This window comes from Galleria mellonella, unplaced genomic scaffold, assembly GCF_026898425.1.
Source record: "Galleria mellonella isolate WM207_F2 unplaced genomic scaffold, CSIRO_AGI_GalMel_v1 utg28, whole genome shotgun sequence".
Lineage (NCBI taxonomy): Eukaryota > Metazoa > Arthropoda > Insecta > Lepidoptera > Pyralidae > Galleria > Galleria mellonella.
The window spans coordinates 1,788,684-1,932,862 of record NW_026442064.1 but is presented as its reverse complement, the minus strand read 5'-3'; the positions used below and the strand labels follow the sequence as shown (position 1 = coordinate 1,932,862).

The 144,179-nt window shown below is 34.9% G+C and overlaps 3 protein-coding genes across 4 annotated transcripts in view; 1 reads left to right on the top strand and 2 right to left on the bottom strand.

The window, feature by feature from the left end:
- LOC113511340 (probable cytochrome P450 303a1) overlaps positions 1-11,390 on the top strand; it is a 12,803-nt gene extending 1,413 nt beyond the window's left edge. The window contains exons 2-4 of the mRNA XM_052895452.1: positions 7,772-8,829; positions 10,001-10,118; positions 10,995-11,390. Coding sequence (XP_052751412.1) covers positions 7,772-8,829; positions 10,001-10,118; positions 10,995-11,315 — 1,497 coding nt within the window. The 3' untranslated portion in view covers positions 11,316-11,390. The remainder of the gene's footprint in view (positions 1-7,771; positions 8,830-10,000; positions 10,119-10,994) is intronic.
- Positions 11,391-41,972: 30,582 nt separating this feature from the next.
- LOC113521007 (alpha-1,3-mannosyl-glycoprotein 4-beta-N-acetylglucosaminyltransferase A-like) lies at positions 41,973-96,342 on the bottom strand. 2 transcript variants are annotated; one of them, XM_052895430.1, is made up of 13 exons: positions 78,062-78,074; positions 77,334-77,421; positions 75,876-76,015; positions 62,226-62,338; positions 59,491-59,596; positions 52,710-52,918; positions 50,016-50,128; positions 47,860-48,088; positions 46,425-46,637; positions 45,403-45,510; positions 44,996-45,192; positions 43,223-43,436; positions 41,973-42,558 (listed from the first exon to the last, which is right to left on the bottom strand). In XM_052895430.1, the coding sequence occupies exons 2-13, from the start codon at positions 77,366-77,368 to the stop codon at positions 42,523-42,525; spliced, it is 1,713 nt and encodes a 570-aa protein (XP_052751390.1). In that variant the 5' UTR covers positions 77,369-77,421; positions 78,062-78,074; the 3' UTR covers positions 41,973-42,522. The 2 variants fall into 2 exon arrangements, with proteins under 2 accessions (XP_052751390.1, XP_026762245.2); XM_026906444.3 differs by lacking the exons at positions 77,334-77,421; positions 78,062-78,074 and adding an exon at positions 96,195-96,342.
- A 24,410-nt stretch (positions 96,343-120,752) lies between these two features.
- LOC113521311 (uncharacterized) lies at positions 120,753-123,417 on the bottom strand. Its single transcript, XM_026906819.3, has 2 exons — positions 123,252-123,417; positions 120,753-122,659 (listed from the first exon to the last, which is right to left on the bottom strand). The coding sequence occupies exons 1-2, from the start codon at positions 123,270-123,272 to the stop codon at positions 121,778-121,780; spliced, it is 903 nt and encodes a 300-aa protein (XP_026762620.1). The 5' UTR covers positions 123,273-123,417; the 3' UTR covers positions 120,753-121,777.
- Between the last annotated feature and the right edge of the window lie 20,762 nt (positions 123,418-144,179).

The window sequence follows — 144,179 nt, the reverse complement described above, 5'->3', positions numbered from 1 at the left end:
GAATTACTGGCAATAATGAGAAAGAGCGCGTTTAGTTTTGGAATAAAAAAAATATGCAAGCAACCATACGTCAAATTATCTAAATTTTGACACGTTTTTCATGCTTGATGCTCCATCTATACAATCTAAGTCAATATCTATTTTCAATGTGATTCACATACTTCACGTATACTTCACATTATGTGAAGTATCTACAAAACAGACGCCATCTATACTAATTTTAAATGTGTACATTATTTGTTTGTTTGTAATGGATAAACTCGGAAACTACTCAACCGATTTTAAAAATTCTTTCACCCATAGAAACCTACATTATCAGCGGATAATCCAAGCTATATACAGTTTTCAAAAATTCTATCTACCCGTGCGAAGCCGGATCGGATCACTAGTTCATACAATGTACATGTGTGTTTGTGTATGTGTATACAATATATTCACGATAGATGTCGCTTTTTCAACCGATATCAAAAAGAAGGAAGTTTTTTATTTCAAAACACAGGGAGCAAACGAGCATGCGGCTCACTTGATGGTAAGTGACTACCTCCGCCCATGATCACCCACAACACTAAAGGCATTGCAGGTGTGCTGCCGGCCTTTTAAAAAGGAATATGCTCTTTTCTTGAAGGTTATGATGTCGTATCGGTTCGGAAATACTGCTGCTGGTAGTTAATTCCAAAGAGTGGTTGTGCGTGGAAGAAAGTGCCTTGAAAAATGCACGGTGGAGGACCGCCACTCGTCCAGATGGTTGGGATGAAATTTTAGTTTATGGCGGGTAGTAAGTTCACATTTCGTTTGTATTTTTTTCTGTATTTGTTACGTCATAACTCCGTTAGTTTTAAACTGATTAGGAATTTTTTGTTTTTAATTGAAAGTATATACTTATAGATTGGTTCATAGAAATTATATTAAAATCGATTCAATAATTTAGTTATGGAATCGTAATAACCGGCTTTTAAAGAATGAAAAAATGAAAAAAAAAATTCGTATCAAAATTGATACAAGATAGTTTTTGTGACCTTCTAGTAAGTGTCACCTGTATCAGAAGGTCACGCTCCTCCACAACCATGAAAATACAAATCATAGTGCCATAAAATTAAGACATAAACATAATCTAGTTTTAGTAATAAGTTTATCTAAATGCATGCATGCGTGTGTGTGCATGCATATGTGTGTGTGTGTGTGTGCGTGTGCGTGTGCGTGTGCGTGTGCGTGTGCGTGTGCGTGTGCGTGTGCGAGTGCGTGTGCGTGTACGTGTGCGTGTGCGTGTGCGTGTGCGAATGCGTGTGCGTGTGCGTGTGCGTGTGCGTGTGCGTGTGCGTGTGCGTGTGCGTGTGCGTGTGCGTGTGCGAGAGCGTGTGCGTGTGCGTGTGCGTGTGCGTGTGCGTGTGCGTGTGCGTGTGCGTGTGCGTGTGCGTGTGCGTGTGTGCGTGTGCGTCTGCGTGTGCGTGTGCGTGTGCGTGTGCGTGTGTGCGTGTGCGTGTGTGTGTGTGTGTGTGTGTATGCGTGCGTGTCAGTGTACGTGTGCATGCACGTACGCGAACATGTACCAATTGTGTAGTGTGTATGTATGTTGTATGAGTGTTTTGACAGAATTAAAGTCGGTTTTTGTTTTTGTGGAAAGCAATCTTAACGTTGTGGAGTAAGCATCACCTGTTTACATATAATGTCGTAATTGTGTTACCGTGCCTCGTTGACCTTCCCATGGTTGCGGGGCCAATCACCTCACATCTGAAATCTGTTTTTCTATTTTCCCAATTTAATAAACAACTAAGTTGGTATTTCATAACGAAGTATCGCTACGTTCCAATCATCTGTCAATTTCCAAAAATAAATATTTTTGATTGTTCTTTATTGAATTACGTAAATTTTGGAATTGGCGTGAATTTACTGGGTACAGAGGAATAACACCTGAGTCCTCAAGAATGGCAAGGCATGGGGGGTATCATGGGCGAAACAGTATACTCTGTTATGTCCATGGTACTGCTCATGTGTATAGGCGACGGTTACCACTTTCCATCAGGTGGGCCGTAAGCTTGTTTGCCATTCTAAGTTGTATAAAAAATATAGATTTCATAAGCAAAAAATCTAAAAATGAATTAAATCTCTTCAAAATGTTAATATAAAAGTTTAGCTAGATTTTAAGTTAATCCGTAACGCAAAACCGTATCCAATTTGGGACTGCAGTTTTAGTTTGATATCAGAACAAACATTTAGACAAATAGACAGACAAAACTTCTAATATAAAAATTTGTATTGGCATCCATAAGTCATATTCAGACTTCTCGTTGATTCGTTGGATTAGTTTTGATGATTGTTGATTGACTGACGAGAAAGCTGACCAAGGAGTGATGAGTATTTGGAAGCGGTCCATCGCTGCAGATAGAGAGGCTTAATATTAGCTTTTTTTTTTAATGGATAAAAATGGAATGACAGCATCGCCTACGCTATCGGTATACACTGGCGGGACACCAGTGAGAGATGATAGGTGAGAATGAAAAGGCAGGTCAGTTTTTTTTTTTTGATGGGTGAAAATGGTATGGTAACACCGCCTGCGCTAACGGGATACGCTGGCGGAGCACCAGTGAAGGGTGATAGATGAGAATGAAAACAGGCCAGTTAGCCCATCGTGATGAATTCATTAGGAATTAACCATGATAGTTTCCAGGGGGAACCGCGTGGAGGTCGACCCGGTTGGGTATATTGCTAGCAATAGGATTCTCAGACTCCATTACTAACAACCTTTCCCCCCAAGGCAGGTCAGTTAGCCCGTCGTGACAAATTCAACAAGAATTAACTACGATAATTTCCAGGGGGAACCGCGTGAAGGATAAAGTACATTGCTAGCAATGGGACTGTCAGACCCCATTACTGACAAGTTTCTTCTCTCCTGACTGTTATAGCTTGTTAGAGATGGTCACCAAAATAATTTAAGATGACCAAAATAATTTAAGATAGGTATTTCACAAAAAAAAAAAAAACTATTACAATTGCAGCAAAACCAGTTATTACGATTTCTAAACTTACCTGCTAAACATAAATTCAAAAAATTTTGATAAGACCAATCTGTTAGTATGTCCTTTCAAATAAAAAAAAAAATACCAAATAGATTTAAAACTGACGGAGTTATGAGGTTACAAACATAAAAAAAAAATATAACACAATCTCAATCTCAAATCTGGGCACCTAACCGGTTCTTTTCGCATAGCGCCGCGTTGTAAATAAAATGACATAATATATATGGCGTGTCATAAAGAGCTTTGAAAGTGAAAGTGGACGCCGTGGTCCAATGCTCGCAAAAACAAATCTCGCTTACAAATTGACCATGATTTGTATTAAAAACTGTTTCATATTGCAAAACTGCTTTGCTTGTGTTTTTATTTATATATATATATATATATATATATATATATATATATATATATATATATATGGGCGGGAGAGATTACCATTCATTTTCATCCATTAAAAAAACAAGATATAAATGCAAATGGGACAGAGGTACCAGAGTAGACGACTTTCATACAAACTCTTCCTCTCGTAGTCTCAATGTTTTTAAAACTATGCAAATATTGTTACAATAACAATAGAAACGTGTAACAATAGAAAGTTCCTATCAATATATTTTGTAAATATTAAACGAGCATCCATTTTACTTCACACCTGTTAAATACCAGGTAAACGTAAATACCTATTTAGTATATATTAATACTAGAAACATGCCGACATTTTGTTTTTTTTTACACAACTTAGAATGGCAAACAAGCTGACGGCTCACCTGATGGAAAGTGGTAACCGTCGCCTATAGACATGAGCAGTACCATGGACATAACAGAGTATACTGCTGCGCCCATGGTACCCCCCATGCGTTGCCATTCCCGAGGACTCAGGTGTTATACCTCTGTACCCTGTAAATTCACGCCATATCCCACCCTTCAAACCGAAACACAGTCATGCAAACACAGCTGCTTCAATAATTATAATATTTCTTATACGAATACTTATGTTAGTTTATTCTATTAATAGACAGTCGTATTTGTTCCCCTTTTTGTTTTACGAAAGCTTCTCCCTCTTCCAACTTTTTCTAGCTTCGGTTATACTTCACTAGGGTATAAATATCATATTCATAATTATATATGTCGTTAACTGTCCTCTGCTGGGAGGAAAGGGATTGTTAGTAATGGAGACTGAGAATCCCATTGATAGCAATATACCAAACCAGGTTGACCTCCTCGCGGTTCCCCCTGGAAACTATCATGTTTAATTCCTGATGAATTCATCATGATGGGCTAACTGGCCTGTTTTCATTCTCATCTATCACCCTTCACTGGTGCTCCGCCAGCGTATCCCGTTAGTGCAGGCGGGGTTACCATACCATTTTCACTCATCAAAAAAAAAAAAACCCATACGGATCTTTTGTGCTTCCCCCTGCCTTATACTATCATTTCATAGATCCTATGTGTTACCCTAACGATATCCCGCGGTTTAAGATATCTGTAGTCCCCTGGTTCTGGATAAGCCGTTCCCAGTAGACTCATACGCATGCTCGCTAACGAATCACAGTTGCACATCAAGTGTTCCATGGATTCCGATTTCTCCCCGCACAGTCTGCACAGTGTGTCCGAAGATAGACCCATCTTGTGTAGTATATGCCAATAAGGCATAAATAAGGCATGGGGGTACATATACTACACCTTTGGGGGTTTTACCAGTAGTTGCCACGATTGGCAAGCGGATAGGAAATCGCAGTCAGGCTTTGGTGATGTTTTAAGAGGGACGCTTCTGTCAAATACCTCGACCATAGATTCTGACAGACAAGACGAAATTTCTAAATATTATTATATTGTTTTATTTTATATTAATTTTTCTCAAATAACTCCCATGTATGGATATTGTCTAGTTAATTTCTTTTTAGATTTAATTAGTAAGGCACTGATTTACGCGGCCAAAGCCGAGGATTACAACTAGTATTGTGTAATGTGGGAAATAATTAAAAATTAAATTAATATGTAAATTACCTATGTAAAATAACCTATCTGTAGATTAATTCAGTTTTTTTTTATGGGTGAAAATGGTATGGTAACCCCGCCTGCGCTAACGGGATACGCTGGCGGAGCACCAGTGAAGGGTGATAGATGAGAATGAAAACAGGCCAGTTAGGCCATCATGACGAATTCATCAGGAATTAACCATGATAGTTTCCAGGGAGAACCGCGAGGAGGTCGATCTGGTTGGGTATATTGCTAGCAATGGGATTCTCAGTCTCCATTACTAACAATCCCTTTCCTCCCAGTTGTTAATATTTGCATGCCATTTGATGTGGCGAAACATAACGGACATCTTGTAAACTTGACAAATGCAACATCTTATCTACAATGTTTCTGGCAAATAAATTTAATTTCATTTGCTTCTACATCTACACTTATATTATAAAGATGAAAGATTTGTATTTTTGTGTGTATGTATGTTTGTAATGAATAAACTCAAAAACTACATTGCCGATTTCAAAAATTCTTTCACCATTAGAAAGCTACATTCACCCTGAGTAGCATAGGCATATATTTATTGCTAGAAAAGATTAGTGATCCTTACTAAAACTTTAGTAATGTAACTTGAGGTGTAAAAAATGCTATAAAATATCTTTCGTCGCGTGCGCTGCGGAAACTATTGGTGATAGAACAAAGTATGTTCTACAATATTGAAGAAAATATCGATAACTACAAAAAACTTCCCGGTACTATATGTCCAACTGTTATGGTTATGTCATGATAACCACTTTTTTTATGTTGTAAAAATGTCCACCCGTGCGAAGCCGGGACGGGCCGCTAGTATTACATATTAATGTGTCGATTCTCATTTAAGAACCAGTTACGTTGAACACTAGTAAATTTCTCGGCTACTGTACGTATCGGCATACATATATTAATCGTGTTTTTAAATATTTCGCGTGATCCACACGCGTCGCGTAACCAAACGTAATGTTGCGCGCCATTTACCAATCGGCCGCGTTACATCTATGCAATGTGTGTCTCGGACACTGCTTTATAGGAAAATTACTTTAAACTTCATTGATTTCATCTCGTTAAAAAATGTATATAGTGAACTTTTTTTTTATTTAATTTCAATTATACACACACATATATATATATATATATATATATATATATATATATATATATATATATATATATATATATATATATATATATATATATATATATATATATATATATATATAGTTTTACTAACTATAGATAAAACTGTTGTAATTTTTCTGTTATTTATTATTTTACCATTATATTTAGCCGACATAAAAAATGGATGAGTTTCTTAATTCGGAGGTGTCTTTTTATGTACCTCATAATTTCGTCATCGCTATAATTACGGTAAATCTTAAATTATATATTTTTTTGCAATTAAATTGTCACTAGAGCGAATGCCGAAATCTTGTACTACTAAAAAGCCGAGTATGTTTGTTTTGTTATACCTCTATTTAATTTACAAGTATGTACACAGTAGACATCCGCAATATCAGAAAAAAAATGCAAGTGTTCTCGGTTTTTAAGAAGGAATATGCTTTTTTCTTCTAAACGTTTCAACGTGTTCTGTTAGATTGTTTTTGTTTCGATATGATTTTTTTTCATTGATATTTTTATTTATAGCCTCCTTTATACACTCTTCCGTATTTTTCAGGCTGTTTCGCTGATTAATTTATGTTGTTTTAATAAATTCTGGGTTAAACTTTTATTAAGATTTCTGTTTCACTATTGGTTTTTACTATTATTGCCCTCTAGTGATACCTACCTCAACTAGCAAAGACGGAGTATAGCTTCACTCTCTCTAAAAGTTCAATAACTTATTCACAGATGGCGCTAATTAGACTCAGGTTTAAAAGTGTAAAGATTTATAGGTTTTATAATTTCTAGTTACATTTAGCAATTTCAAAGATAATGGTTTTTTTAATCGATTCTTGCACGTGCTATAAAACTAAAAGTAACCTTCTGATTGTCCTGTTATTCGGTTCTATGTAAATCAGTTTTTCTTATGTACTTACCCCGTTTTATACTGTTTTTCCAATTTTGCTGAAAATCCTGGCATTTAGGACTCAACAACAATTCTCTTGATGTTTTAAGTTTTCTTCACAATATTGTATAATTTTGAGTTAATAAAAATGTTATTTATATTTTTTATATAAATGACCCGGTGATCTTCGTATTAATTACAGCGCCATCTATTAAAAGAAATCCAAAGTAGATTTTTTTTTAATGGGTGATAATGGAATGGTAACCCCACCCGCGCTATCGGAATACACCGGCGGGGCATCAGTGAAGGATGATAGGTGAGGATGAAGCAGGTCAGTTAGCCCATCGTGACGAATTCAACACGAATTGTTCACGATGGTTTCCAGGGGGAACCACGTGGAGGTCTACCTATTAGGGCATATTCCTGGTAATGGGGCTGTCAAACTCCATTGCCAACAATCCCTTTTCCCCCAAATCCAAAGTAGTGCCCCATACAAAATATTCTGACTTTTTGCTTAAAATACCACTACATTATAGAATATGGGAGAAAATAGAAGTATGTAAATTGATTAAGCTCTTTTGAAGTATTAGCGAGACTAACGAACAGCAATTAAGTTGATGTTACCTATGGCACAGTAGCGCCCTCTCGCCCTGAACAAATTATAAAAACTATTATAATTCATTTCCTAAAATTAATAAATGCTTAAGAGTGAACAAATAATGATCCACGAATTTATTTCTTTTCATTTCAGATGTGGCTGGCACTGCTAGCCGTTGTGCTAGTAGTCTGCTTACTACTATATTTGAACACACTCAAACCCAGAAACTTTCCACCTGGACCTAAATGGCTACCAATTTTCGGCAGCGCCATAGAAGTCTCCAAGCTTCGAGAGAAAACCGGCTATCTATACAAAGCGGTGAAGGAGCTCTCTACTCTCTATTGTAAAGATAGTCCACTTATTGCTCTTAGAATCGGCAAAGACAGAATTGTCATGGTCAACAGTTTAGAAGCAAATAAAGAGATGCTTGCTAACGAAGACATTGACGGAAGACCCAAAGGAATCTTCTATCAGACCAGAACATGGGGGGAGAGACGTGGAGTTCTTTTAACTGATGGAGAGTTATGGAAGGAGCAGAGAAGGTTTCTGCTCAAACATTTAAAGGAGTTTGGTTTTGGAAAACGCGGCATGGGTGATATAGCTTGTGTTGAAGCTGGTCACATGATTAAAGATGTCCTGAATATTATAGGGAGTGAAAAAGGAGCAACAATTCAAATGCATAATTTCTTTAATACATACATTTTGAACACGCTGTGGACTATGATGGCCGGGATCCGATATAATCCAAATGAACCTGAGATGATAATACTGCAAGGGCTTCTGTTCGAATTATTTGCTGCTGTTGACATGGTAGGTGCTACTTTCAGTCACTTTCCGATTCTGAGTGTAATTGCCCCAACTATGTCTGGCTATAAAGATTTTATTAAAACCCACAAAAAGATTTGGGCGTTTTTAAGAGAAGAGATACAAAGACACAAAGAGAGGTTCAATCCAGACAAAGAGGACAAAGATTTTATGGACGTCTACATTAGGGTTTTGAGAGAAAATGGTGAGGTGAATACGTACTCCGAGGGTCAGTTGGTGGCGATGTGTATGGATATGTTCATGGCGGGAACAGAGACGACCAGTAAGAGTATGAGTTTCGGGTTTAGCTATTTGGTGAGGGAACAAGAAGTGCAGAGGAAAGCGCAAGAAGAAATCGACAGAGTAGTAGGGAGAGACAGGCCACCAAACCTCGATGACAGAGACAAGTAAGTTAATATTAATTTATTTCAAGTTTTACCTTTATCACCCATATCTATTGACTATTGAATATATACCATCCACAATGACTTCTACTATTAACAAACTCTTTTTTTCTACGTCCATCCGTTTCTATCTTTTTAATAACATTGTTCCGTCTAGAACAGGGTTTCTTAAACTTCTCACAGTCACGGACCAGTTTAACAATTTAAACAATTCCACTTCAAATTTAGGAAAAGAAAATTTAGTTATTATTTAGTCTTAAAATTTAGGAAAAGAAAATAAGTAATTTTAGATAGAAGAAAAAAAACTTTGGTAGTTTCATTATACTTGCTACTAATTTATAATGATAAATTTAAGTATGCTTTTGTTTGACGCTTGACATCGACGATGCGTCTCGTCGAGTTCACCACACAATTCCCTAATAAATATTTTATACAGTTAAATAACCTACTGCGGACTCCCAATAATATGCTACGGACCCCTAAGATCCCACTTTAAGAAACCCTGATCTAGAAGGAGGGCGCTTTACGACTTCAATTAATGCCAATTTTAAAACTTTACCTTCATTTTATATGATGCTTAGAATAACAAACTGTCTGTCTACCTGATGGTAAGTAGTAAGTCGCGTATAAACGTACTTTAGTAAGTACTTTACATTATTCACAATTTCGTGTATAATATAGTATATGTCATATTTGTAAGTATATTTGTTATTTATATATATTTATTCGTTTATATATGTAATTTTAGTATGTATGTATATCAATAATTAGTAGTACCGCATTCGAGTATTCTGACACTTGCCTATGGTTGACTGGGAGAGAATGCTTTCAGCGTTAAGTCCGTCATGTACACATTTATGTACTAATGAATAAATAAATAAAAAAATAAATAAACGTAAGCAGTAGGTACCATTGGCATCGCAAAATTGCACAGCACTATGATTGATTTCCAAGGTACCCCTTACGCATTGCTTTAGGGCTATGGTTTTATGCCTCCGTATCCTATATAACTGCCATACAAACTCTTCGAGATGAAACAGAGGCATGCAAGCAAGGTGGCGGGAAATAATTATTCTTTTTAATTTCGATTTTGGAAAAAAGTAGCCACTTTAGCCAAGATAACGTGGTATAAAGTATACAGATTTTGATAACGATTAATTTATTTTGCTTACAGCATGCCATACTGTACTGCCATCGTCCATGAGAGCGTCAGACACTTCATGGGGAGGACCTTTGGCGTGCCACATCGTGCGTTAAAGGATACTAAGCTTGCTGGATACGATATACCCGAAGTAAGTTATATTCTGCTCGAATTATTGATAGTCAACGCCTTACTGTCCGACTTGACCCACTGAAACTGCGCAGTGATGTTGCATCTCTGTGCATCTTCTACCGAATTTATCATGGGGAGTGCTCTGAGGAATTGTTCGGATTGATACCTGCTGCTGATTTTTACCACCGTACAACCCAACACATACTAAAGTTTCATCTGGACGAGTGGCGATCTTCCACCGTGCGTTTTTCAAGGCACTTTCTTCCACGCACAACCATTCTTTGGAATCAACTTCCAGCAGCAGTATTTCCGAACCGATACGACATCACAACCTTCAAGAAAAGAGTATATTCCTTTTTAAAAGGCCGGCAGCACACCTGCAATGCCGCTGGTGTTGTGGGTGATCATGGGCGGCGGTAGTCACTTACCATCAGGTGAGCCGCATGCTCGTTTGCCCCCTGTGACGTAAAAAAAAATTCATTTATATCTTATTAAGCTTATTCACTTATTTGCAAATAAAAAATGACAATATTTGTAACATAGAAATAGTATAAGGCATAGACGTTTTTTTTTATTTGTTTAAAATTCCACCGTTAGTGTATCTAATTACATTAAAATATCATATAAAATATATTCTTATCGTTTCGGATCCTGCCCCCTCCCTCACGTCCCAGTCTTGCCTGGGCCAGTCCAAAGTATTAGAACTCCCTACTAATAAGACCAATTTTTTTGGGAATTCCTTCTCATTTCGTGCTTCGAACTGTGGAACAGACTATCTGCTAACATTCAGAATAGTACATCATTATCCATCGTCCATCATTTCCTTCAAGAAAAGATTGAAATCTCACCTTTTAACTAATAATATATATAAAAAAAAAAAATCTATTCCTTCCAGGATACCATGGTCGTGAGCAATTTCACCAACATCCTACTTGACGAGGAGTTATATCCAGACCCTTACTCGTTCAGGCCAGAACGGTTCCTGGTGGACGGTGCTGTGAAGCTCCCCGACCACTACTTCCCATTCGGCATCTTCAAACACCGGTGTTTAGGCGACGTTTTAGCTAAATGCAACATCTTCGTGTTCACCACGACGATGCTGCAAAGATTCTCCTTTTTACCAGTTCCGGGGGAACCGTTGCCGTCTCTGAACCATGTAGATGGCGCCACACCATCGGCTGCGCCGTTCAAAGCTCTAGTTGTACCCAGGGCGTGATTTGTATATAACTTTTTGTAAATAAATATGTATATATATGCCTAAATATAGCTTTATCTAATAAATCTAATCCTATCTAAAAATCTTTTATTACATAAGTCATCGCTGTTTTTGGTGCCAGTTATGTGGTCCCGGCATAGAATAGACCATTCCTTCCTTCCCATGGGTATCGTAAAAGGCGACTAAGAGAGGGCGAGGGATGGGCAGCAGCGTCTCTCTTAAAACGTCTCTAAAACCTAACTGGGGTTGCCAATTCGCCTGCTAATCGTGACAACTGGTAATACCCCTAAGGGGGAGGACTTATGTTCAGCAGTGGACAGTTAAAGGCTGACATGATGATAATGATTTAAGTTACAAGTCCGACTCCATATGGAATACTCTTTCTTTTTCTCACTTTTAGACGAGCTCCTAGTCACCAGCTTAGGCCTCTTAATTTAATTCAGAGGCGTAATATGAGAATATTACAATATGACAATAATATGACAATCCTAAGTTAACGTTCACCATCAGACTGACCCTATGCTTGTTTACTTTTTTTTATACAACTTAGAATGGCAAACAAGCTGACGGCCCACCTGATGGAAAGTGGTAACCGTCGCCTATAGACATGAGCAGTACCATGGACATAACAGAGTGTACTGTTTCGCTCATGATACCCCCCATGCGTTGCCATACCTGAGGACTCAGGTGTTATTCCTCTGTACCCAGTAAATTCACGCCATATTCCACCATTCAAATCGAAACACAGTTATACAAATACAACTGCTTTAAAATTGAAACACGAATGGGACAGAGGTACCCAAGCAAACGACTAAGTTGTTTGCTACCATAGTAGTATAAAAAATCTAATACCTAACTTTTATGTAATATGAAATGGCAAATTAGCTACACACCTAATTGCAATCAATGAATATCATTAATATCCCATCAATAGTGTATAGACATGAATAAGGAATACACTGTAATGATTTGTTACCATACATGTGCTGCCATCTGTGTCGAAGGGTGATACAGCTCTGTACCCTGTAATTTCCCTGCCAAATAAAGCCTTACCATTTGAAGGGTGGGCCCTTCAAACCGAAATATAGAACTGTACGCACAGCTGCTCAGCGGTAAAACACTAGTGTTAAGTGTATGGTAACCCCGCCTGCGCTAACGGGATACGCTGGCGGAGCACCAGTGAAGGGTGATAGATGAGAATGAAAACAGGCCAGTTAGCCCATCATGATGAATTCATCAGGAATTAACCATGATAGTTGCCTGGGGGAACAGCAAGGAGGTCGACCTAGCTGGGTATATTGCTAGCAATGGGATTCTCAGTCTCCATTACTAACAATCCCTTTACCCTCGCGCAGATGGGGTTACCTACTATTCGGCTCTCATCCATTAATACCAATTAAATGAAATATCTTTTTTAATCACAGATAAACATTTTATTATCTATAATATTGTATACATTAGACATTCATTGACTGAAAAAAAAAACGACACTTTGCAATAAAAAAAAAATTTGAATCTCTCATACTAACACGGAGCTTTGACACAAAGTTAGTATAGGAGAACCAAAGCTAATTGTCGATTACCAAAAATATATAATATTTATAAAACACACTCTTGCCTAATTACGAAAAACAATACATATAAAAAAAATCGTAACTGGTCGCTGTCTGTACGTGGAAGATATATAAGGAAAACTATCATGGGGGGGGGGGGGGGGTTAAGAACGCAATAAAACTCAAAACAATGATTTTTAGAATTTTGACTCTGTCTGTACGTTTGTGCACGCTAATCTCGTAAACGGCTTAACCGTTTTGAATACGGTTTTCTCTAATGCGTTGCGGTTTACTCCACTTAACATTTATTGTTTGTTTCATTTCAATCGGTTCATAAATAAAAAAGTTATATCAATCTAAAGAGTCACATATAAAATGCTATAAAACAACCGATCAGTTGAATTGGCTGAAACTGTTTTCATTACATGTATTGATTTTCGAAAATTCCGTCCACTAGAGCGAAGCCAGGTCGGATCGCTAGTAAAAAATATAAATGCCCGTTTATTATATTTATATTATATAATAAATGCCTTAAATTTATACAAATTATTCCAACAGCAATAATAGTGAGGTACGTACACGTGAACACTTGGCAACGAACAATGAAATGACTTACTCTTAAAAATTACATCTAAATCACAAAAATATATTAACATTATTAAAAAAAAAAAAACATTAGTTAAGTATGAACTGAGCATATATTTGGTTACATTATCCAGTTCGAGTGCGGTCATACTCGTGAACGGATGACGCTTGCAACGACTAGTCTGTCCATTGCTATAGTTTTAATAATTTGTCATAATCAAATCGTAATATATTTCTTTTCGTACATTTTCGATGTACATTTTCGTGTCAAATACGTAATTATTACGAGATGCCCGATCAGAATTAGTTAATATATCTATATAATATAATATTTGGCATACGAGGTCTGTCCGGAAAGTTCGTATAAAAGTGTTCTGGAATGCGAGAAAGAGGAGTGGGGAGGCCAGGTAAGCGCAGGACCCCTTCCTTATGTCCCTAACAATGCTTCAGTTCTGGTCTGACCGCCGTGCGGTGCGAACTGGCTTGTCACGCCATCTGTGAAGTTACCTCTTAACGAAACCCCGTCGGCATGGAGCCCGCTTCCGTTGAAGAGCAGCGCGTCGTAATCAAGTTTCTCTCGAAACTCGGCAAGAATGGCCGTGAAATTTTTGCCGATCTCAGAACAGTTTATGGGGATGATGCTGTGAAGGAACCAATCGTCCACAAGTGGCTAAAAAGATTCAGAGAGGGCCGAGAAAGAGTTCGATGTTCGGGGGATTGTCCATCAAGAATTCGTCCCTCCAGGCCAGACAGTTGATGGAAAATTCTACGTCGATGTGCTCAGACGCCTCAAAGCTCGTGTGGTACGAGTTCGTCCAGAATTGGCGCGAGAGGGGCGTTGGATTCTTCACCACGACAATGCCCCTGCCCACACCTCTCTTGTTGTCCGTGAGTTTTTGAGTAAAAATTCCATTACGGTGACCGAACACCCCCCTATTCGCCGGATTTGGCCCCGTGTGACTTCTTCTTGTTCCCAAAAACCAAATTGGTACTTCGGGGGCGGCATTTGGGGGACATAAATGAGATAAAAAAAGCTACGACGGGGCAGCTGAGAAACCTACAACCAGAGGACTTTCAAGGAGCCTTCTCACAGTGGAAACGGCGTTGGCACAAGTGCATTATGTCACAGGGGGAGTACTTTGAAGGGGATAAAATTGATTTACCTGAATAATTGTAAAATAAAATTTTTAAAAAACTTTTATACGTACTTTCCGGACAAACCTCGTATTTTGTAAACAGTTTTAGTAAAAAAGAAGTTAAATTATTATTTATAATGTAAAAAAAAAATACTTAATATAAGAAATAAGAAATAGTCTAATATTATATTTCTCTCTGTCTTAATTTAATACTTTTGAAAAAGGCATACCGAGATGGATTAGCAAATAAAATGTCTTTTTCTCAAACACGCTTGGAAATGTGAGCATTTTTTTGACAATCTTCATCGAGATAAATCAAAATTGCCGTACTGGCCAGATACATGCGCGCAGCGGCCGGCAAAAGTTGTATGAAAATCCATATCTGTCGTGTTTTGCGGCCAGATAAATTACTATGTAAACTCATATCTGTCCTGTAATTTTAAAATGGAATGACCTTTTACTTCGAAACATGGCTACCAACCAAGGAGGTGACTAATAAAAGGTTTTATTTAAATTTCGAACTGGCTTGCAAACAGAAAGCTGTTTATTGAAAAAAAAAAAAAAACAAAGGAACATTATGGCGCGTGAAAAATTATAATTGTTCGTTATTCGTCATTCGAAGTCGAACTTAAAAAGTAAAATTGTGTATCTGATTTCCGCGCATTGTTTGAGAAAAGTACTATACAAGCCTTGCCACAACTAGGCATTGATGGACTTACGTATGTGTGCCTCGGCTACGCCACGGCCCAAATTTGCACGTTCGTCCATCAATGCCTCAGTTGCTGGCCGCTGCAGTAATGTACTATTTTTTTTATATATGAGCGCAAATAAAAAAAAAATGATATCATGATTAATTTTATATACCCATCTATAAGAACACATTGTATGTATTTCGTAGTGTATGACAATGGACTGTACAACCACATACTGTTGTTTTCCCGCATTTTTTGTAACGGTCGCCTGTTTCAAAAAGTCTATGGATTCATGTTTTTTTGCCATCGTCGCAAAACCGTAGTTATTTTCCAGTGCTCTATGGTTGGCGTATTATTATCACCTAGCGCGGCTTCGGGACAATACACAAAGTCATATAAGATAGGAAAGACGACTCATAAACATCCGCAAGCTAATAAAACACAAGAAATAGAAAAAAAAACAAACTAATTAAAAAAAAAAAAAACAGGATAAAGGACCACACAAGTAAACAAATAGAAAAAGGAAAGTATTTTTTTTATATGCAACTTAGAATGGCAAACAAGCTGACGGTCCACCTGATGGTAAGTGGTAACCGTCGCCTATAGACATGAGCAGTACCATGGACATAACAGAATATACTGTTTCGTCCATGATACCCTCCAATCCTTTGCTTTCCAAGGGAGACTTTGTACAAAAGTCGATTGTTTGGGTACCTATGTCCCATTCGTGTTTCAACCGTGAAGCAGTTGTGTTTGCATGGCTGTGTTTCGGTTTGAAGGGTGGTATATGGCGTGAATTTACAGGGTACAGAGGAATAACACCTGAGTCCACAGGGATGGCAAAGCATTGGCGAAACAGTATACTCTGTTATGTCCATAGTACTGCTCATGTATATAGGCGACGATTACCACTTTCCTTCAGGTGGGCTGTCAGCTTGTTTGCCATTCTAAGTTGTTAAAAAAAAAAAAACATACGAAATAGGCTGAAAAAACCGAAATCAAAGATTGCTAATATTAAAAACAGGGATAGTGTAAAATTATCTTTTAGTAAAGAAAAATAACCCGATGCTGTTACAACGATTTATTTAGAGTCAACCGATAATAATGTAGAATATCAGATACTACCGAGAATTGTCACCAGTAAATCCTTGGCTACGATTGTATAAAATATGGCCACGTTAGAAACTACACATACCACATAAATATGATCTCACTACTCAGCACTCATCACTGCCAATCAAAACTACCTTTATAACCCTTAATACAACCAAAATAATGCTACAAAACGTAGCTCAACATCCCAACATTATTAGTGTTTCATCAAACGTATATATAACTATTTTTCAACAACAACAATCCTACAATTACCACAAACAACAACACTCCTTCAACAACAATCCTACTCAATAACAACAATATAAAGATAATCCAATTCACTCTCGGCGGAGGATATAACGGACAATATTTTTTTATATATCAAAATAAAACTATTAAACGTAACTGTTTCCCTTGGACAACCCAGCAAGACCTGCATTTTAAAAGCCCATAATGAAGAAGAACAAATTTACATGTACAGAAATAACGAAACAATATATCTATAAAAACAAAAACTAAATAATTATATATATAAACCAGAAGTTAAATAATAATAATGATATAAATCTTGTAAAAATAACCATCTCTAATTGTAACATTAAATTGACAGAGGCTTCGATGGGTAGCATTATATCTAGGACGATACAAAAAAACAATAAAACAAGTAACGTAATAAACTATTTCATAATTTCAAACAATCTTCACATGACAATAATCAAATCACATAATATAAACAGCAAACATAAAGAAAATAATGATACAAAACGTAACGATTCCTCAACAACAACAATCCTACAATTAATATACACAACAGACAACAACACTCCTTCAACAACAATCCTATTAAACAATAGCTATATTAGTCTTATAAATATAAAATATAAAAAAATAACAAAGTATTCATTTAAAAGATGATAACCTAAAGATAAACTATACAAAATATTAATAATACAACAATATCTTAACATCAATTCCCCCATTACAATAAACGAATCGCATAATATAAACATCAAACAACCAAAATAATAATACAAAACGTAACGAACCCTCAACAACAACAATCCTGCAATTAACGTACACAACAGTCAACAACACTGTTTCAACAACAATCCTATTAAACAACAGCTAAATATAAAATAAAAATAATTAACAAAGTACAAAATTCCTTTTCTAAGATAATATAAAAAATCTAAATAAAATAAAACTAGAACAAATAATACATAATATAATAATTGCTATCCAAACAAACATGTAACAAAATCTTCAAACTAGCAAGAAACCATCAGATGCCTGGTGATCTAATAAATTGCTTGAAGATGTCTTGTTTAGAGGTAAAACACGTGTCGCAAAGCATGCTTGGACGGAATTGCAGTTGGAGATTGATGGCTAAAATATTGTAGGAATTTTAGTAGTAATGGTGGGAATTAAACAAAATAATTCCAATGAAATAACTAGTGATATGAATGGACGGCAAGATAACATTTGTAAAATATTTAAGACTTCGGTGATGTTTTAAGAGGGACGCTGATGCCCACCCCTTGCCCTCCCTTAGTCACCTCTTACGACACCCACGGGAAAGGAAGGGAGGTCTATTCTACGCCGGAATCACACGGTTTCACAATGAACACAAGAAAGACGTGTGGGACAGAGTTACCCCTGCAGACGACTTTTGTACAAATATTCCTTCTGTCAGAAGGTGCCTCTGACCACATATGGTCAATATACCTCAGGGTCAGAGCCCATACAGAAAACAAAGCAATGAAACTGCTTATACGGTAGCTACGGATAAGTAATTGTCATACTACGATCCATTGAAGTGACTCGAAGTAAGACCTAATCCAGGGCCATGCTGAGGTACCACTGGGCATAAAACATCGACAGGAGTCGACTTTCTGTCGATTCTATTGGCTAATTATCTTCAGCACTCGCCTCTGCACGTGTCTGGTAAAGCTGTAAATGTCATCAGAAGCTAAAACAATTATCTACTTATGTAGTAAGTTCAAAAAATTCAACGTCATTTCTGGAAATCAATATTAGCTTCAAGCTAATGCTCAATTATCCCGACTTCATTCTTATATGTTCCGTATGAATAACTCGCCAGGGCAAACCAGGAAGGCAGGCAGGGTTGCCAGTCCATCATCAACTATTGAAATAAATCGGTATTTACATTTACTGTACTACTATTTCTGTTTTTATATTAAGATATAAGTTACAATATCGTAGGAAACAACTGTTTATATTTAAGATAAATTAAACATAATACGACAATATATAATTCAAACCGAAATTTAAGTTTACCACTTAAAAATTACATAAAGATATTATATGAACATTTAAATTTACAAAAATACAAATCACCTATTACAAAATTACATTAATTTCTTTAATTGAAATCACATTTTAAAATTTGTTCTTAAATTAACCAATTGAATAATACGTGAAATTTATTTAAATATTATAATCAATATTTAATTAAATTTTACAACAAATTGTGTAACAATTATTATTATTTGAACAGTGGAATTACTCACCAATACAATAATCAATAATTGGATAATTAACAAATTTAATTTTTATTTGTAATCAAAGTACATAATTATTTTATTTGTATAAAAATAAATCTTACACTTAAGTAAACATGTTTTGACAAATAAATTTGTTCAGTACAAATTATTACGAACTATTAATTATTTAATTAATTAATTCCTATACATTAATCATTGTAAATGAACAAACAGAATACTAACTCGATAGACTACGACAATGTTATCAATACGAATGTAATTAATGGAAGGTTACTGACCCTGAGGAAGGTCTAGACTAATCTACAATGATTGAATATATAATGTGCTGATTGAGGAGTCAGTGACCTCCTTTCGACTTCTTCAGATAAGTTATATAAGTACATAAAGCGAAAGATATATGTAAAGATAGTGGCTCTTAGTTCTCGCTCTCGCTGCCTACACCGCAAGGGACTTGACGTAAATATAAAGATCGGACCCCGTTACTAAAATAGTACGTAACATTAATAACACACAGCGTAAGATTAAATATTTGCAAGCACTCCGCGGTAATTTCTTAATAATATAATTATATGAAGTAAGTACTTCGAAATAATCAGGTGACTCTTTATAATACTTAAATTTATTAGCATTAAGTCCTTCCACGTATCGGTTGGCAGAAGCGCCTTACATATACCAGCATGATCTCCTCTGCTATGCTTGGAATAAATATAGCATGCCTTACTTCGATAATTGTATCGTTTATACAATAAATGGCAAAAAGCCAGTCCAAATAATGTGTTCATTTTATCCACTATTATTTTGATAAAAAGACATGCCAAAATTTACAAATTTTGTTCAATATAGTAAAACAGCATATAATTAGTGGTTTACGAGCGACGAGTACCGATAAAAAGGTTAGATTAATTGAAACTAATAAAAATAAATTGTTATAAAATGTAAATATTTATAATTAATAATAAATTTTTATTTTATTTATAATTGGCAAATAAAAGATGTTATTATATTAATTCTAATTAAAAATTACCATCAATTTTATAAAATTTATTTCAATTCAGAAAATGGTTTAATAATGTTAAAATTTAATTTTATAATAATTTATTATCTAAAGGTCATACATATTTAATTATTGAATTATTAATATATTTATTACCAAAAATAAAGTATTTATTTGAGCTATAATGAGCATTTATTGGCTTCGAGAATTTTTTATGAGCGTTTATTAAAAGTATATTTTACAGATACAAAACGAGCAATTTTTTTAATTAAAATATCAAATATTTGCTTTTAAGTTTTCTAATATTTATTATTAATAAATCTGAATGTTGTTCGAATTTAATTTGAAATTAAACAGTAATTAAAAATGATCAAATTAAATAACTATTTAAGTAAATTAATATTAAAATTAAAATGTTCTTCTAAATTTAAAAATATATAAGTTTGTAAACATAACTGAATGTTGGTCATTCAATGATGTTTAAATGGCTGGACAGATTTTAATTAAATTTGGTACACTAATAGGTCATGTTCTATATTAATTAATTAACACAGGAATTTCTTTATCATGGATATTTATCATGGGTATAGGCACGAATAAAAATTGCATAGTTTTATTCTATTAATATATTTGAAAAAAAAAACACATTTATATAAATAAATATCAATTGTACAATGTACAGTTTGAATAATTCTATTTTTGTTGTGTTTCTTATTGACAGGACAAGATTTGTATGAAAAAAATTACTTGAAATATTGCACGGAAATGTGGAATTTGGAAGCCGGGGTGGGCAGATAATTTTCAATATCAATATAATGATAACTGGTGCCATATATATTTTATACTTTTTTTTTAATAAAAAAAGAGAGAAATGAATAAATATAAAATATACTTATATATTATTGTGTTATATTATTTATTCATACACAATAATGATCAGAACAGCGACTTTGACCTCTAGTTCTTTAAATGTCTATTTCTCCTTCCTAGGCAGCCAAGACAGAGGCAGCTTACAAATATTGCTTTCAATTTTAGCAGTAAGATTTGCCTAAGTGCGTAACTTTACAACAACATGGGCATCTCTTGCCCGCCGGATGATGTGTGGGCGGGCGAGGTAGGGGCCTCGGGGTATACCCCACTACCCCGGCTTCAACTCCGGAGGCGACGATCACCGGGTCGCTGGGTTCGTCAGCCGGCACACACTGATGGTCTGTGTATGCCGGCGTGGTGTCTTACGTAACTTTGAAAACAGCAAGATGCACATGAACAGCCATAGATGGCGCTGTACTGTCCCGATAGACTTCGTAAGTGTACGCGTAAAACAAGATGCCGGATATTGCCATCTCGTTCTATCTCGTGTATGCGTACGCGACAACGTGTTTGTCGATAGATTCGTTTGCCACTTGTATAGAGTGGGAAGGGGAGGGCTGGTGGGGTGTTTGACGTACGAAATTCGGCGGTGACAGCGGCGGCGGTAAAGATAGTGGACTCTAATACTTTATACTGTTTTTTTTTTAAATGAATCTTTTTTTATTTTTTTTTATGCGTACGCGCGTATGTACGCGTAAAAATGCGTATGACAGTAAGGATTTAGATGGGTATTTAATTTAAAATATCCACTTTATTTTATATTAAAAAATCAGCTGTTAATGAATCGACTGAAATAAAAATATTAATGACAAAGTTATTAGTACTTGTGTTTGATTTGTTTATATCGTATTGTGTTTGAAATACATATATAGTTATATTCATTTAATGAAATCTGCTAAATGTAATGTTTTAATTCTGCCAAATTTTTGATGACATACTTTTTTTAGTGCAAAATTTGTAACTCTTGGATGGAAACTAAAAAAATTTTGGGTTTGTCAACTTTATTTTTTTTTACATATATACACATAGAACAGACAAATACATATATGGATATATTTTATTTTTTTTACTTCTATTTAACATTCAATAGGCATTTGATAGCGCGACAATATTTTCTTACGATTAACACATATAAATATTTAATAAATCTTATTTTATATTAATATTAATATACTACCGTAGCTGACCCCGTGAATGTTGTTTTACCACTTATTGCGAAATTTAAAAATCGCAATTAAAATACATTGATCGTAAAAGCGTGAAAATTTGAAGCTGTATGTATTTTTAATGGTAAATCATAATAAAATACAAATGTAAAAATTTATCAAAAAAATAAAAAAAATATTTTTTGGGGAGGGTCACCCCTATCATTGAGGGGTATGAAAAATAGATGTTGGCCGATTCTCAGAGCTAACCAATATGCACACAAAATTTCATAAAAAACGGTTATGCCGTTTCGGAGGAGTTTGGTAACAAACACCGCGACACGAGAATTTTATATATTAGATTAATATAAGATAAGAATACTGTTATTAAAATTAATATTTAATATTTATTTATTAATATATTAATATTATTATATTATATTAATATAATATTTATTATTTATTTATTAATATATTAATATTATTATATTATATTAATATAATATTTATTATTTATTTATTAATATATTAATATTATTATTTTATGTTAATATTAATAAAAGATAAAAATGTTAATACGGTAATAAATAAACATTATTCAATATATTTCATAAACAGATGATTAGATTATATTTTTTTTTTATTTTAATAATATTTTTTAATTCTTACTTTTAATATGCTTAATTAGTTAACGTTTACCGTGTCTGTTAGACTTATATCTACGTTACTATCTAGTTTCACGTGATGTCTACAATTAAAAATCTACCCCATGGGGGGCCCTGACGCTGACTCATCCTGACTGGCTCCCGTCAGGAAAGTGTCACCGCCTGCAGTGAGATTAGAGGGCCTACCATGAAATATTTTCCGAAATTTCGGCCACGAATGTAACGGAAATTTGATATTAAAATTATATAATACATGCTGATTAAAATTATTAAAAATGTTAAAATATCATTCCTCTGGACTATTAGGATAGGATTTATGATGAACGAAATGTTCAGCTCCATTTACTGGGTCGATTTTGGTACGAACAAAAACACGAAATTGAGCCCGAAAACTTGGATTTTCGTTTCATAATTGTATATTGTTTTATAATTGTATATTATAGTGTTTCATAATGTAATTTTAACATCAAATTTCTGTTTCGTTTCGCTCTGAAATTTCGGAATATAGTATATATATATATATATATATATATATATATATATATATATATATATATAGTAATCTAATATTGAGTTAATTCGACATAAACATACAATAACATTATGCGAGATTATAATTTACGAAATATTTAAGAAATATATTTCATACTATATTATCTTTGTGCTGTTACCAGCGATGCAATACTAATTAGACATAAAATATTAAGAGTATATTAGTAACGTGGATATATGCTACGTAACGTGAATAGGTATTGGCAAATACTTCTCTCTGCTTACTCCATTGGGACCTGGCGTAAAGATATATTTCTATATATCAATAATCAGTATGTTTAACTAAATACGTCAATACGAATTGGTGGTTAATTTATTTTTCTTTTCAATTAAAAATTTTTGGTACTTATAAAGATTATAAATTGAGTATATATTCATTATTGCACTTGTAAATTATATTATTAATGCATTTATAAATATTGTGAGCAAAAGTGGATTTATCTCTGACAGAGATCTCTTCCAGTCAATCCAATGCAGTTGGAATGCATGTTGTTAGCGGGCAGCTGAAGTGCTACAACTATTAATATTTAGTGTATATATAAACAAATATACAGTTAAATAAAATATTAAAATATATAACATAAATACATATACTATAAATAAATATAATACCTACCTACTTGATGACGATTATCTAAATTATGGAACTAATTTATTTACTGACAAGATTCATTTTAGCTCCTCTTATGTTACAAAATAGACCTCCATGTGTTCAATAGCGGATAGTTCATGGTTGATATATTAGGAAATATTTTTTTTTTACTACGAAAGTGTAAACGGCCACTGTAGACTGAATAGGCCTTGTCATGTTTTGCAGGTGGGTTGGTAACAGCAGTTAGGCTTAAGGATCGTCCATTACTCCACGTCCTCGTGATGTTAACAATTTTTAAACACACTCCTACCTGGGTGGGGTTAAAAATTGGTGGTGGGGTTTCAGGGTGTTTTTTCCAAACACCATCTCCCCCTTTTCGAGTTTTACGTGATTGATGAACGACCCCTTTGAAGATGTTTAAGAGGGACGCTGCTACCCATCCCTCGTCTTCCCTTAGTCGGTTCTTACGACAACCACGGGAAAGGAAGGGGTGGCCTATTCTATGCCGGGGCCACTTAACGTAATATATCGAATGGATTGAATGAAATCATTTCGTGGAGGACGAAATCGCATAACCATTTTTTTTTAACTTTGAACAAGTAATATACTTTTAATTAAAAAAAAAAGGTTATACCTGTATTAAATAAATCGAGTCTTTCGCTGAGTCGAGTATTTTGCCTTTTTATGAATTTGAATTTTTTATCTATTTGTAATATTTTTTAATGAATGATAATGGAATGGTAACCCCGCCTGCGCTATCGGTATACGCTGGCGGGGCACCAGTGAGGGATGATAATTGAAGGGAACCACGACGGTTTCCAGAGGGAACCGCGTGAAGATCGACTTGACATGCTAATATGTTATGTATCCTACACTGATAGTAATGGGGCTATTAGTCCCCATTATTACACCGATTACAATACCTACTTACACCGGAATAAGCAAAAAAAATTCTAAATGGCAACTTTATTAAGTAAAAAATACAAAGTTAAAACGTTAAGCTAAAAGTAAAATAAAACATTATATAAGTATAAACAAAATTTACTTTATTAGAAATTAAGAGAAAAATATGTAAAATTTATGCATAATATAAAAAAAAAAATCATGTAAACTAACCATTAAGTAAATTAATTACAAAATATTAAATATAAAATAATTACATTAGAAATTAAAAAATATATAGTACTAAATATGGTTTGATATTATTTTACCATGAAGTCTATGACTAACAGACTTCCAAAATCTAGCACCAAGATCGTATATGGTCAAAATTAGTGGAATATATATGTATATATATTACATATGGTGTAGTATGAAGTACATAGGTATGAAAATCTCTAATATGTTCATCAAATTTTGATGCAAATTCTAGTTAAATCTATTTTGATTAAATGTACGTGTAAATAAACATTACGTTAAAAAAAAGTGATAATAATTAAAAATAATAAAATAAATGTTGTTAGAAATTGAGCAAGCCACCAACTAAATTAATAATTAAAATAATACATACAACACAAATAATTTAATTATAAATTAAATTAATTTAGGCAGGTAACACAATTGATAACACAAATATGGCATTATACGAATCAGAATATATTGTATCATTATAATATTACAAATATTATATACATATATATATATATATATATATATATATATATATATATATATATATATATATATATATATATATATTCTATACCTGTAGAGTTACGAATTATTTTTTTGTATAACCAATAAAAGAATTCTATTTCATTATATGTAACATATATATATTTAGTATATATCAGTATTTCAGCCATTATCCGTCCACTGGACATAGGCCTCCCCCATAAAGTATACGACACTAAAAATATTTCAGTAAAAGATTTAAGATTACTAAATGGAACACGAATCGATCTTGTTACTTAACAAACTTAAGGTTAACTTAAGGTCTATTAGACCTTAACGTAATACTTTTTTTACACACACGCATTAAAACGTAAACGTAAAAATTAATACCTAATATATTATATCTAATAACTAATATATACACACGCGCAAACACACACACACATACACTTACACACACACACACATACAATTACACACACACACACACACACACACACACATACACACACACACACACACACACACACACATACACACACACACACACATACACACACACACACACACACACACACACACAGAGAGAGAGAGAGAGAGAGAGAGAGAGAGAGAGAGAGAGAGAGAGAGAGAGAGAGAGAGAGAGAGAGAGAGAGAGAGAGATGCACCCATGCACATTTACAGCCTGTATATTGCTTGTATACAGTGGCTTTAAATATTACATTACTCACTCATGTAACTGGGTAGATTAAATTTAAAAACTAACTTTGCAGTAGTTATACTTTTTTAAAGTTTTTATAATATAAAATGGAAAACAAATTTTTACAATATATTTTGTTTTTACAATTTATTTGAAAAAAAAAAATAGAAAAGAATCATTAAGTCTAACGAATATATTTTATATACAAGAAATGACATACTTTTTAATTAAATTAAAAATAGATATGTCACGTCCTAAAAAGGGAAACGTAATAGTTTCCCCCATAAGCCTTCAATGGTGGGTTTGTCTTTTATATAATATATACTTATATAATACTATATTTTAATCTAAGTACATAATTATAGATATCAAATAATTACACAACTTCACAAAAAAATCTATTACTACAGAGCTCCCTTACGTTTATTTTGACATAAGAATAAGTTATGGGGTTTGAGATTTGTATGCAACTTAGAATGGCAAACAAGCTGCCGGCCCACCTGCCGAAATGTGGTCATTGGGTTTCCTATGGATTTTAAGTTTGATGAGCTTTTTTTAAACAGGGGGCAAACCAGTATGCGCCTCACCTGATGGTAAGTGACTACCGCCGCCCATGATCACCCACAACACTAACGGCATTGCAGGTGTGCTGTTGGCCTTTTAAAAAGGAATAAGCTCTTTTATTGAAGGTTACGATGTTATATCGTTTCGGAAATACTGCTGCTGGAGTTTTGATGTTTATGCGTTAATTTTGTTTCTTTTTTAAATAAAACCTCACGTATTGTAATTAATTGTAGGTCTGATTCAGTTACAACAGGGTCGATTATGTCTAGTAAGGCTCGGTTGTCTTTATGGGTAAAATGTCTGTTTTTTTGTGAAGTCGTGTCATTTTAAAATACCGTAAAAAAATTAATATAACAACATAATTTGATTACGTTGCATTTAATATATTTATTTTACACGATTGGTTGGAATCCTTACTACTAATATTATAAATGTGACAGGGAGTTTGTTTGATGTTTTATAACACCTTTACGGCTTAATCGATCATTATTAAATATTATATATGGAATAGAGGACATTTATATACTTATTGATTCATGCGGACGAAGCCAATGGATATAGCATGTATTTGTAAGTTTAAAACATTTATATCAATTGTACAGAAAAGTTTACAATTCATACCGCTACCAATGACAATGGCTAGTTCAACTCGTCCCTACCGACTTTACACCCTGGGGGGTAAGAGTGGCTTTTACCCACCTGCCCCTACCATTGTGGGATCAGTAGGGACGATTGGTAGCGGTTACGGTTTTAAGTATTTATTTTAAAAATACTAAAACCCTGAAGTAATATACTGTTACAAGAATTTTACTTTAAAAATGTAATATTAAAATTATTGTAAAATTTTTATATAGTAATCAAATTTACAATATATATTGTATTATCATTTTATATGAGGATGTCGTGGCCTCTTTGAGCGGTTTCCTCGGTGGCCTCTTTGAGCGGTTTCCTCTTTGCCCTCTAAAATATTCAACAAATAAAAACTAACTGCTTTTGATAAGACATATCAATACGACCAATATAGAGGACGAATATGTATACGATGTTTATAGGACATATAGGATAAACGACAAAATATTTTGAATCTACACTGAACGGTGAAAATGTTCAACTTGACAATATTTGCCCATCTTACAGTGTCTATTGAACTTTACGATTTAAGAAAAATACATATATGTATGTACAATATGGGTATTTTGAAATAAGAATTACGAGATTTATCGAGCACGAATGAATGGAGATGTCGGTAGGGACCACACTGGATGGACGTACTCGTATGTCGACCAAAAAGGCGATGTGCTGAAGAAGGATCAAATTCAAAGTACCTGTAACCGGTAGGCGTGTATAAAAAGATTGATAAATACGAAGGAAGTGAAAGAGGTTTGTTTGAATCGAAGCATTTGGCATTCCATTGTTTCTGCCTACCCCAATGGGAGACGGGCGTGACAGATATGTACGTATGTATAACAATTTTCAGTGGTAGATTTGATTCCAACCAATCCGACTAATGTTTACAGACTATATAAAAATTGTAAAATTAAATATATAATAATTAATCACATAAATATATATTTTATATGTACAAAAATGTATAAAGTATAAGTATATATCTTATCACCATAATAAATGCCGTAACGATGGATGGATAATCGGATGGATCGATATTTGTTACTCCTTTACCTAGTAACTACTGGACGGATTTGGATGAAATTTGGTATGCAACTTAGAATGGCAAACAAGCTGACGGCCCACACGATAGAAAGTGGTAACCGTCGCCTATAGACATGAGCAGTAGCGTGAACATAACAGAGTATACTGTATCGGCCATGATACCCCCCATGCGTTGCCATTCTTGAGGACTCAGTTGTTATTCCTCTGTACCCTGTAAATTCATTACCATATCCCACCCTTCAAACCGAAACACAGCCATGCAAACATGACTGTTTCCCGGTAGAAACACGAATGGGACAGAGGTGCCCAAGCAAACGACTTTTGTACAAAGTCTCCCTCTGGTACACGTGTAGGTTATATTCTAACTTAGCATATAGGATATTTTATGTACTTATTGATCGATGCGGGCGAAGCCGCTGGATATAGCTTGTATTTATATAAATTTATATACTATTTATAGTGTCTATAAGTTTAAAATATTTGTGTCAAATGTACAGAAAAGTCCGCAATTCATACCGCTACCAATAATTATGGCCAGTTCTATTCGTTCCTACCGACTTTACACCCTGGGGGGTAAGAGTGGCTTTTACCCACCTGCCCCTACCATTGTGGAACCAGTAGGGACGATTGGTAGCGGTGTGAATGTTAAAAGACTCAAAGTATTTATTTTAAAAATACTGAAACAATTTTTTTGTTTGTTGTTAGAAGAATTTTATTTTAAAAATGTAATGTAAATCTAAAATTTTTAATATAGTACTCAAATTTACAATATATATATTGTATTATTGTAAATTTGAAATTTACAATATATATATGGGGACGTCGTGGCCTCTTTGAGCGGGTTTCTTTCTGACCGCTAAGGGGTTTGACAAACAAAAACTGTCTTACGAGGTCTGTCCGGAAAGTTCGTATAAAAGTGTTCTGGAATGCGAGAAAGAGGAGTGGGGAGGCCAGGTAAGCGCAGGACCCCTTCCTTATGTCCCTAACAATGCTTCAGTTCTGGTCTGACCGCCGTGCGGTGCGAACTGGCTTGTCACGCCATCTGTGAAGTTACCTCTTAACGAAACCCCGTCGGCATGGAGCCCGCTTCCGTTGAAGAGCAGCGCGTCGTAATCAAGTTTCTCTCGAAACTCGGCAAGAATGGCCGTGAAATTTTTGCCGATCTCAGAACAGTTTATGGGGATGATGCTGTGAAGGAACCAACCGTCCACAAGTGGCTAAAAAGATTCAGAGAGGGCCGAGAAAGAGTTCGATGTTCGGGGGATTGTCCATCAAGAATTCGTCCCTCCAGGCCAGACAGTTGATGGAAAATTCTACGTCGATGTGCTCAGACGCCTCAAAGCTCGTGTGGCACGAGTTCGTCCAGAATTGGCGCGAGAGGGGCGTTGGATTCTTCACCACGACAATGCCCCTGCCCACACCTCTCTTGTTGTCCGTGAGTTTTTGAGTAAAAATTCCATTACGGTGACCGAACACCCCCCCTATTCGCCGGATTTGGCCCCGTGTGACTTCTTCTTGTTCCCAAAAACCAAATTGGTACTTCGGGGGCGGCATTTGGGGGACATAAATGAGATAAAAAAAGCTACGACGGGGCAGCTGAGAAACCTACAACCAGAGGACTTTCAAGGAGCCTTCTCACAGTGGAAACGGCGTTGGCACAAGTGCATTATGTCACAGGGGGAGTACTTTGAAGGGGATAAAATTGATTTACCTGAATAATTGTAAAATAAAATTTTTAAAAAACTTTTATACGTACTTTCCGGACAAACCTCGTATATAAGACAAATGAATACGACCAATATAGAGGACGAATACGTATACAACTTTATATAGGATATATAAATTAATAGTACACATATTGAAAATATAAATATGGGATGGAGAAGTATATAGGCTATTGTTTACACTGTTTAGCTAAGTATAGGATGTATTACTATTATATTGTAAAGTAAAAAAAAAAACATGAGCTATGCGTAAAAAAATTCAAAGAAAGAGAGGACATATTTATTTACAATTTGTAAATGACATTAGTATCTAAACTACTTTGGTGCAAAATGCCTTATATTTAGTTGAATAACAATGGCACAAATCAAGACCATACCATTTATTTGAATTACAATCAATGTATTTTGATCGTAATTAAAATAAATAGTACAAAAATAATTAAAAGAAAAGAGTTTAAGTAATTTTTGGTTTAAATTTATTATTAACTAGCGGCCCGTCCCGGCGTCGCACAAGTGGACATTTTAACATTTCAAAAAGTGGCCATTAACGCTGCACACGCGACGGAAGCTTAAAGATCGAGTAACTTCTCCCGTTTTCCCAATATTTCCCTTCATTTCTCTGCACCTATTGATCGTAGCGTGATGAAAAGTATACTATAACCTGCCCAGGAGTATGAAGAATAATTGTACCAAGTTTTGTTAAAATCCATCGAGTAGTTTTTGTTTCTATAACGAACATACAGAGTGACAGAAAAAAATTTTACTGATTGCATTTTTGGCATCAGTATCGATCACTAATCATCCCCTGATGGTTATTTTTGAAATATATTTCATGTACAGAATTGACCTCTCTACAGATTTATTATAAGTATAGATTAATACAAACGAGGAATGTCTCTGTCAACAAGGCATTATAATTATACTGTTTTTTAAATTAAACTACATAATTTTATGACGTTTATAATTTATAATACACAGTAAACGATTACTTGAAAGACAAAAAATGGTATCAGTTAGACCATGCACGAACATTTCAATGACCATGTCATTTTTGACATAGTACATTTAAATAAATACACAGAATGTTAACAGAGATTTAAAAGAGTTGTTGAGTTGTTGAGTTGCTGTTGAGTTTCTTTTGGGCTCTTCTCAGTAGAGTAACAACTGTCCCCTATAGTAGATTTATAAAAAAATACGATTTAAAAGATTGATTGGCAGAGAATGCTACTTGCATTTTGTACCATATTAAGTTACTTACATCAATATATAAATAAATAAAAGCACTAGTAAATAAGGTTTCTTGAAGATAAAGATTATTTAAATTTGAAATACGCGAACAGTTGCTGAAATGCTTATGAATTTGGGACAAAATGTACCCTTAACGCTTCGATCGCTGCGAATTCCCCAGACGGGTTCAGTGGGTCACTTCTGTAGTGCATCTGAACTCGAGTGGCGATATAGTTTCGCGAGTTTAAAAGAAACTGTTTCAATGCCTATGAGAAATATATAGCGGAAACATCCAGTTTTCTTAAACTGTAACTATTAAGAACTCAGGTGGTGTGTGTAGTACATCTCCAGGGGGGTTCCTCGACTCACTACCGTTTCACGAGTATGCGTAGATTGACTGCGAATGTAATATGAAAATGCTTACTATTGCGTCTATTGTAATTGGTGTTTTGATACACTGAATTAATTAGGGGCATTGCCCTCATAATACACAATAGGAAGGAATAAAAGAAGCGACCAGAGAGCCTATTATGAAACGTTTTTTCGAAATTTCGGAGCAGTACGAAACACAAATTTCATGTTAAAAATACATGATATATACCGTTTAAAAATATCAGAAATATAAAAATATTGTTCCTTTGGACTTATATTGTTTATTGTACAAAAAAGTAATAGCATCAGAAAAACAAACATAATAGTGCACAAGGGCGAGCTTATCTCTAAAAGAGACTTCTTCCAGCAAACCCAATATGAGAGAAACTGACAGTTTATTAGTAGTTAAACTAAACTAATATGTCTGAAAATTTGGAATTTCATTTCATGGTAGACCCCAAGGACAGTAGGTTACGCACGAAGGAGATGTTTTCGATGAAGATGCCTAATTTGAGAAAAAATTGTAAAGTTACTAAGTTTACTGTCTCGGTATTGTTACGTAGGTATTCTAATTAAATGGCGCTGGTTGTGAATAAATATTAAATTTTACACTCGTGTATTGCATCTATTTAGAAATGGTAGTGAAATGAGAACGCGCTGCGTATGAGTATGACTATTCCACTTATTGTTACCGTTGTTTTTGTTTTAAATATACATTTAAATCTAGTATGATACTTTTAGGATCACATTTTTTAAATGCACATTTATGCCTTAAAATTTAAATATCTAATAAGCCGCGATTGCTTTTTTACACGTGTGTATTTATTTACAAATGATAGTGAAATGAGACCGCGCTACATATGAATATGACTACAGTATTTTTTTTACTATATTTTTTTTAAATATACATTTATACTTAAAAATTTTAATTTTTAAATAAGCGGCGATTTATTTTTTACATATGTTTATTTACTAGTGATAGTAAAATGAGAACGAGCTACATGTATATGTATATATATATATATATATATATATATATATATATATATATATATAATCACGAAGGTGGCAAACTACTGTACTGTAGCTTCTGACGTGGGGAAACCTCAGCAGGGAGCTCATTCCATAGCCTGAGCGTTCACGGGAGAAACTTTCTTTTAAAGCGTCATATACGTAATTTAGGTTTTTGCGTCTGAGGATGAATTCCCTGTCGATGATGAGCGGTACGTTGTTAAGAAATGGCTGTGGGCATCATTTCAAACAATTACTCAGAACATTATTCGTTATACAAGCGGTAGAACACACAAAGGGAGGTAAATTCTCGCCTTAGACTTAAGGGTTCGATACCGCCTATGCGGTTGTGATCGTCGAATATTTTCACAGCTCATCTTTGAACAGAGTCAAGAGGACCAAGCTGTTATCCAGGAGTTCCAGACTACAGGTGAGTTTTTAAAAATCAGCTTTTGTTTCAATATATATTTACGTTTATAAATTTAAGCCTTTGAAATGTGGTGCTGGAGAAGGATGGAGAAAATTAGCTGGAGGGATCGGATTAGCAATGAGGAGGTCCTGCTTAGGGTTAAGGAAAAAAGACAAATTATTAGAACTATTGAGGACAGAAGGGGAAAAATGTTAGGACACTTGATACGACACGACGAACTTATGAACATTATAATAGAAGGTAAGATAGAAGGAAGAAGGGGGAGAGGGAGACCGAAACATAGTTACATCAGGCAGATCAAGGAAGGAGTTGGTGTCGTGTCGTTTCAAGAGGTGAAGAGACTCGCTGCAAATCGTAGTGAGTGGCAAGAGCTCCACCGACAAGAGCGCAGCTATTAAATGGATAGATAGATAGATAAATTTAAACCCCTTATTTATAAAACGTCAAACCTCTCATAAACCTATTTTAGCTATTGAACTGTTTTGTCTCTTTTTTTTTTGTGCTGAATTCACAATTTGAAAGAAAGTGACAATACAGTGTAATAGATAAAATAGATTTATAGATTTTAACTTTTATTAATAAGAAGGTAAATGTCTAATAAGCCGCGTTTGTTTTTTTACACACGTGTATTTATTTACAAATGATAATGAAATGAGATGCCTTACATATGAGTACGATTATTGCACGAATTTTTAGGATCACATTTTTTAAATGCACATTTATACTTTAAAATTTAAATATCTAATAAGCCTCAATTGTTATTTTACATATATATATTTATTTACAAATGATAGTGAAATGTGATGCCTTATATATGAGTACGATCATTGCACTTATTTTTAGCATTGATTTTGTTTTATATTTACATTTATACCTAAAAATTTAAATGTCTAATAAGCCGTGATTACTTTTTACACGTGTATATTTATTTACAAATGATAATGAAATGTGATGCCTTATATATGAGTACGATCATTGCACTTATTTTTAGCATTGATTTTGTTTTATATTTACATTTATACCTAAAAATTTAAATGTCTAATAAGCCGTGATTACTTTTTACACGTGTATATTTATTTACAAATGATAATGAAATGTGATGCCTTATATATGAGTACAATTATTGCACGAATTTTTAGGATCACATTTTTTTAAATGCACATTTATGCCTTAAAATTTAAATACCTAATAAGCTGTGATTCCTTTTTTTACACGCGTGTATTTATTTACAAATGATAGTGAAATGAGCCGCCTTACATATGAGTACGATTAGTGCACGAATTTTTAGGATAACATTTTTTAAATGCACATTTATACTTTAAAATTTAAATATCTAATAAGTCTCAATTGTTTTTTTACACATATGTATTTATTTACAGATGATAGTGTCTGTGGTGTTTGAGGTGACATTATTTACACACGAATATTTATTTAGAGACAATAGTGTAATGAAGGTGTGGTAAGGATGTTTTTTCCTTTAATATTTCTTTTATTATTATTTAATTATAGGAGAGGAGATTTAAAATTGATTAAGTAGTTTTTGAGTTTATTTATTATATCAACAAATATACAAAAGAAACTTAAATCGTTTCTTGTTATAATATTAGTTCACTAAAATACTACATTTGTGATAAATGACGGTGTACTGAGCACGCACTAGATTTAACTATTATAAATTATTTTATTTATTTATTTATTTTAATATAAACTAAACTAAACGCCATGGGTTCCATAGTGTACTTTATGTACATTGTACCGTTCATGGCTATAGGCGACGGTTATCACTTTCCATCCTCATAGTGGGCGTCCGACTTGTTTGCCATTTTGAATTACGATGATAAGAGTAAATTTTTTCAGAGCGGAAAAATTTTAACATAAGCTAGGGGCTCAGTTCCAGCTTACGTTACTAGTAGCATTTCTAAGTTACAAGACTAATCTAGTCATGAATTATGTATATAGGTATACAACTATTATATATATTCGCTAATACAATCTACATACAATATTTATATACTAAATACACTAACACAGCCCGAGAAGATTTCAAAATGTATATACAGATAAAAATATGCTAAAAAGTAATGAAACTACAAAAGTATAAAAGTACAATATATATATATATATATATATATATATATATATATATATATATATATATATATATATATATATATATATATATATATATATATATATATATATATATATATATATATATATATATATATATATATATATATATATATATATATATATATATATATATATATATATATAATAACATATTTTTCACATAAGAATGCGTAACTCGATGAGAGATGGCCAAGTAACACGTATGCTTAAAATTCTTCTTAGAAATCGTAAAAATATGATACCATATCAGAAGTTAATAATCCAATAGGTACTTACTATAGGCCTCATTTTATTGTTTTATCCAGTACTTGCCACGCTTGGCAAGCTTAGCAACTGCAGTTTTTTTTTTGATGGGTGAAAATAGTATGGTAACACCGTCTGCGCTAACGGGACACGCTGGCGGAGCACCAGTGAAGGGTGATAGATGAGAATGAAAACAGGCCAGTTAGCCTATCATGATGAATTCATCAGGAATTAACCATGATAGTTTACAGGGGGAACCGCGTGGAGGTTGACCTGATAGAGCATATTGCTAGCAATGGGGCTGTCAAATTCCATTATTAACAATCCCTTTCCCCCCTAGCAACTGCAGTTAGGTCTTTTAGATGTTTTAAGACGTTACTGCTCAGTCCTCGACCATTATGTTCTCTTAGTCATCTTTCACGAAACCCACGGGAAAGGGGGTGAACTATTTTATGTCGGCGATTTGTTTAACATATGTAACAATATATGTATATATTTAAATTATGGGTACCTTAACTGGACATATGCCAATAAGGCATATACTACACACAAGATGGGTCTATCTTCGGACACACTGTGCAGACTGTGCGGGGAGAAATCGGAGTCCATGGAACACTTGATGTGCAACTACGATTCGTTGGCAAGTATGCGTATGAGTACTGGGAACGGCTTATCCAGAACCAGGGACTACAGATATCTTAAACCGCGGGATATCGTTAAGGTAACACATAGGATCTATGAAATGATGGTATAAGGCAATTTCGTGTATAATATAGTATATGTCATATATGTATAATTATATTTGTTATTCATATATATTTATTCGTTTATATATATGTAATTTTAGTATGTATGTATATAAATAATTACTAGTACCGTATTCGAGTATTCTGACTCCTTCCTAGGGTTGACTGGGAGAGAATGCTTTTAGCATTAAGTCCGCCATGTACACATATATGTACTAATGAATTAATAAATAAATAATAGTGTAATTAAAATTTCATTAAAATTGTACCAAAAGATGAAGCATAACAAATATAGATATTAAAAAATCTGTTAAGACGTGGTACGAAACGACATGAAATATGTATTAGCTTTAAACAAACATTTAAAATAAAAAAAGGCCATGTGACAGAACTTTTTGGCATCTGTTTAACTGCCTACAAATTGTAGGCGTGGAAATTTAATTCTATAAGGATAATAATTAAATATGGATATAAGGCTAGTTGGTGATTTAAGATAAAAGAAAACAAATTTTTTTATGCAACTTAGAATGCAAACAAGCTGACGGCCCATCCGATGAAAAGTGGTAACCGTCGCCTATAGACATGAGCAGTACCATGAACATAACCGAGTATACTGTTTCGCCCATGATGTGCCATGCGTTGCCATTCCTGAGTACTCAGGTGTTATTCCTCTGTACCAAGCAATTTCACTGCCATATCCCACCCTTCAAACCGAAACACAGCCATGCAAACGCTACTGTTTCACGGTAGAAACACGAATGGGACAGAGGTGCCAAAGCAAACGACTTTTATCATCATTACATAGTATAAAACAAAGTCTATTCCCGTCTGTCCGCCCCTATATATGTTTAGATCTTTAAAACTACGCAATGGATTTTGATGCGATTTTTTTTAATAGATAGAATGATTCAAGAGGAAGGTTTATATGTATAATACATGCATAATATAGTAGAGGAACACTGATAAATTTAGAGGTTTCTAATGTGATGTAGTATGAGTCCGTGCGAAGCCGGGGCGGGTCGCTCACTACACTCACGGTCTCCCAAAACATGCACTAGAACTAGAGCTTCATTTTACAAAGTCAAAAATTACAAATAACATTTAGAAATTCTATCTTATTTATCATTAAAAATATCAATATCTGTCTGCTGTGCAATCAGAGAATTGAGCAAAGTACAGGTGCGAAACGGCGGTGCCGATAGTAATCGACGTGCACGCAATCCCATGCAGCATTGGGGTGCGTACAAAGAATAACGGTTGAGAGCCGCGGGATTGTCTATTCTGCCGTTGAACAACAGATCTTATATGCTATTATATCTTCAAGGGTAGAAGGCTATGTGCTTATTAAAGAATATATATAAACAAATTCAGCAGTTAATACTTTTAACACGAGTCCAATTGCGCTGCAGAAGTAACCTACCAAATTCAACGGGTGAGTTCTCAGCAGTTAGATCGTTTAGGGTCAACTTTGTCCCAGATTAAAAAGCATACCGTCTCGTAATTATAAACGTCATAAAATTAGTAAAGTAGTTTAGTTAGTAAAAAAAAAAAAAAGAAAAAAAAAATTGTTACGATTCATTACAATCAGCTACTTCAGTCTACTGATGGACAAAGGCCTCTACTAAGACACGCCACTGAGTACGATGTTCAGTTCTTTATTACCAGTTTCTTTATTACCGACAACTAAAAGGGATGAGTTTAGGGGATATAACATCCCCCTGTCTTACTCCTCATCGCAGATAAATATGATCAGTTTGCTGATTTTGTATTTTTTTTTTTTGTTGGATGAAAATGGATTGATAACCCCGCCTGCGCTAACGGGATACGCTGACGGAGCACCAATGAAGGGTGATCTATGAGAATGAAAACAGGCCAGTTAGCCTATCATGATGTACTCATCATGAAGAATTAATCATGACAGTTTCCAGGGGGAACCGCGTGGAGGTCGACCTGGTTAGGTATATTGTTAGCATTGGGATTTTTAGTCTCCATTACTAACAATCCCTTTCCCCCACTGATTTTGTATTTGGACATTTCAACACTTGGATATATCGTCAGTCAATTTTGGATCAATGCAGAAACTCCAAAACAGACCAGGTCTCGATAGAGTTAAAAGGCATTTTTATAATCAACAAAAACTAGACACAATGGCTGCCTATATTCTTCTGTGTTTTACATAATCTGCCGCACTGTGTAAATGTACCTATGGTGTCGTATCCACTTCCAAACCCGGCCTGTTCAGGGGTTTGAAATTCGTCCAGTCGTCGCGCAAGACGGTTGTTCTTGGTGACCGTTGAAACAACTTGAAGGCTCAGCAGCGAGATGGGTCGATAGTTTTTCGAAAGTATCTTATCTCTAAAAAGAAAACGACCATGCCTGCGGTATCTTCCCAGTGAAGAAGACTGAGTTGAAGAGTTCCTGAAGCTCTTTAGTATCAGAGTGCCTCCTGCCTTCAAAAGTTCAGATGTAATTCTATCTTTACCGGGGGTTTCCTTTTTTCTAGTTGTCGGAAAGGCATCACGATCTCGTCACGACTGATTTGTGGCAGTTCGTCCGTGTATGGCGTATCAAGGTAGCTCTGGTCGAAGGACTCCTCAACCTCCATGAGAAGCTTCGCCATAGAAGTTGTAATAGTACTTGTGGAAGTAATTAACTTCGTCAAGTGACTTCCCCCCAGCTGTGGGACGAACACTTTGGTTCCCAGACTCTGATCTATTTTTTTTTAATATAAAATTTAATTATAATACTTAAGTGTAATTATTTAAAATCTTATGACGTCTCCATACTGCCGTAAGAGATGGTAATTTTTTTTTTTAATATGTGTCAGATTAGAATTATTAGAATTATTGAGGACAGAAGGGGAAAAATGTTAGGACACTTGATACGACACGACGAACTTATGAACATTATAATAGAAGGTAAGATAGAAGGAAGAAGGGGGAGAAGGAGACCGAGACATAGTTACATCAGGCAGATCAAGGAAGGAGTTGGTGTCGTGTCGTATCAAGAGGTGAAGAGACTCGCTGAAAATCGTAGTGAGTGGCAAGAACTCCACCGATAAGAACGCAGCTCTTAAATGGTTAGATAGAGATAGATGTGTCAGATTGTTTTTTTTTTCCAGTTCGTAAAGTATTTATTTTAATTAGTATTTAGTATTACTATTTTTTACCTTGAAACCTCACATCAAATGGGAACGTTGATTTTTGCTATTCTAATTTTAAAAAATCAATCAATCCAACTAAATAAAAAAAAAAAATGTAAAATATAAAAATAAAAAAGGTACATGTCGGCGCTCATAAAACACTTAAACCTCTAATATATTGAACAAAATGTAATATTTTATATTGTAACAATATATAACAAGATATTTTTCAAATAAAAACATTTTTTTTTGGTCATTCCATTGCTGCGTTCATAACGACCCGCGACTTACGTTTTTTTTTTTGGTTTGTTTTTTATTTATTTATTTATTTAATATAACACTTTTAAAATACTTAAACGGTAATGTCAAATGTAACAGCTTTGGAAGCATTATATTAACTATTATTAAACAATTAACTCTACAATTAGTCTTATATAGAAAGAGTCCGATCGTATTTTCTTTTTTATTTCTTTATGTCAATAAAAATATAAAGGAGAATTGTGTACCAAGTCCGTGAGTTAATTTAAAATACAAATCCGAAGCCTGTTTAGAAGCGTCAAGTAAGCCGTAGATCGTAGATAGCTTAAACTTTTAATTAACTATAATCATAAACAAAGTATTTATGAATGTAGAAGGATTGGATGTCATAGAATCATTTAGTATATTCTCTATTAAAAAATATGCTAAGATTAGAGTTGCTAAATTATATCAATCCATGCTTTAAGATATATAGATACTTTGATGGACTATTTAAAATCGTTATCTGTAATGACAGATAATACATGGGTTGAGGGGGTGGGGGGGGATGATGCTAGTGAGGTGCTATAGGATTATAAAAGTGTCGCATCAAATTACATTTTGAAGTGAACAGTATGAATAACTGACGGTCATTTCTTTTTTCATCGACAGGGGGCGCTGTGACAGTAACTGCCTCGGGGGCGCCAGGTAGGCTAAAACCCCATCTTTCAATAAACAGGCTTTCAAAAAATTATACGCAGTAAATTATCAGGAATTCGGAAAAATCGATCATAATATCTGATATGTAATAAAATAATGTATAAAAAAGTAAAAAAAAAAAATTAAGCCGTAGATATCATTTCAAGTCCCTTAAAAATATGAAAAAAAAATGTATTAGGTATTGATACTGGTATAAAATTAAGTATAGGTACATCGGACATTCGGGTAAACTCAATGTATATATATATATATATATATATATATATATATATATATATATATATATATATATATAATTTTTCTTTACAATAATCAGTATTATGGTTAATCACATCGAATAATGTAAACGTAGTGACATATTGACGCAATGATCATACGCCGCTCATAAGAATGGAAGATCAGAATGTTAAACTTGTTACCATATTCTAGTTTACTTAATTAGTGTCAGCAAATCTCTATAGTGCAGTCATTCTTATCAATAATATCATTAAAATTTAATATTTACCCACTTATCAATATTGGTAAATACGAACACACATACGCACACACATATATATACATATATATGTTTGTATATACATATATATGTGTATAAATCAGTGTTCATTCCCGTCATATCCTAACCACAGTCAAGCTCCGAGTCAGGCCCCGTTTACACAGTGACAATTGGATGCAATAATTGTGCGTCGTGAATAAATTAGTGAAAACTATTGTTACCCCTTAAACACTATTGTATTATGTAGAATTTATATATATTTTTTTTTGGTGTTTTATTACACAACGTTTTATTATTTTGTAACTTCTTAATTGAAGTTATGAAGTAATAAAACAATATTAATTGTTACATTAGTAATGAATTATTTTATATTTTATTAATTGAATATCAAAGTGTAATTGTAAAATATAAATGCGCACACGCACGCTCTGTCCTATGTTACGTACAAAAAAGTGTACTTAAATGAAAAATTAAAATATAATGAGTGGGCATTAACAGATATGATTACGAAACAGCCTCTTAGAGACTGATGTGGTTATAAAAAAAGAAAACTGTAAATAATGCTACAGTTTTAAAATAAACTATTCTTTTTTTTTTTTTTAGTTAAGTCTTTTTAAATTTTGACGTAGAAGAACTATCACTGTGTAAACACGCCATTAAAATGGCGTTCCCAGTGAAACTGGTAACGTCTGCATTACGTGTCGAAATTCAAAGGAAATAAAACAAATCCATTGTATTCCCGCGTGATGAGTTTAGAAGTACGTTTATAGAACTAAAGTAGCACTGACGTTTAGTTAAAAAATTGTAAGTGAGGAAAATATCTATTGCTTAATAATTTTTACTTCAGTATGGATTCTTTATTTAATAATATTTCTACATAAATTAAATTAAATTGCTAACTAATTTAGAATGGCAAACAAGCTGACGGCCCACCTGATGGAAAGTAGCAACCGTCGCCTACAAACATGAGCAGTACCATGGACATAATAGAGTATACTGTTTCGCCCATGATACCCCTCTTGCGTTGCTATTCCTGAGGACTCAGGTGTTATTTCTCTGTACCGTGTAATTTCACTGCCATATCCGACCGTTCAGACTGGAACACAGCCGTGCTATCACGACTGCTTCACGGCAGAAAAGCGAATGGGACAGAGGTACGCAGGCGACTTTTGTCTTTGTACAAGAGTCGACTGCTCCCTCCTTCCTCTTCCACACCTCCCCCCCTAAATCGCTCCCACCCTTTCCCCGCCTCCCTCCGATAAGTTACACTACTTTTAAACCATCATTTGGAACCGTGAATCAGTTGTGTTTGCATGGCTGTGTTTCGGTTTGAAGTGTGGGATATGGCGTGAATTTACTGGGTACAGAGTAATAACACCTGAGTCCTCAGGAATGGCAACGCATGAGGGGTATCATGGGCGAAACAATATACTCTGTTATGTCCATGGTACTGCTCATGTCTATTGGCAACGGTTACCACTTTCCATCAGGTGGGCCGTCAGCTTGTTTGCCATTCTAAATCGTATAAAAAAAAACTGTACAAAGAACTATCATAAACTTCCGCTTTGACAAGCAATGCAAACGTTATGGGCCCATCAGTCCCCACTATATGTATACTTGAACAACAATATTTACATCTAGTCAAATCTCACTATATAGTCTTATACTACATATACGTTACTCAACATGAATTTGACAATTGCCAGCCGGGGAGTCCATTTTTCACTTCACCAGTCGCTCTATGGTGTTGTCCCATTGTGTTTTAAAATTCAGTCATCTAGAATCAATCGGTTGCGATCTGAGATCGATCTGAAAATGGACGGAACCCTTGTACATATTTACAGACTGGCGATCCGACCCGGCTTCGCACGAGTGGACGGAATTTTCGAAAATCAATACATATATAGTGAACGCTCTATATAAGCAACATTCTTTATATTTTATTTATTCTACTCAGCTTAGTTAGTAAAAAAAAAAAATAGGTAAAAATATTTTCCAGACGGTAAGTATTTTTATACTCCTTTTTTCCCCTATAAGCAACTTTTCCCTATAAGATATATTTTTATACATATTGGTCCAGATGAGTTGCTTATATAGAGCGTTCACTGTAGCATAATAAAAAAAAAAAACTAACAGCCAACTGATTGGTTATTTTATAGAATTTTATATGTAATTCTTTAGATTGATATAACTTTTTTGTTTATGAAAATTTTTTCACCTACTTTAAACCCCTATTACTTCAAGATCAACAAATCACCCCCCAAGTCTCTACACAACGCCCCCATTTTTTTCTGGGTCTCTTATCGCTTCCCTTTAGGCCTGCAGCGCCCACAGGGGGGCGTTATCGCCTACTTTGGGGAAGGCTGATGTAGAGGAACCGAAGGTCTTTGATTCGGAACACCCATTGTCTCTGCCTACCCCAATGAGAGACACGCGTGAAGAATATATATGTATGCAGTATAGTTATGATTACCTCGCTCAGAATGACCCAGTAGTTGCAGTCTCTGGTGATCTTGAGCCTGATGGCTGTAATGGGGCCGATATCCTTCTTCAGTTCTCCGTCAGCGAGACCGAACTCGTCGAATACACCCACTTGGGTGAAATTACTATAAACGGGCAACACCTCCACTGCACAGTCGTACAACTTGTCAGAGACATGTTCTACGTTACCACTGCGGAATGTGTACCTGAAATTAAGGATAATATATAGGACAATATCTATAAATTGCAGTTGCTATATCTATATATTGCTGTTGCTATATCTATATATGGCAGTTAGTCTATATATATTTCAGATACTATATATTCATATAGCAGTTACAATATCTATAAATTGCAGTTGCTATATCTATATATCAGAGTTGCTATATTCATATATCGCAGTTGCTCTATCTATATACTGCATTGCATTTGGTATATCTATAAATCGCAGTTGCTATATTCATACATTGCAGTTGCTATATCTATACATTGCGTTTGCTATATCTATATATCGCAGTTGCTATATACATACATTGCAGTTGCTATATCTATACATTGCGTTTGCTATATCTATATATCGTAGTTGCTATATACATACATTGCAGTTGCTATATTCATACATTGCAGTTGCTATATTCATACATTGCAGTTGCTATATCTATATATTGCGTTTTCTATATCTATCTATCGTAGTTGCTATATTCATACATTGCAGTTGCTATATCTATACATTGCGTTTGCTATATCTATATATCGTAGTTGCTATATACATACATTGCAGTTGCTATATTCATACATTGCAGTTGCTATATCTATATATTGCGTTTTCTATATCTATCTATCGTAGTTGCTATATTCATACATTGCAGTTGCTATATCTATATATTGCGTTTGCTATATCTATATATCGTAGTTGCTGTATTCATATATTGCGGTGGCTACTTCTATATATCGCAGTTGCTATAACTATATAGTGCAGTTACTGTATCTATATATTGAGCAATAACGGATATATTAAATAATGGATATCTAATACCGAAATACAGAACTTTATCGAAATGTACACAGATATCTGACAAGATTACAAACAAACAGTCAATTTTTTACTCTTCATAATTGTAGTATAGATTCCTCTGGTAAAAATTTTTAGTATAAAATCATTATCATTATCATCATCAGCCTTTAACTGTTCACTGCTGAATATAAGCCTCCCCCTTGGGGGGTTTCGCCAATAGTTGGCACGCTTGGCAGAGGAATTAGCAACCACAGTTAGGCTTTGGAGATGTTTTTAGAGGGACGCTGCTGTTCATCCCTCGTTCTCCCTTAGTCGCTTCTTACGACACTCACGAGAAAAGAGGAGTGGCCTATACTATGCCGGGACCACATGGCCATATAGTATAAAATGGTTATAATTAAATAAATTGACATTACCAGAGATTGAAAATCACCAGAGAGAGACTTTGTACAAAAGTTGATTGCTTAGGTACCTCTGTCGCATTCGTGTTTCTACCGTGAAGTTGTGTTTGCACGGCTGTGTTTCGGTTTGAAGGGCGGGATATGGTGTGAATTTACTGGGTACAGAGGACTAACACTTGAGTCCTCAGGAATGGCAACGCATGGGGGGTATCATGGGCGAAACAGTATACTCTATTATGTCCATGGTACTGCTCATGTCTATAGGCGGCGGTTACCACTTTCCATCAGGTGGGCCGTCAGCTTGTTTGCCATCCTAAGTTGTATAAAAAAAATTGTTAAAAAAACAAACCTCTCGAGAATGATGGGTTTGTTGAACCAAAACTCTATTAAATCTCCCTTCTTCGGCTTCACTCCCCAGAAGTAGGTTTGACCGTCGTAGGCCCTCCTCAGCGTGTGATCGGTATGTTCCTCGATAGTGGTTCGAACATTTGCAATGGGCAGGTTGCTGTGGGGGTAGAAGGTTGGTACTGCGCCATATTGGGCATCCTGTGAATGATCATTGATGAAGTATCATTTAATGCTACTATTTATCATGTAAAATTGTATGAAAAATTTGATCCATTTTTTTTCGAAGCATTTGTATGGAGACACTCTATTTATACAATCTAAGGGTGAAATATATATGTATGATGTTGCTATACTTGGCCTATTTTCTTTTTCAGTTATATTCTGTGTGTAAAATCTCCTTCACCTTACCTTAATCTTCTGGATCTTGCCTTTGAGAGAGGAATACAGCCCAATGTGTTGGAATAGAGATGTTTTAAATTTTGGTCTAATTTGCAGTTTGCTTTGGCCACATGCTTTCTGAAAATTATATTTGAAATGTATATATTATATTATTTAATTATACATATAGCTATATTCTTATATAGACGTCATGTAGTTCCGGCATAGAATGGGCCACCCCTTCCTTTTCCTTGGGTGTCATAAGAGGCGATTAAGGAATAATACCAAATATTGGGGGGGGGGGGGAGGGGAAGAGGGATTGTTAGCAATGAAGTTTGACAGCCCCATTGCTAGCAATATGCCTTATTAGGTCAACCTCCACGTGGTTCCCCCTGGAAACCATCGTGAACAATTCTTGTTGAATTCGTCACGATAGGCTAACTGACCTGCTTCATCCTCACCTATCATTCTTCACTGGTGCCCCACCTGTATATACCGATAGCGCAGTGGGGTTACCATTCCATTATCATCCATTAATACCAAATATTAGATTAAGATATAGTATACTTATTATTAGAAGGGCCAAATTAAAAGTACTCGTAACCGGCGAGCGTGTATGAAAGGATTGATAAATGTGGAAGAAGCGAAAGAGGTTTGTTTGAATCGAAGCATTTGGCGTTCCATTGTTTCTGCCTACCCTAATGAGAGACAGGCGTGACAGATATGTATGCATGTATGTATACTTATTACCTTAATCCATGTGGATAAAGTACCATAATAAAGTTGTAATTATCCACTTAGTAATAAATCGTAAAGTAATTGTCCACTGCTCAACATAGGCCTTCCCCATGTTTTGCCAGTAGTTGCCACACTTGTGAGGCAACAGGTTGGCAAGTACAGTTAGACTTTAGTGATGTTTTAAAAGGGACGCTGATGTCCAGCTCTTGACCACTGAACACCATTAGTCGCCTCTTACGATACTCACAGGAAAGATATGGCCCATTCCATGGCAAGACTTCAAGGCACAAAAATGAAAGACAATAGTTGCATACCGAAGTTTTGTCGATGGTGCATACACGGTCTGCTAGGTAGCTTTCTAGAAGCCAGTCGATTGGCATATTGTTGTAAAACAATTGCACGTATACGATGAACTTGGCCAGATCCGTCGACCTGAACAGCTTCCCGATACCACCGACGTGGCAGTATTCTATGAAGAACCAATCGGGTGTCCTGATTGTCGTATCCGCTGTGAACTGCTTGATATCCTAAAGACCGACAATTTATTCCGGTGATGTGAGAAATCCATTGTTTTAGTAAGTACCAGAGGGAGACTTTGTACAGAAGTCGTTTGCTTGGCCACCTCTATGCCATTTGTGTGTCTACTGTGTCGCAGTTGTTTGCATGGCTGTGTTTAGGTTTGAAGGGTGGGACATGGCAGTGAATTTATAGGGTACAGAGGAATAGCACCTGAGTCCTCAGGAATGGCAACGCATGGGGGTATCATGGGTGAAACAGTATACTCTGTTATGTCCATGGTACTGCTCATGTCTATAGGCGACGGTTACCACTTTCCATCAGGTGGGCCGTCAGCTTGTTCACCATTGTAAGTTGCATAAACAAAAAAAGTATTATAATAACATTAAGAAACTGTTTTAATTATTTTCCTGAATTAGGTGTCATTTTACTGAAGTCGGTATCATTTGTTAGTCGAATAGAATTATTTAATTTAATTCCGCTACCATTAGTGTGTGTGACTGCCAACACTCAAAGATTGATTACGTATGTATATCAATAATTACTAGTACCGCATTCGAGTATTCTGACACTTCCCTATGGTTGACTGAGAGAGGATGCTTTTAGCATTTTTTTTTTGATGAGTGAAAATGATATGGTAACCCCGCCTGCGCTAACGGGATACGCTGGCGGAGCACCAGTGAAGGGTGATAGATGAGAATGAAAACAGGCCAGTTAGCCCATCATGATGAATTCATCAGGAATTAACCATGATAGTTTCCAGGGGGAACTATGAGGAGGTCGACCTGGTTGGGTATATTGCTAGCAATGGGATTCTCAGTCTCCATTACTAACAATCCTTCCCCCCCCCCCCCCGTTTTATGCATTAAGTCCGCCAATTACGCATATATGTACTAATAAATAAATAATTCTTTTTTTAAATAAAACAGAGGGCAAACGAGCAGGCAGCTCACCTGATGGTAAGTGACTACCGCCGCCCATGATCACCCACAACACCAGCGGCATTGCAAGTGTGCTGCCGCCCTTTTAAAAAGGAATATGCTCTTTTCTCGAAGGTTACGATGTCAAATCGGTTCGGAAATACTGCTGCTGGAAGTTGATTCCAAAGCGTGGTTGTGCGTGGAAGAAAGTGCCTTGAAAAACGCACGGTGGAGGACCGCCACTCATCCAGATAATTGGGACAGAACTTTAATTGAAATTTACTCGAATAATTCTAATCTGAAATATATATACCTGCATATAAGACTTCTTCGCAATGACGTCATCTTCTAGCATTAAATAGAAGGTGCCTTTGCTCTGTGCGTACGCCATTAAGTAGATGGTATCGAGGTTCTGTTTCGTTCGCCATCTCACTCTTTTGGCCGAGTCCCCGAGGGTGTTGGGCAGGGACTCGAAGTCGGGGTAGTAAGAGGCTGCAGGTGCTATGACTTCTATTAAACCGCTGTCCACTTGTTTTGAAAACCTGAAAAATAATAACAGGCTGACCTGTACTCGTTTCTACATCCTTATAAATATTATAAATGTGAATGTGATTTTATTTGTTCGTTTGTTAGCTTATACCACCTAATTAATGAAATATATTATTTATGCATCATTTATATAAGTATGTATCTATATAATACAATTTTATCTTTGGCTGTTAAATTGGTTACACTCTGTGTTTGTTGCACACGTCCGTGTAGCCTAACTTCAGGCTGCAGCTGAAAATCAGTGCTTTGCTCTTAAGCAATACCATCACTGAGCTGTAGCCTATTTGACTCACTGCGACACACATGGCGAAACCATATTTTATCTTTTGTTGTACATTTTGAAAAGTGTAAATAATTTGATTGTATAAACTCATTTGTAAATTTACGTGTGTCATAAATGGCTGAAATAAAAAGTTTATCTATCTATCTATCTACCACCTTAACGAGGGGGGGGGATTACAAGTAATGCGGACTACAAGTCTCATTGCTAGCAATATACCCTGCCAGATTAACTTCCACTTTCCATTATCATCCATTAAAGAAACACCTCAACGGCTTAATCACACTATGAAAATTGGTATTCATGTACTATATGGAATGAAGAAGTTTATATGCTATATTATAGTTTATTGCCAGCAATATGCCCTATCAGGTTGTCTACCACGTGGTTCCCCCTGTAAACCATCGTGGACAATTCTTGTTGAATTCGTCACGATGGGCTAACTGACCTGCTACATCCTCACCTATCATTCTTCATTGGTGCCCCGCCGGTGTATACCGATAGCGAGGGTGGGGTTACCATACCATTATCATCCATTAAAAAAAATGTAGTTAGGCTTTGGAGATGTTTTTAGAGGGACGCTGCTGTCCAATCCTCGCCATTCCTTAGTCGCCTCTTACGACACCCAAGGCAAAGGAAGGGGTAGTCCGTTCTATACAAGGATCACACTATACTATGATATTACCATAAAATTACTATGTTGCTATATCGTTGTTGTGCAGCGAAAATTCATCAACTACAAAAAACAGATTCTGAGCTGCTAAATGCTATCAAAAACATTTGTAGAAAGAAAGCATAGCTTACACTATGCTTATCGCTGGCAGTGAGGATGAATATGATAGCACGCAGGTTTGCGCGGTGCTCTAGACAAGTTAAAACTACGCTATTTAGATCACATTGCACATCTTTCTATGCATGCAACCTGCGGGCTGTATATACTCAAAAATCCTACAGCGACCTCCGTATCCAATATAATAACGCGTTCAGGGTGTTGATGGGGCTGCCACGATTCTGTAGCGCGTCAGGGATGTTCGCCGAGCATTGTGTAGATTGTTTTTATGCCACGATGCGAAAAAGGTGTGCATCCCTGGTGCGCAGAGTACGTGCCAGCGCCAACAGCATCCTGAGTACGATGGCGAGCAGGCTGCACTGTGTGTACGTTAATCACTGCTGCGCAATTTCCAATGGAATTGTGCAGCGGTGATTATCTGTATATTATTAATTATATATTGTATGTGTGTGTATGTGTATTGTGTATGTAAATTTACTAACATTAGTTTTTAAGAATATTGTTACTAATAAATATTTAATGGACCAAAAAGTCCGAAATAAAAATTATTATTATTATTATAGCTTACAATTTCATAAAACTATGTGTAATGAATGAAATTTGAATATTTATTTTTTTACACTAAAATAAAAAAAAAATCAATTTAATTTGTTTTCGCGGAGTAAGGTCCGGTAGAATTGGTACTTAGGTACCTATTGACATTCTGTAATTTCAAAAAATATGAAAAATATAATGCTTATATTGTTTAAAATAGGGTAGATTATTATATTTCAAACCAAATGTGGCAAAAAAATAGGTTTTGCCAAAAATTTTAGTGATTTTTCGCTGCACAACGACGATATATACTTACATAGATTCAATTTGCCTGGCCGTGTTGAGGATATACTCCATGTCCGTCTCGCCTACCATCACAACGATCAGGGTCGAGTTCATATAATCATCAGTCAATCCGTCCACCAAATGCTGTAATAAAATATAATTATATTATTTATTAATTTTATTTTATACTTTATTGTACACACTCATAATATATAAAGGAATATGAGAGAGGTAAGCATATGTACAAAGACGAACTTAAAAGAGATCTCATCCAGCAAATCCAAAGTGGAAAGGAGCATCAATGTTAGCGAGTAGAGTTGTACCATATATATATATATAGTAATTCAAATGTAGGTATGTAACTATGTAATAACATTATAAAATATGTTTTTTATATATTTATTGTATATTGATTTATACATACATAAATACATAGGCAAAAACAGTGGAACGCCAAATGCTTCGATTCAAACAAACCTCTTTTGCTTCTTACACATTCATCAATCTTTTCATACACGCTCGCCGGTTACGGCCGTTATTAATTTATGTATAATTATTAAAAATAATATGAGCATTTATTATTCAGACTACAATATATATATATATATATATATATATATATATATATATATATATATATATATATATATATATATATATATATATATATGACATCAGGGAAGTGGCAGGAGTAACATAGGACAGAATGGCTCAAGAAAAGCGAGAATGGAAACAATTGGAGGAGGAATAAACGAGGAGCAATTACTAAAATAAATTCATATGTTTCATTAAGTCTTTTCATAGCATAATGTTTGTTTTACAGCAGTGTTATTTGGTTAATTTGATCTGAATAAAGGCTACATTTTTTTATTTATTGTTATTTTTATACCTATGGAATGGTAAACAAGTTAACGGCTGTTTTATCTGTACTAATCTTCTATTCTAATAATTAAAGATTAAAAAAAAACCGGTTTCAATTGTAATAATATCAATTCCTTTGATTTAAAATCTAATCTATAGAATGTTCAAGGGTAAAAACGATACAGTTAAATATTAACTCAATAATACCTAGTTAAAATGTGTGTGACATATCTAAATGTTTTTATTTTTAAATATATTTACATTATTACATGTATCTCATGTCTATATTTTAGAAATAATAGAATTTCAACGTGCCTCCGATCAAACTGTTTATAATTACTCCTCTCTATTCAAAGGTTGCCTGGAAGAGATCGCTTTTAGCGATAAGCTCGCCCATTGTTTTCCCATTGTGATTATTTCTTGTAATTGTTTATATTTATAATAAGTTTACTATTGTGTTACAGTAGATACCTATCAAGTATTACGACACACCCTCAACGACGATCGGACCACCTAGCATGAAGCAAGAAGGTGCGCTACCGAGTGAGACACCTGTGTCCAGTCAGCATTTCAATTCTTACAGCAAAAATACCCATTTCCTTTATGTTTGATTTTATATAACTTCACTTACGGATCACACATCGATCTGAACACACTTATTATTGTAATAATTAATTTTAGAATAAAATTTAGTTATATTTATAAAATCACAACGGAATCAATTCCGTTACAAAATCTATTATATGACGGAAATATGGCAGACTTTCATGTACCTTTTTATTTTTCTCAAAAAAAAAAATATGAAGATAAAGAATAAAATGTAATTTTACAGGAGGCTACACTTTGTTTTTCTGAAATTGACCTCCTTTCAAAGGATGCTATCGATTCCACCGTGTATACAAGTAAATATTGTGTACCCCAACATCACACTGCAACCAAATACAACACTTATTTCCGTTTTGAAGTGCAGAGTCCAATATAAAGCGAGGTTGTTTGTATTGACATAAATTCGTAACTTGGAAAATATATTTGTCAATAGCAATATGCGAGTTTCATTTTCGTCCAATGAATGGGTTTATTCCGAATTGGGTGGTAACAAGTAGATTTTGTGAAAAAAATCAATACTGACTTTAAACGTGGTGAAATAAGTTGTTTTTTGTGTGAAATAAGTTGTTTTGATTGACAAATCAAATTATTGAACTGAATTGTGTTTACATTTCTATGGAGTCAATCTGAATGTATATCCTTTTAGAGAATATATATATATATATATATATATATATATATATATATATATATATATATATATATATATATATAGAATCTATATATATTTTTATATACAGATTCTAAACATATATTATTTATGTATAGGTTAAGAATCTCCTAGTTTTTTGAAAGTCGGTTGATGAATTAAAATTATGTGTCTATGTATATATATATATAACGTTTTCGACAATTGTTTCGACTTATCTGCAAGTCTTCATCAGGAGGCGTACAGTGCTTGTCAAAATACCAAACATAGCGAGTTAATAAAATATATATATAATCTCAGCCATTATTCGTCCATAGCTAGACATAGGCCTTCCCCATAGTTAGCAGGTTTTGCCAGTAGTTGCCACGTTTGGCAAGCATGTTGGCATCCGCAGTTGGGCCTTTGGTAATGTTTTAAGAGGGACACTGCTGTCCATCCCTTCACCCTTAGCTCCCTTAATCACCTTTAACCACACCCACGGGAAAGAAAGTGGTGGTCCATTCTATGCTGGGACCACACGAATAAATTAAATATCGTTAAGTATGCACATGTTTTAAAGATAATTAAAATTCTATTTCGTAAGAATGTGTGATCAGTGAATCAACTTACACTAAGCGTGACTAGAAGGTAGCTCTCTTTGTCCCTCTTCACTGTTGGTATCCCCAAAACGATATCAGCAAACGTGTTCCCGGCTTTCATGTGGTACGCTGGCCGCAAACTTAATGGATCGTTCATTAGGTGCGGCAGCAGTTGGTACACGAACGGGACCCGCAGTGGCTGGAGATTCTTCGGCGAAACACCGGCGGCCGCGCGTGATCCTGAAACCGTATTTTTCCTTTACTTTATGGACAGATGGAAGTTTTAAATTCAATATTGGCAAACGACCAGAGGTAGACTTTGTACAAAAGTCGATTGCTTAGATACCTCTGTCCCATTCGTATTTCTACCGTGAAGCAGTTGTTATTTTTTATTTTATTTTTTTTATACAACTTAGAATGGCTGTCAGCTGACAACAAGCTGACGGCCCATCTGATGGAAAGTGGTAACCGTCGCCTATAGACATGAGCAGTACCATGGACATAACTGAGTATACTGTTTCGCCCATGATACCCCCCTTGCGTTGCCATTCCTGAGGACTCAGGTATTATTTCTCTGTACTCAGTAAATTCACGCCATATCCCACCCTTCAAATCGAAACACAGCCATGCAAACATGCGATTTTTCCATTTATGTTTACTTAAACAATGAATTGAAACAATGAATTGAAGAAATTTCAATAAGGAAAATGGCGACGGTTACCACTTTCCATCAGGTGGGCCGTCAGCTTGTTTGCCATTCTAAGTTGTATAAAAAAAAACTTAATAAAATAAAATTAAAAATTAATAATATTAAATACAAATAAATTACATATATATAATAAAAGGAAGTCTAGTAAAAAGAAAAGAAAAAAAAATACGAATAATATTAAAAAATAACAGATGTTCAACGCAGGCTCAATAAAGTTGAAACGAAAGAAAAAAAAAATTAAAAAGAATAATAAAAGAAAAACAAGTACGGAGAAAACTGTGCGGTGGCAAAGGGAATGGGCATGCAACTTACGTTTAAATAGGAGTACACTGAAGTTGGTTTCGATTAAAAGAACAAAGTATTACAAAGTTTAAAATCCGTAAGATAACGGTCAATGAGTCAGAGATGAAACCAGATCGATGAGAGAAACTAGAACTTGTTAGTTTACGAAGGCAGCACTCTCATTGTCGTCTCCGTAAAAGTGATTTTTCTACGTACATACTCAGAAGAACTCGAGTTGTGGATAATTGAAAAAAGCGTTAACAAAATACGCAGCTGTCTTCGTTGCCGTATACGAGTAGGAAACTATTTCAGTTGAGATCGGAATTTGGAAATATGATCAAATTTACGGACACTGTTATTTTATTTATTTATTCAGAGGGAGACTTTGTACAAAAGTCGATTGCTTGTGTACCTCTGTCCCATTCGTGTTTCAACCGTGAAGCAGTTGTGTTTGCATGGCTGTGTTTCGGTTGAAGGGTGAGATATGGTGTGAATTTACAGGGTCCAGAGGAATAACAGTTGAATCCTCAAGAATGGCAACGCATGGGGGGTATCATGGGCGAAACAGAATACTCTGTTATGACCATGGTATTGGTCATGCCTATAGGCGACGGTTACCACTTTCCATTAGGTGGGTCGTCAGCTTGTTTGCCATTCTAAGTTGCACAAAAAAATCAAATCTTTACTCTTTATAATACTAGTATAGATGTACAGACATAATCAAGTTATAATTCAATTATATTAGTAAAATATATATAATAAATACTACTTGCAAAAACAAGGACAATTCTCAGCTTATTTTAAAATATTATATTGCATTCGAACAAAATCGAAGCAAAATCGAACAGCATAATTCCGGGGACAAAAGTCCCTCTCAATCATAAGTCAATGTAAGCAATAACAACAATGCCACTTGCACAAGGGACGACACGTACGACACACGTCAGAGATATTATTGTACAGCAGCGTTTCTCAAACTGGGAATTAGAATCCCATTGAGTTCCTGTTCAATATTACATGAGGGTCTTAATATGATGGGAGTAACTAATATATAACAATATTTATATATTGTAGTTACTACATCATTAATCTTTCAACTGTGTCATGCAAAATGGTGGAAAATCCACATCTGTGGCGTCCCGTGAGCGGACTTTACACAGACTAGGTATTGTTAGCGTATAGGTTTAAAAAACCTGATTTTTCCGAAATCTAATTGGAATTATACAAAATTCAGATTAGATTTGTATTCCAACTAGATACCTTATGTAATTTCTTACACTACACTCGACTTGAATTGCAATGCAACTGTTCTATGAGAAATAACATGGGGTCACCTATAAATTACCTTTTATTTTTCAATTATTAAAAAACTAAGAGACATTGCTGGATGTACAATTATATATTTTTTGTACAATATTATATACTTGATAAAATAAAAATAAAATGGCTTATGTTCCAATATTTTTTTTTTATACAGCACTTGTTTATAAACATGGACCAAAGAAGTCCCTCTTCAATTGACACTTAAGTGGGTCTCATATTTCATTAGTATTACGTACATTCTTGGCGTCAGGGACATGAGATGGTTTGTTTTCAATAATTTAAGCTTATCGCCAAGCTAGTTTTGACAAAACAGTATATATGACATTATTATCTATATGTCCGTTAAGCGGACGCGACACAGATGCACATTTTTTGACGCGACGCAGTTGAGAGGATATATTGTCCCAATCCCCTATATAATCATCGGTTATACAAAATTTAATATTTATTCTTTATATTGCAGTTTTAAATTACATTATTAATGCATTTATAAATGTTGTGAGCAAGGGTGGACTTATCTCTGACAGAGATCTCTTCCAGTCAACCCGATACAGTTGGAAAGCATGCAGTTAACGGGCAGCTAAAGTACAAGTATGTATTGGTTATACATAAACAAATATAAAGATAAACAGTTAAATGAAATATTAAAATATATAATAGAATATTACACAAATACTTATAATATAAATAATATTTAATAATATTTTTAATTTGTTGTCAAAGATTTCTTTTTTATATAATTTTTCTTTAATATACAGTCAGAAGTATAATTTTTCCTATTTTTTTGTATTCTAAATTATAATAAATTTTTTTTAATGGTTATGGTTATACATGGTTTATACATACATGGTTATATATGGTTATACAGGTATTATTTTCATAATTATATGAAACTAATACCTGTGTAAGAAAGTAGTAAGAAAACATTAGTGTTTTTCTGAAAAAAATCTTTTATTAACGTCTGAGCATTATTATTGACAATGTTGGTGTAGTTTTCAATAGTATTTGTTTGTTTAATTTTGTTTATATTTGTTTAATTTTATTTAATTTAGTATTGTCTAATTTTGTGTTTCGTTTACTTGTATTTTATTTTGTGCAAATTCTAGTGGCTACCATATTACTATTTAAGTATATAATTATGTATTATTTTAGCTGTTTTTTTTGCCATAAATAAATATAATATTCAAATGAAGAACTTGATCGAAAATAACTATATCTATAGTTACGTCATTTACTGTCAATTGTTTTACTTGTTTAGAAAAACTTACAGAAAACCTAATTGCTTCTCATGAACAAAAAAGTATTAATTACTTTGGTGCTTGTCTCTTTAAAGATGACATTTTTTTTAAAAATGACTCTTTAAAATCACCTCAGAACTGTAGTCAAGGCCTACAATCTTGATATCTTGCCTATTCAAGCTACCCACTCCTTTCACAACTGCTTTCCTTCTTTACTCGATCTTATCTTAGTTGTTTCTCCTCTTCTTGTCGTAAAGCATGGACAAAGTTCTGCTGATGCATTTTCTTGTAACGGTCTCATTTTATTCTCTTACCAAACCCGTTCCCCAAAATATAAACACAAAATCCTTATGCAGCGTAACTTTGGAGCTATAGATACTGATCACTTGCAGAAGGGCTTAATAGATCTGGACTGGACATCAGTACATAATGCTTCTGTTGATGGCCTAATTGCATTATTTAAAAGTCTCATCACTGTCTATGATCATCATGCATACATCTATCTAGTGCGTGATAGACACCTATCTACACCTTAGTTGACACAAGAGATTAAAACTATTCAGGCTCAAAAGATCATGGCCAAAACTAACATTTTTCAAAATTTATGGTGAAGAATTGACTAAAAGACGATAATTTTAAGATTATTTCTACGCTTTTTAAAGTACGAGTGAAACATCTTCGAATGAATTTTCTCCAGTAAATGTTATTTTAACACTTTTAACTTTGTTATTTATTAACCATCATCTTCTACCCTTATCCCAATCATTTGGGGTCGGGCGTAATATGATTTTATCCATGTTACAAAAAGATTTGGTTTTTAGTTTTACAACCGGCCGGATTGGTTTTTAGTTTTGTTATTTATTGACCAATTAAAAAAAAAATCAAACACTACTGTAGAGGGAAAGCTTTAAATTTTGTAGTGATGTTATTAGAAAATACTATAATAGACGCTGTATTTTAAAAAAAGTATACATTTTTTTTTGTTTTTCTCATATTTTATTATATATATATTTTTTAATAATAATTTAAAAAAGAAATTTACATATTTCAAAATTTAATTTATGCTTTTATTCTTTTGTTGGCCGCATAAATTAAAATCATACTAATTTTGTCCAAAATATAAAATGTCTGTGTGTATATAAATTTGTCTTTTATAAATTTATTCCAAATTATAGTTTACAGAAGTAGATTTATTATTTTGTTTAGAAATATAGGAAATATCTTTTTATAACATATCCAAATACGCTAATATAAAGCCAATTGTAAAATAATAATTATTTATTGAATTCCTCATTATTTGTCCGCCATTTTGAATAATAAGCGTAATTATGTATTCTAAATTCAAAAAATGTCTATTAAGCGCGTTGCCTCTAATGAATATGGTGTTGGTGAAATCCTTCCACTATTTCGATTTTTTTTAATACCACAAAGATTGTAAACAAGCGTATACACATCTTGTTTTCAAAATTTGCATTTATTTAAGCTTATAATTTTTTTCAATTAAATTTTTGTCTTTTAATGAGTCGGCACACAGAAACTTTGAGAAACAATGCAATAGTACAAAAAAATCCGTTTAGAGTACCCGGAGGACTGCGCCGTGAGAACTGACCCTGTTTGTGCAGGCTTTTATGCAATTTACAACGGTTTATTATTATGCAAACATATGGGTTTGTTCCCAACATACTGCATTTTATACATTAATACCTTTATTTGTTGTTTGCACATTACTGCAGCGGCCAGCAACTGAGGCATTGATAGACGATACGTGAGTCCATCAATGCCTAGTTGTGGCCAAGGCTTGTATAGTACTTTGCTCAAACAATGCGCGGAAATCAAAAACACAATTTTACTTTTTAAGTTCAATGACGAATAACGAACAATAATATTTTTCTCGTGCCATAATGTTCCTTTGTTTTTTTCAATAAACAGCTTTCTATTTGCAAGCCAGTTCGAAATTTAAATAAAACCTTTTATTAGTTACCTACTTGGTAGCCATGTTTCGAAGTCAAAGATCATTCCATTTTTAAATTACAGGACAGATATGAGTTTACATAGTAATTTATCTGGCCACAAAACACGACAGATATGGATTTTCATACAACTTTTGCCGGCCGCTGCCCGCACGTATCTGGCCAGTACGGCAATTTTGATTTATCTCGAAGAAGATTGTCAGAATAATGCTCACATTTCCAAGCGTGTTTGAGAAAAATATAATTGTGAGTAGATGATGTCTGTAGGAGACCATAATCATCATCAGCGTATCAGCCTTTAACTGCCCACCGCTGAACATAAGCCTCCCCCTTAAGGGGTTTTGTTAGTAGTGGCCACGCTTGGCAGTTGGATTAGCAACCAGCCTAACTAGCTTTGGAGATGTTTTGGACGCTGCTGCCCATCCCTCGCTCTCCCTTACTCGCCTCTTACGACACCCACGTGAAAGAAAGGCGTGGCTTATTCTATACCGGGACCAAGCATGTTTGAGAAAAATATCATACGACTCATAATCTAAATATATAAATTTATTTTAGCTATTGAAGTGTTTTATCTCTTTTCCGCTGAATTCCCAAAGAAGCAACACACTCCATTAGTTAAAATAGGTTTATAGGTGGTTTCATGTTTTATTCCCATACCTGTAACAAAAGGTTTTGTACTCACGTCGCCTGCATGGGTACCTCAGTCCCACTCGCGTGTTTGCCGTGAAACAACTGCGCTAGCACAACAGAATCCGAAATAAGGATATCCGCAGACGAACCAAGGTCATTAACACAGCCCAAAGGATAAGCAAGCTGAAGTGGCAATGGGCGGGTCACATAGCTCGATGGGGAAGAAAGGTTTTTGAGTGGCAACTCCTTACAGGCAAATTTAGTGTAGTACGATCCCCCACTAAATGGAGTGACGACGAAATGCATTGCAGGGAGTCAGTGGATGCAGGTGGCGTAGGACCGTTCCTTATGGCAGTATATGGGAGAGAGGGAGACTTTGTACAAAAGTCGATTCCTTGAGTACCTCTGTCACATTCGTGTTTCTACCGTGAAGCAGTTGTGTTAATAATACCTGAGTCCTCAGGAATGGCAACGCATGGAAAGCATAGGTAGTCGTACAAACGAGAACCCGGGATCCAACATAAGCGCCTCGAGGTACGCCGTGTGGTTTTTAGTGGGTACGAATCCCACACACCCCAGCTGCCCGCCCTCCGGCAGATGGGACGGTCTTGCTGAAGATTTTCCACACGAAATAAAAAAGGTAAGAGATAGATCACTCACCAGTCATATTCTTCAAAAGCGCCACTACTTCTGGTGACATTGTAGACGTGGAAACATCGTCCGCTGATGTTATGCCCCGGACATCTTCCCGACCTAGTAATTTCGCCTGAAATAAACGAACCACGATTACAATACAATCAACATCATCATCATTATCATCATATCAGCCTTTAACTGTCCACTGTACATAAGCTTCCCCTTTAGGGGAGTTGCCACACTTGGTAGGTGGATTAGCAACCGCAGTTAAGTGTTGGAGACGTTTTAAGTGGGACGTTGCTGTCCATCCGTCGTCCTTCTTTAGTTGCCTCTTACGACACCCATGGAAAAGGTAGGGGTGACCTATTCTATCCCGGGACCACATGGCTACACTTATAATTTTAGAAAAAAAAACCTAAATTAATGCCATAATTACACAATCGCCATAGGGTAGTAACCTTCTCCTTGGGGTAGTTTCCACTACCCCAATGAGAAGGTTTATGTTCAGCTGTGGACAGTTAAAAGCTTATAAGATGGTGAATTATATTAAGAGTAAAAATGACTTTGCTTGTTACCACTTGTTTTTTATGGGTGAAAATGGAATGGTAACCCCGCCTGCGCTAACGGGATACGCTGGCGGAGCACCAGTGAAGGGTGATAGATGAGAACAAAAACAGGCCAGTTAGCCCATCATGATGAATTCATCAGGAATTAACCATGATAGTTTCCAGGAGGAACCATGACCTGGTTAGGTATATTGCTAGCAATGGGATTTTTAGTCTCCATTACTAACAACCTCTTTTCCCCCCGCTTGTTACCACTTAGCACCTCAACGGTTAAACCAATCACTATAAAATTCGGAATGCATGTACTATATGGGCTGGGAAAAAGACGGGCTTACCACTGTTAGTAAACATATCCTATATTCGAGGTGTTTATAAAATTGTCCTTGTGTTGACCACGTGATAGCTATTTAGCACCTGCTGTGGAAAAATGTATTGTCACGCCACTACGCTAGATACAAAATCAAGCACCTTGGTTATTAGAAATATTTTGTTTAATTACCGTGATTGGTAAATAAACCTAATCAAATAACGAATGATATGGACTTCCCCAAGATAACACTAACTTCAATAGAATACTTATGTTATCGTAAACCATGGAAAACATTTTATTTCGTATTTAACATTAAACCTACCGACATTTCATAATACCTAATCCTACCATGAGCGTCAAATGACCGCTTTAAAATAATGTATGTATATTAATATAGGAAGAGATTTTAGCCAATTGGATAGTAAACAAGTAAATTATAGTTAGTTGTAAATATTGAAAAATGGCTTGTATGTATATTACAGGACAAGTCAATGAGTTACATGGTGATACAGCAACGTTATACATAAAAAATGGTCAATTGACCGCGCTTGGTAGGTTTAGTGTTAAGAGCTGTGCTCTTGCCGGTTGGGCTCTTAAAACTTATTACGATTTTCAGCGAGTCTCTTCACCTCTTTATATGACACGATACCTATTTTTTCCCTGATATACCTGATGTAATTATGCCTTGGTCTCCTTCTTACTATATATATATATATATATATATATATATAGCCTACTTTGCAGTTTTTATACGTGAAAAACATTTTTGCAATCGCTTGAGTAGTGTTTGAGTTTATTTTTTTTATTTTATCTTTATTTGGTCTCCTAGCAATTGTTACACTGATAAGATTTAATATTAAAATTACTGTCTATTTATACTTAGTGTACAATCATTTTAAAGGAAACACAGCATGCTAATTAACAAATAAACTATAATATGGCATAACAAACTCTTGAAGTATTTGACATTGGTATTGTTTTTTAGATTCAGTAGATGATTGCTTCACATAAGTTTTTTAGCTATTTAAATTAACTGCAATGCTTTCCTATAGAAATCCCCTTCTGTATCGAAGTGAATATCCAAGTGTTGCTTGCAATCATTCAACAGCTTGCAAAGACGTGGTACAGTTTACCCATTATTATAGCGTTTTCTCCACTTCAGTTGTCCCTAAGGGTAAAAGGGGGAGGCCCCCATCTTTTTCCACTTCTCCTTATCTGTAGCAATATTTGTCCAATTTTTTCCTACTGTCTTTATGTCATCAGCCCATCTCTTTTTTTGCCTTCCAACACTTCTTTTTCCTGCTGGACCTCGCCATTTTGTTGTTTGGAGAGTCCACCTTTTCTCTTTGTACCTCACTATATGACTAGATAAATATATATACATATGGTATAAGTGCATAGAATTATCATGTACAATTGATTAAAAGATGTGATTTCAGTCTTCTCTCGAAGGAAGTAATGGAAGGACTATCCCGTATGTCAGCAGGTAGCCTGTTCCACAGTTGCGCAGCGCGAAATGTAAAAGAGTTTCACATTTCGTGCTGCGCAACATTCGTGGACACTCATTATTATACATGGTTTCTTTCATACATGTGCTTATATTACTTGCATACACCCACTCTAACTTGTCTGCCTCGCTTTGGAATCATAATTTATGTTTGTATAAATAAAATCCGTTATTGGCTGTATTCATAAGACACTTAGCATGAAAGGTATTTTTTAAGAGCTTTGGATTTTTGTATAAAATAAAAAAAAAAAACCTCCTAAGGGAGAGGTTTATGTTCAGCAGTGGACAGTTAAAGGCTGATGATGATCACTAAATAACAAATCGAAACTCAATCAATCAATTAAACAATTTTGTATTTTTACTACATATTACTTACCTGTAAGGTAATGACGTCCTCCTGCCGCGTCCGGTACTGCGACTCCAGAAAGTCAAGGTTTGCTCGGATCTCGGTAAGCTGCTGCTCCATTTTGTTCTCGCAAGGAAGCTGGACTGGAAACAAGGAGAAACAAATTTCAATAACAATACATTTCTTACAATACTTAGAATGGTAAACAAGCTGACGGACCAGCTGATGGAAAGTGGTAACCGTCGCCTATAGACATGAACAATACCATGGACATAACTAGGTATACTGTAATGGCCACGAAACTGTTTATACTATAGTATTGTGGCATGTGGTCCCGGTATAGATTGAGATAGTGGTCCGGGCCACGTCTTTTCTTCCCGTGGGTGTCGTAAGAGGCGATTAAGGGAACCTAATGGTCGAATAATAGACAGCAGCGTCAGCGTAAAGTTGCATAAAAAATTTACTATATCCCTATACTGTTAGAAAATAGCAGATAGACAAATAGGTATGTCTTACTTATCTCAGGTTTAATTTAAACACGCCAGGTACATACATTTTTTGCATATTCATGAATTTCCAATACGTAGACATGGCCCTTCATAACTTATCAACGTCAAAGTGAAATAACTGGCGAGATGTATTATATTTAGATAAGTAAATATACAACAATAAAATAGCATTATTTGAACATAATTACCGATAACGTAAGAGTAAAGCTAGACTGCCTCCCTTTATGTGGTTTTTTCTTTAATGGATAATACCTGGCTGGCGGGGTACCAGTGAGGGATGATAGATGAGAAAGAAAAGGCAGGTCAGTTAGCCTATCACGATGAACACACTTGGAACTTAGAACGATGGTGCTACGACGACGGTGTCGGAAGGTAGAAATGTTTTAAAAACATAACTAGATTTCAATTAAGAGGTGTCTTTTTACGGCGCATGGAAAGTGGTATGGCCAATATATCGATTTACATACATACAAAAAACATACAACCGTTTTTATTACAAACTACTTAAAAATACGCACTAGCTGTATAGGAAAAGGAACAAAAAATTACCTGTTCAACATTGTAATTTAATCGATCAATTTACGATTTCGAATCGATTAATTATATAATTATGATAATGATTGATTTAGGATGCGTATGGTCTTGACCAACAAACACCATTTAGGGAACACGATGACTACGTATAATGTATACATACATACATACATATCTGTCACGCCCGTGTCCCATTAGGGTAGGCAGAAACAGTGGAACGCCAAATGCTTCGATTCAATCAAACCTCTTTCGCTTCTTCCACATTCATCAATCCTTTACGTATAAGGTATATAAGCATGTCTCATTGTATCTCACTGTGATGAATTGTGAAGAGGAAATAAATCTATTTATTTATTTATTATTTTATTATATATATATATATATATATATATATATATATATATATATATATTTACAAGTATCACATCTCCATATTTAGAAATAATAGAGTTTTCAACGTACCTCTGATCGAGATCGATGAGAGATCGCTCTTAGCGATAAGGTCGCCCATTGTTTTCTCATTGTGATTATTTCTTGTAATTGTTTATATTTATAATAAGTTTACTATTGTAATCTTTTGGAGGAAACAATAAAGAGTATCTATCTATCTATCTTGATACTATTTACCTATAAATCCCGATTGTGTATTTAAAATATATGTAAACAACGCGAAAGTTTAAAATTAACTGATTTACCTGCTACATAAACGAGAAAGGTAAACCAGTCTATGTCCACTCTCACTGTCAATGTATGTTAAAAATACAATTTCCCATTACCAAATCAGCATGGTGTACGTTACCTGTCACTGCCATGAGAGTCTGTTTTATTTGAGAACTGTCATTTCCATGACAGTATGTCGTATACACGTTGGACTGTAATCTGGTCTTTACAAATGTATTATGTAGTAAGCTAAGATTCTGAAATTTTTGGTTGTAACTGTACCAAAAATAAAAAAAATCACTCGTCATTTGCACAAGTATAATAAATCTGTAGAGAGGTCAATTCTGTACATGAAATATATTTCCAATACAACTATCAGCGGGAGATTAGTGATCGATACTGATGCCAAAAATGCAATCAGTAAAATTTTTGTCTGTCTGTCTGTATGTTCGATATAGAAACAAAAACTACTCTACTCGACGGATTTTAACAAAACTTGATACAATTATTCTTCATACTTCTAGGCAGGTTATAGTATACTTTTCATCACGCTACGATCAATAGGAGTAGAACAGTGAAGGGAAATGTGTCTGTTACATCAAAACCACTGAACCGCGAGGAGGGACATAGGTTACTTATTTTACGAAAAACGACGTAAACGCGGACGAAGTCGCCGGGAACAGCTAGTCTTGCTAATATATAATGAAATTGTCACTGTCACAGACGATGACTGTATGATATATATATATATATATATATATATATATATATATATATATATATATATATATATATATATATATATATATATATATATATATATATATATATATGTTTTGTAAACAGTAAAACAGTACTTTTTTGCAATTTGTTTTTAATTTTGTTTAACTGTCCATTTGTACGTTTCCTATATTCACAATTGTCTTCTTGGAGGTCTCATTTAAAATCTAATATATGTTTTATTTTGATACGCCATTTGGCCTATTTTTATAGTTTTCTATTTATGTAATCCACGTGTACAAAGCAGTGAGTAAAAACCTAGTTCATTAACTAGTTTTATACAAGTTAAAACAATAATATTGATAGCAATACAAAACAAAACTTTGTACAAAAGTCGATTGCTTGGGCACCTCTGTCCCATTCGTGTTTCAACCGTGAAGCAGTTGTGTTTGCATGACTGTGTTTCGGTTTGAAGGGTGGGATATAGCGTGAATTTACTGGGTACAGAGGAATAACACCTGAGTCCTCAGGAATGACAACGCATGGGGGGTATCATGGGCGAAACAGTATACTCTGATATGTACATGGTACTGCTCGTGTCTATAGGCGACGGTTACCATTTTCCATCAGGTGGGCCGTCAGCTTGTTTGCCATTCTAAGTTATATATATATATATATATATATATATATATATATATATATATTGCCATATAGTTATTAGCAATTGTTATTATACAGTTGCATTTGTTTTAAACAATAACACAATGTCCCAGGTGGAATAGTTCTGAACGAGGTAAACAGATCTTTGCAAATAATAACATTATCTTAAACTTGATTATTATGGAAGTACCAAACTATGTAAAACTATACAAGTATATAAGTAATCTATTAAATATTGTTTGAGGGCAAGTTCAAGTTCTGGAGAAGACTGACACATCGCCTGTACGTGACGGTTCTTTTTTATACAACTTAGAATGGCAAACAAGCTGACGGCCCACCTGATGGAAAGTGGTAACCGTCGCCTATAGACATGAGCGGTACCATGGACATAACAGAGTATACTGTTTCGCCCATGATACTCCCCATGCGTTGCCATTCCTGGGGACTCAGGTGTTATTCCTCTGTACCCAGTAAATTCACGCCATATCCCACCCTTCAAACCGAAACACAGCCATGTAAACACAACTGCTTCACGGTTGAAACACGAATGGGACAGAGGTACCCATGCAATCGACTTTTGTACAAAGTCTCCCTCTGGTGAAACAGTAATGTGTCATTGGCAAAAAGATGAGAATGTGACAATAACATTACGTAGGCAAAATACCCTAATATCGGGGTGAATGGCACTAAATAAGAAAACTGGCCAATAGGCCATTTTAGTATAATCTTTTTTGTTTTTTTTTTTTTATTTAGTTTAGTACTAATAGACTTTTGATTAGATTTTTTTTTTATTTTTATTTGCGACTATGTTAATTTTTATATGTACCAATGTATTGATTGTTACATTTTTTTTTCGAATACATTTATTCAAAATATTCTTTGTTACATAAGTTTCAGAGACGTTTCCTCCCACGAACACTCAGGTTGTGGAATGAGCTCCCTGCCGAGGTTTTCCCAAGAGACTACAGCATGGGATTCTTCAAAAGGGGGGTAAAGAGGTTTCTTCAGGGTTGGCAACGCACGCGTAATACCTCTAGTATTGCAGGTGTTCATAGGCACTGGTAACCGCTTACCATCAGGTGGGCCGTATGCTTGTTTGCCACCTCAGTGGTATAAAAAAAAGTTGATAATTATTGTTTCTTTTTTATTTATTTAGCATTAGTACTTATAGACTTTTGATTAGTTCTTTTTTTTTAATAAATTTATTTTTATTTGTGACTGTTCATTTTTATAACAATATATTGATTTTTACATTTTTACCCCAATATAGTTGTTAAAAATGAAACTTTTTAGATAAGTTGATAAATAGTATTATTTTTTTAAAAAGAAAATTAAAGGCAAACAAATAATAACAAAATATATACACACAAATATATCACGTCAATAGACGGAATTATTATTGAAATTAATATATATATATATATATATATATATATATATATATATATATATATATATATATATATATATATATATATATATTAATTAAAATCAGCACATATATAAACAACAGTTTACGTGTATATATAATAACTTCACGACGAGTTAAATAAATAGGTTGGACGACTTAAAAAAAAATATTTGTTGTTAAGCCAAATCTACTTGTACATATGTATTATGTGTCTAAACTTTTTGGGTGGAAATGGAGTTCCTATAAATTTCCTTTATTTTCTACTTTATGGGGACAAAACCAGTTATTCAAAAGCGATATTCATAAAAATTCAATGGAAGTCTATGAGACCTGTATATATATCCTTTTAGATAAAAAAGAATTTCCAAATCGGTTTAGAACAGACGGAGTTATGAGGTAACAAACATAAAAAATATATATTCGAATCGACAACCTGCTTCACGCGCATATTAATATAAATATAAGCTATTGTTAATAAAAATATAACTTAATTTGGAATAAGTAAAAATAAAATTAAATTAAGAAGGTATCATAATAAAAAAAGAAAATAAAAAAATAAAGAATCGACTGTTAGGCGGAACGAAGTTCGCCGGGTCAACTAGTTAGTATAATATAACCTTGTTGCGCATGCATACTACGTTCATACCAATAGTTGCGACAGTGGCACGCTTCTATCTACGCACATCGGGTCACTGACCGATTTAACGAAAGATATACGAAAAAAAAAATACTTTATACGGAATAACATTCAGTACTGGGGGGAAAGGGATTGTTAGCAATGGAGTTCGACATTGCTAGCAATATGCCCTATCAAGTCGACCTCCACGTGGTTCCCCCTGGAAACCATCGTGAACAATTCTTGTTGAATTCGTCACGATGGGCTAACTGACCTGCTTCATCCTCACCTATCATCCCTCACTGGTGCCCCGCCGATGTACACCAATAGTGCGGGTGGGGTCACCATTCCATTATCACCCATTAAAAGAAACATCCAGTACTGAACTTAGGGGCCTTTTTCAATGGATGATAATGGAATTGTAACCCCTGCGCTATCGGTATACACCGGCGGGGCACCAGTGAGGAATGATAAGTGAAAACGAAAGACAGGGCCTCTAGACAAGTGGCAAGCGAATTCGTCGATGGAATCGACATCGCCAGCGAGTCCGTGAGATAGAATGAGATAGCAACGCCAGGTGACTCATTCCAACGACGATGAATTCGCTTGCCACTTGTCTGGAGGCCCAGGTCAGTTAGCCCATCGTGATAAATACACCTGGAATTCAGCACCACGATTTCCAAGGGGAAGTACATGGAGGTCGACCTGTCAGGGTATATTGCTAGCGATGAGACTGGTAGTTCGCATTACTAACAATCCCTTCCCCCCTGAACTCAGGGGCCGTGTGGTCCCGGCATAGAATAGCCCTCTCCTTTCCAGTGGGTGTCGTGAGAGATGACTAATGGAACTTAAAGGTTGGGAGGTGGGCAACAGTGACCCTTTTAATGATCTTATTTGCATGTATTTTTTTTATTAGTAAAATAAATCAAGGTGATATAATTCATGTTCAAAATTAAAGGAAAAAATAGTTAAAACAATAAATTTGACAGCTATGTTTTTTTTTCTGCAATGGACATTAAAAAGGTATCCAGACACGATCAACTTAAAGTAAACTTGTTTCTTTAAATATTTTTGGGCATTCAATGTTATGATGGAAATTTCCACCATTATGCAAAGAAGGGTTAAAACATTTCCAAAACCTAACTGTAGTTGGCGACCCGCTTGCCAAAATTAGCAACTACTAGAAAAATGATCAACATCAGTTTAGAAGTTTAATTGTCAAATTAAAATAACTGGTTTTGGCACAATTGAAACCGGTTTATTATTTGTAGAACAAAATCTTTAATTATTGTCGTGAATTTTAAAATGCTTTTGTAGTTTTAGTAATATACTATTTTGCTAGGATTTTTTTTTTTGTTTGAAACTATGTTAATAAATACTAATACTAGTTTTATGAAATAGATATCATTTAATAACATACAATTCACTTGAATTTTCAATGCGAAATTGTGTTTATTATGGATCCAAATACAATTTACTACGCAATAAGTAGTACATATCTTATTCACAATGTTTCTGGTATATAAATTTCATTTCATTTTACCATGTTCCTTAACGCTCTCTCCGAAACTGCTATATAAAATTTTGAATATAATAACTCTGTTATTCTATATATATATATATATATATATATATATATATATATATATATATATATATATATATATATATATATATATATATATATATATATATATATATACTAATAATTAATATTTACCTAAACAAAGTATATAATGGACATATTTAATCTTTCTTAACTGACCTTAAATAAGAGTTTTTTTTTAACATCTCTATAAATTATTGATACCCATTAATTTCTCTCTTTTTCTGATTAGGGAAAGAAGATAAAACTTTATATGAGAATTCAGTTCAGGGTACGATACCTAAAGAAGATAAAAGACTTCTAAAAATTAAAAAAAAAAACAATAAAAAAATCCATTATACTAATTAATTCTGCTTGGCGCTTGCTCAAGAGTCAAGAACCTACATACGTATTTAGTCAATGAGGACAAACATATTCTAACGGACAGTGTGTTACTAGTAGGGTGCGCACGCGCACCTATCTCGTTTTGGACTCTGTAAAAGTAGTATACAATCAAATATGTCTTAACACATATCTTATTCACAATGTTTCTGGTAAATAAATTTCATTTCATTTTACCATGTTCCTTAACGCTCTCTCCGAAACTGCTATATAAAATTTTGAATACAATAACTCTGTTATTATATATATATATACAAACAATTACAAGAAATAATCATAATGAGAAAACAATGGGCAACCTTAACGCTAAAAGCGATTTCTTCCAGGCAACCTTTGGATGGAGAGGAGTAATTACAAATAGTTTGATCGGAGGCACGATGAAAATTCCGTCATTTTTAAATATGGAGAAGTAATACATGTAATATAAATATACATCCCTATCTCATATATATATATATATATATATATATATATATATATATATATATATATATATATATATATATATATATATATATATATAGTTACGTGCATATAAACACCTACACAAATACATGAAAACATATAAAAACTGCTTACATGTACACATAAAATAAAATGTTATAAAATTTTTAGATATTTGAAGAAATAAAGTAAAATAAATAAATTAATTTAATAAATATTTTACATAATCCTTTACGATACAAATTGTCTGCTTCTAAACGATGTCTGATAGAAAATGCTACTCGTATGTTTTTTGAACTATAAACTCTGTCTTTTGAACCGTGCACTACGACTCATCAATATTAATTTAGCCAAAACCATGTCCCATTGATGTACAAATTGATTAAAACTTACACTAACATTCTCTTCTCTCTCTCTTTTCATTTAAGAGTATCCTCTTGTCGGTGCAACCAATTCATGCATCTTCCTCCAGCCAGCTCTATCCCAGGCCATATCCTTGACCTCCCTATACGACGTGACACCTAGTGTTTCCTTTGTCTGTTCCATGTAGTTAATCCTCGGTCTACCTCTTCCTTTTTTGCCCTCTGTTTTTCCTTCTACTATGCTCTTAAAAATCGTCATGTCGTAGAAAAATTCTATTTTTATTGAACATATTCGAAAAATATATAAAACGCTTTTTAATAATTCCTTTGTCTATAAAAAGCTATTTTATCAGCGAGTAAAATGGTCTTTATTTTGTTTAAACAAACCAGGACGAATCCGGGGCGGGTTGCTAGTAAATAAATATTTCAAGACGAGCCCGTGCCGTTTAAATTGTATACCGATGGTTTATTTGTAAAAACAAATCTCCAGACCCTTGACAGTGGGACGATCACGTTTGCAAATAAATCAAGAAGTCATTGGACACAATTTGTTTTACTTTGTCAAGTGACTGTTTAACAGTTTTCATTAATTAGGTAAACAAAATACATTGATTATTAAAATTTCGTGTTTCTACCGTGAAGCAGTTGTGTTTGCATGGCTCTATTTCGGTTTGAAGGGTGGGATATGGCAGTGAATTTACAGGGTACAAAGGAATAACATCTGAGCCTGAACAAAGCCTGAGCAAAGGACGCTTCCTTTTTAAATATGCCTGTAATTTAAATTTTACACTGTATTCCCAACACGTTAAAGTTTATATTAAAAACCATAACTGTCAACTAACGTCAAATGCTAATCAAATGCCCGTTAAATATGTATCGTAGGGCGCATTGCATATCCTCAGAATAAAATTTGAAAAACAATAGACTCACTTTCCTGAGAACTACACTTTAGAAAAACAACTTACAATAACACTAGCGACCCGTCCCGGCTTCGCACGGGTGGAAATTTTAACAACATTTTAAAAAGTGATTATTGTGACATAACAATAATAGTTGAACATATAGTATCGCAAAGTTTTTTGTAGTTATTGATATTTTCTTCAATATTGTAGAACATACTTTTGTTCTATCACCAATAGTTTCCGCATCGCACGCGACGAAAGATATTTTATAGCGTTTTGTTTTACACTTTGAGTTACGTTACTAAAGTTTTAGTAAGGATCACTAATCTTTTCTAGCAATAAATATAGCCTGTGTTACTCAGGGTCAATGTAGCTTTCTAATGGTGAAAGAATTTTTTAAATCGGCAAAGTAGTTTTTGAGTTTTTTCATTATAAATATACATACATTAGTGTAGATGTAGATTAAGCTGACGTGTATCCGTTGTTGTTTAACAAATAATCCAATATTCTCGACGAGATCGTGTGGTTTATAAATAGTTAATCGTTAACATATTTATAAAAAAGGGGGGGGGGAAGGGATTGTTAGTAATGGAGACTAAGAATCCCATTGCTAGCAATATACCCAACCAGGTCGACGTCCTCGCGGTTTCCCCTGGAAACTATCATGATTAATTCCAGACGAATTCATCATGATGGGCTAACTGGCCTGTTTTCATCTATCACCCTTCACTGGTGCCCCGCCAGCGTATCCCGTTAGCGCAGGCGGGGTTACTATTCCATTTTCATCCAATAAAAAAAAATTATAAAGGGCGTTTATCTAAAATGTATTATTGTAAAATGTAATGCACGTTTACATATACGTTTACATTATGTTTACACAATTCAAATTTGACACTGTTTAAATTTAATTTGAATTGTATATGTATATATAAAAGTAACAGACCTACAAACAACATACATATGTTAGGCAGATCTATTTTGTTGTTTTTAAAAAACAATTTAAGATTGTTGTGTATAGACCTACATAGAAATAGATGTAATATATTTATATTATATTCACAACTCGTTTCTTTTTTAATAAAACAGCCCATGTTACTGTCGTATAATGCAACTGTTTATAGGTGAAAACATTTTTTTTTATACAACCTAGAATGGCAAACAAGCTGACAGCCCACCTGATGGAAAGTGGTAACCGTCACCTATAGACATAAGCAGTACCATGGACATAATAGAGTATACTGTTTCGCCCATGATACCCCCTATGCAATGTATTCCTGAGGACTCAGGTGTTATTCCTCTGTACCCTGTAAATTCACGCCATATCCCACCCTTCAAACCGAAATACAGGGGGGAAAGGGATTGTTAGTAATGGAGACTAAAAATCCCATTGCTAGCAATATACCCAACAAGGTCGACCTCCTCGCGGTTCCCCCTGGAAACCATCATGGTTAATTCCTGATGAATTCATCATGATGGGCTAACTGGCCTGTTTTCATTCTCATCGATCACCCTTCACTGGTGCTCCGTCAGCGTATCCCGTTAGCGCAGGCGGGGTTACCATTCCATCTTCATCCAATAAAAAAAAACGAAACACAGCCATGCAAACACAACTGCTTCACGGTAGAAACACGAATGTGACAGAGGTACCTAAGCAATCGACTTTTGTACAAAGTCTCCCTCTGGTAAAATTCTTAACAACAGTTTAGTTATTTTTTTTATATTCTATGGTTTCGGAGATTAGTGTGTACGAATGTTGTGACATGGAATTTATATATAAGATTTCGTGATTTTCAACTATAAAGTAGTAAGTAGTTCAAATAATCCGCAAATGATTTTTTTAAGTAACTTAACATAGCAAAGAAGTTATCGATTTGATAAAAAGTGACAATCCTCGCATATATAGGAAGACATGAATTAGATACTGTTGTAAATAGCAGGATGCAGTAATAAAACATATATGTATTTGTGATACAAAATAAAAAGTGTAGTAAAAAAAAATACGAGACATGTCTTATAAAAATCTGACTTAGAACAAACTTAAAAATAATACATTGTTCTAAAAAAACCTCAGTGTCAACAGCCAGTATTAAAACTTCAACGGATACACTATACATACATAGACACTATATGTATATATATATATATATATATATTAATATATATATTTTAAAAATTATATATATATATATATATATATATATATATATATATTAGCTACCAACTAAAATAGATTGACAGTTTCCCAATACGCTCCCTTTATTTAACTATGTTAAATATATTTATTTATTTTTATTTATTTATTTAACACTTTATTGCACCAACATAACATGATTTGTTAAACAATTTTCAATACGTATAGTGTAGTACAAATGCGCGGTCTTATTGCTAAGCAATCTCTTCCAAACAACCTTTGGGTAGAAGGAATTAAAGCATAAATAGGTAGGTGGCGCGTTAAAAGAAATAGATTTGTAAAAAATAATATCTGTGACAGCATAGTCATATACACATACATAAATAAACACATACATCCAAACATATACATATATATACATACACATATAAATATATATGTATACATATACATATATACGCATAAATACATACAAATATACCATACTAATACACATATATAATAACACACATAAAACTGGAAATACGTAGGACTAAGTGATTATAAGGATAGGTAGTGGGATTTAACTAAGTTTTTAAAAATGGGCAACGATTGAGCGCACCGTAATTAATTAAAAATATTATAAAATATAATTAATTAATCAATTTCAAAATATAATTTATTGCGATTTATTGCGGTGTTCGATAAATTTCCCAGTCAATATGTCCAAGTTCGGATACTAGTTTATAATACCGTTAAGCAGAGTTAATGCCAGTAGAAGAGGGGAGTGCATCTTCCCCATGGGACATGGGAAAAACCCCTTCGACGTGCCCGAGCATAATTAGTGGGCGCTCAAATGGATATAGATACCAGGATGCCCCCTTTACATTTACACGCTTTTAAAACTCAATTAAAGCCATCTTTCGTTTTACTTTAGTGAGAAAATAATCCGAAAATAATATATTATTTTTCAATTTTAATTGAATTTACAGGGTGCAGAGGAATAACACCTGAGTCCTCAGGAATGGCAACGCATGGGTGGTATCATGGGCGAAACAGTATAATCTGTTATGTCTATGGTACTGCTCATGTCTATAGGCGACGGTTACCACTTTCCATCAGGTGGGCCGTCAGCTTGTTTGCCATTCTAAGTTGTATATAAAAAAAACCGACTCAAAATGGACTCATTTCGGTTGTATTTTACGGAAGACTTGTATTCTTGTGTGTATCTTGTATTCTTCTGTCATGTATGTAATGAATAAACTCAAAAACTACCGATTTCAAAAATTCTTTCACCATTAGAAAGCTACATTCACCCTGAATAACATAGGCTATATTTATTGCTAGAAAAGATTAGGGATCCTTACTAAAACTTTAGTAACGTAACTCAAGGTGTAAGAAAAATGCTATTAAATATCATTCGTCGCGTGCGCTGCGGAAACTGTTGGTGATAGAACAAAGGTATGTTCTACAATATTGCAGCGTCTCTTTTAAAACATCTCTAGAGCCTGACTACGGTTGCCAACCCGGCTACCAAGAGTGGCAGCTACTGGCAAAACACCCCTGGGAGTTTATGGGAAGGCTTATGTTCAGCAGTGGACAGTTAAAGGCTGAAATAGTTATATATATATATATATATACACAGTGACGCAGTTACCTTCACGTATTACTATTTGCGAAGGGCCATTCTAGATCATACAATGTGTGCAGTACATTGTACTAACATGTTTATTATGAATTATGTAAACGCAATTAGACAGCTCCAATGTAGTGTGATTTTATGGTTATATTTACTTGTATATTACTTACTAGCTAACCCGACAGATGTCGCTCTGTAAAAACACATGTTTGACGTCAAGCATTTGATTGAAATGATCGAACCGGCAACCGTATAAACAGTTTCTATGGGAAATAGAGATGTTTTAGTTTTCTTTTTTATATCATTTTTGCGTGCAATTTTTCCTCGGAATGTAATGGATTTTAAAAAAAGAAAATTTACCGACTTGCTCTAGACATTTTCGAGATGTGCGCTTAATTTTCTGTTTTTTAAATTCTAAAACTCTGGATAAGGAAACGGAATTCTCGCATGTCTGTCTGTCTGTCCGTCTGGCCAATTTGTTCTGAAAACTACTAGATCAATTGAGTTAAAATTTTGTATATCGATGATCCAACCAAAGACCAGTGTAAATAATTAACGTAACGTAACGGTGAAAGACGTAAATAAATGAATATCAAATATGGCGACCACTATTGTGGGGTAAATGTTTAAAATAAAAATATAGTGTAATATATCAAATGCAAAGGCTTACAAGAATCTAATATATATATATATATATATATATATATATATATATATCATCTCTGCTCTCATCCTCATCCATCCAACATTAACAATTTAAACAACAACACAAAATAGGAAAACTAGTTTACATGACAGAAAAACCTATAAATCTGTGACATTCAAAGTTACATTTTTTTTATGGGTGAAAATGGTATGGTAACCCCGCCTGCGCTAACGGGATACGCTGGCGGATGATCGATGAGAATGAAAACAGGCCAGTTAGTCCATCATGATGAATTCATCAGGAATTAACCATAATAGTTTCCAGGGAGAACCCGAGGAGGAGGAGAGGTATAATGATAAAGGACGTGACCCAACAGTATGCCTTCAACGCTTCATTCACTGGAGTGTCACTTCCACCAAGATATTCATCCTTATATCCTTGTAATTGTAATATTAAATTTAATAAAACAATAATACTTACCGTTCGATAAACTGAAGACAAACAGGGAGAGTACTAGAAGAGACAAGAACACCAGGCAAATGGTGAACCGCTTACGGGGGCCGCATGCGCAGTTGCCCATCGCGCGGGACACACACCCGGTGGCGTGACTCATTGTGCGTCTGTTAACAGAGAAAAATTATCATCAAAAACTGCCCAGCCGTGAACACTGCGCGAACTACAATATGGAAAAGCAAGAGGTACTTTAATCAATGAATCAATGGAATTGAACATAAATTTAACGTATTTACAAAACAAAAACTATTAACAGATATTCTGTTTCAATGAAACTTAATTAAAAATACCGACAAAAAATCAACAGTTTATATTACAAATAGAAAATCGATTAGTCGATTAGATTAATCGATTAAACGATTCGATTTGTTACTAATATCGATTAGAGAGTACTTTTGTGTTATAGAAATATACTTAAACTTTAATGCACAGTAAAATTCTATTGTATGTACATTTGGCTAACTCTACCAGTCAACCATTGGGCAAACCTAGAAATACATAGGCGGTGCATTTTTGAATAGAGGAAAGGAAAGCAATCCTTGATAAATTCATAAATAAATAAATAAAATATTAAATAATAAAATATAAAACAACTGTAATAGAAGAGCCAATAGGTAGTAATCTATAACTCAAACAGAGTAACCAGTATAGTAATAGTGTTTTGTTCAAGCTCACTCTCCAAAAATATGCGTACACAATACATAACATTTCATTTTCATTTAAGAGTTTCCTCTTGTCGGTGCAACCAATTCGTGCCATATCCTTTATCTCCCTATACGACGTGACGCCTAGTGTTTCCTTTATCTGTCCCATGTAGTTAATCCTCGGTCGGACAATATATAACACTTTCTGTTAAATGAAGAATTTACGTCAAAAACAAAATGACCAAACATTTATAATTATTGTCTATAATTACTCCTCTCCATCCAAAGGTTGCCTGGAAGAGATCGCTCTTAGCGATAAGCTCGCCCATTGTTCTCTCATTGTGATTATTTCTTGTAATTGTTTATATTTATAATAAGTTTACTATTGTAATCTTTTGGACGAAACAATAAAGAGTATCTATCTATCTATCCATAAGTTACTATATTTTAGACGTTTGACGTTATTATAAATCATCATATTAATAAAAAAGTAAATATAACCACGACTAATCCTTTAAGAGATAGACAGAGGCAACTGCCGCTTGTTGACAATCGTAAGAAGCTATAACAAAATGGCTACCTTTCATTGAGCATGTTTGATGGCCAACAAAATATTACGTTGGCACAATATAAATGTCTATATAACATAAATAATACAATTGAAAATATTAACTATATATAAATTATATATATAAGTGGCAATATAAGAAGCTATTTCATTTTAAATTTAAAATATTTAACGTCAATCGTTTAATAATAAATATGTATTTAAATCTCTTACCTAATCCAAACTCCGCAGATAACTTCAATGTACATTATGACTAATTATTACCTAACACTATACTATATATATTTAAACACAAACACACCTACATTTCAAATTAGGAATCAAACTTTAATTAGTGGAAAAAAAAATATATAAAATAAAACATATAAAAATCATAAATAAATAAATAAAACCAAAATAACAAAACTGAAATCTAGTTTTAATATTCTCGTTTGAATATAAGGAGAACTGATTTGTTACAAGCGATTTACAAAAACTTGCATAGGTTACCGAATTTGATGATTCTTTTTGCATTAGTTCTTTTAATCGGACGCTTAGTGAACTGGGAGTGCGTGGGAAGCGTTTTTTTTACGCAGTCGTATGCAAATTCTGTCTGGAAATAGGAACCTCTTGTATTTACCCAGATGTTGATCGAGATAAAGAGGACGCCTTTGCCCAGCATTGGGACACAAAGAAAACAGGCTACAAAAAGACGACAATTATTGCGATAAAAAAACAGATTTTATTTCGTAATAATCACTTTAAAAGTGATGACACAGTCTTACCACATTGGAAATAATGGCGATGATGAAATTATAGATCTTGCATAGTTCAAATTACTGGAGGAGATATTGCGTACCAAACGTACATAAAAAAATGGGTCGTTTAAAACAAGTGTTTGGAAGTCGCATGTAAATAAAATATATAGAATATTTAATAAAAGCTAAATACTTAATACAAACCGCGAAACACAATTATGCACTTAAAGAAACACTAAATAAAGAAACGTTCACACTAAAAGGGAAAAATCGGCGACGGCGGACCACGCTCTATTTGGAAAATACCGAATTAAAATAAAAATAATAATAAAAAAAATTGAATAAAAATATATACATACTGATAAATTATTCTTCATCAGTGAGATGATCATATTTATTTTTAAACTGATCATTACAAACTACGACAATTACAATTATTAACAGAAGAAGCATGATGACGAGAAAAATTATACACGCCCTTTCACTAGTGTTATATCTGTGAAATAGGAATCATTTTTCGTAAAAAAAATGCACAAGTAGATAAACGACAAAATCTTCGTATCTCGCACACTAACTTGACAGCTGAACGCGCCGTGTCAGTATCGGAGAAAAAAATAAGTTTGTTTGTTTTAAAAAAAAAAAAATTCACTAGTAAAACACTGGATCAAAGGATGTCTATGATTTAAATTTCACTACAAATATAATATATATATATTTTTAATTTAAAAAATATTTCCGGTCCAGATCCAACTTGGTCGTAGCCCGCCGTCGCCGATTCTACGGGATCCGCTCAAATTGCCCGATATTTAAACGCTGATTTCCCGCCCCTTGGAGATGTCATGCGCGACTCTATTAGGGCAAGGTGACACCCTACTTCTGATAGTGTTATGGCGAGTGCATCCAAAGTACATGCAAGCTCCTCCTATGGGTGTGTCAAAAGGAAAGAGACGGAAGTTTTGTTTATGCGCATAAAATTTTGGAATAGTGCTCCTTATACATGTAATAAATATAATAAAAAAAAAAAATTCTAAAATAGTTTTCTTTTTCAAGATTAAAGGTAAAATATTCTTTGTATTTTATTAAATAGTACGTCCTTATATAAAAATTAGATAGTATACAATTATTTTTTATTGTATACTATTCTAAATTAATATTTAGTTCTATTTAATTTAAATGTAATTTTTTATTTATTAACAAGTATTCATAATAAATAATTAACAGTAAACAAATACTATATATTGGAATAATAAAAATAACTAAAAAAATCTTACGTAAATTATATTTTTAATGAAAAAAATACACGTAAGGCATTCGTTTTTTTACAATTATAGTATATACAATGAAAATATGTGTTCCACGAAAAAAAAACATCTTTAGTTGTGTTTTACTACAGTTCTTTTGATTTTTAAAAAATAATTACTGTATCGATTTTGATGATTTTTTCTCGAACTAATCTGTAAATATATCCATTGAGATGAAAAAAATAGTTTTCCAAATCGCTTTTTAATTAACGGAGTTATGAGGCAGCAGACATAAAAAAATACCACGTGATTGAACCCCCTCTTTTTTTCTTTGAAGTCAGTTAAAAATATAAAATATTATAATTAGTTCTTTACCACACTTTTAGATAATAAAATAAAATATGTACGGAATAGTAATGTCATAGGCTTTTGTCGATAATTGCCGTCGCTGTGAACATATCACCCAACACGATGATATTACGTGTTAATCGAGAAAATTATTATTAAATAAAACAAATAAATATCTTTACGACCTTAATATGCAATCGTTATTTTTAAGATGATTAAAGATTGTGTCCCACAAAAAAAAACCGACTTTAATTGTGACAAAACCAGTTTTTTATTTTAATTTTTATACTAAACTACTGAACTTTTCGAGATAAAATTTTTACGGGACTCATCTGTAAGTACCTATATTTTATCATATTAAAAAAAAAGATTTACAACTGACAAAGTCAAAACAAAAATATTAAAAAAAAAAAAAAAACTATAACCGAGTTGAGAAACTCCTTCTCTTTGAAGTCGGTTGAAAAATTGAAAAAACTATACCCGTCACAATATTAATAATATAAAAATGTAAAATAAAAAGAAAAAAATAAACAATCCTATAAATTGATTAACATAAAACCTAAAACTATATTTTGTGGAAATTGTCTATTTTAGGATAATTCCATATTTAAACATTAAATAAAGACAATTAAATGAATCATATTATTCATAAAAAAAATCCCTAATACCAAATAAATTCTTGTTAATATTATAAAAAAAAGTTAGTTTGTTTACTTGTTTGTTGTTACCTCGTGGCGTTTTAATAACCGCCAATCGTTGCAAAAGACTTACCGACGTTTAACTGCCAATAACGCCTAATATGAACAAAATTTTTTACAAAAGTCACAGATAACATCCTAATTATTAATTTAATTCATTTAATGCGTTCTGTAATAGTAATAAAACATTTTGTCACATTTTACATCCCGTCGGACATAACAATTAGAAGCGACAACGGCGACACCTTTAGAATTTTCATAAAATTATATTTATAAAATCGTCTGGTAAAACATTTATTGTGCATATTTACTCTATATAATTGCATGTAATTGTCGGTTTAATTCAATTTAATACGATAAACAACAATTTAATGCAATTAAAATAAATTTTTAATTCAACTACTTTAACTTATTCTTAATTTAATTTGTTTTATTTTAATTAAATATAATTTAAAGTCAATTTAATTTAGGTGATTTCCTTACATCTTATTTATTTATTACTTACTTACAATTGTAATATTATTAACTTTATATAATATCTTACATGTTCATGCATGTTTTATTTAAAACATTTCTCAATTAAGTATTCATATATATTAATTACAGTAACATTTTAACTAATAATATAACCAATAACTATTTAATTGTGACTAGCGATAGATAGATTTTTCGAAAATATTATATAACCTATGTTACTGTTACCCTTCCCCCCCCCCCCCCCACCTTCTTTAAGCTAAATTAATATCATAAAGAGGAAATATTAGATTTTTTCTTTGCAATGGATAAAACAAAAAAAAAAAATACTTAACCGATTTCATCATAGGTCATATTTTATAAAAAAAAAAGCCATGAAAAATCAATCAAAAATATATAGGTGAAGACTAATAGCTATATAATAAAAATATATTTATTTATTCTATTTATTTATTATTCACTGATTAAAAAACATTATCGCTACTAAAGACGGACTTATTGCTATACATCAATATCTACCAGTCAACATTTGGAAAAAAACAGCATTTCTATTTTTTTCCAAATGTTGACTTGGAGAGAATGCAGTGAAATAATATTGGAAATTGTTATGTATCTAGATTGGCTCACAAATTATTACATTGCCCATATCTTAGCCAACCTATTACCAACAATATTTGGTAATAGCTGATCACATATACATATAAAAAACCGGAAAGCGGATACGCAGACACTACTTTCCATAATATGTCCCAACAGTATTTACATAAAACATTGTATTATTCTAATTATAATTCCACTAAACTTGTAAATGGACTAAGATTTTGTTAAAAAAAGTTGACTTCAATCTTAATGTATTTATAATATTTTTTTTTTATAACTTAATTTTTTTTCCACTGATTTCAAGAAAAAAGGAAGTTCTCAGTACTGTTATTTTTTTTTTATTTAGATTATTTTATTCTTCATAAGAGAAACAGAAGCCAAAACAAAACACATTCCCAAAGGGAGATTTTGTACAAAAGTCGTTTGCTTGGGTACCTCTGTCCCATTCGTGTTTCAACCGTAAAGCAGTTGTTTGCATGGCTGTGTTTCGGTTTGAAGGGTGGGATATGGCAGTGAATTTACAGGGTACAGAGGAATAACACCTGAGTCCTCAGGAATGGCAACGCATGGGGGGTATCATGGGCGAAACAGTATACTCAGTTATGTCCATGGTACTGCTTATGTCTATAGGCGACGGTTACTACTTCCCATCAGGTGAGCCATCAGTTTGTTTGCCATTCTAAGTTGTATAAAAAAAATATTTATCTACCTGTCTTATGTATGTTAGTTACGGTATTACACAAAAACTACTGCTGCAAATTGGATGCTGACCTAAAAATCTTGATGGGCCATTTAAAAATTGTTCTGTTTAACTGATTTTCCTATTTCAGAACCCCATGCGTACGAAGTAAGTAAACAGCTAGTGTTTCCCGCAATACGATATGTTCGATTTATATTAAAATTTTGCTCTTTTATTTATTTCACAGAGAACCGAATAAAAGTGAAAGGATAAGGGCTTACTGGATTCCGTCTACTGCCTTTTCTTTAGTCCCAGGACTAGTTTTCAGCCTTTCGGAAATTTCCACACATCATGAGTTCCTTTTTTCAACTATCATAAACTAACAATCGCATTTTTTTTATACAACTTAGAATGGCAAACAAGCTGACGGCCCACCTGATGGAAAGTGGTAACCGTCGCCTACAGACATGAGCAGTACCATGGACATAACAGAGTATACTGTTTCGCCCATGATACCCCCCATGCGTTGCCATTCCTGAGGACTCAGATGTTATTTCTCTGTACCCTGTCAATTCGTGCAACAGAGGGCGCTTGTAGTTATACAGCATGAATAGGGAGGGAGTTTTAGAAGGAATCATCGGTTCTCTAACACAATATAACAATGACCTATTGATTTTATAACTTCTTGCTTGTGTACGAACACCTAAATACAATCAAAGAAAAGTAGATAATGGAGTCGGTACTAAAACAAGCATCTTTATTATTAAAATTTAAAATTTATTACAATTAGCCTTTGCTCGTGACTTTGTTCTTTAAGTTTTCAAAAATTCTTTATTAAAGAATTTTTAAAAATTTAAATAATGAATGACACAATAATACAGAAAATATGTGCCCTATCGTGACACAATTTCAATGATTGGATAATATTGTAACAGACTCATTAACTATTTCTTATATAAAAGAAAAAGGTTATCCTCTTCTCTCCTACTTGCTGTGCCCAAAAGGGTCCATAATTTAAGCTGTTTTGATATCTACCAACCATATTATGGAATGTAATAAGAAATAAATGGGGGGAAAGGGATTGTTAGTAATGGAGACTGAGAATCCCATTGCTAGCAATATACCCAACCAGGTCGACCTAATAGCGTTTCCTCCTGAAAACTATCATGGTTAATTCCTGATGAATTCATCATGATGGGCTAACTGGCTTGTTTTCATTCTCACCTATCACCCTTCACTGGTGCTCCGCCAGCGTATCCCGTTAGCGCAGGCGGGGTCGCCATACCATTTTCACCCATCAAAAAAAAAGTTTTGTCGTTACAAACATACAAATGTTCAAAATTCCAGATGTATACATCACGAGCGGCTAACTGACTTGCTCTTTCATTCTCAGTTATCATTCCTCACTGGTGCTCCGCCAGCGTATACCAATAGCGCAGGCGGAGTTACCATTACATTATTATCTATTAAAAAAATTACTAGATAGACCTGTATTTATACATTCATTATTAATTCATTGAACACAAAGACAACTATATAAGTTGACAAAACATCGAAGTTGGACAAAACATCGAAGCACAAAAACGGGTCAACTTTTGTCAGCTAATTGTCAAATTAGCTGACTCGTTTTTATATCAGTGTTCTACATACTTACGCATAAAATGTATTTCGAAGTGTTAATTAATAAATGAGTATTTATGCATTAAAAAGATGTAATAATTATAAAATAAAATAAATATAGAGGTTACAATGAGAACACTCATGACTATTTATCACGCAAAATTCTAACGAAAAAGTCGACTCGGTTTTCTCGAAGCATTTCTCTGGAGACATTCTATCTATATAATATAAGGTTAGAATATAACCTATCAGAGTACACAATTTCATAGAAATCCGTTGAGCCGTTTGAGGGTATTTTTTTTTATTGGATGAAAATGGAATGGTAACCCCGCCTGCGCTAATGGGATACGCTGGCGGGGCACCAGTGAAGGGTGATCGGTGAGAATGAAAACAGGCCAGTTAGCCCATTGTGATGAATTCATCAGGAATTAACCATGATAGTTTCCAGGGGGAACCGCGAGGAGGTCGACCTGGTTGGGTATATTGCTAGCAATGGGAGTCTTAGTCTCCATTACTATCAATTTCCTCCCGATAGTGCGGGTAGAGTTACCATCCCATTATCACCCATTAAAAAAAAACATGGAATGGTAACCCCGCCTGCGCTACCGGTATACGCTGGCGGGGCACCAGTGAGGGATGATAGGTGAATAATGAAAAAGCAGGTCAGTTTCCCCCTAGCATTCCATTACCAACCATTAAAAAAACATATATAGTTACTTATATATACACTATATTTGTGCTGAATCGCTTACTTGAATCCGTCGCCCGTTCCCGTTATAATTTCTGTGAAGCCCTCTATGGCCTTAACCTACATTCTATAAGAAATACTCCTGTACAAATATTTAATGTTTGCTAAAGACCAACACTGCGCCCCGACTTATTTAAATGATAGATAGACAGATAGATAGATACTCTTTATTGATTCCTCCAAAAGATTACAATAGTAAACTTATTATAAATATAAACAATTACAAGAAAGAATCACAATGAGAAAACAATGGGTGAGCTTATCGCTAAGAGCGATCTCTTCCAGGCAACCTTTGGATGGAGACGAGTAATTATAAACAATTTGGTGGGAGGCACGATGAAAAATAATAATCATAATGAAATTGTAACCCTGGCTGCCCTATTGGTTTATGCTAGTAGGACACCAATGAGAGATTATAGTTGAAGATCTGAAAATATATAGATAAAGCATTGAGAGACAAAACGGATCAAAATTTACACACGCACACGCACACTCACACACACACATTGACACATTTTGTTTCTAAATTTAAACACAGAGTTTTTTTAGTGTTACAAGTAATGAAATAAAAAAAATTCCAGATTAGTGGGGTGAATCTCTACCAGAGGAAGTCTTTTGTACAAAAACTCGTTTGCTTGGGCATCTCTATCCTATTCGTGTTTACCGTAAAGCAGTTGTGTTTGCATGACTGTGTTTCGGTTTGAAGGGTGGGATATGGCGTGAATTTACTGGGTACGAAGGAATAACACCTGAGTCCTCTGGAATGGCAACGCATGGGGTGTATCATGGGCGAAACAGTATACTCTGTTATGTCCATGGCATTGCTCTTGTTTATAGGCGACGGTATCACTTCCTATCAGGTGGGTCCTCAGTTTGTTTGCTATTCTAATCGATCGATATTGAAATTGAGACGTTTCGCACTCTCAAATATCAATACTAGCGAATAATGATTCCATATTGTTCTAATAGATGCATATTAGTGTAAACTGCCGATGCAAACCGATTCCAATTCTCACCAAATCCCTAATTGCTGTTTCACGAGCGCAATATGGAGTCGTCACTGGCAATAGATTGGAATGATACTAATATTGGATTGATGAGTAGAACTGAAGGTCGATTATTAAAAAAAAAATCTAATTAAATATTTTAATAATAATAAAAATTCTATTGTCGCCGATCCTTACCTTCGTGTATTATTTAGTAATACTAGCTAACCCCGTAAACGTTGTTTTACCACTTATTGCGAAATATAAAAATCACAATTAAAATACATGGGTTGATCGTAAAACGATGAAAATTTTAAGTTGTATGTATTATTCAATGTTAAATCATAATAAAATAAAAATGGAAAAATTTGTCAAAAAAGTAAAAAAAAAAAATATTTTGGGGAGGGTCACCCTTATCATTGACGGGTATGAAAAAGAGATGTTGGCCGATTCTCAGACCTACCCGATATGCACACAAAATTTCATAAAAATCGGTTAAGACATTTCGGAGGAGTTTGGTAACAAACACCGCGACACAAGAATTTTATATATTAGATAGTATAATAATATAATAGCTCCATTGCTAGCAATATACCTTATCAGGTCGACCTTCACGCGATTCCCACTGGAATCTATCACGGTTAATTCTTGTGGAATTCGTTACGATGGGTTAACTGACCTACGCTTATCCTCATTTATCACCTTTCACTGGTGCCCCGCCAGCGTATACCGATAGCGCAGGCGGGGTTATCGTTCCCTTATCATTCACTAAGAATTATTTATTCCTGTCAATGTACACGGTCATGCGGAAAAAGTTGCGGATTAAAACTTTTTTTTATACAACAGAATGGCAAACAAGCTGACGGCCCACCTGATGGAAAGTGGTAACCGTCGCCTATAGACATGTGCAGTACCATGGACATAACAGAGTATACTGTTTCGCCCATGATACCCCCCATGCGTTGCCATTCCTGAGGACTCAAGTGTTATTACTCTGTACCCTGTAAATTCACTGCCATATCCCTCAAACCGAAACACAAGCATGCAAACACAACTGCTTCACAGTAGAAACACAAATGGAACAGGGGTGCCCAAGCAAACGAATTTTGTACAAAGTTGGTAAATACTATGGTATGCCATTCCTGAGGAGTCAGGTGTTATTCTTCAGTACCCTGTAAATTTACAAATTAAACTATTGAATTTAAAAAAAAAAAAAGACACGAAACCTACAATTAGAGCTAATTACAACGAAACTAAGTTGATCATTGTACAAACGCGTCACGTGAAACAACTGTAAAAGCAATTCATTGCCAAGGCTGGTTTCATTTGGACACGTTATATAACAGTGGGCACATTGTATTACGTTACTGTAAATAAGCGACCACTAAATAATCCCATATGAGTTGCTATATATTATTGTACAGTCGATAATGATGATTTTAAACATCGTAGGCAATATAGGGCAAAAGGGCAGAGGGCAAACAGTAGGGCAAAAGAGGAAGAGGAAGACCGAGGAATAACTACATGGGACAGATAAAGGAAACACTAGGTGTCACGTCGTATAGGGAGATAAAGGATATGGCCTGGGATAGAGCTGGCTGGAGGAAGATGCATGAATTATTTGCACCGACAAGAGGAAACTTTTAAATGATAAAAAAAAGGCCATATAGCTGATCATTTTACACACGACTGTTAAAAAAAGGTGTGCTGTATTTTTTTTATACCACCGAGGTGGCAAACAAGCATACGGTCCACCAGATGGTAAGCGGTTACCGTAGCCTATGAACGCCTGCAATACCAGAGGTATTACACACGCGTTGCCGACCCTGAAGAACCCCCTTAACCCCCCTTTTGAAAAAGGCCATGCTTTGTTTCGGTTTGAAGGATGGGATGTGGAAGTGAATTTTTAGGTTGCAGAGGAATAACACCTGAGTTTTTAGGAATGGCAACGTGTGGGGGATACCTTAGGCGATATATCTGTCACGCCTGTCTCCCATTAAGGTAGATAGAAACAATGGAACGCCAAATGCTTCGATTCGAACAAACCTCTTTGGCTCCTTCCACATTCATCAATCTTTTCACACCCGCTCGCCGGTTACGGGTACTTTTAATTTGGCCCTTCTTCAGCACGTCGCCTATTTGTATGAAGACACTCTATATAATCGTAAGTGTTGCGTATTTTTAGTTTATGAAAAAAAATATATAAAAAAAATACATCTCAACTTTATCTCCGAAGTCTGTGAAGCGACAGATCTGAAATACTGACATTTTGTAAAGGTGTACATGATTATTACATGAAAAATAATACAATTAGTTTATGTAAACTAATACCTTTTTTGGGAAATTACCTAAATAAATGCTAGCTTTTTAGATTCCAGTATTACATTTCTAGCTGACCAATACGACATACGTTCAAAAGCTCCACTTAATTTGAATAATTTACGTTATAATTTAAATTATAAACTCAGAAAACAAGTGGCAATGTTTCGTCCACAGCAATAGCCCCAATATGTAGGATTATCATCCTTACTAATAATAATATGAAAGTGGGTTTGTTTGTTAGATCATTCAGTGGACTAACTTCGGTAATACTCGTCCGTATTACGTATCCACCGTTGAACATAAGCCTTCCCCATAAGGGGAGCTTTGCCAGAAGTCACGCTTGGGAAGCGGGTTAGCAACCGCAGTTAGGCTTTTAGAGATGTTTAAAAGGGACGATGCTGCCCATTCCTTGCCCTCCCTTAATCACCTCTTACGACAGCTACGGGAAAGGAAAGGATGGCCTATTCTATGCCGGGACCACACGGCGATTTACATACTATTATATTTTATTTTATTATATACTAGTTTATTACTGTACTATATTATACTGTACTGTAAATTCCTCCCCTCCATCCAAAGGTTGCCTGGAAGAGATCGCTTTTAGCGATAAGGTCACCCATTCTTATCTCATTGTGTTTATTTCTTGTAATTGTTTGCATCTATAATAAGTTTACTATTGTAATATTTAGGAGGAAACAAGAAAGAGAATCTATCTATAGTACTACGTAATATTAGAAGATTATTTTTTATAAATTTTACATTTACACTCGTCTTTCACAACTTGTAAAGTTCAATGTTACAAAACGTGTAACGCCAATGTGTCTCGCCCATTGTTCTCGGACGAATTTGCATTACGGAGTTCTGAAGTAGAAAAAAAAGCATAAAAAAAATACAACCGAATCGAGAAGCTTCCGATTTATTTGAAGTTTGTTTGAGAGTGCTCAATTTTAAATTATCGTGAATATTTCTTTTCGATTTTCATTTCTACGTGTTTATAGATGGTTTAAGTAGATGGATACTGTAATGTAATAAATAACATTGGGGTAAACATCTACGAGAAAAAAAAACTATAGGATATATACGTAATATCCTGTTACAGCAAAATCTATTATGTAAACACTCAAGTGCAACATGGCCATGTGACCCCGGGATAGAAGGTAGCAGCGTCTCTTTTGAAGCATCATTCAAGCCTAACTGCGGTAGCCGACCAAGCGAAACGTGGTAACTACTCGCAAACAGCCAAATAGGGGGAGGGAGGGATTATTAGTAATGTGGACTCCCAGTCCCATTGCTAGCAATACACCCTATCAGGTCGACCTCCACGCGGTTCCCTCTGGAAACTATCGTGATTAATTTATCGTTGAATTCGTTACAATGAGCCAAATCAATAAGACCTACTTTTTCATCGTCACCTATCATCCCTCACAAGTGCCCCGTCAGCGCATATCAGCGTGGGTGGGGTTACCATTCCGTTATTATTCATTAAAAAAAATAGGTGAAGGCCATGTCCAGCAATGGACAATTAACGACCGACACGAAACTCCCAAACATTACGTGTTTACCCATTCTGTTCGAATCCCAACGGACCGAGTGACCGGTATGAAAATATTTCAAGTTATTATCAATGGCAAACAAGCTGACAGAGGTACCCAAGCATGTATGATGTAAGAAAACACTCAATATTTGTACATGTGTGTGTATGTGAGTGTGCGTATAAACTTCTGATAGTCCTTCCGTAGTGAAAGATGTGGGTTCGAATCCCAACGGATCTAGATGCCGGAAGATATATTTTTGCAAGCTATTACTAATATGTAATTGCTTGGCCGCGTGTCCATGATCAAATGCGCATGTGATGTAGGGCGTGTAATCCTTGCAAGTTGTAATTACATACACAGTATAAATATCATAGTGTTAAATAACATGACCGATCCCCAGTGTCCTAACAACAACTTAACCTAAAATTTTGTGACGTCATCCACGTAAATGTTAATTACTTGCACGTGTAGGGTTGTCACTTTATTCAAAATTAAGGATATAAGTAAATTAAAGTTGACTGAGAGGGAATGCTATAAAGCATTAAAATAAGCATTTTGTACCAATTATTTTTTGTAATGTGGTCAATTTTTTTTTATGTAACTTAGAATGGCAAACAAGCTGTCCTTCAAACCGAAACACAGCCATGCAAACACAACTGCTTTACGGTTGAAACACGAATGGGACAGAGGTACCTAAGCAAACAACTTTTGTACAAAGTCTCCCTCTGGTAAATATATATAGAATATATAAATACATAAGTTCAAAGGGAAATTGCTAGCAACAATTTAAGGGAGCGTTCTACCAATTTATCTAAATATTTTCACCAAAGAACTTTAATTTGATGATAGAAAAAAATCTATTAAACGGCGCGTCCAGATGTTAAGTTAGTGTGGGTGAAGCTCATAACATTTTGTGCCCACAGGAAATGAAGGGGTGATCTATTCTATACCGGGATTACACGGCCATCAACTTGAACCAAAAAATCAACTTAATGTATACTAATTATTAATAATATTTGTTTGTTTGTACGCGCTAGTCTTTGGAACTACTAGTTGGTTTTGCAAAATTCTTTTTGCATTTGATAGTTCATTTCTTGTTAAAGGTCTCAAGCTAATCAACGTCACAATACAACCACGGATGAAGCCGCGGAATACAGCTAGTTTTATTAATAATGGATATAGAACCAAACCAAACACGACAAAAAACCTTTTCAATTGAAAATAAAATCTTCTTAAACCAACTTTTAATTGGCGAATCGTATCAATTTGATAAAAAAAAATCTAAATAATGTTCTCATTTTAATTTTTTTAAAATACATGTGGCAACCCTAGCAAGCGATGTATCTATATTCGGATATACCTACACATCTCAAGCAATCGATTCACGTGTTAACGAGGCTCCCTAGCGATGTTGGACGCATTCAGGCGGAATATTTATAAACAGGGCCGCCCGTCCGCCCGTCCACGTATAAATGTTAGAACACAATAGCCCAAGATTTATCAACAAGCACTCATTAACATTATGTACCTACGTAAGATAATGTTTTATGTATGTATTAGCGTAATGTTTTATGTCTACACTTCTACGATGACGCTGGAATGCAAAATGTGTTAAGTTCCATTTTGAGCGATATAAAATTATAGATATTATATCAATGTGAATAAATTCTGTTTTTCCTTGCAACTTAAAAAAGGGGGTTTTCGATTCGACAATTTTTTATGTTTTTTAACTCCGACGGTTGTAAACCTATTTTTGTTTTTTTTTTTTTGTCAATCTGACAGAGTTCAGCTTCGGTTTGGTTCCAGAGACTTTTTTTTTCTTAAATTGTCTGAGCACTTTAGTTTTAAAACAAATTAACTGGATTTATCCCGACTAAAGTCGAGTTAATTTTTTTATTTCTTAAAAATCATAAGGTAGACTTTTTACAAAAGTCGATTGCTTGAGCACCTCTGTCCCATTCGTGTTTCAATCATGAAGCCGTTGTTTGCATGGCTGTGTTTCGGTTTGAAGAGTGGGATATGGCAGTGAACTTATAGGGTACAGAGGAATAACACTTGAGTCCTCAGAAATTGCAACGCATGTGATGTATCATGGGCGAAACAGTATACTCTGTTATGTCCATGGTACTGCTCATGTCTATAGGCGACGGTTACCACTTTCCATCAGGTGGGCCGTCAGCTTGTTTGCCATTCTAAGTTGTATAAAAAAAAGTGACAGTTCAGTCGGTAACATTTGACTGTGGTTCGAACGTCTGAATTTTCGAATTCGTACTTGGAGCATTTAGAAAAAATTCTATCACTCGCTCTGTGCTTCGGGCATAGATTTTTATTTAATGGATGATAATGAAATGGTAGCCCCGCCTGCGCTGTCGGTATACACTAGTGAGGCAGCAGTGAGGGATGATAGGTGAAAATGAAAAGGTAGGTCTGTTAGCCCATCGTGATGAATTCAACGATTAAATTACTCACAATGGTTTCCAGAAGGAACCGCGTGGAGGTCGATCTGATAAAGTATATTGATAGGAATGGGGACTAACCTCCCCATTACTAACAATCCCTTCTCCCTCGGGCATAGAATTGGCCTCTCATTCCTTCCCCGTAGGTGTTGGAAAGCGACTGAGGGAGAGCGAATAGGCAGCAGCGATTCTTAAAACATCTTCAAAGTCTAACTGCGGTTTCCAATCCTTCTGCCAAGCGTGGCAACTACTAGCACCCCCCAAGGGGGAGGCTTACGTTCAGCAGTGGACAGTTAAAGGCCGATATGGTAATGATGGTGATAATTCTAAAAGAACTCTAGTAATGAACTGAAATTTTAAATCATGCAAGAAGATACCTACAAAGATAAAATTAAAAATTATGAATTTGACGGCAGAAAGTATTCCAAAAAAAATATTCAAAGAAAAATATAAAGAGGCAAAATTTTTTATTACGAGTGTACGAGTAATTGATACCAAATTCGACTTAAACAAAAAAAAATAAAAGAAATAAAGAAATAACAAAAATTCCAGTAAAGTTCAAGTAAAAGTAAGAAATAAAATAAAAAAAAAAATAACAAAAATTCGAGTGAAGTTTTTAATTCCAAACATTTTTAATACTCACCTTTTATTATTCTACGGCATTTTTTTTTTATCATTCGCTATGCAAATTTATTTAAAGGGAACAAAAAAGACATTTCGCTGTTATTTTTTTTTTAAATTCTTTTTATAAATTTGTTCGAATATAACCTACCAACCAGTCTCTTTTTTCATTTAAGAGTTTCCTCTTGTCGGTGCAACTAATTCATGCATCTTCTTCCAGCCAGTACCGGGTCATAAATATTAAGGTATTCATTATCATCGTCATATCAGCTTTTAACTGTCCACTGCTGAATATAAACCTCCCCTTAGGGGTTCTGCCAGTAGTTGCCACGCTTGGCAAGCGGATTGGCAACCGCAGTCAGGCTTAAGAGATGTTTAAGAGGGACGCTGCTGCCCATCCCTCGCCGTCCCTTAGTCAATTCTTACGACACCTATGGGAAAGGAAGGGGTGGCTACCCCTTCGTTCCATACCGAGACCACACGGTCAATTAAGATTTTTTTTAATGGGTGAAAATGGCATGACAACCCCGCCTGCGCCATCGGTATACACTGGCGGGGCACCAGTGAGAGGTGATAGGTGAGGATGAAAAAGCAAGTCAGCTAGTCTATCATGACGAATTCAACGATAAATTAGCCACGATAGTTTCCAGGAGGAACCGCGTGGAGGTCGATCTGATAGGGTACATTGATGGGAACGGGGACTAACCTCCCCACTTATAATTTACTTAAACAGAGCAGTATAAAGAACTCTAGATTAGAACTCAGATTATATAGAACATACAGTGTCACCATACAAATGCATCGTGAAAACTGGGTCAACTTTTTCATACAATTTTGCGTGATAAATAGTTATGAGTGATTCCTTTATAACTTCTATATTTATTTTGTCTTAAAAATTTTTGCACATTTTTAATGCGCGAAAGCTCTTTATTTATTAAATAATTAAATATAGATACGTTAAGATACATTAAGTAAGGTGCGTAAGTATATAGAACGCTAATTAAAAAAAAACGAGTCAGCTAATTTGACAATTAGCTGACAAAATGTTGACCCATTTTTGAAGCACGATGCTTTATGTTATATAGATTCTGTATTAGATAGATTTAAGCATTGGAGCAAATTTGTAAAAATAAATCAATTGCAGTTCATAGAGTTAAACTCCATGGGTCCCGAAAGACATGATATTCGTCGTCAATCAAGGGTGACCGTCATCCGTCAACCAAGAGTTTTTTTTTTGATACAACTTAGAATGGCAAACAAGCTGACGGCCCACCTGATGGAAAGTGGTAACCGTCGCCTATAGACATGAGCAGTACCATGGACATAACAGAGTACACTGTTTCGCCCATGATACCTCCCATGCGTTGCCATTCCTGAGGACTCAGGTGTTATTCCTCTGTACTCTATAAATTCACGCCATATCCCACCCTTCAAACCGAAACACAGCCATGCAAACACAATTGCTTCACGGTAGAAACACGAATACCCAAGCAATTGACTTTTGTACAAAGTCTCCCTCTGGTAAGTTAGAGTTAGAGAGTTACTCCGATAGAGTTACCGTTATCCTTTCATTTCGGCCAAAAAATTTGCTCAGAGGCGTCAGGCTAATCAGTATTCTTAGAGATCAACGACAAAGGTATCTCTACAAATCAATACGACGATATTACATCGAGGTTACGCCCTAATTTCTACAGTCCTTTTTTTTACTTTTAAGTAGCTTTTAAAAGAAATATTCACAATTCCTAAGATTTTTTTTAAATAACATTATCAATGCGGAGTCGAATGTTACAATATTTCTTGCAATCAATACAGTTTGCTCTCGTGTTAACAATGTCGTGTTAATTTTGTGACGACTGTATATCGTCATAGTCGTAGAATACCGACGGATCTATATATGTAACATTTGTCAGATCCGTCAGTATTCTACGACTATGACGATATGTCGTTTGTCTTATTACAGAGTAAAAAACAAAATGCTCGTCGCGATGTCAACATGTAAATACCTATACGATTCCCCACGTTCTAAATTCAAATATTTCGAATATAAATTTAATATTTTTTTTAGTATATGTTTTACGGCGATGGATACAAGTTTTTTTTTAAACTAAAATTTAAATATACGTTCACAATGTTGCATGTATGAATTATTCAGATTTTATACGTATTTATTGCTCAAACGAAAAAAATTTTTAATATCAACAGTTATATAGTATTATTTGTTGAATAATGACTATCGTGAGTCATACCGTATTGCAGAGATTTTTTTTTTTGATGGGTATAAATGGTATGGTAACCCCGCCTGCGCTAACAGGATACGCTGGCGGAGCACCAGTGAAGGGTGATAGATGAGAATGAAAACAGGCCAGTTAGCGCATCATGATGAATTCATCAGGAATTAACCATGATAGTTTTCAGGGGGAACCACGAGGAGGTCGACCTGGTTGGGTATATTGCTAGCAATGGGATTCTCAGTCTCCATTACTAACAATCCCTTTCTCCCCATTATTGTAGAGATTTACTGGGTTTCATTGACGTTCCTCACGTAAAATTATTTGTTAATTCTTTGGAAAACATATAGCCTGAACTATCAACATAGCCAAGTCACAATCAGGTTGATCGATAGCCTAAATTTAGACGTCTTTATCATCATCACCTCAGCCATTATCCGTCCACTGCTGAACATAGGCCTCTCCCATAGAGTCCCATAATGAACGGTCCTGAGTCCCCTGAAACGTCTTGATACTTAAAAGTAGGCATTCTAATGGGCAGTCCAGTAAAACAGTTACCTATTCCTGATTCATTTTACGGCAACTTATAATGCAACTTAGAATGGCAAACAAGCTGACGGCCCACCTGATGGAAAGTGGTAACCGTCGCCTATAGACATGAGCAGTACCATGGACATAACAGAGTATACTGTTTCGCCCATGATACCCCCCATGCATTGCCATTCCTGAGGACACAGGTGTTATTCCTCTGTACCCAGTAAATTCACGCTATATCCCACCCTTCAAACCGAAACACAGCCATGCAAACACAACTGCTTCACGGTTGAAACACGAATGGGACAGAGGTACCCAAGCAATCGACTTTTGTACAAAGTCTCCCTCTGGTAAATCAATATGTGTACCTATTTAGTTACGAAAAAAAATTCTATGATTTTAATAGTTCTTTACGAAATATTGTTAATTACTAAGTTCTATAGGTAGGTACCAATTACGATAATCTTTAATCTAAAATAAATCTTTAAACCCATTTCTTAATTTACCAAAGGAATGTTAATGGGTTGATAAATTACTTTGAACTTCAAAAAAAATATAATAAAACTAGGTAAATATATTAAATAAAAAAAAAAAAAAACATATAATTAATTCGTATACGTAATGTACGCGTAGGTAAGCACCTAGCTTAATTTATGAATTTACCTATCTATGTGCAGGTTAACTGCGGGCAAATAAAAAAAAATAATGTCTATTTACAGTTTACTTTTTTTTTAACTACACATTTAAAAAAAAATTCAGATTTCAATATGCCGATCTACGTTTTTCCCTATATACACAATTTACCAGTAATAAATTTTTTTTTTTTTTAAATTAGTACTTCCCTGTCTACTTATATACATAATATTAAATTATTAGGTACCATTTCAAAATTAGGTAATTTTTATTTATATTTTTATATTAACGTAGCATTTGCGTCAATAAATTTAACTAATGCAAATCAGTTTATTAATAAAATAACAACCAATAAATACATATTTAACTACGTAAACACAGTGTTATTTATATTTAAAATTTTAATATATCACAAATTTTTGTTTAATAAATCCATTCTCACATATCTTTGTAGTTACATATTGTTGTTGATCGTTTAAAAACATTATTTCCTCATTAATATGAGTACTAAACAGTTTATTTAAAAATACTTTATATTTTTAGCATTAAAAAAAATAAATATAAAACATATATCGCCCTATATTCTTTTAAATAAACAAAAAAATTACACTTACCTTGTAAATCCGAAAAGAAACATTAAGATCACATAGCTATTGGCACATCGATAGAAAGTCACATACGTACAATTTGTAAATAAAATTCTTTATTCAAATGTAATTCAAAACATTATAAACTTGTAATAATGAATTACTATAGGTTATTTTTTTTGACACTTAGGTTGAAATGACGCAAGAGCGAGACAGAATCCCCTCCTACTAAGCATGCTGTAACGCTGCTTTACCGATATAACGTAAGTGACATTTGTCTCAATGTTGCCAGGACATGTCTGACTTGTGCTAAAAATCGGCAGTATTATTATTTGTAGTTATTATTAAAATTCTAAATAAATATAAATATATACTACAAGGAATACAGGTAAAAATAAAATATTTAATAGAAAAAGATAAGTATGTACAAAGAACGCTGATAAAACTATTAGTAATTGTCATGAATAAAAAAAAAATGTTTCACATTATTATGTTGTTACAAAAATAATCTCATGGCTCTTCTTATCGAGAAAATGAACAAAAATACTCAAAACTATAATTATTTAAACTCTTGTCGTTTATAAAGCTTTGACATTCACAAAAGAGGTGTATAGAATATTATTTCAGTTTCCTGTGGAAAGATACATTTGTTGATACATTTTATTTTTACTTCGTTTTCTGTTTATGTCTAAACAAAAGAAAGTCTATAATGTTACATATAAAATGTGTTAAATGTATAAAATTTTATTATAATTATTTACAAATTTAATCACACAAAATTACAAATATGAATTATTAGACTGGCTACTATCACTTCACACAAAGATTCATTAAATACTGTTTAGATAAATAGTGTTTTAAATATGATTTATTCCATACAATATTTAGTTATATAAATACTAATATTGCCCGCAATTCAACAGTCCGTGTGACTGGGATATATTCACTAACCGGGATAAAAAGTAGCCTATATCCTAGTCCATCGCATATAATACGTATACTAACTTTCATAGTGATTAGTTAAGTCGTCGAGGCACTAAACGATAACAAACTCACGTTCCCATTTCTAATATTACTAAAGAACTTCAATATAAGTATGTAACTCTGAAAATGAATTTGCCATAGTATTCTAAATACATCACTAATTGTACAAATATTTGTTTATATATTAATTACAGTTATTGTTTAATTAATATTAATCCTGGTGCTACATATCTGTAATCTATGGTAAATATGAGTTTGTTATAGTATTTTAAAAACATCATTAATTATATAAATATTTGTTATTATATTAATTGTAGTAGTTGCTATTTAGTTAATATAAAGTCCTGGGTATATGGGAGTTTGATTTATCATAGTGGATTACCTCATATTGAATGCGACAACCCACAGCGAAAAGTCAAATGCATTTTTGTTGCCGTTTTTGTTTTATTAGAATCTAATTAAAATTCTAATACTACCTAGTATCTATCTATCTAAACTATCTAAAGGTAAAATTTTGTATAGATTTGACATCTCATTCTAGTGCTTGATTACCTATTTTTGAAAGTAAACAATAAAGGTTTTATTTCAGATTAATTGATGGATACAGAGTAGTTTATTTACATACTGGGGCTGATTCTGAAGTACCATTTTTCTAAACCTGTCTTTTTATGTAATATTTCAATATGGTAATATTGGAAAATTTCTATTTTATAAAATAATATTATTGACTTAAATCTATTAGAAAATTAGTTTAATTTCTTTTTTATTCACGTCAAATTGAATTTTTGATTTTAGAAAAAAGGTTTATAGAAACGGCGCCTCTGAATCGACCCACTGTTTATTTATAAATAAAGATGAAACTCAAACAAACAATCTCCAATGTTATTGGCTAGAATGCAATCTGGCATTTACTTGTTTATGCGTGTTATTCTAGTGCATGAGGCACTCCATGTTTGTATTGCCATCTAGTGAGTAAAAAACTAAACAGTAATTTTTTTTGCTAATCGTAGCAATTACTTTTTAACTAAGTACTTGCATATAATGATAGAGGGCGTTAGTATTTATTGTTACAATAATCTAATATTAAAACTGATGCTGATGATGAATTAGAGATTTCAAGTAAGTAATTATATAGTATTTAGATTCGATAATCTATTATATGTACTCGTATTCTAAATACTTGTATTCAAGGGTTTATGTGATAAAAGTTTGTATGAAAGTTTTATTGTATTTAAAGCTAGAAGAATAAAATTTCTGTTCGTAAATTAATAAAATACTTTTTAACTGGAAACTTTAAACTTGAAACTGGAAACTTTATTTCGAAAGAGAGATAAAAATTCGTTTTGGATTTCTATTATTTTCAAAGTTAGAAGTTATTAATTTTTTTTAAAAATTATTATTAGAAACGTCAGCAGTGTTTGGAAATTCTACCCTTATGAGAGGTTGTAATGTGGTAAAAAAATATTGTAGAATGGTTTTTTCTATAACCATACTGACTTTTGCAAAAAACTGTGTATTATTCTAGAAACGTACACGTTCACTGTTATTATTATAATTTTTTCAAAAATTTTATAAGATGATTGGTATAATTTTTTTTTTTAATGGGTGAAAATAGTATGGTTACCCCGCCTGCGCTAACGGGATACGCTGGCGGAGCACCAGTGGAGGGTGATAGATGAGAATGAAAACAGGCCAGTTAGCCCATCGTGATGAATTCATCAGGACTTAACCATGATGGTTTCCAGGGGGAACCACGAGGAGGTCGACCTGGTTGGGTATATTGCTAGCAATAGGATTCTCAGTCTCCATTACTAACAATCTCTTTCCCTCCGATCGGTAACATTGCTGTATGGTGGTAACTGGAAACATAAAAATTTATTCCGCTTTTTGAAAACTATTTTTCAAAGCTAACTTTGAACGTTTAGGAAATAAACTCACTGTTCTATTATTATCCGATGACGTAAGAGTCGACCTTAAAACTTTGATGGCGCCCTCTAGTGATTAAAAGGGGTACTGATCCTCCTTTACACCTCGACACCATCTTTGGGCCTCGACACTTCCCTTGGATTTTACGTCAATACCCAATGGGGGTGTCAAGGTCGCTCCTCTAATTCCGCCCCCTTTCCTAAACACATCACACACACAGCTACAGATCATAGTTTCCTTTAGCATTCACACAGAGGAATTAAACAACAATTTACAACATACAAAATGTATACTCGCACGATCATCCAAATTCATCTGTTACCATAGACAACGGTAATCAAAAGATCTGATTGCCAAAAAGTGGGCCCCATCCATCAACGAAAACAAAATATTGCGCAACGGTTACGCAAGGGTCGTGGGTTCGCAGCCCGGCCGAGACAATGATGATATGACGGTCGTGTAATGATAGAGACGGTGCCACATTTAGTTTTGTGACCGCTCTCTAGGAAATTGCCTACTGGCTATGAATTTAACACGGTATTATTCTAAAGAGCTATATTATGTATGTACTTATGGCGACTTACATTAGTTACGCGTTATATGGCTTAAACTTCTACCGGCGGCCTTTTTACGGAACTAATTCATTTTCAAAATTCACCATATAATTGTAATGTATGATATTATGAATATTTTATTGAATTATGCGGTATTATGTGTAAGTCCATATTACTGGTTGTTTAGATAGATAGATAGATAGATAGATAGATACTCTTTATTGTTTCCTTCAAAAGATTACAATAGTAAACTTATTATAAATATAAATAATTACAAGAAATAATCACAATGAGAAAACAATAGGCGGCCCTATCGCTTATAGCGATCTCTTCCAGGCAACCTTTGGATGGAGAGGAGTAATTATAAACAATTCGATGGGAGGCACGATGAAAAATTTTGTTAGTTCTAAATATGGGAGATGTGATACATGTAATAATGTAAATATTATCCCTGCTCATTATTAAATTTAATTAAATAAAATAATTCTAATTAAATAATCAAAAATATTATAAAATATTCATTGTGTGATCCCAGGATAGGAAAGGCCACCTTTTCATTTCCCATGTCGTAGGAGTCAACTAAGGGAACTCAATGGTCGAGAGTTGGGCGGTAGCGTTCCTCTTAAAACATCACCAAAGCCTAACAGTGGTCGCTGACCCGTCTGCCAAGCGTGGCAACTATTTTTTTTATACAACTTAGAATGACAAATAAGCTGACGGCCCACCTGATGGAAAGTGGTAACAGTCGCCTATAGGCATGAGCAGTACCATGGACATAACAGAGTATACTGTTTCGCCCATAATACCCCCCCAGGCGTTGCCATACCTGAGGACTCAGATGTTATTCCTCTGTACCCAGTAAATTCACGCCATATCCCACCCTTCAAACTGAAACACAGCTGGTGTAGAAACACGAATGGGACAGAGATACCTAAGCAATCGACTTTTGTATAAAGCCTAACAGTGGTCGCTGACCCGCCTGCCAAGCGTGGCAAGTACTGGCAAAACTTCCTAATAGGGTTAGGCCTATGTTCATCAGTGGGCAGTTAATGGCTGGTATGATGATGATGATGATGATAAATGTGAAGGGAGTTTGTTCATTTGATACCTACTAATCACTATGAAGTTAAGTATACACTTGTATGTATGTAGTCTTATTGCCAGCAGCATACCGTATCAGGTTATATCATTCTGATGTCGCGTGGAAATTCACGTGATATCCCTGGAAATCGCGATATTGGTTAATTCTTTGTGAATTTCTTACCATGAGCAAACTGACCTGTAAACTGAAACAAGTAGGTCAGTAGATTACGATATATTTTTTTTAATAACACAGGGGGCACACGAGCATGCGGCTCACCTGATGGTAAGTGACTACCGCCGCCCATGATCACCCACAACACTAACGGCATTGCAGGTGTGCTGCCGGCCTTTTAAAAAGGAATATACTCTTTTCTTGAATGTTATGTTGTCGTATCGGTTCGGAAATACTGCTGCTGGAACTTGATTCCAAAGTGTGGTTGTGCGTGGAAGAAAGTGTCTTGAAAAACACACGGTGGAAGACCGCCACTCGTCCAGATGATTGGGATGTAACTATAGTTTGTGGCGGGTTGTACAGTGGTGAAAATCAGCAGCAGGTATCAATCCGAACAATTCCCCATGATAAATTCGGTAGAAGTAATAAATAAGTATTAAGTTACAGAAGTACCTCTATGGTTCGCCGCGTCCAATTCGCTGGAGGGCCTACTCGAGTCCGTCCCTTAGCAAATTTTACTAAGCAAACAATACAGATCATATTCGAAACATTTTTTTTTTATTACCAAACTAGGTCAACAAGATAACAGATCTCCGTAGCGTCTCTATGGTTCACCGGAGCCAATTTGCCGGAGGGCCATATTGAGTGGTCTCACCAAATTTTACTATGCAAACAAATAAATCTTGCTTTAAAGTGATTTTATTAGAAAAGTGGGTCACTGAGTTGCTGCAATGGGTTACCGGAACACTTTCGTGCGTCAAATCAAATCCAGTTTGGAGCAAGTTTGAATAGTCCCTCGGGAGATTTATGAAACAGTATACTCTGTTATGTCCATGGTACTGCTTATATCTATAGGCGACAGTTACCACTTTCCATCAGGTGGGCCATTCTTGTTTGCCATTCTAAGTTGTATAAAAAAAACCCTGTAAATTCACTGCCATATCCCACCCTTCAAAACCGAAACATAGCCGTGCAAACACAACTGCTTTACGGTAGAAACACGAATGGGACATGTTTTGTTTCGCCTATAATATCCCCCATGCGTTGCCATTCCTGTGGACTCAGGTGTTATTCCTCTGTACCCTGTAAATTCAATTGAAATAGCCTATAGGAAGGCTTAGCACCATCGCCCTAAAACCGCGGCCGCAAAGTAAAAGTGGCGGAAATCAGTTTAAATGAACGCATCAAAAAGAACAATAGTCGATGTGGTAATTGTAAGTAGAGTTACCCATGCAAGGAGGTGTTACGAGAGGCGGCATGGGAAAATTATGGTTTATAATTTTTATTAAAGTAAATTTAATAATAACAGACGTGTGGTCCCAGAATAGAATGAACATTCTCTTCCTATAACGTGGATGTCGTAAGAGTGGACTAAAGGAGCTTATGGTGGAGGGATGGGCAGCAGCGTCCTTTTTAAGACGTTACCAAAAGCCAAACTGCGGTTGCCATTCGTGGCATTTATTATTTCAGCCGTTAACTGTCCACTGCTGAACATAAGCCTTCCCCATAAGGGGAGTTTTGCCAGTAGTTGCCACGCTTGGCAGACGGGTTGGCAACCGCAGTTAGGCTTTTAGAGATGTTTTAAGAGAAACGCTGCTGCCAATCCTTTGCCCGCCCTTAGTCCCCTCTTACGACACCCACGGGAAAGGAAGCGGTGGCCCATTCTATGCCAGGACCTACTCGGCGAAGCGTGGTAACTACTGGTAAAACCTCTCGTATGGGGGTGTTCTATGTTCTTTTTTTTTTGGCAAACAAGCTGACGGCCCACCTGATAGATAGTGGTAACCGTCGCCTTTAGACATGAGCAGTACCATGGACATAACAGAGTATACTGTTTCGCCCATGATACCCCCATGCGTTGCCATTCCTGAGGACTCAGGTGTTATTCCTCTGTACCTTGTAAATTCACGCCATATCCCACCCTTCAAACCGAAACACAGCCATGCAAACACAACTGCTTTACGGTTGAAACACGAATGGGTCAGAGGTACTCAAGCAAAACGACTTTTGGACTGTTCAGCTATAAAAAAATCTATTTTTATAGCTGAACAGTTAAACCAGTGTTTCCCAATATAGGGCCCATGCTCCACAGGTAGCAATTTAATGGTTAAGGGAGGGCAATTAAAAAATGGACTCGAAGCAATGCTCCGAGCTGTTTAAATGCAATGCTACGAGTAGATATCGGTGACAAATTTAACAAAAAAAAGTTAATAAAAAAAAAAATGCTGTAAATATTTATTAGGTTAAATTTCGTTTGACGTTACCAAAATATTAACTGGGCGATTAGAGTCGTCAAGTAAACTTTGTCGGGAAAAATTATGTATGGGGACATAAAAATTTTAAAAATGTTCAAGTGGGGCATGGAACAGAAATGGTTGGGAAACACCGAATTAAACCATAATGGGATAGTAACATTTTCAATTTTATTGTGATTATATACAAGGATAGGAGTCTCATTTCATACCATAAAAATCCATTAACACCTACCATGGGATTGATAGGATATTTTCTTAAAAGTGTTAATGACGTCGATTGATTCCTCATCTCTTTATGAGGGAATTAATGGGTTGTTATGGCATGTCCTTCCATAAGCCAATAGGCCATATGGTAAGGAGGGTCGCGTAATTATCAGATACTTAGAATCCGGCACCAAAGCGCGTATTTATAATCAGACGCAGTTGCGTAAATCATGGAGATCCATAGATAAATTGCGTAATTCACATCAAAACATTCTTATGGACACGGCTCAAGTTATTAGCTAATGGTGAACAATTATATATCTAAATATAAATTTTAATAAAATTAAAATGTAATAATTGCCGTGTGATCCCGACATAGATACAGTGCGTGTAGACGTGTTTATGTCTATAGGCCACGGTTACCACTTTCCATCAGATGGGATGTCAGCTTGTTTGTCATTCTAAGTTGCATTAATAAAAAAAAACAGGGAGACTTTGTACAAAAGTTGATTGCTTGGGTACCTCTGTCCCATTCGTGTTTCAACCGTGAAGCAGTTGTGTTTGCATGGCTGTGTTTCGGTTTGAAGGGTGGGATATGGCGTGAATTTACTGGGTACAGAGGAATAACACCTGAGTCCTTAGTAATGGCAACGCATGGGAGGTATCATGGGCGAAACAGTATACTCTGTTATGTCCATGGTACTGCTCATATCTATAGGCGACGGTTACCACTTTCGATCAGGTGGGCCGTTAGCTTGTTTGCCATTCTAAGTTGTATAAAAAAAATCTAAAAAATGTTAGTAAAAGTACTTCTAAATATGTTTCTTTTTTTTATTACTAACAACATCATTTCTATTCTGATCGATGATACTTTCATCGTTTTTTGAAATATTTTTATTTATATAATACACATAATTATTTACTTTTAATTTAACTAATATTTAAAAAAATAGTGTCAAATCCGTGTGGTTATATTAAGTTATTTTTATACGTAGACTATGTATTTTTAAAAGCTAGATTTTGCCCGATATTGTTTATTCTCGTTCTATCGTATTGTTTAAATAGAATGTTCTTTTTTCCGCGTCCGCGGACGCCTGTACTCGTAGCCGCTACCACCTGTGCCCTGTACCGTACATAGCAAACACCTACGCTATGTAATAACGGTGATTCTATTCACAGCACACTCGGACAATTTCTCCACTGCAATTGACGACACTTAGGCTATATGAGTACAGGTGGATTGAAAAATCTATTGACCGCTTACTATTTTTTTTTCTCGTCCATCGTCCATTCCGATTCCGTCTATCAATATTTCTGAAGATCTCTCTACTGTCATCTGTTCCACTCACTCCACCGCTTGTATATGTTACAGTTAAAACTGTTAATCAGTCAAAAGTAGTATTGACTAGCAAAATCAGTCGAAAGTACTTTTGAATTTACTGGGTACAGAGGAATAACACCTGAGTCCTCAGTAATGGCAACGCATGGGGGGTATTATGGGTGAAACAGTACACTCTGTTATGTCCACGGTACTGCTCATGTCTGTAGGCGACGGTTACCATTTTCCATCAGGTGGGCCGTCAGCTTGTTTGCCATTCTAAGTCGTATATATATATATAAAAAAAAAAAAAACTATTAACTCGTTAGATGTGAATAAAAAGAGATATTTATTAAATGTGAAATCGTTTATTACGAAAAATTTGGCATTACAATCAATACAAAGAAAACATACTATCCTAACCTAATTAAATAACTTACTTTTAAAGAGTTTTGGCTGATACAACCAGTCAAAACCACTTTGGACGGAATCACTTAGTCAAAAAGTTACTTTTAACCAGCTCCATTGGGCAAAAGTACTTTCAACTGTTTGTTTTGTTAAAATTGACTAAAGCATACGATCAAGATTACTTTTGACTGGTTAAGATCGACTGGGCGATTGTATTTTTTTTATGTTTATCACATTAGAATTTTGTCATTCGTTAACCGATTGGGAAATTTTTATATACATACATACATATCTGTCACGCCTGTCTCCCATTAGGGTAGGCAGAAACAATGGAACGCCAAATGCTTCGATTCAAACAAACCTCTTCCGCTTCCTCCACATTCATCAATCTTTTCATACACGCTCGCCGGTTACGGGTACTTTTAATTTGGCCCTTCTTCAGCACGTCGCCTATTTGGTCGATATACGTCCGTCTAGGGCGGCCCCTACCCCTCTTTTTTATTTGAAAGCATATATTAAATTTTTATTGTACCCATAGAAATTTCAACGAAATTTTGTTTTTTTTTTTATTTAAATTGCTAAATTGATCAACCTGTTCAGTCAAAAGTACCTTTGACTTATTTTGCTAGTCAATAGTACTTTTGACTGGTTAAGAGTTTTGACTCCAACATATACAAGGAGATTTTTTCGCCCCAATTTTCTACTTTTTCGATATGGTTATTCAGGCTCGTGCTGAAAATCAGCGCTGGAAATAACCCCTGTGTTGTCGCATATTTCTCTAAAATAAAGTTTCTTTCTTTCTTTCTTTGAAATATCACCTGTCATCTATCTCGTCATGATTCACTCGTTCTGATGGGATGCACTTACACACGTTCCAGAATTGATATTTATTTGTATATGTGAAGTTCGGTTAGGCTGTTTATCACCTGTCGGTTTGCACGGTAAATAACCAAAATGATTTCCATGGGGACACGGCGGCGATCAATCTGACCCATATTGCTGGCGTTCGGGCCACTAGACACCATTGTTACGCTTCCCTCTATGCCAGCCTTTCCCAAAGTGGGCGATAACGCCCCCTTGTAGGCGCAGCAGGCCTAACAGGGGCGGTAAGAGAACCAGAAACAAAATGGAGGCGTTGTGTAGAGACTTGGCGGGTGATTAGTTGGTGAAAAAATGGATGAGGCGCTAAAAATAATTTATTCTCAAAGTGGGCAGTGGAAAAAATAAGTTTGAGAACCCCTGTTCTGTGCGGTAGTCGCGTGTCGGGTCACGTTGCATTCAAACGTGATATGCGAAATGCGATCGAGTGGGATCAAAGCATAATAATTTGGGATCAAATAAAACTTGCCATATTGGATTGGGTATTTGCACAAGACGCGTCTTCGTCCATCGACTATTTTTACCGATTTCAGAAATAGGAGGTTTTCAATTCGATTGTATTTTTTTTTATGTTTATCACTTTAGAATTTTGTCATTTGTTAACCGATTGGGAAATTTCTTTTTTATTAGAAAGTATATATTTAGTTTTTATTGTTCCCATAAAAATTTTAATTAAATCGGTTTAATAGATTGGTTTTTAACTGGTTTTATCATTGTCTATATGTATATATATTGCTATTAAAAGTTTTATATTTTTTTTTATCAAAACATGTCGTCGGCGACTGTACACTTGTAAGCGCGATGTTTATCCTACTGAGGGGTCTCAACCTGGTTGCGTCACCGTCCCGTGACCTTTCGCTTCTGTTGCTGTTCACATTACTCTCCTTTTGTAACGTAATCGGTTAATTCACTTGTTACTAGACAATAAATGTTTTTATTACGAATAACGACCACTGTGGCGCTGCGGTGGACACGTAGCTTTGCGTAATTGACGTCACGGGTTCGATTCCGGATCGGTCCAGTATAAGACATTAACAGTTCAGATTGGATTCAAATCTGGCTGTTCTGGGATGTACCTCCTGGATGATGATTCGTCACGGTGGGCAAACTGACCTGCTTCATTCTCACCCCTCATCATCCCTGGTCATTGTTGTCATCCCTCACTGGTGCCCCGTCAGCGTATATCGATAGTGCTGGCCATTACCATTCTATTATTTATTATCCATTAACCCTTCTTTGCATGATTTTTTCTTTGTTGGTGAAATAAATCAAGGTGATATAATACATGTTAAAAATTAAACGAAAAATGTTTAAAAAAATAAACTAGACTGCTATGTTTTTTTCTACAATGGACATTAAAAAGGTATCCAAACACGATCAACTTAAAGTGAACTTGTTCTTATATAAATTTTGTGCATTCAATGTTATGATGGAAATTTCCATAATGCTGCAAAGAAGGGTTAAAAATAAAAAAAAAAAAAAAAATGTCTTCTTGCAGTCGTTTGGGTTCACTCCCGTGTCGGTTCCGTGATCGTTGAAGTAACTCTTTTTTTTTTTATAGAACTAACATTTTGCGGCCATTTATGTAAGTCCGAAACGAGTTAAAATTGTAACTGGTCCATTTTATTTTATGTCGACAAGTGAAAGTGACCCTAGAGTCATTGTTAAGCTCACCATTTGTTAAACAATAAAATGTTAGACAGCGCAATAGATTCTGTGCATAAACACCTCGGTGTTACGGTACAAATTCGTATGTGTGTTATTTTCGAGATTATTTTTAACTATATACATAATTTACAATTACGTTTAGTGCTAGAACAATGATACTGCGTAATTATATTCTATATGAATTATTTTTGTAGGTTCGTGACAGAGCGCCATCTAGTGTCAAATGAAATAGTCTGTGTACTACTGGTTTTTTTTTTAAATTGATGATAATGGAATGGTAACCCCCGCTAGCGCTATCGGTATACACCGGCGAATATAGTGAATACACTTGAGATTCGGCACGATGGTTTCCAGGGACCACATGGAGGTCGACCTGACAGCATATTAGGACTGGTATTTCGCATTACTAACAATTCCTCCCCCCCTCCTTGACAAATTTGAGTTAGTTTAATATTTTTATGAGTATATATATATATATATATATATATATATATATATATATATATATATATATGTGTATTAATACTTTATACTATAATTTCATTAAATTACTATTTAATTTAATATAACAATTGTTTTGCACTTTTAATTAATAAAATAATAAATTAACTTTATGTAGCACACATTTAGTTTAATATATTAACAAAATTAATCGTAAAATGTATCGTTTAATAGAACAATAAATAACACAACTACACGTACAAACAGATTTTATTAAAAATTGTGCCATACAAATTGTAATAAAACCAGTTATTTTGATCTAAAAACTAATCTACTGAACCTATTTTGTTTTTTTTATTTCTATGAAATCAATCTGTGAATATATCCTATTAGATAAAAAAAGAATTTTCCAAATCGGTGTAGAACTGACAGAGTTATGAGGTAACAAACATAAAGGAATAAATCAATAAAGAATAAATTAATAAATAAGTAAATAAATAAACAAATAAGTAAATAAATAAATAAACAAACAAACAAACAAATAAACAGATAAACAAATAAATAAATAAAGTACAAACAAACCGAGAATCGCTTTTTGAAGTTAGTTGAAAAAAAAAACTATAAACCCATTATTTTCAGTTCAATATTACCCTATTGTTAAATTAAATGAAAAAAAAAAAATGTTTAATATACAGTTTGGACTTTATTAACTTCTTTTTTTTATTATAGTCTTTATAGTAGTATATACTTCGTAGAAATCATCTATCAGTAGATGGAGTCATTGTATTCTCGAACAATGCAGACACTGCAAGATGATGCAGTTTTTATCAATCGCATCTCTTCAGAAACAATGGCACGGTATACGTTTCCCCTGTTTGTACAATTATTAACGGCCTTCAATGGAAATTAAGTATATGCAGCCAAATGATCGTATCAGAAAGCTTGATTCATCGTTCAAAGCCACCATTCGACTTAGGAATTTTTCACACAACCGGTGTACGAGCGTGGAATGGGCCATCCCTTCCTTTCCCGTGAGTGCGTAAGAGGCTAAAGCAGGGCGAGGGATGGGCAGAAGCGTCTCTCTTAAAACATCTTTGAAGCCTAACTGCGGTTGTTAATCCGCCTGGCAGGCGTGGCAAATTTGGGCAAAACTCCCGCTTCAAGGAGAAGCCTTATGTTACAGTGAAATAACGCTGGAATGACGATGACGATTCGACTCAGGGATTTTTCACACAATCGGTGTACCGGCATAGAATGGGCCATACCTTTGTTTCCCGTGAGTGTATAATAGGCGATTTAGGGAATTTAATTGTAGATGAATAGGCAGCAGCGTTTATCTTAAATCATTACCAAAATCCCAATATCCCAATCAATATCCCAATCCATATCCCAATGTGACTGTCAAACCTGCCTGCTCAGCCATAGCCGTGGTCTATGTTTCTTTTTTTGATGGGTGAAAATGGTATGGTAACCCCGCCTGCGCTAACGGGATACGCTGGCGGAGCACCAGTGAAGGATGATAGATGAGAATGAAAACAGGCCAGTTAGCCCATCATGATGAATTATTCAGGAATTAATCATGATAGTTTCCAGGGGGAATCGCTAGGAGGTCGACCTGGTTGGGTATATTGCTAGCAATGGGATTCTCAGTCTACATTACTAACAATCCCTTTCCCCCCTAAAATTGGCGAGGTCTATGTTAAGTAATGGACAGTTAACGACTGAGGAAACTAAGATACACTGTATTTCAAGGAACCAGGAACCGAGTACCTGGGGTCACGACCTAGAACATCCAGATTTGAGCAATTTAGAAAAGTTTATTTCCTAATTCGACCCGGGTATCAAACTTAGAACTTTATTTACGCAAAGCAAACACGTTGTCCATCACTGCAGAATGCTATATATGTATTAAGTACACTTTTTGCACCAAACATTATTTGTCGGTCAATAAAGAATAAATAAATAAATGATTAAATGAAATAAATGTAATAAATAAAATAAATGAAATAAATGTAATAAATGAATTAAATGAAATAAATGAAATAAATGAAATAAATGAAATAAATGAAATAAATGTAATAAATGAAATAAATGTAATAAATGTAATAAATGTAATAAATAATATAAATGAAATAAATAAAATTAATAAAATAAATAGAGAGAAGGTTCGTTTTGTGAATATATGATGGGATTTTTGTACGGTATGTTTATTTAGAGCGCCTAACTCGATTTGCACAAATATTTACATTACCAACGCGTTTACGTTTACTCGGTAAGTGTAGTGTGAAATTAGTTCCCGCGACTATCCGCTAGAGGCGCAGTTGAGTTTCGTACCCGAACTATTCGAAACGTATTGCTACGCTTGGTAGATTGGCAACCGCAGTTAGATTTTGGTGATGTTTTAAGAGAGACGCTACTGCCCATCCCTCGACTATTAAGTTCCCTTAGTCGCCTCTTACGACATCCATGGGAAAGGAAGGGGTGGCCCATTCTATGTCAGGACCACACGACACAGAATCTTCAAAGTCTATAAAGGGGGGAAAGGGATTGTTACTAATGGGGGTCAAATAGCCCCATTACTAGCAATATACCCTATCAGGTCGACCTCGACGTGGTTCCTCCTGGAAACCGTCGTGTTTAATTCTAGTTGAATTCGTCAGGATGGACTAACTGATCTGCTTTCATCCTCACCTGTCATCCCTCACTGGTGCCCCGCCAGTGTATACCGATAGCACAGGCGGGGTAACCACGCCATTACCACCCATTTAAAAAAAATTTTTATAATGTCAAACAAATAATGAGCGCTTAAAAAATCGTGTCGTATTTTTATAGGTTCAAGTGAAAGCGGGTTCATCAGATAGTCCATACGCTACTAAACTTGATTCTGCATCTAGATTTCTATGCTTACACGTTAGGGTTGTCAATCGTTCTTTACATTTTATTATTCGATTTTAAAAATACTTCGTCTCTTAGATTTTTTTTTTAAAGTAAGTAATACATAAAATACAGCGGTATATTCGTGTCTATCTCACCAATTATGAATTTATTTCGATGATTATTTTCCTTTTTGAAGTCTTTTGAGATTGATGTGAACATTTTCGATTAGAAAAAAAAAATATTAAACTTTTGTTCCTTAAAAAATATGGGAAAGTAACAAAAAATATTAGTATTGTTTAGTTTTTATCTAACATTTAATAAGGGAATGTATTGGGATATCACATAGCATAGTATACATTATGCTATGTAATATCTCAAATATTATTATACATATGTTTTTTGATAATCGTTTTTAGTGTACACATGTATATTAGAAGTAATTATCCCATCCTTCTTAAGCCGATTAATAATTAACAATTTCGTTTAATTAATTGGTATTTATTATTATTATTTATAACACCCCCCCTCCTCCTCCCTCTAGAAATATCGACATCATCTCAGTCATTCTCTCTCCACTGATGAACATATGCCTCCACATAGACTCCCACAAGCAACAATCTTGAGCCACCTGTATCTACTGATTCTCTGCGATGCAATTGAGGTCGTCATTCCATCTAGTAGGGGGTCACTGCGTTTGCCCGTACGGGGTCGCCATACAACCATCATCTTTCAGAAACCATCGTCGTTAATTCTTGTAGAATTCTTCAAGATGGGCTAACCGACCTGTTTTCATCCTCCCCTATCGTTCTTTACTGATGCCCCGCCAGCGTATATTGGTAGCGTAGGCGGGGATACCATTCTACTCTCGTCCATTGGGGCAGAAGGGATTGTTAGTAATGGACATTAGCGAACCCTATCAGGCCGACCTACACGCGGTTTCCCCTGAAAACCATCGTGATTGGTTTGTTGATGAATTCGTCACGATGGGTCTACTGACCTGCTTCATCATCTTTCATCCCTCACTGGTGCCCCGCTAGTATATACCGATAGCGCATGCGGAGCAACCATAATATATATGACACCTGAGTCCTCAGGAATGGCAACGCATGGGGGGTATCATGGGCGAAACTGTATACTCTGTTATGTCCATGGTACTGCTCATGTCTATAGGCGACGGTTACCACTTTCCATCAGGTGCGCCGTCAGCTTGTTTGCCATTCTAAGTTGTATAAAAAAAAAATCCATTATCATCCATTAGGTACAAAAAAAGTGAAAATTATTATTTTAGTACAGGTTTGTCGATAAAACAGTATTTTTGTGAAATTATCAAATTGAAATAACGATGTTTACTTTTTAATTAACTCTCGTCTATTAAAAAGAAAAAAGAATGAAGTGACAACCCTACAAACATGTCGTAATGTATGTAACCTGCCGGGCATGACTATCGATCACGGCGCGTCGCGAGGTAGGCACCGCGCACCGGCGCATACGCATACGAAAAGCTTGTAAGGATTCAGGAACTATGCGAACAGTTACGTCACGTTCGTTTCTAACTGTTTAAAATTTGTTTTTTTTTTGTTTATAAATGTAATTGCGCTTGATTGTCTGTTGTCAACGAACTGACGAACTTTTTACATAGCTGTTTAGGAGATTATATCTATTTTATAATTATGTATGTATATAGAAAAATGTACTGTCAGATTATTTTGTTTGGTTCGTTTATGTTTTGTCATTGTTTGCTATATATATATATATATATATATATATATATATATATATTTATAATGTAATATTATGTAAGATGAAATATATAAAAATCTTGGAAATCAATATCCGGGTCCGGTAAAAAAAATACTGCACTAGTATTCACTAAGACCTTAAAATAAACGGCCTATTTAGCAAATAGATGTACGGACGTTTATTTAGTTTCTCTTGCGTTCCGCACCTCCGTAAATATATATATATATATATATATATATATATATATATATATATATATATATATATATATATATATATATATATATATATATATATATATATATATATATATATATATATATATATATAATAATAATTTACTATATATATATAATTTACTATAGTTTATTACAATAAAACTAAACGAAAAGGTAATCAAATTATGTTAAATAGTGATCGCCCCGTGGTCGAAATATACATCGTAATAAATGAATTTATTATGGTTATGTGTGACATTCAGTAAGACTATGGTCAAATAATATTAAGGACAAACAATATTAATCTATACTCAATTTGACCGCAGACTTTAACAATAAACAAAAGAGTATATATGCGTGTGTGTGTGTCAAATGCATGGTAGTGTGTGTAATGTTTTATTTATTGATTTAATGTACTTTTATATGCATAATTTAAAAAAAAAAATATTAGCATTCTGCAGTCCTTCTCTATGTATAAACTATAAGTGTGCCAAATTTCATACTCCTCCGTCCGCGAAATTTTCTTAAAGAGGGTTACAGAGTTTTTGCTTCACGTATTAATAGATAGATAATATTACAGTAACGTTCTCACAATGAAATAAGTAAATGAAACATGTAATTTATTAGTCGATATTTTATTCATTCTATTATTTAGTTATTCATTTGTTTACATTTACATTAAACTCTATTTTTTTTTATACAACTTAGAATGGCAAACAAGCTGACGGCCCACCTGATGGAAAGTGGTAACCGTCGCCTATACACATGAACAGTACCATGGATATAAGAGCGTATACTGTTTCGCCCATGATACTCCCATGGGCTTTCTTCTTTTTTTTTATCTGAAAGGATATACTTACAGTTTGCGACCTTAGAAATTTTATGAAAATCGATTCATTAGTTCAGTTTTTATAGCAAAATAACTGGTTTTTGTCGCAATTTGAAGTCAGTTTTTTTTTGGGACACAATCTTTAAATATTTTTAATAGATCTTAATGGAATGGTAGCCCCGCCTGCGCTATCGGTATACGCCGGCGGGGCACCAGTGAGGGATGATAGGTGAGAATGAAGGCAGGTCAAGTGGCCCATTGTGAGAAATTCATTAACAATAAACCATAAAAGTCTCCAGGGGAATTCGCGTGGAGGTCGACCTGACAGTATATATTACTAGCAAATCCTCATTACTAATAAACTCTTCTTTCCCCCAATAGACCGTACTTAGGAAATCGACGTAGGTATCACGTTTAAGGAAGCATTGGCATCGATGACCTCGCGACCCCCCCTTTATCTCCCTCCACTGGGGGCAATGACCTGCGGTTCATACACTCCTTATAGCTTTAATGGCGAACGTATTATATAATATGTTATTGATTGTAGAGGTATATTGATTAGTTATATAAGTAATAATTATATATTATATTTATATACATTTATACGAATGTAGTATTGTTGCAAAATTTCAATAACCTTCTTTCAAAAATAATATGTGATGCGTGTATGTATGTATTTCATGTTCCATTCAATTCCTTACATCTGTTTTTGTATGACTGACAAGAAAATAAAACATATGCATATATATATACATTAGGAAACTTTTACATATAAAAAGAAAACTAAATTTGTAAACGATTTACTAAAAAAAACATCAAAGTGCCCTCGTAAGATCTATCCGTGCACAAAATTTCATTCAAAACTGTTCAGCAGTACAATATGTATTTATAAACTTTCACTCACATTCATAATGTTAGTAGAATTCATACGTCAATAGGATTTTTAGTCGAATTTCATAAAAAAAGTTCTCAATTTGACTGGAACAATGTCAGCTGTACACCTAAGTTTTTTTTATGTAACTTAAAATGGCAAACAAGCTGACGGCCCACCTGATGGTAAGTGGTAACCGTCGCCTATAGACATGAGCAGTACCATGGACATAACAGAGTACACTATTTGGGCCATGATACCCCCCATGTATTGTTATTCCTGAGGACGCAGGTATTATGCCTCTGTACTTTGTAAATTCACTGCCTTATCCCATCCTTCAAACAGAAATACAGCCATGCAAACACAAGTGCTTGTTTAAAGGATTGTTATTAATGCGTACTACCAGTCCTTTTGCTAGCAAAATACCCAACCAGGTCGACCTCCACGTGGTCCTCCCTGGAAACCATCGTGCTGAATTACAGGTGTATTCATTATGATGGGCTAACTGACCTGTTTTTTCATCGTCACCTATCCTCACTTAATGATCACCGCCAGTGTATCATTAGCGTAGGCGGGGTTACCATTCCATTATCATCCATTAAAAAAAATACAACTGCTTCACGGTTGAAACACGAATGTGATAAAGGTGCCCAAGCAAACGACTTTTGTACAAAGTCTCCCTCTGGTAAAAGATCTATTAAATATAACTACTAGCGGCCCGTCCCGGCTTCGCACGGGTGGACAATTTTACAACATTTTAAAAAGTGGTTATTGTTACATCACAATAATAGTTGGACATATAGTATCGGGAAGTTTTTTGTAGTAATCGATATTTTCTTCAATATTGTAGAACATACTTTTGTTCTATCATCAACAGTTTCCGCAGCGCACGCGACCAAAGATATTTTATAGCATTTTTTTTACACCTTGAGTTACGTTACTAAAATTTTAGTAAGGATCCCTAACCTTTTCTAGCAATAAATATAGCCTATGTTACTCAGGGTGAATGTAGCTTTCTAATGGTGAAAAAATTTTTGAAATCGTCAAAGTAGTTTTTGAGTTTATTCATTATAAACATACATACAAAAATACAAATCTTTCCTCTTTATAATATTAGTTTAGATATACTCGTATACGATTGACAATCCTATCCTTATATATCTACATCGAAATCTCATGATTTATTTGTCTGTATCGATGATCTGAATGGGAGATCAATCATGCTTGAATGCATTAAAATTTTTGTCATTAGACGCGAACTTTAGACAATACAAGTTGTAACTTAGACACTTATTTTCGAGTCTAGACATAGTTCTTGTCTACAGATGGCCTGTAGTTTATCTTGTCACGTCTGTACGTCGATAGTCAATTTATACATTAACTCAATGCATAAAACACTCCATCATTAACAGTCATTAAGTCATTCAAGATCGTTGATAAATTATCATCATTTATTACCGGTCGTATACCGCGGCATTGCTTGTGTCAATTCGAATAAAATTATCGTAGGTTTTATTTTATAGGTTACCATTTATCTTTGTGCCAAATTTTCTTGAAATGTTGATTTTGATTTGCTCTAATTTCTTTGTTTTTTTTTTTTTAATCAAAGACATATTGACAGCAAGAAAATTGTAAATTTCGAATTAAAATCCAAATTTTATGAAAAGAATTTTAATGTGTTAACAAAGAAGCAAAAAAGTTACAAATAATGCTTCTATAAACCCGAGGTTTTAATACATCGCAGTAAATTTTTTTTTATACAACTAAGAATGGCAAACGAGCTGACGGCCCACCTGATGGAAAGTGGTAATCGTCGCCTATAGACATGAGCAGTACCATGGACATAACAGAGTATACTGTTTCGCCCATGACACCCCTCATGCGTTGCCATTCCTGAGGACTCAGGTGTTATTCCTCTGTACCCAGTAAATTCACACCATATCCCACCCTTCAAACCGAAACACAGACATGCAAACACAACTGCTTCACGGTTGAATATATTTCTTCTATTTATCATCATCATTAACTGCCTACTGCTACTCCCCCTTGGGGGACTTTTGCCAGTAGTTACCACGCTTGGCAGGCGAATTGGCAACCGCAGTTAGGCTTTGAGTATGTTTTAAGTGGGACACTGCGGCCCATATTTCGTCCTACCTTAGTCGCCTCTTACGACACCCACAGGAATGGAAGAGGTGGTCCATTCTATGCCAGGACTACACGAAGAGGTTATAATTTGTTGCAGTTGGGGAGAAAGGGATTGTTAGCAATGGAGTTTGACAGCCCCATTGCTAGCAATATGCCTTATTAGGTCGACCTCCACGTGGTTCCCCCGGGAAACCATTGTGAACAATTCTTGTTGAATTCGTCACGATGGGCCAACTGACTTGCTTTCATCGTCACCTATTATCTTTCACTGGTGCCCCGCCGGTCTATACCGATAGCGCGGGTGGGGTTACCATTCCATTATCATTCATTAAAAAAAATTTTGCAGTTTAAATAGTTCGGATATTTTAGTAAAAATATGCAATAATAAATTATTTTCTATATTTTATGTTAAACTAAAATGTAAATGTTTACATTTATTTGGCAATTCCACGCAACGTATTATTAAGTAAAAACTTAATACTCAGATTAACTTAAATGCAATAAGTTAAATAATCGAACCCATAGTTTCATATCTTGAATAGATGACAAGTATATTACATTAGTATATAAGTAAGGGGGGAAAGGGATTGTTAGTAATGGAGACTGAGAATCCCACTGCTAGCAATATACCCAAACAGGTCGACCTCCTCGCGGTTCCCCCTGGAAACTATCATGGTTAATTCCTGATGAATTCATCATGATAGGCTAACTGGCCTGTTTTCATTCTCATCTATCACCCTTCACTGGTGCTCCGCCAGCGTATCCCGTTAGCGCACGCGGGGTTACCATTCTACTCGTATTTTCACGCATCAAAAAAAAGTATATAAGTAAAGAGAGTAAATATATAAGTAAGAGAGAGAGATAGAGTAAATAATCAGTAAATTAACTCGTATTTTACATCAAATGTAAAATACAAAATGATTTTACTGGTTATTTTTGATGTATGTACATCCAGCTAGATCCAAGTTTAAGGTAGGGTAAAAGAACTTTTTGATAAGGCAGAAGGCACAATTAAATCGTTTTAAAAAAGCAAATCTGCCTGCCTTTTCGAGACCTTTCTTTTTAAGGTAGGCCCTGTTATAGTAGGGCATTGCACCTCAATGCCCCCCTCCCCCCTTAGCTACGGCTATGTGTATATCTCACCTAGAATTGTGTGTGACATCAACCAAATAGTACATAGGCACACTTCAAGTCTAATAAGAACAGTCTTTGTTCCCACCCGGTGGGTAGTCTCAGGCGTGGGTGTCCGCCGCACTCCATCCATTCTCACACTTTCGCTTTTTTTTTTTATTAATTGGCCATACTTTCAACGAACGTATATTCTAGTAGGCGATAAAATTAATCATTTGTTTTGATATCGTAGTACTTACGTGCCTGCCTCTCGTTATAATTGTATGGGCGCATCTTAATCTCCAAGATCTAGTTTCTTGTTCTTGTTTGTAGTATTAATGAAAAGATAAAAAGTCTTTTTTTATTCTAAAAAGATTGAAGGCCATATTATCTTTAAACCAATTTAAAAAAAGGTTGTATTTTTTATGTTTGTTATTCCATAAGGCGTATTGACGGCAGTCAATTATGAACGGATTTGGAAAGTTCTTTTTTATCTAAAAGATGTTACAGATTAGTGTCATTGAAATTTTATATAAAAAAAAAGCTTTAATAGTTTCGCTTTAAATTCCAAATAACTGGTTTTGTTAGAACTGTTACTAATATATAATGTTAATTCCTAACAATAAATGTTGATGCAAAATAGAGGTGATGTAATTTGAAACATTTGTCTGTCAGTCTGTCTGTCACAATTGTACACCCTGTTTACTCGTACGCGTTGAGGGGAAAGGGATTGTTAGCAATGGGGTTTGACAGCCCCATTGCTAGCAATATGCCTTATTAGGTCGACATCCACGTGGTTCCCTCGGGAAACCATCGTTAACAATTCTCGTTGAATTCGTCACGATGGGCTAACTGACCTGCTTCATCCTCATCTATCATCCTTCACTGGTGCCCCGCCGGTGTATACCAATGGCGCGGGTAGGGTTGCCATTCCATTATCATCCATTAAAAAAAAAAGCTCGTACGCCCCTCGAGAAACTTTCTTCTCCATCAATGTATTTTTAAATATGTGCACGGCATACCGCCATTTTGAATTGTCATTTTTTTTCTTTTAATACCACACTTAAATAAATTTCCATGATATATTATTGTAAATAGAGAACATACCATCAGCATACCTACCATCATTGTCAATCATTCCTTATGATATCCCACTGCTGGGCAACGGCTTCGTCCAAATGTTTCCACCGCTAACTAAATCTCGTTTCTGCTGTAATCATGACTCTATCGTCACCACAGAGACATCGATCGACAAATACCTCTGGCTACCTCATTAGAGTTTATAGCCGTGAATATATTTATTACATTTTACTTCAAAATTGTTTCGCTATTGGGTAGGGTGCGTGTTAGCTCAAACAGTGTCCTGAAGACAATTGCTGGTAAAATGGACTGTCCCATCCTAAAATATTGGATGGGACAGGTTATTAATGCAAGAGCGTCATGACCGCTCATTTCTTACATAGGTTAAGTCAATTTATAACTAACATAATGGGCCTTATGTAGTTTGAGTAAATTTTTTTTTATACAACTTAGAATGGCAAACAAGCTGACGGCCCACCTGATGGAAAATGGTAACCGTCGCCTATAGACATGAGCAGTACTATGGACATAACAGAGTATACTGTTTCGCCCATGATACCCCCCATGCGTTGCCATTCCTGAGGACTCGGCTGTTATTCCTCTGTACCCAGTAAATTCACGCCATATCCCACTCTTCAAACCGAAACACAGCCATGCAAACACAACTGCTTCACGGTTGAAACACGAATGGGACAGAGGTACCCAAGCAATCGACTTTTGTACAAAGTCTCCCTCTGGTGAGAATAAATATTATTATTATTATTAGTATCGAATGACAAGTATTGCGTTCAAATAATTTCAAATTCTAACTCTCTGATTTAATATCAATTTAACAATAAAAAAAGTTAATGAAGTAGTAAAGTTTTAAATTTACACGATCGATTGACGAGAATTTAATGAACTCACGATTACCTTTTTCCGTCAAATGCGACTTCATTAAAATTCCTCGCAGTTATGTAAAGAACTTCAATTTAAATTTAGCTATAAAGGGGGGAAAGGGACTGTTAGTAACGGAGACTAAAAATCCCATTGCTAGCAATATACCTAACCAGGTCGACCTCCACGCGGTTCCCCCTGGAAACTATCATGGTTAATTCCTGATGAATTCATCATGATAGGCTAACTGGCCTGTTTTCATTCTCATCTATCACCCTTCACTGGTGCTCCGCCAGCGTATCCCGTTAGCGCAGGCGGGATTACCAATTCATTATCATCCAATAATAAAAAAAAAAATATAGTTATAAACATTTTAAAATGGTCTATTTATTTTTTACCCTGTGGTTAAATTTTATATAACACTTCTAACATTATCCGTGTCTCAGGGATATGTGGGATATGTAAGTCAGGGTAAAAAGTATCATATGCCCTTCTCCATCTGAATCATCATTTCAGCCATTATCCGTCCACTGCTGGACATAGGCCTCCTCCATAGACTGCCATAAAGAACGGTCCTGAGCCACCTGCATCCACTGACTGCCTGCAACGCATTTCAGGTCGTCACTCCATCTAGTGGGGGGTCGTCCTACACTGCGTTTACTCGTACGTGGTCGCCACTCAAGAACCTTTCTTTTCCATCGGTTGTCGGTTCTTCGAGCTATGTGACCAGCTCATTGCCACTTCAGCTTGCTTCTCCTTCTCAATATTGCTTGTATATCAAATTTTAAGAGCCCATGAGCATCGAGGCCAGGGGTTAACAAACAAACATACTCACTTTTATATTTATAACATTAGTAAAGATTTAAAATTAGATTTTTTTTTTATATTTTAATTTTTTTTACACAAAACTCTCCAAGTCAAGGATCGCTCCCAAATAAAATGTCTCATATTTCTCAACTTATATATTGCTAAAACTTATAAAAAGTCACATAGTAACACATAAAAACAAACTTGTACTATATAATTACCGGGCGGCGCAATATGCGCACGCGCCGGTACAGACTCACGACGGACAAACAAAACAACGCAAATAAAAACAATTCGAACTCTTTGAACGGTGTAAAATTAAAAAAAAAAAAAACAAAAAATTCTATTGCTCACATTTTGCGTGTCCATTCCGCTCCTCTACTAATAAAAAATACTGAAAACATTGTTTTTTTTTATACTTTTTAAATAATACGTTTTCACGGTAAACATGTCTGATCATAGAATTTTCATTAGTAGAAGAATCACCTTTTTTTTTAAAAAAAAAAAGAATAACTAAAACAATCTTTAAACAAAATGCTTACATTCATTTTTGTAAACAGAATGTAAGCATTTAAATAGCTTAGCTTTAATATATAGCCTCACGATATCTTTGAAATATGTAATATAGAAATAGCCTGTAATAAATCTCGACGTTACAATACATTATTTCAAAGTTTTTATCTATTTTTTAATTAATACCCTAAGTCTAATAGTCGTAAAATACGACCGTGGACACTATCAGACCGTTGTCTTGACGAGCAAAACAATGGAATGGATATCTTAGAACTCAAACCGTTTAGGAAGTGAACATATCGGACAAAGAGATGGTGGTAGTTACAATTTTAATGAGGTACACATTTTTGAAATACACTTTTGTCTATGCTCACTTCCTAAGGCGCACGCAAAGCCAAATGATAATCGCGTATGCTTCCGAGGAGTGAAAAGTTTGAGAAAAATTTTGAATTCGCTTAATGCCAATAACACATTCGCCTTCGCGTACGCCTCTCGTAACAACACAGATACTGTACTTACCGATTGGAAAGCATCTCGAGTATATTATAATATATTTACAAACACATCTTGGTATGGTTGGTAACAATTAGTTAACAAAATGACTATGTAGTTATATGTCTATATGTACAAAGTGTCATGGTTGGTACCTTCTCTAGTCCCATCCGTGGTGCTCGTGGTGTATCGGTACCCAAACCTTTTGCCATACTGGCTTCCACACCTTCTTCCACGCTGGCACCTCGATGGTCTTCCACACTGGCACTTGGATCTGTTTCCATTTCTCTACCCAGATTTTCTTTTGTACCGGCACCCAGATCTCTTTCTTTACGGTCTTCCAGATTTGTACTTTCTCCTCTACCCACTCCTTCTTTTTCTCTGTCACCCACGCCTGCTTCTTCTCGGTCCTCCAGATTTGCTTCCATTCTTCTTTCCATTCCAGTTTCTTTTCAGTTACCCACTCCTGTTTGTGCTCGGTACGCCACACCTTCTTCCATACTGGTTTCCAGATCATCTTCTTCCTCCAGAGGTCGTGGCTGGTGTACTCCCATCCGTGGTCGTCCTTTCCTAAATATTTCTCGCCGGGCACGCCCTCCTTAACCCAAGCGGGTATGAAGTTCTGTTTCCATTCTGGAACCTGTATGGTTTTCGTTACCGGTACCTGAATCTCTTTCCAAACTGGTTTCCAGATCTTTTTCCAGTCTGGCACTTGTACTTCCTTCCACACTGGAACTTGTACTTCCTTCCAGATAGGCTTCTGCACTACTTTCCAGGCAGGCACTTGCTCCTCCTTCCATTGTGGGATTTGCTCTGTTTTCCAAGCGGGCACCTTTTCTTTCTTCCATTCAGTTTTCCAAATCAGCTTCTTGTCCGTTTTCCATATTTGTTTCCACTCCTCTTTCCAGACGAGTTTTTTCTTCCAAACTCCTTCTGGTGGTGAGTGCCATCCTCCGGGGGACCTCTTCTCCCTGGAGAGAGGTGTGTCCACATCCTTGATGGGTACAGCAAGTGATGCTGCCACTGCCAGCACCACCCACAGCTGTAACACACATAAAAAATAAAAATAATGAGCAATTAAAAAATGGAATTAAACTTTCTATTTCATACTCGCGAAATAATTCGAGGAAAGTTATTGTTTAAAATTTGAATTGCAAAATATAAAAATTTTGCGTTTTATTTACTTTATAATTATCTAAAAATAATTGTTGTATACGCATTTGATTTGCATTGAAATGAACTTTCACATTGTTATTCAGTAGTTTTAAATTTTTAAGTCTCTATACGTTACGATGTATTTGGGGTTTATATTAGAATGTATATTTGAATAATTGATTGACGGTGCACGGGTAATGCGACATATAAAAATTAGTGATACTATACAAAACGGGATCGCGAAGTTTTTTCTACGACTCTATAAAATTACCCACTATTACATATAATTCATTGAAATCGATCGCCCGCGTAAATATATGTCGCACTATACCCGCAACGCACTGTCACTATGTATCACTGTATTGTAAAAACCACAAGTAATGGCCACTTTTTTTCATTCACTTTTATTTATTTATTTATTTTTTTCTTTTTACTTTTTTTTTTAATTTACAATTCACATTACAATCCATGCGACCCACCGTGAAGGTCAGCGTTCTCATTTTGGTTTCAAGTCCGCCGCCGCGACTGACTCAGATGTGTGAGCGCAGGCTTTTTATCATTGCGCCCCTCTACGGCCGGGCTGGGCAGACGTGACGCGTTTTCCCAACATATCGTCGTGACCGGAGATGAGATGGTTTTTCTGAACTATTCCATCAATTGTGGCCGCCTAGTTGAAACATTGCCTGGATACCATCACGCACATTCTATTATGCAATATTGTTTATCGATACACTGTATTTGTGGAAATATATATATATATATATATATATATATATATATGTCTGTATGTATGTATATATATATATATATATATATATATATATATATATATATATAATACTAGTTTATGTCCTCGACTTCTTTTGTCAGAGTGGGTAAGAGATTATTAGAAATAAGAAAAAAATATACCCTACCAGGTCTACATCCATGCGGTTCCACTACATCCTTGCGGTTAACCACTGTGGTTAAAATTTGACGAATTCATCACGATGGACCGACTGACCTGCTTCATTCTGATTTTACCAGAGGGAGACTTTGTACAAAAGTCGATTGCTTAGGTACCTCTGTCTCATTCGTGTTTCTACCGTGAAGCAGTTGTGTTTGCATGGCTGTGTTTCGATTTAAAGGGTGGAATATGACGTGAATTTACTGGGTACAGAGGAATAACACCTGAGTCCTCAGGAATGGCAACGCATGGGGGGTATCATAGGCGAAACAGTATACTCTGTTATGTCCATGTTATTGCTCATGTCTATAGGCGACGGTTACCACTTTCCATCAGGTGGGCCGTCAGCTTGTTTGCCATTCTAAGTTGTATAAAAAAAATTCTCATCTATTATTGCTCACTGGTGTCCCACTAGCGTATACCAAGTGTATAGCGTATACTGGGCTATTGAGCCCAGGCGGGGTTACCATTTAATTTTCATCTATTAAAAAGATCTCCTTTTAATAGAATAGAATAGAATAGAAATCATTTATTCAAATAAACTTACATTGAAGCACTTTTGAAAAGTCATTACATTTTTTTTTAATCTACTTTTTTAATCTTATATATATTCTTTATTGCACTTGTAAATTACATGTAATATAGCATTTATAAATATTGTGAGCAAGGGTGGACTTATCTCTGACAAAGATCTCTTCCAGTCAACCCGATATAGTTAGAAAGCATGTCGTTAGCGGGCAACTGAAGTGTTTTTACAGAATTAAGGCGACAAGACCAACACTGCACTTCATTTCATTGGTGCAAAAACCACGCATATAAAAAAAAAAAGAAAAAAGGGGTAAACTTTTTCATACAATTTTGCGTGATAAATAGTTATGAGTGATTCCTTTATAACTTCTATATTTTTTTTTTATAATTTTATATTAATCTATTCTCAATTTAACCACAAACTTAATTCAATATAACATTAAAAAATTTAAAAATATATATATTTAAAGATAAAAAATTTCTTTAAGAAGACTTCTATATTTATTTTGTCTTACAAATTTTGCACCTTTTCAATACGCAAAACTAATTTTATTAATTAAATAATACGTCAAGATACATTATGTGCGTAAGTATATAGATCAATAATAAAAAAAAAACGAGTCAGCTAATTGAAAAATTAGTTGATAAAAACATAACCCGTTTTTGAGGTTCGATGCTCTATCTATACAATCTTAAGGCTGTACATAACTATTTACGTTACAGAGAGTGTTCCATTTTTAAAATGAAATATTTTGTTGTATTTTTTTTTAACGGGTGAAAATGATATGGTGACCCCGCCTGCGCTAACGGGATACGCTGGCGGAGCACCAGTGAAGGGTGATAGATGAGAATGAAAACAGGCCAGTTAGCCCATCATGATGAATTCATCGGGAATTAACCATGATAGTATCCAGGGGGAACCGCGAGAAGGTCGACCTGGTTGGGTATATTGCTAGCTATGGGATTCTCAGTCTCCATTACTAACAATCCCTTTCCCCATTTTTTTTTGTATTAGGTACCTAAGAAGTTTTCTATTTAAAATTTATTTCTGTTTAAGATGTCACTAATGATTTCTGCCTCTATATAACAGAAATGCAGTACGTGTTGTCGGTTGCAACTGATAAATGCGCCCATTATGGCATTAGTCGTGTACCATCAATCAACTGATGATCCGTGCCAACGCTGCCATAATTTGTAATTCCATGTACGAACATGTTACATAATATAACACAATATTACCGGATTTCTAATTTCGTGATGGAATTTTTTTTTAATGTTTCTCTTTATGTGAACGGGTGTTAAAAATCTGCTATATTTTAAATTTTAAATGAATAATTTTAAATTATACATTTAATATTTTAAATGTAGCAGATTATATTAATAAATTGGCTAATAAAATAGAGTAAAATAACATAATGGCTATTTTACGTTATTTTAAAATAAATAAACGCCATGTGGTCCTAACATAGAATAGGCCACCCCTTCCTTTCCCGTGGGTGTCATAACAGGCGACTGAGGGAGAGTGAGGGATGGGCAGTGTCCCTCTTCGAACATCTCCAAAGCCTAATTGCGGTTGCCAATTCATCTGCCAAGCGTGGCAACTACTAGCAATATCCCCAATGGGGAAACTTATGTTTAGCAGTGAACAGTTAAAGGCTGATATGATGATGATGAACATAATGGCTGATTTATTTATTTTTTAATTTATTTAATGTGTGCGTGTAATTATTTTTGTGTTGAAAAAAGTTAAAATTTAAAGTTTTGTTTCAGCTTTTTCAACTTGTTAATTTGAATTAAGAAGAATGAAGAAATTAATCTTTTTTTATTATTATTGTTTATATTTTGCTTTACAGGTTACTCTCTTACTATATGAATATATTCATTTCATCATCATTTCAGCCGTTATCCGTCCACTGCTGGACATAGGCCTCCCCCATAGACTGCCATAAGCAACGGCCCTGAGCCACTTGCATCCACCGACTCCCTGCAATGCATTTCAGGTCGTCACTCCATCTAGTAGGGGGTCGTCCTAGACTGTGTTTACCTGTACGCGGTCGCTATTCAAGAATCTTTCGGTTGTCGGTTCTTTGAGCTATGTGACCAATATGAATATATACCCCTGACTCCCTGCAATATGAATTTAATAGATTAAAATATTTGAAATTAGAACACGATATACCGAAATAGATTTTGCTGGGCAACAACTAGTTTTTTGTTTTTAAAAGAGAAACATTCGTGTATTGAAAATAAATAAAAAAATAATAAATTGTAATTGTTAATACAAAAATGACGTGATACTAGTTATCTGGCTCGGGTACATACAGATAGATGGAATTTTCGAAAATAATATATAGCTTTTACCTGCGATTTCATCCACGTGGTCCAAATATGTTCACTTACTGGGTTAAAATTAAACCTTCTTCATCCCATATGGTACCAAATTTCATAGTGATTAGGTAAGCCGTTAAGGCGACATGAGATAGCAAACAAACGAACATACATACAAACTCACTTTCACCTTTGTAATGGTAATAAAGTAATAACTCGCTGATAATATAGCTTTTTAAAAGTAATAAAAATAAAAAAAGAATTTTTAAAATCGCCTGATTAGTTTTTAAGTTTAACCATAATAAATAAACAAGTAAATCGTTCCCAATTATTCTATTTTATTTTTATTTTTTATTCTTTATTATTTTGCTATTTATTCTCGTAATATTAATATAGACTAAAACAGAAAAGAATCATTAAAACTGGCCCGCAGACTCAGGTACGACACGTACGTAAAACACATTACTTTCCATTTTGCCAGGTGGGTAATAAACCTGTTCAGTGGTAATGATACCTTACACCCATTCAAGTGAAACAAGTCGTCGCAATTATAACGATTGTATAGTTATTTATTATAATTGTCAAGAACTTTTGTTACGCGCTTATAAGACTAGCATATTTTATGTATAGCACTACATCTGGAGCCATATACTCTATGGTTGCGACCGTAGATATAGGTCTAAATAGATGTCGCAATGGTATGTATTTTGATTTCTTTTTTTCGCAATAAAATAAACGTTTTTGGTCAAAATAGAGTATCAGTGTTCTGCTCTTTTGATGGCAAAGCAATAAACTGAGTTGTGACCATTACGTGTTACTGTGACATACTCAGGAAATAAAAAAAAAAAATATTTATTTCTATGCTTTTGTACATTATAGTATAGATATTAAATTATTAGAAAAATGTACACAGATTTATCCCTTAAAGAGATTTCTCCCAGTCAACTCTATTGCAGGTATTCATAGATTACGGTAACCACTTACCATCGGGTGGGCCGTATGCTTGTTTGCCACCTCATTGGTATAAAAAAAAATTCTCTATTGCACCTAATAGAGGCTCGTATTGACAGGCGAAGTATATCTAGACACATCTACGTCTGTGGTTTCTATTGTGTGTCAAACAAAACCGTTTGTCATTCTCGCTGCAGACGGCATTGGGTGACCTTTACGGTATAACAGTGGAATCACGTAATATCTTCGTAATAGGTTCTCGGTTCGATTCCCGACCAGTGTGTCAGTGTAGACATGCCATTTCACTTATTACTTATTAACTTTTTCAGACAGTATGACAGTAGTTTAATATTATTGTTAAACAATAGCTGTGTTAGGTTTTTTTTATTTAATTTATTTTATACACGGTTCTGGTGTTGCCCATTATATCACATACAGGAAAGAGACGGAATTTTAAAAATGGAAGTGGAGTAATTTTAGGTATTAGTACTCGTGCGGACATAGTTACTATTGCCAACCGTTTAATGTTCCATTTTTAAATTTAATTGAAATTCTTTTTTATTTATATTTTTCTATACGGCCAACTACATATTTAACGAAAGTATAAAAAAGGAACTGTTTTCTACTTTAAATTTTAAAATACACGCATGTACATTGGTAAATGACTAAGAACATCAAATATGTTACAAAGTGATAGTCAAGTAGGACTCTCGCCCACACAATATAGGCTCGAAGCTGATTTGGCAAGGGTATGACATTTTTTATAAGTTCTTATTATTTTTAAATTTAGAAGCAGAATTAATTTTAAATGAATGTAGTTGGTTACAATTAATTGTGTTGTAGCTGGATAATTAATTAATAACGAATAAATAAATAATTGAAATAAATAAATAAATAAATGAATAAATAATGAATTATGAAATAAAACCACTTAATTGCAGTGAGGGCAGTTTTTTCCCTTGCCGTATGCTACACTCGTTTTAGTACATATGTAAGGGAGGAAGGGATTGTTAGTAATGGGGTCAAATAGTCCCATTATTAGCAATATACCCTATCAGGTCGACCTTCACGTGGTTCCCTCTGCAAACCATCATGTTTAATTCAAATTGAATTCGTCAGGATGGGCTAACTTCCTTGCTCTCCTCCTCATCTGTCATCTCTTACTGGTGCCCCGCCAGTGTATACCGATAGCACAGGCACCGGGGTTTACCATACCATTATCACCCATAAAAAAAAGTACATATGTGAATTTTCCCAACTTAGTAGCAATTGGAAACAACATATTGAGTATGTAGTTTCCAATTGCAAAGTTTGGGGGGAAAGGGATAGTTAGTAATGAGATTTGACATGCCCATTACTAGCAATATAAACGATATTTTTTCAATTAACCACGATAGTTTCCAAAGGGAACCGCGTGGAGGTCGATCTGACGGGGTACATTTCCAGCAATGGGTCTAGTATTTCGCATTACCAATAAACCCTTCCCCCTGTGTGGTCATTTCCTTATAAGTATCATCGTCATCGTATCAATCATTCACGGTCCACTGCTGGACATAAGCCTTTATTGAACATAAGTGGAGTTTGCCAGTAGTTGCCACCTTTGGCAGACAAGTTGGCAACCGTAATTAGGATATTCTAAGAAAATGGCCGCTGCTATCCATCCCTCGACTATTACCCTTATTCGCTTCTTACAACACCTGCGGTACCGTCATCATCATAACTCGGTTCCAGAAACCGTTTCATAATCAACATCATGATCTCAGCCATTATCCGTCAACTGCTGAATACAGACCTTCCCCACAGACTAAAGCAGTTGTGTTTGCATGGCTGTGTTTCGGTTTGAAGGGTGGGATATGGCAGTGAATTTACAGGGTACAGGGGAATAACACCTGAGTCCTCAGGAATGGCAACGCATGGGGGATATCAGGCGGGTATAATGGGCGAAACAGTATACTCTGTTATGTCCACGGTACTGCTCATGTCTATAGGCGACGGTTACCACTTTCCATCAGGTGGGCCGTCAGTTTGTTTGCCATTTTAAGTTGTATAAAAAAAATGCATTTGAGGCGGTCCCTCCATCTATTTGGGGGGCGTTCTGCATTTACCCGTGCGAGGTCGCTACTCAAGAACTTTTTTTTTAATAAGCATATATTTCTGTACAATTGGAAGTACCTATTATCGAATGTTAATTGCTTAAAATGGCGAATCGCACTTGATTTACCTGTATAGGGCATGACAAGCACGCCGCCATGTTTAATTGCGCCACGTTCACATATGTATGTCTAGCAAACGCTTAGTCCTTCCGCGAATCTCTCGAACTGTTTGGACTACTAATAAACAGGCAGGGGGAGACTTTGTACAAAAGTCGATTGCTTGGGTACCTCTGTCCCATTCGTGTTTCAACCGTGAAGCAGTTGTGTTTACATGGCTGTTTCGGTTTGAAGGGTGGGATATGGCGTGAATTTACTAGGTACAGAGGAATAACACCTGAGTCCTCAGGAATGGCAACGCATGGGGGGTATCATGGGCGAAACAGTATACTCTGTTATGTCCATGGTACTGCTCATGTGTATAAGCGACGGTTACCACTTTCCATCAGGTGGGCCATCAGCTTGTTTGCCATTCTAAGTTGTATAAAAAAAAGGCAAACAACTCTGTAAGCCGAGATAATACGACGGTTGATTAACATAATCCAGAAGAATTAAAAAAAAAAGTAATCGCAGAAACACAAAACATATTACTCTAAACGCTTAATACTTTTTTTATAAAAATAAAATATCAAAATATCTATTTTTATATTTTAACCACGATATACAGTAATATTTACTCATTATTTCATCAATTCCGTGTGGTCCCGGCATAGAATAGGCCATCCCTTCCTTTCCCGTAGATGTCGTAACAGGCGACTAAGGGAGAGTAAGGGATGGGCAGCGTCCCTCTTCGAACATCTCCAAAGCCTAACTGCGGTCGCCAATCCATCTGCCAAGCGTGGCAACTACTAGCAATATCCCCAATGGGGAAACTTATGTTTAGCAGTGAATGGTTAAAGGCTGATATGATGATGATGAACATAATGACTGATTTATTTATTTTTTAAATAAAGCGTGTCATTTTTTTGGGTCGCAAATAGTTAAAATTAAAATTTCCCTTGGATGTCGTAAGCGACAACTTAGGGAGAGCGAGGGATGGGCAGCAGCGTCCCTATTAAAACACCTCTAAAGCCTTACTGCGGTTGTCAGTCCGCCTGCTAAATATAGCTACTACTGGCAAAACCTCTCAAGGGGAGGCTTATATTCAGCATTGGACAGTTAAAGGCCGATATGATGATAATCATGATATGGTAATATAATGATGTCTAAATACCAAATTTTACATGAATCATTTAAAATATTACGTGATTCGACGACGTATGGCAATGAAGCAATTTCCTTTTGATAATAAATAAAAAAACTACACTATTCTTGTCTCAACAAGTTAGAAAAAGTATAAATAAAGATTGAAACCAATAAATTTAACTTTGAGAGTTAATAACCGCCATATTTATTTTATGGTATCGTTATGGAGTCTCTAGCACTCCCACATGCAAAACGAATCGAATGATACTCAATTTACTAAAATCCGTTAAAATATTTAGCCTACATGTTATATCAATGTTACATAAAGTTATTTCAAGTTAAACTTATTCACTTTACTAATACAGAATGCAAGATTTGAATGTTTGTTTTGTATGTATTTATTGAAACTTTTTAATACACAGTGGAGTTCTATGCACATGTCAATAATTGGGCAAACCGAGAAATCAGTAGGCGGTGCGTTAATGTATTGAGGAAATATAAGGTAATACATAATATATGTATATATTGTAAACATATAATTAGACTTATTTAAACATACACGTAATGTGTAAAATAAATACATAGAATAAATGCATAAATAAATATATAAGATATTACTTTAACAAACAAGTAACTGTATATTTGTAGTGGATAAACTTAAATATATATATATTCTTTATTGCACTAAAACATACAGTAACAACAATAAGTTAATAACAATGTTAGCAAACGCGAACTTATCTCTAAAAGAGATTTCTTCCAGTCAACCTAACACAGTGGCATAGGAAGTAGTGAGTGAGCAGTAGCAGTGCAAAACAGAAGTTTAAATAAATATTTACATAAATTATATATATACAACATATAAATATCAAATAAAAGAGAACACAATGATGACAGTCTTTTAATATTTTTTTTATATTTAAACAAAATTGGAAAGATGTTTAAAAAAATCTTTCACCTATAGAAAAGCTATTATATTTATAAATATATTTAACAGCTAATTAATTCAACAACTAATTAATATAAATATAAATTAGCTATTAATATATTATCAACGAGTAACATATATATTATTTTCAAGATACTGTTATATAGATATTGTGCATGACGCATTTTTTTAATTCCTTTTTTAATTTTACTCGTATTAAAAAGATGTTTTCTGCGTCAGTTTAGTTTTTGTTTTGTTCGCTTTTTTTGCTCCGTTGGTTTGCTTTGTATATTTTTTTATATAATTATACATATTATTTTTCTAAAAACACCGCGTTTCCATACCAGCAGACAATTCTTTCGCCCACAGATATATAGAATAAAAATTGTATAGAACCAATCGACTTGAAAATTTCTTTCTTTTTTGAAGACGGTGAAATATGCAATTTACTTATTTATTTATTTACAATATTCATTCATTCATTTATTTATTTATAGAATCGCCAATATAAAATACAACAAACTATTTCAATACAATACATTAATGAATTAGGGCTAACTTTTTTTTATGCAATTTAGAATGGCAAACAAGCTGACGGTCCACCTGATGGAAAATAGTAACCGTCGCCTATAGACATGAGCAGTACTAAGGACATAATAGAGTATACTGTTTCATCCGTGATACCCCCTATGCGTTGCCATTCCTGAGGACTCAGGTGTTATTCCTCTGTACCATGTAAATTCACTTCATATCCCACCCTTCAAACCAAAACACAGTCATGCAAACTCAACTGCTTCACGGTAGAAACACGAATGGGCAGAGGTGCTGAAGCAAACGACTTTTGTACAAAGTTTTCCTCTGGCGAGAAACTTTTCTAACGTTTAACAGAAACCGCAGCATAGAAACATTAATAAATGGAATCAAATTAAATGCTGTTAAATGAATGAAAGATATTAATAAAATTAACAAATAAAGAAAATTATGATTAAATTATTTAAATTGAATTTAAATTAAATTATAAATAAATAATACGTGACCAGGCTCATCAACATTTTAATTTAGACATAAGCATAATGATATATTTAGTAATTAATATCAAGGTATTGCTTAATTTTAACAATACGATTTCAATACGATGAGCCGTTCGGTTTCGTAGCTACGAAAGATTTTAAATTTATTTCGGCGACGTCCAAATATACTAATTGTGACGTACCTTACTTGTGACGAAATACGCATGACTTGTTTTCCAAATCGTGAGTGCTTCGTCACGCAGGCTACCCCGCGTGCGTTCTTCACGTTCTTCCACGCGTCGCATTGTTGCATTCCGTACAATTCAATATGACAGGCCTATAAAATCTCTTTCTTTTCATTTAAGAGTTTGCCTCTTGTCGGTGCAACTAATTCATGCATCTTCTCCCAGTCAGCTCTATCCCAGGCCGTATCCTTGACCTCCCTATACGACGTGACACCTAGTGTTTCCTTTATCTGTCCCATGTAGTTATTCCTTGGTCTTCCTCTTCCTCTTTTGCCCTCTATTTTTCCTTCTACTGTGCTCTTTAAAAAATCGTCGTGTCGTATAAGATGGCTTAGCATTTTGCCTCTTCTATTCTCTATAAAATCAAAGACAGCTAAATCCAAGTCTGTCTAATGTTAGGGAAACTACAAAACAACTAATATTTTGTTAAGGATATGGAACGATATTCTATATTTTAAACCAGTTTAAAAAATAAATAGAATATTAGTAATATTTTTTTTTATATAACTTAGAATGGCAAACAAGCTCACGGCCCCCCTGATAATTAATTTAATTTATAGAACTTTTAATTCCGATGTTTTCCCAAGAGACTACAGCATGGGGTACTTCAAAAGGGGAGTAAAGAGGTTTCTTCAGGGTCGGCAACGCACGCGTGATACCTCTGGTGTTGCGGGTGTTCATAGGCTGCGGTAACCACTTACCATCAGGTGGGCCGTATGCTTGTTTGCCACCACAGTGGTATAAAAAACAATTAAGAGAAATATTTGAGTACAGTGTGAAAAGGAATTTTATGGTGCTTAGCTGCCTTTGATTTTATAGGACTCATATCACCCGTGTTTATTCGCATACAGGATCCGTGAAACAAGGAAGTGACCAGGAGAATTGTTGTTCAGACTCTCTTTGACTTGTATAGGGGGGGGGGGGGGGATAGCATGAATTAAGTAGTGGTCACCACGTGGTCACAATTCGACCATAACATGTATTGTAATAAAATTTATTATGGTTATGTGTGACATTCAGTAAGACTATGGACAAATAATATTAAGGACAGACAATATTAATCTATACTCAATTTGACCGCAGACTTTAATAATAAACAAAAGAGTATATATGCGTGTGTGTGTCAAACACATTCACACACACATAGTGTGTGTGTAATGTTTCTTTTTTTATTGATTTAATGTATTAATTATGCATATTTAAAAAAAAAATATTATTATTCTGCTCTCCTTCCTATAAACTGTAAGTGTGCGTTTCATACTCCTCCGTCCACGCAAATTGCGTAAAAATAGGTACATTTTTGCTTCGCGAATTTATATATAGATATTTAATATCTAACCATTTAAATACATAGTTTTTGGACACATAAGTGTCAGAGTATCATTCGATGTGTATTAGAAGAAGGCAACCTCATAACTCTTGACACGAGAGGGCGTCACTGACTTCTGAACAGTAACAGTAGTCACATACAACTTTACCGCCAATATTTTTTGCTTTTAATGGATGATAATGAAATGGTAACCTCACCCGCGCTATCTGTATACACTGGCGGGGCACCAGTGAAGGATGATAGATGAGGATGAAGCAGGTCAGTTAGCCCATCGTGAGGAATTCAACAATAATTATTCACGATTGTTTCCAGGGGAAACCACGCGGAGATCGACCTAATAGGGCACATTGCTGGCAATGGGGCTGTCAAACTCCATTGCTAACAATCCCTTTCTCCCCTGGCAACCGTTAGGCTTTAGAGATGTTTTAAGAGACACGCTGCTTCCCATCTCTCGCCCTCCCTTAGACACCCACGAGAAAGGAAGGGGTGGCCTATTCTACGCCGGGACCAAACGGCAAGTAGAATAGAATTGTTTAGGCCCAATTAAATATTCAAAATTTCAATACAACCAGACCTTCCGCGGAGGTCACACGGGACCCACCACAAGGTTTTGTTGTTTATGTATTCAATGTGACAACCCTATTGAGAACTGTGTTGCGCTACACGGAATATATTTAGCTGGTGTTTGTGAACTTGACCCAACACTACAGCGGCACTCTTTGTCACTCTTTCGCCATTATCACACGCCATATATTTACAATTATATAATTGCAATGCAATAATGTTAAAATTGGAATAAACATCAATGCTTATGTTTTATGCCATTAGTACTGGTATTAATAGTGATACTGTGGCGCCCTCTGGTGTTTTTTTAATCACAGTACTTCTAATATTGGTGGTTATTATAGGAACGAACGAGAGGGGTGAATATAAAAAAGATATATATATATATATATATATATATATATATATATATATATATATATATATATATATATATATATATATATAACAAGAGCGAAGAAGGAAGCCTTCAAGAAAGAAGACACCACGCCAGCATACACAGACCATCAGTGTATGATGAAGAACCCAGCGACTCAGCGTCGTCGCCTCCGGAGTTGAAGCCGGGGTAGTGGGGTATACCCCGAGGCCCCTACCTCGCCCGCCCACACGTCATCTGGCGGGCATGAGATGTCCCTGTTTATTGATATTGGTGGTATGGGGGGAAAGGGATTGTTAGCAATGGAGTTTGACAGCCCCATTGCTAGTAATACGCCCTATTAGGTCGACCCCCACGTGGTTCCGCATGGAAACCATCGTGAACAATTCTCGTTGAATTCGTCACGTTGGGTTAACAGACCTGCTTCATCCTCACATATACTGGTGCCCCGCCAGTGTTCCATTCCAGCCATTCCATTATCACTCATTAAAAAAATCCACGGTTGCAAATCCGTCTGTCAAGTGTGGCAACTGCTGGCAAAACCCCCCAAGGGGGAGGCTTATGTTCAGCAGTGGACAGGTAAAGTCTGATAAGATGATGACGAGACAATTCTACTGCCATGTGGTCCCGGCATAGGATGCCACTCCTTCCTTTCCCATGAGTGAGGGAATTTAACGATAGAGGGATGGGCAGCAGCGTCCCTGTTGAAACATCACCAAAGTCTTTATTGTTTTGTCATACTAAAGATTTGCTCTTATTAAGACTGTGTATTATTTTTTCTTAAATACCCCTCTATGTACAGATATCGGTTCTTTATAATTTTATTATATTAGTTAGATTAAGTTACCAGATGGCTTGGTAATAGTTTTTTTTATTTATTTTAATTATTTATTAATTTTTTCTCACTATTCTTTTATATATAATCTTGCTGGTTTCATTTCTTTTTATACAACTTAGTATGGCAAACAAGCTGACGGCCCACCTGATGGAAAGTGGTAACCGCCGCCTATAGACATGAGCAGTACCATGGACATAACAGAGTATACTGTTTCGCCCATGATACCCCCCATGCGTTGCCATTCCTGAGGACTCAGGTGTTATTCCTTTGTACCCTGTAAATTCACGCCCTTCAAACCGAAACACAACCATGCAAACACAACTGTTTCGCGGTTGAAACACGAAACAGCACATACATACATTCCAGATCTAGTTTACAGAGATATAACGAGATACGCCAAGAAATAAAATGAATGAATGAAGAAAAAAATAACTATTAAAACATGATTATTATTAAACATAAAAAATAACTAACCAAAAATGCTTATTATTATACATAAAAAATGACTATTCAAAAATAATCATAAAAATGACTATTCAAAAATAATCATAAAAATGACTATTCAAAAATAATCATAAAAATGACTATTCAAAAATAGTCATAAAAAATAACTATTCAAAAATAATCATAAAAATGACTATTCAAAAATAATCATAAAAAATAACTATTCAAAAATAATCATAAAAATGACTATTCAAAAATAATCGTAAAAATGACTATTCAAAAATAGTCATAAAAAATAACTATTCAAAAATAATCATAAAAATGACTATTCAAAAATAATCATAAAAATGACTATTCAAAAATAATCATAAAAATGACTATTCAAAAATAGTCATAAAAAATAACTATTCAAAAATAATCATAAAAATGACTATTCAAAAATAATCATAAAAAATAACTATTCAAAAATAATCATAAAAATGACTATTCAAAAATAATCGTAAAAATGACTATTCAAAAATAGTTATAAAAAATAACTATTCAAAAATAATCATAAAAAATGACTATTCAAAAATAATCATAAAAATGACTATTCAAAAATAATCGTAAAAACTGACTATTCAAAAATGATCATAAAAAATGACTATTCAAAAATAATCATAAAAACTGACTATTCAAAAATAATCATAAAAATGACTATTCAAAAATGCTTAAGTTTACTTGAATAAAAAATTATATTTATTTTATTTTTATTTAATAAAGACAGGACCCTTCGAGGTGAAGAACGACCAGTGTGCGATACTATTGCTATATCATCTAGCATAAAGGAACGCAACATTTATGATTATGTCTTAATGCAATCATAAAAATGTAATTCAAGAAGTTGTTTTTACTTATTTAATGTATTCTTACGTTATGACATAAATACATACAATGTTTTGCATTATTTTCTTTGTATTACGTAATATCTTTGATTTTGCTAATAAATTATTGCTTCATTATATCGATTCTTGGTTTGGCGCTTTCGTCAAATTAATATATGTGAATTAACAGTCGATTTAAATAATACTCATAATTATTATATATATGTATATGTATATTTATTTATTGTTGTATCGTATATGTTATACAATAAGTAATATATTCATATATTTATTTATTTATTCATTAGTACAAATATGTGTACATGGCGTACTTAATGCTAAAAGCATTCTCTCCCAGTCAACCATAGGGAAGTGTCAGAATACTCGAATGCGGTACTACTAATTATTGATATACATACATACTAAAATTACATATATAAACGAATAAATATATATGAATAACAAATATACTTACACATATATGACATATACTATATTATACACGAAATTGAGAATAATACAAAGCACTTACTGCTCGGATAAAGATAAAAAGTGAGCGTGAACGTTCTTTTTTGAAAGACCGTTTAGTCGGTAGTCTCTTAATGGCATCAGGAAGCGCGTTCCAGAGTCGTGAAGAATGTAGGAGAAAAGAGTTTGAAACGTAACCAGTACGGTGAGAGGGGAAAGATAGTTGGAGAGTCTTATTGGAACGAAGGTTACGTTCGTGAGTTTCAAAAGGATGCTGGAATTTACTTCTTAAGTAGTTAATATAAATAATATTTTCTATAAGGTCCATTTAATAGTGTTTTATATATTTAATCCTGCTTCACGAGTGCTACCTGGGGACCCACTGAAATTCAGCGTTGCAGCACCACGCCGCAGCTTAAGCTGAGTGGGGATCATTCCGTGTCATTTATTAAAAATAGGACAGGGGACTTTACAAAGTAGATATATCATTTATGAATAAAAATAGCATGTATTATATATATAAAAAAAAAAGACATAACCGTGACTCGAACTTGCACCTCTCCAATCCGAATACCATAATATAACTCTACAACGGTCATACATATTCATGAAAGTTAATTTTCGCCGCGTTTTATTTCTCTATTGCATCAAAAATATGATTTGAATAAATAATATATAATAGCAATAAATAATGTTAATGAACGGTTTTCTTGTTTTATGATTAACTGACCTATGCCCCTCGGCGATGCTTACGTTTTTGAACGTTATGGCCACTGATTACCCACGGCCATTCAAACGTTAGCCGTGTGGTTCCGCCATAGAATAGGTCACCCCTTCCTTTCCCGTGGGTGTCGTAAGAGCCGACTAAGGGAGGGCGACGGATGGGCAGCAGCGTCCCTCTTAAAACATCTGTGGCCACATTTATTGGATGATAATAGGATCTGCTTTCCCCCCACAAAAGATCAGTTAACGCATCATGATGAAAAGGTCTGGGATTCAATTCATGATGGTTTCCAGGGGGTCACGTGGTCTACCTGACAGGGTGTATTGATAGCAGTGAGAATTGTATTCTGCTTTACTAACAATCTCCCCCCCCCCCCCCCACTCCCCCTTGCGGTAATGATGCTGGCAACAAATTCTTACTAAGATTATAAATGTGAAAGTGAGTTTGTTTGTTACATTATAGCGTCTTAACGGCTTAACCAATAACTGTGAAATTTGGTATACACCTACGAAACATAAAAAATGAAGAAGGATATAGGCCATATTGTATCCCAGTTAATGAACGTATCCCGATCACATTAGGGGGGAAGGGATTGTTAATAGTGGGGTCTAACAGCCTCACTGCGGGGGGAAAGGGATTGTTTGTAATGGGGTCAAATAGCCCTATTACTTGCAATATACCCTGTCAGGTCGACCTCCACGTGGTTCCCCCTGGAAACCATCGTAACTAATTCTAGTTTAATTCGTCAAGATGGGCTAACTGACCTACTTTCATCTTCATCTGTCATCTCTCACTGGTGCCCCGCCAGTGTATACCGATAGCGCAGACGGGGTTACCACACCATTATCACCCATAAAAAAAACAGCCTCACTGCTAACAATATACTCTAACGGGTCGACCTCCACAAGGTTTCCCCTGGAAACCATCGTAGTTAATTATTGTGGAATCCCTCACGATGGGCTAACTGACCTGCCTTTTCATTCTTACATATCCCTCACTGGTACCCCACTAGTGCATACGGATAGCGCAGGCGGGGTACCTATTACATTATCAATTATAAAAAAAATCCCGGTCACATGAACGAAGTCGCGGGTAAAAGGTAGTATCTAAACATCTTTAAGATTCACATCTGAGCGTAATAATAGAATCATTTACCGTAGGGTCCCATAAAAGTAATTCGTTAAGTGTACCGTGACCTCAACAGTTTAGATGGAGCTACTGTACTTGTGAATGGCCATTAAGATTTGTCGCAACCACGAGCACGGAATTAAATAGATGTAGCAATTGTATGTATTTTGCGTGTCAATTTTCGCCGTACAAGTATTTCCAACTCACTTACTCACCTGAACTTTGATCAATAATCTACACTTATAATAAATCTGTAGAGAGGTCAATTCTGTACATGAAATATATTTCCAAAATAACTATCAGCGGGTGATTAGTGATCGATACTGATGCCAAAAATGCATACAGTAAAATTTTTGTCTGTCACTCTGTATGTTCGTTATAGAAACAAAAACTACTCGACGGATTTTAACGAAACTTGATACAATTATTCTTCATACTCCTGGGCAGGTTATAGTATACTTTTCATCACGCTACGATCAATAGGAGTAGAGCAGTGAAGGGAGATGTTGGGAAAACAGGAGAAGTTACTCCATTTTTAAGCTTCCGTCGCGTGTGCAGCCTTAATGGCCACTTTTTAAAATGTAAAAATGTCCACCGTGCGACGCCGGGACGGACCGCTAGTCTAAAATAAAGGTTTCATATCACTATTTCATTCACATACCTGTTTTTTTATAGCCAACGTTTCGCCGTGGATTGGACCACGTATCGTACAGGACTCAGAAGCAGGTATGTACTATTTACTTGTGAAGGCTTTTACTTCGCATTAAGTCCTGATTTTGTACTTAAAATATATGTAAACAACGCTAAAGTTTAAAATTAACTATTTTTTTATACCATTGAAGTGGCAAACAAGCATACGGCCCACCTGATGGTAAGTGGTTACGGTAGCATATGAACACCTGCAATACCAGAGGTATTACGCGCGCGTGGCCGACCCTGAAGAAACTGCATCACCCACCTTCTGAAGAACCCCATGCTGTAGTCTCTTGGGAAAAGCTCGGCAGGGAGCTCATTCCACAACCTGAGTGTTCGTGGGAGGAAACAACTAATCTAAAATTGTGAATTTAATTAATTAATTTTTGATTTACACTACTATTGGACATCAGAACATCTTATGGTAAGTTCGATCATTAATTTGTTAACATTTTCGTTAAACTCTATTCAAATATTTATGTGACCATATGGTCATATGGCCGTGTGGTCTCAGCGTAGTATAGGCCATCCCTTCCTTTTCTGCAGGTGTCCTAAAAGACGACTAAGGGAACTTAATAGTAGAGCTCAGTACTTTGTATGTGTGGCTTCCAGAAGTAAGAAAAGTAATGAAATATATCTTCTAGATATATCTTTGTATCAAGATAAAAAAATATAAACCAGTTTCTAAGTTAAGGAACATAACTTTAAAAGAACCACTTTCAAATTGATCCAGTAGTTATTGGATCTTATCGTATATTCGCATATGGAGTCAGCTAAGCTGTTGCAACCAGCTGGGTTTTTTTTTCTTTTTTTTTATCTACTACACAGGGGGCAAACGAGCATGCGGCTCATCTGGTGGTAAGTGACTACCGCCGCCCATGATCACCCACAACACCAGCGGCATTGCAGGTGTGCTGCCGGCCTTTTAAAAAGGAATATGCTCTTTTTTTGAAGGTTATGTTGTCGTATCGGTTCGGAAATACTGCTGCTGGAAGTTGATTCCAAAGAATGGTTGTGCGTGGAAGAAAGTGCCTTGAAAAACGCACAGTGGAAGACCGTGCATTTTTACAGATAAACAATAAATTACAGATACAGTAAAATCAAAATGACATCTGTCATACGCATCACGTACAGTATCTGAGAATACCGCAATCTTTGTACAATATAAATGACTTCTCAGCGTGTAATATGTTTTTGACGGAAACAGTAAGGCGATCCAATGGATTCACTTACGGTTCATTACGCGGTTGCGTAATAGGTGAAAATATCTCATAAGGTACGCAAGTTCAATTCTCACAGTGAGATAAGATAAATAAACGTTCAGACTTTTTAAATTATGATATAACATTTTAATTTGAGATCATGTTGCCAGTACACAATAAAGCAATTTCAGCTATGCAATATGCAAGTAGGTCTGTTTTCGTTTCTTTTACGAGCTTTCATAAAAGTGGAATGATAATGCAATATTTTTTTTTAACCAATTTTACGCCCACGTCTATCCCACTAGAGTTTCTGACTTGATTACTTGGCTTTTGGTGTTTTTTTTTTTTTATACTGCTGCTTTTTTTTAAACTGTCCTGCCTAAGCTAATGGAATGAAATAGTGACCTGATCTGCATTATCGTGATCCTGATCTGCATCATTCCAGTGAGAGATGATAGACGAGGATGGAAGCAGGTCAGTTAGCCCATCGTGATAATTTAACCACGACGGTTTCTAAGGGAAAACGCTTGGAGTTTTTTTTTTCAATTAGTGATAATGTATTGGTGACCCCGCCCGCGCTATCTGTATACACCGACGAGTCAACAGTGGATGATGATAGGTGAGAATGAATGTAGGTCAGTTGGCCCACCATGATGAATTCGACAAGAATAACCAAGATGGTTTCCAGGGGGAACAGCGTGGAGGTCAACCTGAGATGGTATATTGCGAGCAATGGGGTCATTAGACCCTATTACTAACAATCCCTTTCCCCCCAAACGCTTGGAGTGTCGACCTGATAAAGTATATCGCTAGCAATGGCTCTGTTAACAATTTCTTTTATAATATAACTAGAGAGTAAATAACTTTCTTTGGCCAATGACCTAAAAGAAACCACACATATTACCAAGCTGTAACCGCGATATATTAGCGTATTTCATTACCATTTTATATACACGTGTTACATTACCCTGATTATGTCTTTATAACACAGTTTAATGTAATATTAATGTAACCAAACGTACTTTATCTAACCGGTCATATAGTACTCAAAAACAGTCTTGATAATTTACGGTTGATAGTTTACAGTCTTGATCATTGATTGATAGAAATGAATTTATTTTCACTTTTATTATTACATACATACATACATATCCGTCACGCCTGTCTCCCCTTAGGGTAGGCAGAAACAATGGAACGCCAAATGCTATGATTCAAACAAACCTCTTTCGCTTCCTCCACAGTCATCAATCTTTTCATACACCCTCGCCGGTTACGGGTACTTTTAATTTGGCCCATCAGCACGTCGCCTATTTGGTCGACATACGTCCGTCGTCCGTTTATTATTATTATTTTTTAAATTCTACAAAAATTTACATCTCCCCTCTTAAGGGGAGGAGATGGCATTATTGTTAGTATTATATTTTTTATTGCACTTGTATATTACATTGTTAATGCATTTATAAATATTGTGAGCAAGGGTGGACTTATTTCTGACAGAGATCTCTTCCAGTCAACCCCTGAAAACTATCATGGTTAATTCCTGATGGCTAACTGACCTGTTTTCATTCTCATCTATCACCCTTCACTGGTGCTCCGCCAGCGTATCCCGTTAGCGCAGGCAGGGTTACCATTCCATTTTCACTCATGAAAAAAAAACCCAGATTTTTAAAAAGTAGAAAAAATAACTCGACTTCAGAAATCCAATTAATTTGTTTTAAAACTAAAGTGCTAAGACAATTAAAAAAACAAAAATCGCGGAATAATAACGTCAATAAACATAAAAAATGCGAGCATGTAGGAATCGCGGGATGCGTAACTTTAAACTAGTAGATATTGCACGCGGAAATCGAGGCATGCCCGGACAAAGAGTTAATCTATTTGAATTGAGTTCAAAAATAACTTCACAGATGTAATGAGAAACCTTAAAAACGCGACCCGTTTAATAAATGATAATTGAATGATTGATCAACATTTACAAACCTTTGCGAGTGACACGGCGCGGGTCAGTATTTTCGAAAGTGTACCTAACTGTGCGTCACCAACTCGTTACAGTAATGGGATCGACAGCAGACGGAAATTTGTATCTGGGACATTTATTTTAATAAATACCACCAAAAAGGGACAAGGCCATTATGAAATTGTACATTAAATACGTGTATAAACTAAACTTACCTAGTCCAGCCATAAGTTCAGTTACAAATGAAAATGCATTTTTTTTTATGAAGTAATGTAATATTAACGAACAGAGTTCGCTAAGCAGGCTCCCCTATCTCTTGCATTGAAACGACTCAATGATATTTTGAGCCAGTATCCGCAATTGGATGTATTTGCCTCCAACTTGCTGGAGTTTCGTCGAGTGACCACAGAGTATTTGTCTTCAGACGTTTTTGTTTAAGTCTTTTTATATTATTCTTGTTATATATGTATACTATTCCTTTTTTATATGTTATTGTACTCATGCTTTCCTGGGTGAACGTATTAGAAGACTGTAAGGCTCACCCAGTGG

What these genes read in the sequence shown, in the direction of transcription:
- LOC113521007 (XM_052895430.1), bottom strand. Translation starts at nt 77,368, where the DNA reads ATGTACATTGAAGTTATCTGCGGAGTTTGGATTAG. An exon ending in AGGACGTCATTACCTTACAG is followed by an intron (nt 59,597 to 62,225) that starts GTAAGTAATATG and finishes CGTTTATTTCAG; the next exon opens with GCGAAATTACTAGGTCGGGA. An exon ending in GCTTTTGAAGAATATGACTG is followed by an intron (nt 52,919 to 59,490) that starts GTGAGTGATCTA and finishes ATACGGTTTCAG; the next exon opens with GATCACGCGCGGCCGCCGGT.
- LOC113521311 (XM_026906819.3), bottom strand. Translation starts at nt 123,272, where the DNA reads ATGAGAACGCTGACCTTCACG. An exon ending in TGAGAACGCTGACCTTCACG is followed by an intron (nt 122,660 to 123,251) that starts GTGGGTCGCATG and finishes TGTGTGTTACAG; the next exon opens with CTGTGGGTGGTGCTGGCAGT.